The sequence below is a fragment of the Jaculus jaculus genome, chromosome 9, assembly GCF_020740685.1.
Source record: "Jaculus jaculus isolate mJacJac1 chromosome 9, mJacJac1.mat.Y.cur, whole genome shotgun sequence".
NCBI lineage: Eukaryota > Metazoa > Chordata > Mammalia > Rodentia > Dipodidae > Jaculus > Jaculus jaculus.
The window spans coordinates 26,333,474-26,477,652 of record NC_059110.1 but is presented as its reverse complement, the minus strand read 5'-3'; the positions used below and the strand labels follow the sequence as shown (position 1 = coordinate 26,477,652).

General features: G+C 43.1%; 2 protein-coding genes and 1 pseudogene across 3 annotated transcripts; 1 reads left to right on the top strand and 2 right to left on the bottom strand.

The window, feature by feature from the left end:
- Positions 1 to 72,232: 72,232 nt before the first annotated feature.
- On the top strand, positions 72,233 to 119,029 carry Heca (hdc homolog, cell cycle regulator). Its single transcript, XM_045158562.1, has 4 exons — positions 72,233 to 72,566; positions 102,930 to 103,970; positions 111,826 to 111,980; positions 115,694 to 119,029. The coding sequence occupies exons 1-4, from the start codon at positions 72,260 to 72,262 to the stop codon at positions 115,856 to 115,858; spliced, it is 1,668 nt and encodes a 555-aa protein (XP_045014497.1). The 5' UTR covers positions 72,233 to 72,259; the 3' UTR covers positions 115,859 to 119,029.
- An 8,401-nt stretch (positions 119,030 to 127,430) lies between these two features.
- Positions 127,431 to 129,131, bottom strand: LOC123463605 (heterogeneous nuclear ribonucleoproteins A2/B1-like). Of its 2 annotated transcripts, XM_045159838.1 has the most exons (2): positions 128,246 to 129,131; positions 127,431 to 128,125 (listed from the first exon to the last, which is right to left on the bottom strand). In XM_045159838.1, the coding sequence occupies exons 1-2, from the start codon at positions 128,967 to 128,969 to the stop codon at positions 127,941 to 127,943; spliced, it is 909 nt and encodes a 302-aa protein (XP_045015773.1). In that variant the 5' UTR covers positions 128,970 to 129,131; the 3' UTR covers positions 127,431 to 127,940. The 2 variants fall into 2 exon arrangements, with proteins under 2 accessions (XP_045015773.1, XP_045015772.1); XM_045159837.1 differs by having other exon boundaries at positions 127,431 to 129,131.
- Positions 129,132 to 139,396: 10,265 nt separating this feature from the next.
- LOC101596963 lies at positions 139,397 to 140,589 on the bottom strand (annotated as a pseudogene).
- Between the last annotated feature and the right edge of the window lie 3,590 nt (positions 140,590 to 144,179).

Here is a 144,179-nt window from a genome sequence, read left to right as displayed (position 1 = left end):
AATATTGTGAAAATGGCAATCTTACCAAAAGCAATCTACAGACAATGCAACCCCCATCAAAATTCCAATGGCAGTCTTTACGGAAATAGAAAAAACAATCCAAAAATTCATTTGGAATCACAAGAAATCTCGAATATCTAAAACAATACTGAGTAACAAAAATAAGGCTGGTGGTATCACCATACCTGATTTTAACCTATACTACAGAGACATAGTAACAAAAACAGCGTGGTACTGGCACAAAAGCAGACATGTAGATCAATGGAACAGAATAGAGGACCCAGATGTAAGTATGAGTAGCTACAGCCACCTGATATTTGATAAAAATGCCAAAAATACTCTTTGGAGAAAAGACAGCCTCTTCAGCAATTGTTCTGGGAAAACTGGATATGTATCTCTAGAAGGCTGAAAATAGATTCTTCTCTCTCTCCATGCACAAGAATTAAGTCCATATGGATTCAAGACCTTAACATCAGACCTGAAACTCTGAAATTGCTAGAGGAAGAAATAAGGGAAACCCTTCAACATATTGGTCTTGGCAAAGACTTTCTGAACATAACCCCAGTAGCTCAGGCAATAAAACCACTGATTAACTGCTGGGACCTCATGAAATTACAAAGATTTTGTACTAATAAAGCAAAGAGGCAACCTACAGAATGGGGAAAAAAAAAATCTTTGCCAGCTCTATGTCTGATAGAGGATTAATGTCTAAGATATACAAAGATCTCAAAAAAGTAAACAATAAGAAATCAAACAAGCCAATTAAAAAATGGGCTATTGAACTAAATGTAGAGTTCTCAAAAGAAGAAATATGGATGGCATATAAGCATCTAAAAATATGTTCTACATCACTAGTCATCAGGGAAATGCAGATTAAAACTACATTGAGATTCCATCTCACTCCTGTCAGATTAGCTACTATCATAAAAACAAATGACCATAAGTGCTGGCGAGGATGTGGAAGAAAAGGAACCCTTTTACACTGTTGGTGGGAATGCAGTCTGGTCCAGCTATTGTGGAAATCCGTGTGGAGGCTCCTAAGACAGCTAAAAATAGATCTACCACATGACCCAGCTATAGCACTCCTAGGTATATATCCTAAGAACTCATCTCTTTTCCTTAGAAGTACATGCTGAACCATGTTTATTGCCACTCAATTCATAATAGCTGGGAAATGGAACCAGCCTAGATGTCCCTCAACTGATGAGTGGATAATGAAGATATGGCACATTTATACAATGGAGTTCTACTCAGCGGCAACGAAAAATGAAGTTATGAAATTTGCAGGAAAATGGATGGACCTGGAAAGGATTATACTAAGTGAGGTAACCCAGGCCCAGAAAGCCAAGCGCCACATGTTCTCCCTCATATGCGGATCCTAGCTACAGATGATTGAGCTTCTGTGTGAGAAGGAAAAAACTCAGTAGCAGAGGCCAGTAAGCTAAAAAAGAGATATAAAGGGAAGAGAAAGGAAGGGAGGAGGGTACTTAATAGGTTGGTATTGTATATATGTAAGTAGAAGAATAGATTAACAGGGGGAGAAAAGGCCCAAAGTGAGGTCAGGGGAACAGAGTGAGTAAAGGAAAGGTGGAGGGAGGGCTAATCAAAATCTAAGAGGATATAAATAAATCATATGGAATCCTTTGGTTTTGGACAATGGAACACTCAGGAGACTCTGGCTCAAATATGAATGGCTGGAAGAGCAATGCAGCAGGACACCTTGACTTTTTGCTCTGGTCACCTCAGGCTAGCACACCCCACTTCAGGCGAGCACATGGGGACCCCACTAGGGCACATGACATGAAATAGAAAAAAAATTTAAAAAGACATGAAAGGAGAAGACGGGGGAGACTTGTTGGGAGGAAGGAATTCAGCAGGAGGGGCAGATGAGCAAAGGTAATGAGGATAAATATGATCAAAATACATTGGGTACATTCATACCATTGTCAAAATGAATTAATTGATTAGCTAATTTAAAAAAGATTTATATGCAGGTATCTCTATTTCTTGTTTAGGTAAAATTACACAAAGAATACCATTTTGGATGAGTGTCCCCTAAATGTCCACAGTGGCAAAGGTGTGACCCTCTCCCGGAAGTGGTAGGGAGGTAGGAGATCCTTTGCAAAGGGGGGCTCTGTAGGAGTCCCTGGGGGTGCGCCCTTGAAGAGGGACCCTGGCTGCTTCTCTTTCTCATCTGCTTCCTGGTTGGTTTGCTCCACCGCACGCTCCTGCCACATGCCCAGCCCTCATCAGACAGTCAACACCCCCCCCCCCCGGCACTCTAGAGACTAAGGCAAGAAGAATACGTAGAAACCCCAGCACTATGAGCTAAATAAGCCTTTTCTCTTAAAAAGAAGTGGATTTTGGAGTGGAGGTTGAGAGACACACAATGACAGGCCATGATAGCGTGGAATTGAAAAATGGAACAGGAAATGGGGTAGAGGCAGAGAAACCAACGAGGAAGAGGGAGTTCTGCACATGGCCCACTGAAATCACTTGTTTGCACGTTCTAGGTCTATGTCATTGAGGGAGAGATCCTGGCTTTGGGGAATTATATAGTTAAGAAACATCAAAGCCGTATAACTGGCTTGGAAACTAAGAAACTACACAGTTGGCTGGGAACAGGTTGGCACTCTGGGAATTCATCCAAAAACATTGTGGTTGGTTGGAAAAGTTAATCACTGCTTCTACGCTCAACCGGGCCTTCTCTTTGTTACCGTCTCAACACAAAAGATCTTCTCCTGGCTATTACGAAACGTTCAATAGACAGTCAAGCAGCCTAGGACACTCTTGTTTATAGGTGGGGATAGCCCCAACATACCTAATGCCCCAAATCCAGATGACTTGAGTTTCCCAATTTCAGGGGCTCCCAATCCATGTGAATGGATGCTTTCTTGCCTGTCTGATGTTTCTACCTGTATTGTATCTCTGCATACTGTTTAATAAGGCCTGCCATGCATTTCTCTGCTGGCCTTGTGGAAGTCTTGCCACCTGGGACGGTAAGGCTTTATGGCCCTCTGGGCAAGGACTTGCTCCTGCACAGCTGAGGGCAGAGCTGCGTTCCATCATGGTTTCTGAATGAGGGTCAACTGGAGACAGGGCTCCGTGGGCAAAGTGCTTGTAGAACAAGCATAAGGGCCTGAATTTGGATGCCCTGGCCCCTACATCCAATGCAAGGAGTGATGGTGTACACCTCTAATCCCAGTTATGGAGAGATGGAGGTAAGAGGATCCCCAGGATCCACTGGTTAACTAATTTAGCTGAACTGAGAGACCCTGTCTCCAAGAATAAGGTAGTGAGTAAGGAAAACACCCAACACTGACCTCTGGCTTCCCCGTGTGCACATGCCTACACACAAACAAATATACACATGCATACCAAATACACACATACTCAAAAAAAGAATTCAAAATGGGGTCTGTGGCCTGCTTCTTTTTAGAGACCCCAAACTGATCTAACAAGCCAGCTATTTCTTTGGTGGCTTTCATTTTACATAGAGCTAAGAGATGGTTGCTAGTAACCTACTCAGAAAGGTATGGGTTGTCAAATTTATTTATTTACAAGATAAATTCAATATGCAAGTCTGGTCAATGAAGAACCTAATTCCACACTCTACTGACAAGTCTGGCTGATGTTAATGTAATGCAGATATATCATAGAGCTACTATTGCATAGCACACGGTGATGATTGGATTTCCCATGCGTGTTCTGGGGAGACAGTTCATTGTCAGTGTCTTCCTTAAAATTACTCCTTTCTTGGGCTGGAGAGATGGCTTAGCGGTTAAGCGCTTGCCTGTGAAGCCTAAGGACCCCGGTTCGAGGCTCGGTTCCCCAGGTCCTACGTTAGCCAGATGCACAAGGGGGCGCACGTGTCTGGAGTTCATTTGCAGAGGCTGGAAGCCCTGGCGCACCCATTCTCTCTTTCTCCCTCTATCTGTCTTTCTCTCTGTGTCTGTTGCTCTCAAATAAATAAATAAAAAATTAAAAAAAAATTACTCCTTTCTTATTTTATTTATTTGAGAGAAAGAGAGAGAGGAAGAGAGACACAGAGAATGGGTGCACCAGGGCCTCTAGCCACTGCAAACAAACTCTAGACGCTTGTTAAAAACTCCCAACAGGGGCTGGAGAGATGGTTTAGAAGCTAAGGTGCTTGACTGCAAAGCCTAAGGATCCAGGTTTGATTCCCCAGTACCCATGTATGCCAGATACATAATGTGGCACATGTATCTGGAGTTCATTTGCAGTGGCTAGAGGCCCTGGCACACCCCTTCTCTGTCTGTCTGTCTCTATCTCTCAAATAAATAATATATATATATATGTATACATATATATTTTGGGGGGGGGATTTGAAGTGGACTCTCACTCTAGCTCAGGCTGACCTGGAATTCACTATAGTTTCAAGGTAGCTTCGAACTCACGGAGATCCTCCTACCTCTGCCTCCCAAGTGCTGGTATTAAAGGTGTGCACCACCACACCCAGCCCCAATAAACAAAATATTTTTAAAAGTATTTAAAAAAATCTCCCAACAAAGGGTTTGGGGAAAATAGGTCAGTTGGCAAAGTGCTTTTCCTAATACCATGAGGACCTGAGTAGGGTCCTTTGTACCCATGGATTGCCAGGTGTGGTAGCACACCCTTGCAAAACCTGCTCTGGGGAGGCAGACACAGGAGGATCTCTGGAACTTGTTGGCCAACCAGTCTGACCAAATCAATGAGGTTTAGGCCAATGAGAGACCTATCTCAAAAAGAAGTGGGTGGGGCTGGAGAAATGGCTTCGGGGTTAAGATGCTTGCCTGTGAAGCCTAAGGACCCATGTTTGACTTTCCAGGTCCCACAGAAGCCAGACGCACAGGTGACACACGCACGCAAGGTCACACACGCGTGCAAGGCAGTGCGTGCATGTGGAGGTCGATTACAATGACTGGAGGCCCTGGTACGCCAACTCACTCACTCTCTCTCGCTCACTCGTTCTCATTCTCTCTCTGTCTCATAAAAAAAAAAAAAATTACAACAAAATAGGTGGATGAAGTAACTGAGGATGACTCCAGGGTTGTCCTCTGGCCTCTGCAAACACTTGTAACATGCACTTTCACACAAACATGCTTCCACACACATATGAACTTTAAAAAGACAGCTACTTTTTTTTTTGTTTGTTTTTAGAGGTAGGGTCTCTCTCCAGCTCAGGCTGACCTGGAATTCACTACGTAGTCTCAGGGTGGCCTTGAACTCATGGAAATCCTCCTACCTCTGCCTCCCGAGTGCTGGGATTAAAGGCACACTCTACCACGCCCAGCCAGCTACTTCTTGTGTATTGATGGCGTTAATGAAAATGTCCTGAAAACCCAAAATCCATTTGAATTATTAGGTTATGGCAAAAGTATTAATTTTACTTCCGGCATCAAACATTGAAAGCATAGGCGTCACGGTTCTGCAAGAGCTGTTCGCGACTGTGTTGACAGACCAGTGCGAGGCAGAGGCAAAAAGGAACCAGCCAGGAGCTGGTAAGGCTGGGGCTCGAGACACGGTCTCTCCTCCGGCTCTGGGCTGCTAGGAATTCATTGTGCTTTCTGAGTAGCAGAGAAATTCCAAAAGGATCCAATCCTTACCATTCAGGGAGGCTGACAGTGAGAACACTTGAATCCAGAAGCCTGGATCGTTAACTAGACAAAAGCATAGATATCCCAAGATTATTTATGTTCTAGCCCTGGCTGCTCCCTCCTGCAGAAGCATGGTTTCAGGGCTCCACCCAACTCAAGCCCATGTGGCACAGCGTGAGAAGTGGGGGGCGATTGAGTGAGAAGTGGGGGGCGATTGAGATTGAAGTCTGAGAATGAAGGTCTGAGGTTGAGGATTCTTTTCTGAATAAGGTTAGATATTTTTAGTGGCTTTTCAGGCAGCAACTCACATAATGGAAAGGGGAGCAGAAAAGGAAAGTCTAGAAAAAGGCCCAAAGGGCTGAGGAGATGGCTCAGCCCTTAAAGGTGCTTGCTTGCACAGCCTGCTGGCTGGGTTCAGTTTCTCAGCACACACGTAAAGCCAGATGCATAAAGTGGCACATGTGTCTGGAGTTCATTTGTAGCAGCCAGAGGCTCTGGCGTATGTTCTCTCTCTCTCTCATAAATAAAAATATTTTAAGAAAAGGAAGGAAGGAAGGAAGGAAGAAAAGATCAAAAGCAATTTCCCACCCTCACCTTGACGTTGGGTTGAATTCTAATACCACTTCAATTTTAGGGCTGAACTATGGGTTTTAGTTTTAAAAGACAAGTATTGAAGGAAATAAAGAGAAGAGGAGGCCAGAGAGATGGCTCAGTGGTGAAAGGCACTCAATTGCAATGCCTGGAAGCATGTGTAAGGAGTTCATTTGCAGTGGCAAGTCCTAGTGCACACACACACAAATAAGTAAATAAAGATATTTTACTTTTCTTTGAGAGAAAGAAATAGGCAGGGAAAGAGAGAATGGGCCTTCCAGGGCTTCCAGCTTCTGCAAATGAACTCTGGATGCTTGCACCCCCTTGTGCATCTGGCTTACGTGGGTCCTGGGGAATAAACCCGGGTCCTTTGGCTTTGCAGGCAAGCGCCTTAACCACTAAGCCATCTCTCCAGCCCTAAAAATATTTTTTAAGGCAGAGAGAGAGAAGGAGCTGGAGAGATGGCTCAGTGGTTAAAGGTACTTGTTTACAAAACCTGATGGCCCTGGTTCAATTCCCACATAAAGCCAGATGCACAAAGTGCTACATGCATCACAAACTCATTCGAAGCAGCAAAAGACCCTAGCACACTCATATTTTTTCCTCTCTCTCTCTCTCTGTTTGCAAATAAATAGATCAAAATATAGTACTTCTGTTTTTGTTCCCCATTAAATCAACATCAAATATTTAGGTGTCACCAGCATTGTTTTCCACCTTCTGCCTAAAGTGGACAGCTTTGCTATGCCTGCAACCATGGCAGTTATAGCTCCCTCAGAGAGAGGGAGGGGGGGGAGGGGGAGGGGGAGAGAGAGGGAGTACAGTGGTTACAGTAGTTGTACTTCCTGGAAACTTCTGGATGGGAGAGGAAGATGATGAGCTTTGTGACCACCTTCCCTGAAGCAGACATCAATGGCCCACGTGACATCATCCCATCTCAATTTTTCTGAATTTAGATCAAAAACACAAGAGCTATTTCTAACCAATTTATTCATAGAGACACAAATATCAAAAGAACAAGGATTTCTTTAAAAAGAATTTTTAAGCCAGAGATATGCAGGTGCTAGATTTTCCCTTCCACTGGTGCAGACGAGCTCCAGAGCGGGTGTGAAAACATCTCAGCACACTCCTTTCACTGACGTGGTCACAGTCCATCTGGGAGGAAAAATCAGTCTGTGGCATTGCCAGAGATCTCAGGACTCAGTCATATTTCCTCAGTCACCCGAGTTCTGCTCTTGAGGTGTGCATAGACGCTTGTTCCCACCCTTCACACTAGAACAGGTCCCCAGCCCTGTGGGGCTTTTTTGGCTGGTTTTGATCCTAGCTGTGTCCTCAGTGTTTCAAACAATGCTGTAGCTATGTGTGGTGACACATACCTACAATCCCAGTACTCAGAAGGCAGAGAGGGTCCAGAACTTTAGGCCAGCCTGGGTGGGGTGGTTTGAGTGTAAATGACTCCATATAGCCTGAAATTTTAGTTAAAAATATAAATTTTTAAAACTTATTTTATTTGCTTGTTGACTTATTTGGAGAGACACAGAGTGAGGCAGATAGAGAGAGTGGGCCTCCAGCCACTACAAACCAACTCCAGACGCATGCACCACCTTGTGCAACTGGCTTTATGTGGATACTGGGGAATCGAACCTGGGTCGTTAGGTTTCACAGGCAAGCACCTTAATGGCTAAGCCATGTCTCCAGCCACCTGGGGTATTTTTGATTAAGCTTCCTACTTAGGCAAAGCCCTGCTGGAGTTAGGTGTGTCAGCAGGGGTTGGATCTCGAGCCCAACACTAGGGTGTATGTGGAGAGACAGTTCAAGCTCTGGCTGTTTGTTCTCTCTCTGCTACAAATGGATGCTGAACTGAGCTAGCTTCTTCCATTATGATGAAGCTTCCCCTGGAATCTGTCAGCCTGAAATAAGCCCCTTCCTTCCATAAGCTGCTTCTGGTCTGGTCCCAGCAACAAGAAGGTAACTGCAACACTGTGGGCTACATAGTGAGATCATACTGAAAATAAAAAACATGCAAAAATAATGTTGGGGCTGAAGAGATGGCTTAATGGTTAAGCGCATGCCTGTGAAGCCTAAGGACCCAGGTTCGAGGCTCCATTCCCCAGGACCGACTTAAGCCAGATGCACAAGGTGGCACATGCATCTGGAGTTCGTCTGCAGTGGCTGGAGGTCCTCGTGCGCCCATTCTTTCTCTCTGTTGCTCTCAAATAAATAAATAAAAATAAACAAAAAATTTAAAAAATGATGTCTAACACGCACTAGGTACAAAATAAAATGTGTTGAACACATAAATGGTTTTTACTTAATTCATGATGGGTGGAGGTGATAATGATAGCAAATGTTTACAAATCTTTTACTATGTGCTCACCAGTGCGCAATAAATACGACACTTGCATTATTTAATTGAATCTTTGCAATATCTAATGAGCTACGTATTATTAGGAATGTTATTCCATTATGCTCTGAGCTCTGGTTGCTTTTTGCTGCCACAGACTCCAAACAAGCTGGCCTGTGAGCTTCCATGTCCTTCTGACTCTGCCTCCTATTGCTGTAGGGTGCCACTTGGGTTCAGTTTGACATGGATTCTGGGGCTCTAATTTCTGCTCCTTAGGCTTGCCCAGTGTGTTTTCTTTCTTTTTTTTTTTTTGAGGTAGGGTCTCACTCTAGCCCAGGCTGACCTGGAATTCACTATGGAGTCTCAGGGTGGTCTCGAACTTACTGCGATTTTCCTACCTCTGCCTCCTGATTGCTGGGATTAAAGGCGTGCGCCACCACGCCCGGCTTTGCCCGGTGTTTAGTCAGGGTCCTCTAGTGGAACAGAACTGACGGAGTGAATTGTATTAATAAGAGGATTAATTGGATTAGCTTAAGGCAAGGCAACAATAGCAGTCTGCAGGACTGAGAGACAAGGAACCCGTAGCTGCTCAGTCCGTGCGTGAGGCTGGATCCCTCAGCGGTCCCAGCCCAGCACTGAAGGCCCGAAGGCTTCCTGGTGAGCGGCTGCTCTCCAGTCCGCATTGGAAGGCCGCAAGCAGCACCAGCAGCCCGGGAGGAGGAAGGGATTCTTTTCTCTCCCAGACCTTCCTTAGATAAAGCCCCCCCTCCTGGAGGGGCTGCCCACTCTGGAGGAAGGACCTCCTCCTTCAGTCAGTCCTTCCTGGAAGCCACCTAAGCAACTTTAGAGACCCAACCGAGAGGAATGTCCATCGATTCCCAATCCTGTGAAATTGACCAGAGCACGTGACCATCGCCCCTAGCAAGTGCTTTTAACCTCGGAGCCATCGCCCCAGCCAGGTCATGTTGCTTCTTGACCCGGGTATTGACTCCAGAAGTGGGCCTAGATTGTGAAATTTCATTATGCTGTTATCTACGTAATATGTGCAGTAAACATTTTCTTTCTTTTTTTTTTAAGTATTCTTTTTTAAAAAAAAATTATTTATTTATTTATTTATTTGAGAGCGACAGAGAGAGAGAGAGAGAGAGAGAGAGAGAGAGAGAGAGAGAGGGAGAGAATGGGCGCGCCAGGGCTTCCAGCCACTGCAAACGAACTCCAGACGCCTGCGCCCCCTTGTGCATCTGGCTAACGTGGGACCTGGGGAACTGAGCCTCAAACCGGGGTCCTTAGGCTTCACAGGCAAGCACTTAACCGCTAAGCCATCTCTCCAGCCCAAACATTTTCTTTTTTTTAAGGAATGGGGAAAATAGGGCTGGGGAGATGGTTCAGTGGTAAAGTGTGCTTTCTGTTCAAGCATGAGGGCTCTGAGGGGGGCAGAGATCCCCCCAAGTTAGAATCTCAAGAACCCATGTGAGCTGGGCATGGCTGTGTGCAACTGTAATTCCCGTTATGTAAGGAAGCAGGGACCCTGGAGCTCATGGAAAAAATAAGTGGTGAGCTCAGGGATCAGTAAGCAAGTGTGGTGCAAAGGATGAGTGGAAAAGAGATGAGTGGGAAGTCTGACTTTGAGCCCCTGAGATACAGTCCGTAGTACAATAAGAACTTGGAATGTATTCATGTTCACATCTTATGAGAGAGGAAAGGTTTCCATCAAGAAACTGTGCTCCCGCCGGGTGTGGTGACGCATGCCTTTAATCCCAGCACTCAGGAGGCAGAGGTAGGAGGATTGCTGTGAGTTCGAGGCCACCCTGAGACTCTATAATGAATTCCAGGTCAGCCTGGGCTAGAGTGAGACCCTACCTCGAAAAACAAAACAACAATAACAACGAAAAAGAGTGACAGAGACTGGGAGAGAGTTCCTTTCCAGGCTAGGATGGGCATAGGTGTCAGGGTGCTCCAGAGAGACAGAGCTAGTAGAATATAAATGCCAAACACATAGGGCAGACATGCAGGCTAGAACTTTAGGCAGGAACATTAACATTCTCGAGGCCAAATTCTTTCTTCACTTCTCATTGTTAAGTTCCTCAACTGGTTGGATATGAGACCCTTGCACATTCTGGAAGGGGATCTTCTTTACTTAAAGCCAAATGATTTAAGTGCTAATCACATAAACATACCTTCATAGCCACATCGAAATGAATGTTTGAACACCATAATATAATGAAATTGATGCATAAAATTAACCATCATCCTGCTTAGAGTTACATTAGATTTATACTCAGCTGAAATGGCCCTGGCTGTATCTTCATTGAGAGCATAGCAATCTTTAGGAAGGCATTTTTTATTTATTCTGTACCAAGTGATATGTGATCTCAGGATTTAATGTTGCCTGGGCCATAGGCAATGATACTAATCTTGGCTGAAGCATCTTAGTTATAAAGGAGGCTGGTATTTGTGTGATATCAGGAGCATCAGACAATTAGATAGGCTTCCAGGAATTCTCCAACATCCCATTAATCCTATCACAAAGAAAAGCTTCTCTCATCAAAACACCAGATGAAATGAGATCCTTCAATCGAGGAAGGAGTTAAATTCTCCAAATTTGTATTTTCCTGTGCCTGTTATTGAAGCTTGGGACACATTTGCCTCCAAATAATGTCACAATCAGCAGCCATTATTTTCCCAGGTGCCCAGAAAAACCTTGCTAGTATCTCCATCTGCACATTTTAAACAATTTTTCTAGGTAATTAGTTTTATAATTAATTTTCTGCTTGCTCATTTTCCTTTTGCAGATCCCCTGATAATATTAGACATAATAGATCAGGTTCTTTTCCTACAGTTATGTGGATATGTCCAATGCATATATATGCTTAAACATACGTAAATATATTACTTAGAAATCTATATTATACAGAAATATATAAGGGCTCTGGAAGTAGCTCACTGGTTAGAGGCACTTGCTTGCAAAGCCTACCAGCCCAGGTTTGTTCTCCAGTACCCACATAAAGTCAGATGCACAATATTTTTGCATCTGGAGATCATATGTAGTAGTCAGAGGCCCTGGCAGCCCATTCGTCTCTTTCTCTTGTGCAAATCAATAAAATATAAAGAAATAAATATAATAAAAACATATATTCAAATAGCATATGTATCTATATTGCTAGCAAGTGAATCTATGAATTATGTTGGCCCATTGAAATATTTTGTTTTGATCCATGTGTTTAACAATAATAGGAATTGGGGCTGGGAAGATTACTCAGTGGTTAAAGGCACTTGTTTGTAAAGCCTACCTCCTAGGTTTGATTCCCTATTACTCATGTGAAGTCAGATGCACAGAGTGGTGCATATGTCTGGAGATCATTTACAGTGGTAAGAGACCCCGGCACATCCATGCTTCCTTTCTTTCTTAAGTAAGTAAATAAATAAAATGTATTTCTTTTAAAAAAAAAACAATAAGAATTGGTGTTGTCATGTAGAAATCAGGAGACTTCTATTATTATTATTATTATATTGTTTGATAACATCACTTAAAAACACAGATTTCTGGATTCTCTTAAAAAAATGAAACAAAACCTGAGTTCTGGTAATGCTAGGTCAAGTTTATGAATGATAAACATTGATGGGAACAACATAATGATAGCCCTTAGCATGTGATTTCCAGGTCACCAGCCCCCCACCCCCCGGCTGGCTATGCTGTTGTGCATCAGCATAGTCCTGTAGGCATTTGAATTGTCACCTCTAACATAGGTTGTATTTGTCATCTCGTTACAGGAAACTGAGGCTCACAGGACTGGCACCAGAGATTAGTGGAGGATTAGGATGACAGTTTATTTTCATACCAGTGTGGGCCCTGGGGAATCTTTTCCAAAGCCTAAACCCTGATTCGTGATGGCCCAGAGCTTAGATGCCTTATTTTGGGCTGCTCTCATTAGTGTTAGTCTCAGATCCCAGAGCCCTGCCCTGGTGCCAGAGACCTTGAGTGTGAGATAGACAAGTTTCACAGAAGCAGAAAGATGGTTAGTTAGCAGACAGATGCCCGCAGCAGTGCTCCGGAGATAAAAAGAAACACAAGATGATTTACAGTATGGGAGAAGAGCTGCAATACTGATCATGGCCTTGAAACAGGACAAAAACTCTATCGTTGGACATAACCAGCACAGACGACTATACAGTACAGCACATGACCCATAAAAATGTCCATACAGGGCTGGAGAGATGGCTGAGCGGTTAAGCGCTTGCCTGTGAAGCCTAAGGATCCCAGTTCGAGGCTCGATTCTCCAGGACCCACGTTAGCCAGATGCACAAGGGGGCGCATGCTTCTGGAGTTCGTTTGCAGTGGCCGGAGGCCCTGGCGTGCCCATTCTGTCTCTCTATCTGCCTCTTTCTCTCTCTGTGTCGCTTTCAAATAAATAAAAATAAACAAAAATATTTTTTAAAATGTCCATACAAAGTCGGGCGTGGTGGTGCGCACCTTTACTCCCAGCACTCGGGAGGCAGAGGTAGGAGGATCGCTGTGAGTTCTAGGTCACCCTGAGACTACATAGTGAGTTCCAGGTCAGCCTGGGCTAGAGTGAGACCAAACCAAACCAAAACAAACAAACAAACAAACAAACAGAAAGTCTAAGCAATACAGGACATAACTACGGGGCAGGGGTTTCTAAACCTCCTTACCCCAATTTCCATCTCAACCTGGCTGGGGTTATAGTGACAGAGCCAGTTTTCTACCATTTGGGTTTTAAGGGCTTTCTGTTTTCCTGAGAGACAACAAAATACAGACCACATAGTATTACATTCCCTGATTTAAGGTACCCAGGCTTCCCAGCCTATGGGTGGAGTCGTCCAATCCTTTCCCGCAGGATTTGGCGAGAGAAGATGCATTCATTAAAACCCTGGGGATCGCCAGCCATCCTGTGCCTTCCTTCCCTTATCTGTCTGTGGAACTTTCTTCCTCCCTGTCTCCATTCTTCCTCACTTCTTCCTTATTCCCTTCTCTGCCCATCTCTTCTTTCTTCCCTGCCCATCTCTTCTTTCTTCCTCTCCCTGTCTTCCTCCCTCTTTATCTCTCACTTCTTCTGTCATGCTGGCCTCAGGTTTTCTCACCAGAGAGGCAGAGAAAGCAGGTCTTCTCAGCTTTCTGTCTTTCAAATAAAATTGATGTTGAGGTAAGCAAGGCTGGAGCAGGGCTGAGTGATACAGGAGGCATTTCCCTTCCTTTTCTAGCCCCTCCTCACTCTTCCAGGCACTACATCAAAAAGGTGAATTGGGGCCTGGAGAGATGGCTTTGAGGTTAAAACGTTTGCCTGCAAAGCCTAAAGACCCAGGTTTGATTCCGCAGTAACCACGTAAGCCAGCTGCACACGGGGGCACATGCATCCGGAGTTTATTTGCAGGGGCTGGATGACCTGGTGTACCCATTCTCTCCCCCTCTCTGTCTCTTTCTGTTTATATATATACTTGGTTTTTTGAGGTAGGGTCTTGCTCTAGGCTGACCTAGAATTCACTATGGAGTCTTAGGATAGCCTTGAACTCACAGTTATCCTCCTACCTCTGCCTCCCCAGTGCTGGGATTAAAGCTGTGTGCCACTACACATGGCTTATATTTTTTTTAAATAGGTGAATTGGGCAAGAAGACTTGGCAATAAGAGGGAGTCAAGGCAGATGCTTTCAGTTTCCTCTGTACTTCACACCTCTAAAGTAGCTACTAACTGGGGGTTGGAGAGATGGCTTAACAGTTAAGGTGTTTGCCTGCAAAGCCAAAGGATCCCAGTTCTATTCTCCAGGACCCATGTAAGCCAGATGCACATGAGGACGCATGTATCTGGAGTTCGTTTGCAGTGGTTGGAGGCCCTGGCCTGCCTATTCTCTCTCTATAAAATAAACAAACAAATAAATAAAATATATTAAAAAGTAGCTACTAGCCACTGAATATTATAGGTGACAGAGACTAATTCAGTGTTAACTTTAATATAGTCCAATGAAAATCTGGGCATCATTATCTCTTCTCAATGCTGAGTATGTAATCAACACATAAAACATGATGGTGCCTGTGCATGATGATTAAATGGACAATTGACAGTGTTAGTATATAATTATCCCCAGGGTTATTAAATGATGACACATTGAAGAGCTGTGATTAGCCCCTACACAGAGCAAATTAGTCAGACAGGTTACCACCCAGGTGCCATTCACTGTACAAAATTAACAGTAATGCTAAGACCTACAAAGTAATGACATTAGCTTAATGTTTAAATTTTAGGAATTATTGACTTTCCCATTAGCTTCTATGTAACTGTTAATTTCAGCTGTTAGGGAAGGAAAAAAATTAAAAAGCTAGGATTTGTGACACATGTTTTTAATCTTAACTAATTGGGAGGCTGAGGCAGGAGGATTGCAAATTTAAGACCCGCAGAGGCTACAGAGTGAGTCCAAAACCAGCCTGGGAAATTTAGTGAGCGTCTGTCTAAAATGAAAAGTAAGGAGAAGGCTGGGAATCCTGTAGAGCATTTCCCTAGCCAATGTAAGTTCCTAGGTTCAATTTCCAGAAAAATAAAGCCTGGCAAGGTGGTGCACACCTTTGATCCTAGCCCTTAGGAGAGGCTGAGGTAGGAGGATCGCCATGAGTTTGAGGCCAGTCTGGGCTACAGGGTGAATTCCAGGTCAGCCTGGGCCAGAGTGAGGCTCTGCTTCAAAAAAAATTAAAAAAGTGAAAAGAAGGAAGGGCTATATAGCTCTGTGGTGGAGTGCTTAGCTAGCACACGCAGGACCCTGAGTTCAATGTCTGGCACCAAGGAGGGGACAAAGGGAAAATGAAAAGCAAAGAAACCATAGATGAGATTGTCCGCAAGTCCACTCACCTAAAAAGTTCACAGCCACATGGTCAAAACTGAAGTCATCTGGACTCCCTCAAATGCAATCTTTAATCATAAATGAAATAGTTTTGTGTCTTTGTAACAATATTCCATGAAATTTAAATGAATCAACTCGGTTTTTTTCAATTTATTTTATTTTATTTTATTTAAAAAATTTTTTATTCATTTAAAAAATTTTTATTAACATTTTCCATGATTATAAAAAAGTATCCCATGGTAATTCCCTCCCTCCCTCCGACACTTTCCCCTTTGAAATTCCATTCTCCATTATATTACTTCCCCATCTCAATAATTGTAATTACATATATACAATATCAATCTATTAAGTACCCCCTCCCTTCCTTCCTCTTCCCTTTATATCTCCTTTTTAACTTACTGGCCTCTGCTACTAAGTATTTTCCTTCTCACACAGAAGCCCAATCATCTGTAGCTAGAATCCACATATGAGAGAGAACATGTGGCGCTTGGCTTTCTGGGCCTGGGTTACCTCACTTAGTATAATCCTTTCCAGGTCCATCCATTTTTCTGCAAATTTCATAACTTCATTTTTCTTTACCACTGAGTAGAACTCCATTGTATAAATGTGCCACATCTTCATTATCCTCTCATCAGTTGAGGAACATCTAGGCTGGTTCCATTTCCCAGCTATTATAAATTGAGCAGCAATAAACATGGTTGAGCATGTGTTTCTAAGGAAATGAGATGAGTCCTTCGGATATATGCCTAGGAGTGCTATAGCTGGGTCATACGGTAGATCAATTTTTAGCTGTCGTAGAAACCTCCACACTGATTTCCACAATGGCTGGACCAGATTGCATTCCCACCAGCAGTGTAGAAGGGTTCCTCTTTTTCCACATCCCCACCAGCATTTATAATCATTTGTTTTCATGATGGTGGCCAATCTGACAGGAGTGAGATGGAATCTCAATGTAGTTTTAATCTGCATTTCCCTGATGACTAGTGACGTAGAACATTTTTTTAGATGCTTATATGCCAACGAATCAACTCTTAACAGGTCAGCTTAAACAGCTCTCCATGACTTGGAGAGAGTCTCATTGTGTTAACAGCCAATCCCCAAAAAGGTCAAAATATTTCCTGGATTTATAAAAAGAAAATGTTGTGGTAACTGCTATGAGCAAGGTTCTTTTTTTTTTTTCGAGGTAGGGTCTCACTCTGGTCCAGGCTGACCTGGAATTAACTCTGTAGTCTCAGGGTGGCCTTGAACTCATGGTGATCCTCCTACCTCTGCCTCCCGAGTGCTGGGATTAAAGGCGTACGCCACCACGCCTGGCTTCCAAAGTTCTTACTATTTGTGGCTCTGGGTCTCCAGGTTGCAGGTTGTCCTTTTGTATGCAGAATAAATTTACACAATTTTAAATTTTGCTGTGATTTGATTTTTGACTCAGAAAAACTACAAAATTCACAAGTGATTATATAAGTTATGACATTGACTTCGAGTATAGTTCAGGTTAAAGTTAATATTGATAAAGTGATATAAATTCATAAATTGTTGTTTCTGCCTTTAAATTTAGGGGAAATTTGTTGTGGTGGTTTGATCCAAGTGTCCCTCAGGAACTTAGGTGTTCTGAATACTAGGTTCTCAGCTGGTGGAGATTTGGGAATTAATGCTTTCTGGAGGCAGGGTGTTATTAGGGGTGGGCTTATGGGTGTCACAGTCAGATTCCCCTTGCTAAAGATTGGCACACTCTCCTGTTGCTGTTGTCCACCTGATGTTGGCCAGGAGGTGATGTCCATCCTCTGCTCATGCCATCATTTCCCCCTGCCATCATGGAGCTTCACATTGAGTCTGCAAGGCAAAAATAAACCTTTTTTTCCTACAAGCTGCTCTTGGTAAGGCCTTTTCTGCCAGCAATGCAAACCTGACTGCAACAGTAAAGTTGGTATCAGGAGTGGGGTTGTTGCTACTAGACCCCTGAGGATGTGGTTTTTGGCACTTTGGAGCTGATTTTTGAGAGTAATGTGGAAGGATTTGAAACCTTGGGTTAAGAAACAGCTTGCAGTGCTATAAGTACAGCTTGATGGACTATTCTGGTCAGAGTTGAAAGACCTGAATGCAGTAAGAACTATGGACTGTGAGGTTTGGCTCATGAGAGTGAGAAAAGGCTTTGCCTGGGCTGGGCTCGAAGCAGTTTGTTTGAGAGGCTTGCTGTGTTCTGCCTGCCTGTGTCCTGAGAACCTGTGCAGGGTTGCACTGTGTAGAAATGGACTGGTGTGTGCAGAGGGATGTAGCACAGAAATGAAGTCTTTGGGATGAAACTTTTGCCTGTTCAGCTCCAATCGTATGGAAGATTATAACCATTGAGATTGGGCCAGCTGATCTGCGCTGAGACAGCAGGAAGAATGCAGATTCTTTTGAAAGGGTCTGAATGCTGAAGGAATGTCCTGTTATTCAAAGTCTACTTTATTTCTCTCCCCCGCCCCATATTAACAAATTAGCACCCCACCTGATATTGTGAAGTATGAGAAATGCAGGAAAGAGAGGGTCATTGAATTCGCAGCACGGTCTTGTGTTTTGGAAATGACCATGGGCAGTGTGAAGCAGGTTTGCTGGATTCCTGCATGGAGACTCAATGGAGCCGTGTAGGTGGACCATGGGTTGCAGTGGAGACCCAGTGGAGATGCTGGGACCACGAGAGGGCTGCTAAAGAGAGCTTCCTGCCCCAGATGACATTTTCCAGGACTGTGAGTAGCCTAGCTGGAAGGATGGAATTGGAATTCCAGAGACTTGTTGCTGGTTAAAGAAATTCGTTACTGGCTAGAGTTGTTGGACTTGAAGCTACAGAGTTTGATATTTGCCCTTGTTGTTTTAAATCCTGTATTGGTTGAATGTGTCTTCGTTATACCCAATGCCATCTTTTGCAGTGTGAATGTTTATTCTGTGCCATTATGATTTTTTTGGTGTGATGGCACAATTAAAAGATCTCATTTGAGAATTAATGCCTCCTGGAGAGAGTGTATTGTTGGGGGTGGGCTTATGGGTATTATAGCCAGTTTCCCCATGCCAGTGTTTGGCATACCCTCCTGTTGCTGTGTCTACCTTATGTTGGCCAGGGGGTGATGTCCACCCTCTGCTCATGCCATCATTTTCCCCTGCCATCATGGAGTTTCCCCTCGAGCCTGTAAGCCAAAATAAATCCTCTTTTTCCCAAAAAAAAAAAAAAAAAAAAAAAAAGATCTCAGATCATGGGAATTTTTGAACATCATTAGGATTGATAAAAACTATGGAGACTTTTAAAAAATTATTTTATTTATTTATTTGAGAGAGAGAAAGAGGAAGAGAGAGAGCGAGAGCGAGTGAAAGAGAGAGAGAGAGAGAGAGAGAGAGAGAATGGGCACACCAGGGCCTCCAGCCACTGCAAGCTCCAGATGCATGTGCCCCTTTGTGCTTACGTGGGTATACTGGGGAATTGAACCTAAGTCCTTTGGCTTTGCAGGCAGGCATCTTAACTACTTAGCTATCTCTCCTTCCCACGAGTAGGCATTTTTGATAGGTTTTAAATAGGCTTTTTGCAAAAGTCCTAAGGGCTGGATAAAAGCATTCTTTTGTTAGCCAGGTAGTTGCCAATTCTTTTCTTCCAACATAATTGAAGACAAGCCTAATCAAGCTGTCATTTGACAGAATGTAAAAAATAATGTTATGACAAATCACTAGGGGATTTTTTTGATGTATAATTTAGAAGGAGTCCAAAGAATTGAATGACACTTTGCTTCATCAAAACCTTTTGTACTCCCATATGTTTATTTAAATATGATTTTTAATTTTTATGTTATAAAATTAATAAATGGGGTAAAATGATGCTAAATCTTTCTTATAGTAGTGGTTAATAATTTTGGATGCATGTTGAATTAATTTTGAATGTGAAGCATTATTTATCTCACTAAGACCTGTACCTTCAGTGAAAAAAATTGTTTTATATTTGATGAAGTAGTTTGACGTGTTCTCAATAGCCTCATGTGTTTGTAATCAAGCTCATACTTAACCCTAGCTGGTGGCACTGTTTGGGAGGTTTGTGTTGCCTTTAGGAGATAAAGCCTTGCTGGAGGAAGGGTGTCACTGGTGGGTGGGCCTGGGGGTATTATAGCCCAGCCTCACTTGCTGCCCTCAGCTCACTCTTTAATTTAATTTATTTATTAGAGAGAGAGAGAGAGAAAACGGGCATGCCAAGGCCTCCAGCCACTGCAAATGAACTCCAGATGCATGTGCCACTTTGTGCATCTGATTTACGTGGGTCCAGGGGAATTGAACCAAGGTCTTTTGGCTTTGTAGGCAAGCACCTGTTGTAGTCAGGTTCACATCGCTGGTAGAAATCGCCCAACGAAGAGCAGCTTGTGGGAAAAAGAGGTATATTTTGGCTTACAGGCTTGAGGGGGAAGCTCCATGATCGCAGGGAAAGCAATGGCATGAGCAGAGGGTGGATCACCCCCTGGCCAACATAAGCTGGACAATAGCAACAGGAGAGTGTGCCAAACACTGGCATGGGGACACTGGCTATAACACCCATAAGCCTGACCCCCAAAATACACTGCCTTCAGAAGGTGTTAATTCCCAAATCTCCATCAGCTGGGAACCTAGCATTCAGAACACCTAAGTTTATGGGGGACACCTGAATCAAACCACCACAGCCCCTTAATTGTTAAGCCATCTCTCCAGCCCCGCTCCACTCATGCTGCTTCCTTTATGCTGCTGTGAAGATGGGATACCGGCTGGCTGCTCCTGCCATGCTTTCCCAGCCACAGTGGAACTTCCCTTCCAAACTGTGAGCTGAATATAAACCCACCCCTTCCATCAGCTGCTTCTGGTTAGGTGTTTTGTCCTAGAAATGAGAAAGCAGCTGCTATATTTAATAATGCTCAAAGTCCTAGCCTATTGACGTCTTGACCAATGGTGTACTTGTAATGACAAAATATGACAGCAATTAGGGTACAAAATAAACAAAATAGTCAATGTAAATACACAATTGTGTTGCAGATAATACATTTATATGAACATTTAAGCATAGGATTTGAACACATTTGTGTAGGGGGCAGTAGAATGGAATCTGCAAGGGAAGAAGTAAAACTTCTGACTGCTGAAAGGAACTTCTTGTTCAGATCTTTCAGAACTTGTGGCTGGGGCTGAGGAGATAGCTAAGTGGGTAATAGCCCTTGCCACGTAAGCATGAGGGCTTGAATTTGGGCCTGAGCACTGCACTTATGTGAAAAGCTGGGCGTAGACGTGTACACTTATAACCACATGGCTATATGCACTTATAACCCGTGCTGAATGTGGCCATGAGTGCCTGTGACCCTGGACCTATAGACATCAGGGTGGAGACAGGGGAATCCTTGGGGCTCGCTGTTCAGCCCAGCCAGTCTCATGGGACAGCAGCATCTCTGAGCTCAGTGAGAGACACTGTCTCAAAGAAACAATACAGAAGAGTAACAGAGGACTCCCAACATTCTTCTTGGTCCTCTGCACATGTGGGCATGGCATATGCACATCTGCACACACACCTGTGCATATACTATAGACACACATACCACACCCCAACAGTATACTACACATGCCTTGTGATTATCAAGCTGCTAGAATATTTAGATAGCGTAAGTCTTAACGGATACGTCAATATTTAACGCACCCTGGAAGTGATATCCATTGCAAACACGTACATTTAGAATAAGTACTTCTGAGATCGGAATTTAGATGTGTGACGGGGCACGTGCATAGTTTTGCTAAGTCTTTTTCTTGTGAGTAGAATGTGGTTCGAAGATGACTTCTCCTTGTCATCCATGGAGGTTGAGTCTTTAGATTCTCCTTGTTACCAGGCTCCCAAGTCAGCTGGGCACAGTCTATAAATGTAGCATTCTGGGCCCAGGCCATGAAGAGCTGAGTCATTACCCACATTCCACATTTTCTTTAGAGGCAGAGGTGAAGTGCTCATATGCTTCCTAGAGTGTGTGAATATTTATACGACATGATTCAAAAGTTACATACAGAAGACAAATAGGAAACCTCCTTTTCTAGTCAACTCAGTGACATCTGAAATTATACCAATGATCTGTGTATAGCCACATACCTCTAAGCTTTGAGCTCAGAGGAACTGATTTGTAGCTAGATTCCAACAGATGCTGAACACAATTTTAATTGAAGTTAATAAACACCCCTGAGGATGAGGAGATGGCCCAGTAGGTAAGATCTTGCTGTGCAAGCACCAAGACCTGAATTCAGATCCCTGCCACCCATGTGAAAAGCCCAGTGTGGATGTCCTATAGCACCAGTGCGAGGGGTGGGGAAGACAGGCAGATCTCAGGCTCCCAACCCAGCCAGATAGCTTAGCCATTGCGCTCCAGGTTCAGTGAGAGACCTTGTTTCAAAGAAATTAGGCAGAGAAAGCTGGGTGTGGTGGCGCACGCCTTTAATCCCAGCACTCTGGAGGCAGAGGTAGGAGGATAGCTGAGAGTTCAAGGCTACCCTGAGACTACATAGTGAATTCCAGGTCAGCCTGGACTAGAGTGAAACACTACCTCGAGAAAAAAAAAGAAAAAAAGAAAAAAGAAAAGAAAAAGAAATTAAGTAGAGAGTGATAGAGGAGGACCCTTGATGTCCTCCTCTGGCCTCTGCACACACGTGCATGGGCATGGACACCTCCTACCTGCACACGCATGCGTCTACATGACACTCACACAAAAATAAATGCCTGTGGATGGCACTTTTCTCATCTGAAAATTAGCTATACCACATACCTCCTATCATAGCGAGGGCCAAGAAAATTTTAGTGTGCCAAGAGAATCTGTGACATGAAGAAGCTGTCTTTTTTTTTTTTTTCTTTGAGAGAGAAAGAGAGAAAATGGGCATGCCATGCCTCTTAGCCACTGCAAACGAACTCCAGTCACATGCACCTTCTCGTGCCTCTTGCATTAGTGGGTCTTGGGGAACTGAACTTGGGTCCTTTAACTTTGTAGGCAAGCCTTAACTGCTAAGCCATCTCTCCAACCCAGGAACTGTCTTTTATTCTTTTATTTTACCCTGATGGCTTCAGAGAAGGGGGCAATGGAAAGATTACAAGGACACAATAATCTGAAAAGAAAGGAGATACAAGAAAGTAAAGAGCCTTTGGGGGCCACTGCAGACACCATCCACGTTCCAGAGGTTAAAATGGGAACAACTGGGAAATATATATATATGTATTTCTAATTTTTATGTTTAGTTTGGCCTGATTTCCACACTTGGTTCAGCTAGTCATGAACTTTCCTACTTATTTACGCATTAGCATGGTAAAACACAAACACTTCAAAACCAGATAATCTTTTGTTGCAGAGCAACCCAAATATGCATAGCTTGATTAAGACAATATAATTCTGCTAGGTAACCATTGACATTGAATCAGGTCATTGTGAGAACCAGACCTGCCATCCCTGGTAACTGTTTTCTCCTTCCCCAGGCAGCAGGAAGGGGAAAGAGGAGACTGCATACATGCCCTCCTTTGAGAGGCTACCACTCAAAAGAGGCAGTATCACTTCTATTTGCATTCCATGAGCTAGAAGTTGGTAACCTAATATCAAACAGTAAGGGATGCTAAGAGGTACCTGTAATGCTTTGGCAATCATATGACTCCTAAACTTGGAAAATTGAATTCGGTCATTAAGGGTAAAAAATAGATTTTAGTGGACAGTCTTTGTCATCATCATCCCCTCTGGGCTTCCAAATATGCACATTTTTCTTCCCTCCACGTTGGTCTCCTTAATATCTTTTCCAAAGGAGGCAATTTGGGCATACTTTCTTTTGCTGCCAACAATTCAAGTTCAAGAACTCCGTGTGATGTGCAATCCTCACCAACAAGGTTAAAAGTGGATTCTTGGTCTGTAGACCCCTTGGTGAACAGTGGCTGGAGGCCCTGGTGCACCAATTCTCTCTCTCTCTCCCCTGATCTCACTGTCTCTCATAGAAAAAAAGAAAAAAAGCAACAGAGCACTAGAAACAGTTTTGCATCTATGCTATGATTCATGAAAGGGAAGGCTGGGATCATGTGGTGACCAAAAATGAGAGCTGTAAGCCCCTTCTAGGAGCAGTAGTATAAACAAGAGCCTTGGCCTTGAAGTGAAAACTATGGTTAGATCTGGATCTATGCTCTGAAAGGGGCCGGGGCCTCGCCCCCTCCCTGTGCCCCAACAGTCCATGAGTCTCACTGTTGGCATCTGACGTGGTAGCTGGAGACTCTGTCCTCTCCGAGGCAGACATTTTTTCTGGGTGCTTCACGGGTTCAAGAGCAATATGGGTGACACCCCTGAGGCCGTTGCTAGAGCTCACGTGGTGCAGTAGCATTCTGGTCATCTGAAAGATGGACTTGAGGGATGACCAGTGCTCCTTGAGTTTCCCATGACACACAGAAAGCTTGAGAATAGACCTTGAAATATGGTTGTAAGAAAAAAAAAGAAAGGATGAAATTATTGGCAGGAACGTGGCCTCCACCTTGCTTCTGCATTGTAGTTCTAACAAGGCTGCGTGTACTTGGTAGCTGAACGCTCATAGAGAACTGAGTCATTCAGAGCTTATGTTTCTTCCAAGCAGGAGGAGGACGGACTGTGTTAAGGTAGAGGACCCTTCACAAGATTTAGAATGGAGTGCGTTTATTTTGATTAGAAAGTTCACTGTCTCAATGATGTTAGTTTAGCAGTTCATGGTGCAGAGTAAGAGAGCCTTAAAGTCCTCTATGGGGTGCGTATGCATGTGCATAATCCGAGTGCTCCCCTCTGTTCTCATAAAGAAGTTTAAAAAATATTTTATTTATTTATTTATAAGGAGAGAAAGAGGGAGGGAGAGGGAGGAGAGAATGGGGTGCCAGGGCCTGTAGCCACTGCAAATGAACTCCAGATGTAGGTACCACTTTGTGCATATGGCTTTACTTTGGTACTGGGGAATTGAACCTGCACCATTAGGCATTGCAGGCAAGTGTCTTATCTGCTGAGCCATCTCTCCATCCCCCACCCCCCGCAAGTAATTTCTGTAAATGTCAGTATAGTAATCAAGGTCTCTTTGACCTCCAGCAAGAGCAGACCAGAAAGACTGTATGGATGCAACCCTAAAAGGTCAGTGTTAATTGACATGATATAATGGAGGAGAGAATAAAAAAGAGATTCTAACACCTTCCAGTCAGTCTAGGGAAAATTTAGGCCCTGAAATATTTTGTTGTTGTTGTTTGGTTGGTTTTTTGAGGTAGGGTGTCACTCTAGCCCAGGCCTATATGGAATGAGCTCTCTATTCTCAGGGTGGCCTCGAACTCATGGCCATCCTCCTACCTCTGCCTCCCGAGTGCTGGGATTAAAGGCATGTGTCACCATACCCAGCTTCTGAACCTTTGTGTGTGTGGAGTGGGGGGGAGGCTGCTGAAGAGTTTGTTTGGCTCTTACCAGATAAACAGCAAGATTACAAGACGGATGTGCCATGATCTGGATTTGTTGCCTGAATAGCAGCCTCGCCTCATAATAAATCCGAGCCTCACTGCTGTGGCTGCTGCGTCTGCCACAGTGACTCTCCTCATGCCGTGATTAGCACTGCGCTCCTCTTTATAATGAAGTCTGGCCAGAGCGGTGCCTGTTTTTTGCTCTGGAGTTGCCATACACCGAATGGCAATTTCAACAGGCAGAAAAATCTCAATTCCACTTTTTGGGCGCCTCACTATTAACACATTATAGAGACAAGGAGGATCTGACTCACTTGCTGTTGGTCTCTCATGGAGTGCATTTAAACAGTCAAAGCGCGTGTGCTGGCTAGTACTGGGTCTGAAGAATTTCTCCTGTAAACATGTGAAACTATAGACAGGACAGGTTATGCATCCCCAAATTTCCAGCACATTTTAACACTTACTGTATGTGTTCTGACTCTAGAATGAGGGCTTCTTCCCTATAAACTATTTTGGTGAACTTAGCAATTAGTTATATTCTCTTTGTGTGATTCTCTCTCTCTTTCTCTCCTTCCTTCCCTCTTCCTCTCCCTCCACCCCCTCCACTTTTCATCTCATATCTAGTTTATGGAAGCAATATGACTTCATGGCTAAGATTTGAACTTTGGAACAAAACTACTGTGACCTACCTCTGGGACTCTAGAGTTATTCACTTCCTCTGAGGCTCAAGTAGTTCCTTGGCAATGACTGCTATATATTAATCTCTTATGGTCACTAAGGGACTAAATGAGATGTCGTTAAAGTGCTTAGTGCAGATCATGGCACAGAGTAAATGCTCACTAAATGGAAAGTATTCCTTTTATTCTTAGCCACATTGTGAAATTTTAATGAACTGCACTTGTGGTTAAATTTAAAAAGAGTTCATTTTGGGGGAAAATGACACTGGTAATAGACATATACTGGTATTATTATCAGAGGACTTATAAATATCTCATGATAAAGTAACAGGAAAATGGTATTATTATTAGCCCCCAAATTCAGGTCTATATTTTGTAATTCAGTTTGGATGCTTAAGGAGCAGAATCAGCTCTTTTGGGTACATTGCATGTATACTAGGTTTATTAAAAGTTACATTAAATAGTTTGTAACATTATATTGGTAAAATATGTAACCTATGTGCAAGGGGGCAAAACATGAAAAAACAGTAAAATAATTTTCAGGTATTGAAAGGGTTTTCTGCAGGAAAAGTAGTTGGAAGCTTGGCTGTAAGGTCTGCATGTTAAGTACAGATCTTGTTGTCCCTTGCCCTGAAGAGACAAGAGGAGCTATAGAAAGGAGACAAGAAGCAGCTATAGAAAAAGGAGATAACTATTTCTAAGAAACTGCATCGTCCTCACCAAAAATCACTGGGATGATGGAAATAGCTCCTCCCAGGATGGAATGAGAAGAGATTTAAGTTTGAGAAAGATAATAGGACCTTGAGAGCTAAGATGTGCCATGAATCATGAAGATACACAGCCAGGGACCACCTAGCTATGGAAAAGAGGGTCAGAATGAAGTTACTGGTCTATGGCCCTGAAACCAAGCACATTTCTTTTTCATTTTTTTTCATGAACACATACATAAACGTGTGTGTGTGTGTGTGTGTGTGTGTGTAAGGATGATGGAGGCCAGAGGACAACCTTGGGTGTCTTTCCTCCATTCCTCAGGAACACCATCCACCTTTCCTGAAACAGGGTTTCTTATTGGCTTGGAGCTCAACAATTCGTCTAGACTGAGTGGACAGCAGACCTCAAGGGTCTGCCTGTTTCTACCTCCCTAGTGCTGGGATCACAGGATCATGCTACCATACTTGCATTTTTTTTCAATTATAAATAATTACATTTATTTATGGGAGTTCATGAATCCATGGAGGGGGATAAAATGGGGGATATATACCACATGGATATACCATATCCAGGACCTGGGAGCCCATGCAGGAAGCTGAGCATGTGAGTGGAGGGAAAATGTGAAGGGGGCTGGCCTGGGAAATTGAAAAAGGGCCAGGCTTGAAAAAAGTAATAAGAGAATGATACAATGAGAAATAAAAAATAACTTCTTGGGCTGGAGAGGTGGCTTAGCAGTTAAAGCACTTGCCTGTGAAGCCTAAGGACTCATGTTCGACTCTCCAGGGCATTTTTTTTTTTTTAATGTGCATTGTAGAGATTGAACTTCAAGTCCTCATGCTTGCCAGGCAAGGGCTTTACCAATTTAGCTATCCCTCTAGACCCCATGCCCTGCCAAGATGCATTCCATGGGAGATTACCTTCAGGACCTGGTGGACAGAGAGAAATCGTAGCTTTGAGAAGGCAAAGAGAAGAAGAACAACAACAAAAATTCCCAGAACAAACTCAGAGAGCCACCTGCAAGGCCCAGTGGAGGAGGATCCTGCACACCGTGGCAGGTTTAGTAATGCGTGTGGACACAAACACCCGCAGTGGTGAAGGAAGTCTGGGGAGATTCATGCACAGTGCCAGCTCCTTTGAAATGTCATTAGACAAGGCCAGGCTTTGAGACGGGGTGAGAGCACGGCTGGTGTATGTCAAGCATGAGGCTTGATGCTCACTTGCCTGTGGCGGGAACCACTTGCCGGTACTATAGTGAGACATTGTGCACTGACTGCTTGGAAAATGCCCTGTGTGCTAGTCCTTATTGATAGAAGGACACTCACAATTAGCCTAAATTAAAAGCTTGGCAAATCCATAGAGTTGCCTGGATTCCTATCAGTTAATAACTTTATGTTCTCAAATTACACGTTTAAAAATTCTACCTGGGAGTCAAACGTGGTGGCACATGCCTTTAATCCCGACACTCAGCAGGCAGAGGTAAGGGGGAGTGCCATGAGTACAAGGCTATCCTGAGTCTACAAAGTGAATCCCAGGTCAGCCTGGACCAGAGTGACACCCTACCTCAAAAAAAATTCTATCTGAGGGCTGGGGAGATGGCTTAGTGGTTAAGGTGCTTGCCTGCAAAACCAAAGAACCCTGGTTTGATTCCCCAGGACACATGTAAGCCAGATGCCCAAGGTGATGCATGCATCTGGAGTTCATTTGTGGTGGCTGGAGGCCCTAGTGCATCCATTCTCTCTCTATCTGCCTATCTCTTTCTCAAATAAATAAAAAGAAAACAAATTCCCTCTGGGGCTGGGGAGATGGCTCAACAGTTAAAGGCGCTTGATTGCAAAGCCTGCTGGACTGGGTTTGATTCTCCAATACCCACAGAAAGCTAGATGCACAAAGTGCCACATATATTTGGAGTTCAGTCACAGTACCAAGAGGCCTTGGTGTGTCCATATGAACCCTCTCAAATAAAATTTAAACAAATAAATAAATAAAGATTAAAAAATGATTCCATCTAGATGCTGTTAAGGAGAAACTGAGTGAGACTAGGCAACTGAAACTCACTAGACCCAGAGGACCACTTGCTTGGGAAAATAATACAGTTCATTGCAATTTTAATAAGAGAACATGCTTTAGAGTCACTCAGACTCAGATTTGTGACCCATCTCTCGCCTTAGCGAGAGGACTTTGGGCTCATTTTGTTATGTATGCTGTCATTAATTCCTCACGGGTAGCATAGCATCAGTGATGCCAAGCTTAAAAAATATGTGTGAAGTGAATTTGCATATAAGAGGTATTTAGTGGCACGAGTTATGTGTTGAGTGCTGGTGTTTTGTTATGTTTCTGACCTTGTCAGAACCATAGACCCAGGTGTAAGCCTGCCAGACATGACTTATAGTCAGGCACTGCCAAGTTCTTCACGTTTCCAACAGGGACTCTGCAATCTCAGAGCTTTTCAGAAGTTATGATCTTGGAGGACATTTGTCCTTTCTGTGACTGGGATTTCTTGCATAGCAAATAAGATGATGATGTCCGTGTGACAGGGTAGCTTAGAGAGCCAACAATCCATCAAAGTCTCATGGGATGTTCTGCAAATGGTAGTGCTGAAGTGATGCCCGTGGAGACAGGATGCCAGGGACAAGGTCCCATGTAGTTGTCGCAACATTTGCTTAGCTGGATGTTGGTCAAGGGTAAAATTTTAGGCTGCATGTTAATTTCAGGGTCACTCTGCATTTAAAAAATGTGTATGAGGCTGGAGCGATGGCTTGGCGGTTAAGCGCTTGCCTGTCAAGCCTAAGGACCCCAGTTCGAGGCTCGATTCCCCAGGACCCATGTTAGCCAGATGCACAAGGGGTGCACACATCTGGAGTTCCTTTGCAGTGGCTAGAGACGCTGGCATGCCCATTCTCTCTCTATGTGCGTCTTTCTTTCTCTGTCTGTCGCTCTCAAATAAATAAATAAATAAATAAATATGTATGTATTCACACATATGTTGTGTGAATACATGTGTGTGCAGGCACATATGTGGAGGCCAGATGACAACTTTGGGTATCATTTTCTGGAATAAGGGTCTCTCATTGGCCTGGAAGTAACCAATTAGGCTACATTGGCTGGCTAGCAAGCCCCCTGAGTCTACTATCCCAATACTGATTACAGGTGTACGCCACCATATTTAATATTGTTATGTGGGCACTGGGGGTTGAACTCAGGTTTCATGCTTGCAAGGCAAGCGCTTTGTTGACTGACCTATCTCCCTAACCCTGATTTATTTATTTAGTTAGTTAGTTTTGATACAAGGTCTTGCCATGTAGTGTAGCTTAGGCTGGCCTTGAACTCATGATCCTCTTGTCAGCCTCATCCCTCTGAGTGCTGGCATTATATAGGTGCGTGCTACCACACCTGGCCCCTGTGGATGATTTTATATGTCACAGCAGACTAACTGGGAGAAGCATGGGCGAGGACACTATATATGGCCTCTTCAGCTAGAATACAATATCATCTAACCTGGTAAAAACAAATGACACATAACAAGGGCAAACTTGTAGCCTTTATGTAAAATTATACACTTTCTTCTTCCTTGCTTATTTTTCTCTTTTCCCTACTAAAATACAATTCTCTGAGAACAGGAACTGAACTTTGCCCTTGTACATGCCAGGGATTGGAACAGAACCTGGTACAAACTAGATGTGTCTCCCATAGCCTCATGTGTCTGTGATGAAGCCTCACACTTGGTCCTCGGCTAGTCGAGCCTGTGGGAGGTGGAGCCTTGCTGGAGGAAGTGTGCCACTGGGGGCGGGCTTTGGGATTTTATAGTTCAGCCCCACCCGGCTGCCAGTGTCTCTCATACTGTTTCCTTCCTGCTGCTCATATGTGGTGATGTGAGTCTCTTCTGCTCATAATATTTCACTTACCACGATCAGACTTCTTGAAGTGGTAGGGCAAAATAAAACTTTTTCCTTCCATCAGCTGCTTCTGGTTGTGTGTTTTGTTCCAGCAATAAAAAGGTAACTGCTACACCATCTGATTCTTATTACAGCAGCCCTCACAAGCTAATACAAACTTGAGGACCCTTAATGTTTTCTGAAGTCATCACCCTTATACTAAAGGTGATATGTCATATAATTTTGGTTGCCATGGGCTCAGTGCATCGAGACATCAGATTGTTCAAGACAGGTGATCCATTTTGTTCAATACGAGTGTCATTGATTTTCACAATTCTCCTGAGACCTTCTCAACTAGGATTTCATGGGAGGATTAAGATGAATCTCTCAATAGCTGTGATGAATTAACTTTTTTCTTATGCATCTGTAATGGCATGAATGATGCATCCTCTGAGTGAAAATTGAGAAATAATCATTTTTTTTTGTAGGGATGCATTTTCTCACAGCACCCCAAATGAGAAAAATCACTGGATATAATGGTAACAAATTCATATGAGACCAGTTCTCATGTGTGCAGAGAGCACTTGTCATGGTCCAACAAGCAAAAACCATTGCAAAGAAGTCCCAGGAGAGGCAGTCCTTGCCTCTGTCTTCTTATGGCACCGTGGCCACAAAAATATTACTGAATGGAAAATTCCCAAACACCAGAGGCAGAGAGTGGGAAGCACATAAGTTTAAACTATGATAGCCTTAGAACAAGATATAATCAGACTCACAATTGGCTTAACAACTTGAATTTTGATGCCTTCAAAAGACTGGAAATGTTCTTCAATAAAATTTCAGTAAGTCTCTTCGTTTTTCTCGTCTCTCTATTTTGTACATCAATCATTCATGATCTGTTTTTCTTGTGGCAACCTAAGTATAATTAGGTATATTTTAAGACCTAAAAGTTTCTTCATATTACTATTGAATTTCATTCTCAAACAACTAATCTCACTCATTTATTACACCAACTAAAGCTCTGAATCATTTTAAGATTGCTCTTCTTTTTCTATTAAATATTTTATTTTTAAATTTTCTGTTAAATATTTCATTGCAAGCAGAGAGATACAGAGAAAGAGAGAGGAGAGAAAGAGAGAGAGGAGTATGGGCAAACAAAGGCCTCTAGCCACTGCAAACAAACTCAGATGCATGTGCCACTTTGAGCATCTGGCTTACGTGAGTACTGGGGAATCGAACACAGGTCATTAAACTCTGGAGGCAAGCACCCTAACTGCCGAGCCATCTCTCCAGCCCCTAGTTACAGTTCATTTCTGAAAAGGTCCACCTACAGCGTTAGAGAATAATACTGACCTGAAGAGAGAAATGGAAAGTAAGGGCAGCTGTACTTTTCCAGATCGGTCACTACTTTTCTTGCACTGCAAAGCCCTAGGGACATTCTAACCTTTGTATCCAGCATCTCTCAGAGCCACTTCAGATCTCTACAGCCTTGTTGTCTCCAGATACTTTGAAACTGTTGAAATTATTCTTTTATTCAAGGAAGTAGCTCAGGGTGGGCTCTAACTTCACAGAGGCATAACCAGATAGAACTCTGCCACCTACACTACTTGATTCTCGTCTCTCTCCTCTCACATCCTTCCTGGGAACTCCCACTTCAAGCTTGAATCATGAGAAATTTCTGAATCTGTGAGGCACCCACTTATAATAGTCTGAAGCAAGAGCACACAGAAATCACCTCTGTGGGTCAGGCCATGTTTTAATGGAATCGTGATGCATACCAGTTACTTTCTCATTACTGGGACAAAACACCTGACAGAGCATCTTACAGGAGGAAAGGGTTTAATTTAGGCTTATAATTTTGAGGCAAAGTCCATTATGTCAGGGAAAGCATGGGAGAAGTAGAAGCCACAGTCACAGTGTCACATCCACAGGGAGAAGGTTGACAATGATAAATACTGAATGCTCAGGGCTGGAGAGATGGCTTAGCTGTCAAGGCACTTGTCCACGAAGGCTAAGGACCCAGGTTCAACTCCCCAGAACCCACATAAGCCAGAAATGTGCACAGGTGGTACGTGCACACAGGGTCGCGTGTGCGTCTAGAGATTGTTCGCAGAGGCTAAGTGTGCCCTTTTCTCTTGCCTTCTCTTGCTCTCTCTCTCCTAAAAAAGAAAGAAAGTACTGAACGCTCAGCTAGCTTTTTCCTGAACCCCAATCCATGGGATGGTCCCACCCACAGTTACAGTCTATCCTTCCACCTCAAGTAATCTAAAATAGAAAATCCTTCACAGACATCACCAGATTTGTTTCCATGGTTATTCTAAACCATGTCAACTTGACAACCAGAAATTTACCATCACAGGAGGTACTGAATAGCTGCTCCTGATGATCCCTCATATGGCCCCTAGAAAGCAGACACCTTACTAGCTCTAGTACCCTGTTGCTCTAGGCCCCACACGACCGCTGGCTTTGTACCATACCCTTGTCTTGGCTCTTCCTTTTTCCCTTCTCCACACACTTTGTTCCTCTCCCTGCCAAGGCCTGTATGTGCTAATGAAATAAGAGCCCATACTCTATTGGAGGTTTTGGTTTCTTGGGGATCCAATCTAAAATCTTGTAAAAAAAAAAAGCATTGCAGCCTCATAGTAAGCCATGCCCCACCCCCTCTCAAATAAATACATAAAAATATTAAGGAGGAAAAGAAAGAACTTCCTCACTGGGCATGGCGATCCACACCTATAACCCCAGCACTTAGGGAAGATTGATAAGAGAATTGCCATGAATTTGAAGCCACCCTGAGTGAGTGAGTACCAGACCAACCATGATTGCACAGCAAGATCCAATAGATGACAGAGAGGAGGAGAAGATGAAGAGGAGGAGGAGGAAGAAGAGGAAGAGAAGGAGGAAGAAGAAGGAGAAGGAAGAGGGGGAGAGAACTGACTTCCTGTTCAGCTGCTTGGACATCAGGTAGCTGCCAGCCTGCAGCTGCTGGTGCCTCAGGCTCTACCTCCCTACTAGGTCGGCAAGACACATTTGCCCCACTACAACCTGAAGCGCCTTCTGCCTTATTCATAAGTATCCGATCTCTGTCATGGTTGGAATACTTTGGGAACCCATTTATGTTTGTAAATAAGGGATATTGATTATCTGGAGGTCCAGCTTGGGTTTGCTTACATTTGTGTCTGTTTCCAAAACTGACCACTTCAGTAATGGAAGTGTTGATTATAGGGAAGGGGAGAATAGCTTATGGTAATAGCAGGTTTTAAAAAAAAATTAATTTATTTATTTGGAGGCAGACAGAGAGAAATAGAAGAGAGACAGCCACTGCAAATGAAATCCAGATGCATGTGCCACTTTGTGCATTTGGCTTTATGTAGGAACTGGAGAATCAAGCCCTGGTTGTTAGGCTTTGCAGGCAAAGGCCTTAGCCACAATGACATCTGTCTAGCCTTTCTTTTTCTTTCTTTCTTTCTTTCTTTCTTTCTTTCTTTCTTTCTTTCTTTCTTTCTTTCTTTCTTTCTTCTTCTTTTTTTTTATAGTGTAGTGTAGTGTAGGCAGTCAGGTTTAGAAAGAGATCAGCTGTCATATGAGTCTTAATTCAGGGACCAAGATAGGATGGGAAGTGTTCAGTGAATGTCTCTTGGTGTGAAAGTCTTCCTTGTTAGTTGTATAGGTTCAAAGCAGTCTTGTCCCTATTTCTCTTTAACTGATGATGTGAGAGCTGTTAATCTAGGAACAAATATCCTAGGGGAGAGAAGTAGGAGAGGAAGAGAGACATGTTGAGGAGCTCAAAGTATATGTTCCAAATTGGTTGTTGCTCATTACCTTTTCTTACTCCGTTAAGGTTCCACTAGGTTCTTGCCTCTGTAGCAGGTTTCTCCCAACCTCATTTCAGTTTGGTAGCTTCTGTTTATGGTTTCTTTGTCAATGGATCTCATCTGTTCTCCCAGAATTCTTTCAAATCAATGCTCTTCTTCCATATACATCTTCTAGAATTCAATGGGACATGAGAGGAAAGGGTGATAAGCATGCACTTAGTCTGACAAAGCTTTCCAGAACTTTCTAACTTTGTGACTATGTGGATGAGTTTGCATACATGCACACAGCCACTTTCCACGCAAGGTTTGCATCACATAAGCAGTGTATAGAACTAGAGCATTTCTACAATTGAACTTGAACAAAACATCAAGTTTTATCAATATGGCATCTACCTTTAAAATGGTCAATCATCTTCAGTAAGGTGAACATTTTAACCTTCAAAGGTGTAACTTTTCAGGGCTGGAGAGATGGCTTAGCAGTTAAGTACTTGCCTGTGAAGCCTAAGGACCCCTGTTCGAGGCTCGATTCCCCAGGACCCACGTTAGCCAGATGCACAAGGGGGCGCACGTGTCTGGAGTTTGTTAGCAGTGGCTGGAAGCCCTGGCGTGCCCATTCTCTCTCTGTCGCTCTCAAATAAAAAAAAAAAAAATAAACAAAAAAATTTTTTTAAAGTGTAACATTTCAAACACAAAACATGTGAAGAACTGTGATAAAGAATCCCATATGCTTATCATCTACCTTTACCAATAATTAATTTGGACGGAGATGAAAGGTTTTGTTAAATACATTCTCGCTACAGTAGCACTTTGTGAATTGTTTAAAACTTCTGGCTACATGTCTTCTAGGATTTTGGTGTTCTTCTTATGTATATATATAAAATCTCTGACCATCTTTGAAGTCAACAGTATTTACTTTTTGCCATAGCATTGAAAGTATTCCATCACTTCTTTTCCATTTGATTTTTTATCTATACAGAATAAAATTATTTTTATTTGGCAAGTGTAATGAAGTATCGTTACTTGCCCTGACTGTTAAAAGATATTTCAAATTTTGTGTATGCCACATATGTTTTAAAAAGATTTAGGGATGGAGAGATGGCTCAGAGGTTAAGGTGCTTGCCTGCAAAGCCTAAGAATACATGTTTGAATCTCCAGGTCCCAATGACTCAAGTGCGCGGTGTTGCACAGGGGGCGCATGCATCTGGAGTTTGTTCACAGCTGCTGAACGGCCCTGGCACGTCCATTCTCTCTTTCCCCCGCCTCTTTCTCTGTCTCAAAAATAAAATAATAATAAAAAAGTTTTAGCATAGTTATTATTTTGAAATGCTATTATAAACTGGCAAATTTATCAATTTCCCTAGGAATTTTTTTCAAAAATTTTATTTATTTATAAGGAGAGAGAAAGAGACAAACAGAGAAAGAGAGAGAGACAGGGAGAGAGAGGGGGGGGAATGAGCACACTGGGGTCTCTTGCTACTGCAAACAAACTCTAGATGCATGCATTACTTTGTGCATCTGGCTTTATATGGGTACTGAGGACTTGAACCCAGGCCATCACACTTTACAAGTAAGTATCTTTAATTGATGAGCCATCTCTCCAGCTCCCTCCCTCTTGATTTTAAGTTTCCTGGTAGCATGTTTTGTGAAAGTGAGTTTATGGCAGCATCATCTTTTTTTAAAAAAAAGTGCAATATTTCCAGAATAAACTTAGATGTACAAAAAATTGTAGAAGTAATTTAGATCCTCTGAATACCCCATATGCAGTTCCCCCATCATTTTCAACTATTACTATGCATTAGCATAGTATATTCATCAGACCGAAAGAACCAATCTTAGCATGCCATTATTAACAGAAGTCCATAATTTGTATTGATTTACTTCTCTATTTTTTGAAATATTTTTTAATGAGAAAGAGAAAGAGAGAAAGAATAGAGAGAGGAAATTGACGTGTCAGGGCCTCAACAACTATAATTACACTCCAGACACTTGTGTCATCTAGTGGGCATGTGCAACCTTGCACTTGCCTCACCTTTGTGTATTTGGCTTATATGGACCTGGAGGGTTGAACATGGGTCCTTAGGCTTCACAGACAAATGCCTTAACCACTGAGGTATCTATCCAGCCCTTAGTTTACTTCTCTATTCCACAGTCCCTGCTGTGTGCCACATCACATGTAGCCATCACACTTTCATAGACTGTGCCCATTTCTCAGAATTTCTTTATTTTTGTTAAGTTTGATAGATTGGAGAACTGGTCAGGTACAATGGTGCCCTCTACTGGGATCTACCTGAAGCTTTTTAATTTTTTTAAAAATTAATTTATTTGAAGCCGGGCGTGGTGGCGCACGCCTTTAATGCCAGCACTCGGGAGGCAGAAGCAGGAGGATCGCCGTGAGTTCAAGGCCACCCTGAGACTCCATAGTGAATTCCGGGTCAGCCTGGGCTAGAGTGAGACTCCTACCTTGAAAAAAACAAGTTAATTTATTTGACAGCCACAGACAGAGAAAGAGGCAGATAGAAATAGAGAGAATGGGTGTGCCAGGGCCTTTAGCTGCTGCAAACAAACTCCAGTCACATGTGCCATCTTGTGCATCTGGCTTATGTGGGGCTTGGGGAATTGAACCTGGGACTTTTGGCTTTGCAGGCACACACCTTAACTGCTAAGCCATCTCTCCAGCCCGACTCACAATTTTTTCTGCTTTGTCTGACTCAGTACTGCTTTCTCTGTTTTGCTGCACAAACTGCTCCAATTTTAGTTACAGGGAGTTCTTTCCTGTAGCTCTAGGGTCCTTTTGACACGCTGTCATCATGTGTGTGAGTGTGCACACATGGGTGTGTGCATGTGTACCCCCACTTCCTTACTTTCTGGCGCTACAGCATATTCCAGGACCACCTTGTGTGTTGGATGTTACAGTCTTAGAATTAATCGTCTCACAAGCAGCTCTATTTCCTTATCAGAGGATGGTATTAAAAATAAAGATCTTGTGCTCCGAGTGCTTGTTGCTACTTGGGTGTAATTGCCTCGTGGCCAACAATGCAATGAAATGTGTGTGTGTATACCAACCCGTGTATTTATACATACCGTGTATATTTCTAGAAGCAGCTGCGTGCACCTGTAGTACGATAAACATGAATTTGTAATGATGTCACCACCTTTAATACCTCAAGGTATGGATGCTGGTAGCTCCCTCTTCTGCCTATATGTGGCTTTCCACTCCAGCAGCGAGAAATCAGGCTGTCACGCCAGCTATCCATTGTGTTCATTTCCCAAGTTTGGCATGCATGGAAAACAGTGGCAGAATTGTTAACTCAAGCCCTATGGGAAAGCTCTTTATCAGCTGAAGTATAATTCCTTTTCCTTCTAATTGTAGGCTTCACTGACTTCCAAATTTTGCTGTCAACTCCTTCCTTAATCCTTCCCTCACTGAGGTGCTTCATTGTATTTTACATAATTAGATTGTTTTGCCACATTTTGCATCCCATCTTGAGATTCCCCTTACCTCTTAGACAGTTTGCTTTAATTTAAATGTATTATTTAGTAATCAATATCATACAAGCGTACCTACATTTTCTCAGTACAATAAAGTTAAAACTAAATAACAGATGGCCCAAATATCCATTCAGTTAAAATTAGAATGCTTTGAAATAATTTCTATGTAGTAGATTAAATAATAATGAAAATTAGAACCTTCTTTTCTTCCTTCCTGCCTTCTTTTTGGCAGGGTCTCACTGCATAGACCAGATTGGCCTCAAAATTTTGATCCACCTTCCCCAGCTTCCCAACTACAGGCTAGAATATATTTTTAAACAATAAAACATCATACTGGAGTTGAAGTTCTTGGGAAAGGAAATACCTTTAAATACATATATTTGAAATAGATGAAAGCTTGAGCCAAGCATGTTGATGCATACCTTTAATCCCAGCACTTGGGAGGCTGAGGTAGGAAGATCACCATGGGTTTAAGGCTACCACGAGACTATGTAGTAAATCCCAAGTCAGCCTGGGATAGAGTAACACCCTACTTCGAAAAACTAAAAAAAAGATGAAAGTTTAAAAAGAATGTTCTAAGTATTAATTTCAAAATGTTAGGAGCAATATTATAGCCCAGAGAAGGTAGAAAGAAGCAAATAATAAAAATACAAACAGAAATTTCAAATAAAAAAAATATACATATAGCTGAGAGGATAAACACAGATTAGATGGTTGCTCTTTGAAAAGGTTAACAAGATAGATAAGTTACTTACAAGAAAAAGCAATGGTGTCATAAATAATTAAATAAAAATGGCATAATCCACATATGGTAGGTATTTTAAAATTTTTAATAGAACACCACAAAAAAGTATATGCCATCGTTATGAAAACAGATGAAATGTCAATGTTCTGGAAAAACATATTGTACCAGCAGTAGCTCAAAAAAAAGAAATAGAGCATCCAAACATGACATTAAGAAGGGATAGTCTGTCATGTATGCTATAAGAATAATGTAACTTTGATTCTCAGTATTGGCTAAGACAGGAAATTTATTGACTCATTTTACCAGTGGACTAGGTACAAACGGAGCTGTACATGAGATTTAAGCAGACCATTGCTCTTCCCACTGACAGAGCAGGGTAGAGACTCCATCTTTCTAGCAGCTTCTTTGGAGTAGGTGGATGTTGGGCTTGCTGCATTAGGTTTGGACACAGAACCCCACTTGGTGCTTCCAGTCTCTCAGGGTGTGCGTGGTCAGGGTGGCACTGGCTATGGGCTCAACTGTAGTCCCACCTCCTCAAATATGGTGATGGCATAAACCCTGTTATCTGTCAACATGGCCTTGTTTGGAAATAGGATCTTTGCAGACGATCAACCTATGATGACATCATGAAAATGGGCCTTGAATCATGACCGATGCGCTGGAGAGATGGCTTCAGTACCCAGATGCACAAGGTGGTGCATGCATCTGGAGTTTTTTTGCAGAGGCTGGAGGCCCTTGCATGCCCTCTCTCTCTCTCACTCACTCTCTCTCTGCCTTTTTCTCCCTCTCACTCTCTCTCTAAATAAATAAAATATTTAAAAAATGTTTGACCAATGTCCTTGTTAGAAGGGGAAAAATGTGAACACAGATGCGGTTGCACAGAGAGGATGTCATAAGAATTGGGAAGACTGGAGTCCAGGAATACTTCTAGCTATTCTAACCCTAGGTCAGGGCAGGTTCTCCTTTACAGCCCTGGGAAGGAATCACCTATCCCACTGCCTGATTTTGGAATTATGGCATCCAGGTCATGAGACAATCCATTCCTGCTGATCTAGCCGCACCCTGTGCTCCATTATAGCTGCTCTAGAAAACCAATGCCATTCCCGTGACCTTTGTTCCATGGCAAGATGAAATCCTCTGGCTCTGTGACATGCTAGCGTGGGGCCAAGCTGGGTAAGGGTTTTCCTGGTTCTGCTCCTTTGTTAAACTGCATAGTTTCCCTGGTCTCCAGGCCTACGCAGGGCACGTTTGGCTAGCATGTTGGTACTATATTGCATGGGCATCATCAGTCAGAGACTCCAGGGAGGCATTTTTACTATATCTGCTCAGTGTTATAGCTTGGTAGATGGAACTCTGTCCTGGAGCTGAAAGAAGGTTTGGATGTTCTTCCTCTGACTTCTACATCAATCTAAGAAGCTACAGCAATAACCTTGAGTCTTACTCTGCATAGGAGTGATGTTCTGTTAACCTTGAACACCAAATCTCCAAAAATGCCAGGATAGAGCACAATACATACGTTTTGAAATTATAGTATTTAATTGTTCTTTTCATGGCTCTCCATTATTAGCTTTTTATTTTATTCATTCATTCATTATTTATTTATTTTTGAGGCAGAATCTTGCCATTCTAGCCAAGACTGGCCTGGAATTCACTATGCAGCCCATGCTGGCTTCAAACTCAAACTTCAAACAGTGATCCTCCTATGTCGGTCTTCTCCTGAGTGCCGTGATTAAAGGTATGAGCCAGCATGCCCGACAACTGTTTTTTTTTTTTTTTTAGTTTTTTATTTATTTATTTGAGGGCGACAGATACAGAGAGAAAGACAGATAGAGGGAGAGAGAGAGAATGGGTGCGCCAGGGCTTCCAGCCTCTGCAAACAAACTCCAGACGTGTGCGCCCCCTTGTGCATCTGGCTAACGTGGGACCTGGGGAACTGAGCCTCGAACCGGTGTCCTTAGGCTTCACAGGCAAGCGCTTAACCGCTAAGCCATCTCTCCAGCCCAACTTTTTTTTCTAATATTTTTTTTGTTCATTATTTATTTATTTATTTGAGAGCGACAGACACAAGGAGAAAGACAGATAGAGGAGAGATTTTTTTTGTTCATTATTTATTTATTTATTTGAGAGCGACAGACACAAGGAGAAAGACAGATAGAGGGAGAGAGAGAGAATGGGCGCGCCAGGGCTTCCAGCCACTGCAAACGAACTCCAGACACGTGTGCCCCCTCGTGCATCTGGCTAACGTGGGACCTGGGGAACTAAGCCTTGAACTGGGGTCCTTAGGCTTCACAGGCAAGTGCTTAACCGCTAAGCCATCTCTCCAGCCCAACAACTTTTTATTTTAGAATAAATTATAGATGCACAGGAAATTGCTTTTCCTTTTGTTCTGAAACTTCAAATAGGATAATTAGAATAAATAAATATTCCTTTGCTCCCCAGGTTGCACTAACAATAAAGTAGCTAAAACAGTAGATTGTGTTGTCTTGTAGGTCGGAGGACAAAAGTCCATCCTTGAGGGAGAAGGATTCATTCCCACTGGAGGGAGATGTCTGCTTCATGCCTTCTGCCTGGTTTCTTGTGGCTTGCTAGAATATTTTCCTATTTCTTAATGTTGGAGGTTTGTGTTCCTGGGAGGAACAATCCTCAAGAATTATCTTCCAGGTAGTTTCCTTTAAAAACTAAGCTCATAGGGCTGGAGAGACGGCTCGGTGTTTAAAGGCATTTGCTTGCAAAGCCTGACCTCCCTGATTCAGTTCTTTAATACCCACGTAAGGCCAGATGCACAAGGTGACACATGAGTGTGGAGTTCATTTACAGTCAGGAGGCTCTGACATGCCCATCTTTTCTCTCTGCCTGCCTCTTTCTCTGTGTGTCATCTCTCTTTCTCAAATAAATAAAAATAAGTAAATAATAAATTGGCTCATGGATTGCAGAAGCAAAAAGTAATTGACTTCATTCTTGAATTATGCTATCAACATAGCTCCTCAACCACATAGACACACTCACCTACACTTACACTCCCAGCGGAGCATGTGGGGCCACATAGTGTGAGGCTCAGCTGGCTGAGGTGCCAGGCAAGGCACAGGCTCACTTTGGGTTTTGCAGAAGATGTCCTTGCTATGGAAATCCTGGCACCTGGCAGCAGAGAGGATGCATGCTAAACATTAAAAAAAAATGTAGGGGACTGGAGAGATGGCTTAGCAGTTAAGCGCTTGCCTATGAAGCCTAAGGACCCTGGTTCAAAGCTCCATTCCCTAGGACCCACATAAGCTAGATGCACACGGGAGAGCATGCATCTGGAATTCGTTTGCAGTGGCTGGAGGCCCTGGTGTGCCCATTTTTTCTCTCTCTCTCTCTCCCTGCCTCTTTCTCTGTCTGTCACTTTCAAATGAATACATAAAAATAAACAAAAAAATTTTAAAAAATGTAATGTAGGGTCTTGTGGAGACCTTCCTTCCCAGCCTCCATTGGGACTTCTTGCATGCCATGCTTGCTCTGTGGCAGTTGAAGATTGGGTTCTTTCCATCCCTCTCTCCCTAAACCACTGGAGGGGTCGGATTGTGTTTACAGCTTCGTAATATTTAGTTGTTAATATTTGTGTGTGTGTGTTTGTGTGTGTATCCATGCATGTGTTTATGCACGTTTGTGTGTGTATGCATGGGAATGTGTGTGAGTGTACTTGTGTGTGGAGGCCAGAGGACAACCTTAGGTGTTGTTCCTCACAAACACCAACCACTTTTCCCCCCTAAAATTTAATTTAATTTAATTTTTTTAGTTGTCATACAGAGATTTATTTAGGGTTAGTCTGTTTTGGAATTTTCAGAAAAATTATTATTATTACTATTCTGTTTTCAGAGGTAGGTTCTCGCTCCTACCCAGGATGACCTGAAATTTACTATGAAGTCTCAGGCTGGCTTCCAACTCACAGTGATCCTCTTACCTCTGCCTCCCAAGTGCTAGGACTATAATCACCACACCTAGCTAGCAATTTTTAAAATTGATTTTCATCTTCTCTCCATTCCCCAGTTCCCATGCCCCCCATTCCACCTTTCCCCTCATCGTCTCTCCCCTTTTATTTACATGTCACCTGGGTCCTTTCACTCTTCCCCCAAACCTTTTCCTACTCTTCTCCTTGTATTGCTCTTGAATACCATTCTCTCTATAGGTTTTACCCACCTTTGACCCCTTATATATATGCAGACCTACACATATTATAAGCTAGGGTCCATATATCCAAAAGAACATGTGGTTTTGGTTTTCCTGAGCCTGGATCACTTCATTTAATATAATTCTTTCTAGATTCATCCACTTTCCTGCAAATTTCATAATTTCATTTTTCTGTACTGCTGAAAAGAATTTTATTATGTAAATGTACCACATTTTCACTAACCATTTATCTGTCAATGGGCATCTAGGCTGATTTAAATTCTTAACTATTATAAATAGAGGGGCAATAAGCGTGGATGTGCAAGTATTTCTGCAGTAGAGTATCAATCACCTTATTTTTTTTACTTTATATTGAAAATCTCTATACATATAGACAATATGGCATAATCATCCCCCCTTCCAAATCCCCCTCCACTGAATCCCTTCCTCTTCCTCCTCTCCTCCTCCTCCTCCTTCTTCTTTTAAGGTAGGGTTTCACTTTAGCTCAGGCTGAACTGGATTTCACTATGTAGTCTTAGGGTGGCCTTGAACTCACGGCAATCCTCCTATCTCTGCCTCCTGAGTGCTGGGATTAAAGGCGTGCGCCACCACTCCTGGCTTGAATCCCTTCTTCTTTCCAACTAGTCTGCCTTCTATTTTGATATCAATAGATTTTTTCCCTCTATTATGCAGGTCTTGTGTAGGTACTGTCAGCCACTGTGAGGTCATGGACATCAAGGCCATTTTATGTCTCAAAGACAGTATTGCAAAACACTCCTCCCCTTCTTTTGGTTCTTACATTCTTTCTGCCACCTCTTTCTTAATGGTCTCTGAGTCAGCCACTGTGTGTGTGTGTGTGTGTGTGTGTGTGTGAGAGAGAGAGAGAGAGAGAGAGAGAGAGAGAGAGATAGGGTTTTTTATTGGTCTAAAGCTTGTCAATTTGGCTAGAGTGCTGGCCAACCAGCCTCACGAATCTACCTGTCTCCATCTCCTCAGCGCTGGGATTATAAACACATGCCATCATGCCCAGCACTTTTTTTTTTTTGAGGTAGGGTCTCACTCTAGCCCAGGCTGACCTAGAATTCACTATGTAGTCTCAGTGTGGCCTCAAATTCATCCACTTACCTCTGCCTCCCAAGTGCTAATTTGTATTTATTTATTGAGAGAGAGAGATAGAGAGAGAAGTAGATAGATAGAGAGAATGGGAGTACCAGGGGCCTTCAGCAACTCTAAAGGAACTCCAGATGCATATACCCCCTTGTGTGTCTGGCTTACATGGGTCCTGGGGAATTGAACCTGGGTCCTTTGGCTTTGCAGGCAAATGCCTTAACTTCTAAGCCATCTCTCCAGCCCATGCTCAGCATTTTTCACATGGATACTGGGGATTGAACTCAGGTCCTCAATTTTGCAAGGCAAGCGCTTTATTGACAGCTCTCTCTCTCTCTCTCTCTCTCTCCCTCTCCAGCCTATTTCTCAACGTGTAGTTGTTTATCTACTTACTGCCATCCTTTCTCAGCTACACTCCATTCCAGCAGAGTGTCTGCCACATGGCGCTGCTGTGCTGTTGGTTGAATGGATGGATGTGTAGGTAGAAGAAGGAAAGAATTTGTGGTTGAAGGACGGTGGCACCAAGGATAAAATGTTCATGTTTTGTTTTTCAAAGTTAGATACCACACACTTCCTACAAATTCTCTTAATGATGTATTTCTGCCTAAAAAATGGTACAGGCGTTATGTTTTGCTCTTCTTCATCTGGCTTCCGGAGAGTGATGACTATTGACAAAAATTCTGTGCTTTGGGGCTGGGGAGATGACTCAGTGGGTAAGAGTGCTAGCTATGAAAGTCAGAGAGCCCAAGTTCCATTCCCCAGCACCCACGTCAAATGGTGGGGCATGGCCACACATACCTGCAACCCCAGTCCTGTGGGAAATTGAGACAAGAGAAACACCAGGGCTTAAGAAAATGGCAGCTCTGGGTGCAGAGACTCCATTTCAAGGAAACACATGGATGAGTGATAGAGGAATATGCTCAGTGTTCTGCTCTGGCCTCCTCATGCATGGGGTACATACATGTGCATGCACACACATGCATATGCTACCACACATCCACTACCCCACACTACATTTGTGGATATTGGAAAACTTGATAAGTTCTCCAAGTTATTTTTTATTGACTAGGGTTAGGGTAACAGTCTGCTGAAAACAAGAGGCAGAAGTTGCTAATTCTAAGTATTCTATCCACTGTGATGATGAAAAGATGGTCTATAGGGGAAGGGAGAATGACCAAAATGGTCCCTAAGTCTTCATATTTCTAAATCTGAGGGAAGATATAGGATTGAATGGATGCAATGATTAAGTGCAGAACCTAATACGAGCCACTTGATGGTTTTCCATTAAGCTTATTTTAATTCAAGTACAATGAAATTTAACTACTGCTTATCAAGTGCACCATTTGGATTGTGGGTTTCTTGTTCTCAGTTAAAAGCGCAGATATAATTCACTCACACTCCTAAGTCTCTTCTACTCTCATGATAAAATTATAATCTTGTCTTTTAACACACTGCTTAAGCTTCATCCCCTTGAAAGAGCCTGCCCAGACTAATGCTGATGGCTGCCTGTTGCATATTTAGCATTTCTTTAACATGCGCAGCAGTGTGGAGCCTCAAGAGGAACCGCTCAAACTCTGCCTGCTCCTATTCTCAAAATCACCCCAACACAGGTTTTAAAATTTTATTTATCTATTTATTTTAATTTTAGAGACAGACACAGAGAGACAGAGAGAACTGGCACACCAGGGCCTCAGCCACTGCAATGGAACTCCAGATGCTTGCGCCACCTACTGGGCATGTGTGGCCTTGCGCTTGCCTCACCTTTGCGGGTCTGGCTTAAATAGAATCTGGAGAGAGATAGAACATGGGTCCTTAGGCTTCTGAGGCAAGCGCCTTAGGCGCTAAGCCATCTCTCCAGACTCCAACAGTTTTTAGGCTGGCTTAATTCCCAGTGGAACTTCTAAAAAGTTTGTGTGGAGTGAGTCGGGGTTCTGGGGATTAAACCTTGGACCATGTGAATGCTCGACAAGCCCCTGACCTACCCTGTATGTATTTTGAAAAGGTTGAAGAACTTTGGATTTGCCATCCATTTGCTAGGCAAACTAGCCCAGGATTTCTGAAGGTAAGAGCCCTGCAGTTTGGAGATTTTCTTTTTCTTTCTTTCTTTCTTCAAAATATTCCATGTGACTTAAATATGTGTCCAAGAGACTCTTCACTTCTCACTTATCTTATTCTGTTTATATTTAAATACACTGCGTTCCCTCTATTATCTGTGGCTTTCTTTCCATGGTTTCAGTTATCCATAGTTGAACTTGTCTGAAAACAGTGTATAGTACAATAAGATAAGGTGGGAGAGAGACAGAGAAAGGGTGAAAAAAGATAGGGAAACAGAGATTGATATGACTTTAATTAAAATACAATGTTCTGTTTTGTTATTAACCTTACCATTCCTAATTTATAAATAATGTTTGGTCATTGTTATGTATTGTCATGAACACACTAAGTCAGAAACATAGATGAGCATGCTTGTGTCTTTCCACAATGTCAGAACTTACTGAATAATGATAAATTAATTTATAAGGTACGGTGGTTTCAGTGGCAACAATTTGCCAGATAGATACCCATGCTCTTCGGGATAGGCTTGGCTAAGGTGAACACTGGTTCTCTTATTCCAGTCTTATTTACCAATATTAATTTTCAAATCACACAGTAAATATATATACATACATATGCATACATGTATGCAGGTCACCAAATGACTATAAAGAGTTAAAAGGACAAAGCATTTCAAGGAAGCCTGAAAGCTGGGAAACAGAGAGACATGCAAGTTTTTAAAAAATATTTTATTTTTACTTATTTGACAGAGAAAGAGGAGGGGAGAGAGAGGGAGAGAGACAGAGAGAGAGAATGGGCATGCCAGGGCCTCCAGCCACTGCAAAAGAATTCCAAATGTGTGTGCCCCCTTGTGCATCTGGCTAACGTGGGACCTGGGGAGTCCAACCTGGTTCTGTTGGCTTTTCAGGCAAACACCTTAATTGCTAAGCCATCCCTCCAGCCCGAGACATGCACGTTTTGATTGATTAGAGAACCAGGCAGCAGAAAGGCAGGAGATGGTGCAGCTGTGAGCAGTAGAATAAGGATGAGCTGGGCAATAGGACCAGGCTAAGTGAAAGGCAAGAACAAGTGTAGACAAATGGACAGGCGGATGGCATGGGTGGCATTCCCTATGGGCAAACAGGCTGATGGGCTGTCATAAACTGAGTTATCTGTGGCAACAGCAGGGGCTAAGATGAGTGGAAGCCTCTGGAACAGTTGGGAAGTCTTTGTTGTACGCATGGGGGGTGGGGGGTCAGGTGACAGGTTGGTGGGGACCATTGCTATTACAGTGTTATGTTCTTGATGGGTCCCACTTGAGGGAGCTACACCAATTCCTTAGTCTGGTAAGTTCTTGGGCCTGGTTTTCCTGATAGAATTTTAATATACCCCTGTGCCCTTACCGTCCAAATTCACCCTGAGAAACCTACCGGGTTTTTCTACTCCCAGAAATAAATCACGTGGGAGTCTGAGCCCCATGGGTGGTGCCGGCAGAGAGCTGGTACTGTTCACAAGTCCACGCAGGCGCAGGTGCTCTTCTGCGGGGCTCCTTCCCGCACAGGTAGTGCCGAGGGAAGGACCAGGCCTGCTGGTTCCTCCCTAGGGGTTGAGGGGATGATGAGCATCGGACGACCCAGAAACCTCTCCTGGCCACCGGAGACAAACCACACTGAGTCGGGAGTCTTTGCAATGCAGGAACAACTCGCTTTATTACTCTGAGCAGTTGCTTATATCATGTTGGGGACGAAGGCGGGGATTTTAGGGTGGGAGAAGAGGTAAGGGCCAATAGTAAACTTTAACTATTGAAATGGTAATTACAATTACCACGAGGAAGTAGCAGGCCAGAAGCCCTTAGGCGTCCTGCTGAGTCATAGCTGGCCAGAGACAGGTCGCCAAACTTTAGCTAGGCTCAGGAAGTTCCACTAGGCCTCACGCCTAGGCCTTTCAGGGCCCAACACTCTTCAAATGGAGCTGAAAGTTGCTTGTAACATGGAGTCTCTCAGGGCAAGGCACAGCGTGAAAAACCACTGTTTTATGCAATGTGATGTAGCTTAGAGCAGAGCACAGCCTGATTTTTACATGTATATATAGAAAGGGCTAGCATTTGTCGGACATATGTGGTTTCAGGCAATTATTGGAGTCTTGGAATGCATCCTCTGCTATTAAAGTGTGTGGGGCAGTTCTTTCCTCCCCCATAACTTTTACTTTCTTTATAAAAAAGATTTACTTTTATTTATTTATTTGAGACAGAAAGTAGGAGAGAGAGAAAGACAGAGAGAGAGAGAGAGAGAGAGAGAGAGAGAGAGAGAGAGAATGGGCACGCCAGGGCTTCTTAGCCACTGTAAATGAACTCCAGACACATGCACCACCATGTGCATCTAGCTTATGTGGGACCTGGAGAATTGAACCTGGGTCCTTAGGCTTTGCAGGCATGCGCCTTAATCACTAAGCCATCTCTCCAGCCCTTTACTTTCTTTTTGATATGTATAATATCACAGAATCACGGGTTTTAGAGTTGCATAGGTCAGCATTCTCCAGAGAAACAGAGCCAATGGAACATATATATCCTATGCATATATACTTGGGATTGGCTCATGGAGTTATAGAGGCCAAGAAGTCCTATGGTCTGCCATCTTTAAGATGGGGAATGGAAAGCTGGTGATGTGAGACCTTCAAACTGAAGGCAAGAGATTTGGGGATCAGTAGTTAAATCTGAGTCCAAAAGCCTCAAGTATAGGAATGCTGATAGCCACAATAGGAAAGTTGGATGGCCTCGAACAGAAAGACAAGTTTGTCCTTCCCCTGCTTTCGCCTTCTGTTTGGGTCCTCAACAGACTGGATGAGGCGAGCCACGTTGGTGAGGCCAGTCTGTTTTACCCAGTTTTCAATGCAGGTTTAAATGCTCATCTTCTCTACATATGCTTCCTTAGATACACCGGAAACAGTATTTTACTATCTACCTCAGCATCTCGTAATCTAGTTGACATCGTAGCATTACCATCCCAAGAACTGAAATAATCTTAAAGATCATTCTTCCTATTTATTCGTGGAAATATACTACAAAGGGCCTGACTCAGCCAGCCCACAGACTGAGAACCATATGGAAATTTCAAGACTCACCACTCAAAAGATGTTTGGAAGAAAATTTCTTAGAAACTTAATAAAAGGGTCTCCTCTGTTCAGAATGGCTGACCAAAGTGAGCCTGTGGCAGTTACCGTCTCATTATTGAGACAGAATGCCTGACCCAAAGCAGCTTGTGTAAGGACAGGGTTTGTATCAGGTTATTCCGAAGGGATGTGTCATCCTGGCGGGAAAAGCATGGCAGAGCAGTCAATGGAACATCACATCTTGTCACATCAGCTAAGGGGAAGCAGCAAGAGTGACCTGAGCTCTGATTACCCAGTGCCATACTTCCTCCAGCAAGGCTCTACCTCCCAAAGGCAAGTCAAGTATGAGGCTTAATCACAAACACAGAAGGCTACAGGGGACACTTCACATTCAAGCCACCACAGAGGCATGCAAATAGCCGTGCTTTGATGCATGTGCCTGGCTCCTGAGTCACAGGAGTCATTCAAGGTCGGCTCCTGATATTAAATATGTCTCAGCTCATCCTCTGTAAGCCAGCTTCCTTAATTACAAAAATGAAGAGAGAATGCCTCTGGGCCTGTTTTGAGGATTAAATTGGATAAATATTTATGAAAGCATGTGAGACATAATTAGGTTAATTTTTTACAAAAGCTGTTAAATTGTGAAACTCTTCTTTCACTGGCTTAAAATGGTAAAGAGAAATAAAATCTATTTTGCATTTGAGCAGATGATTGCATATTCTATCAATGCTAGTGATATTTAAATCTCTGGTTCCCAGTGTAAGCTGGTTTAACTTGGCCATTTGAGTTGACAAGCGTCTCTGGAGTATTTTCTAGCTCACATTCCACTATATGCTTTTGAAACAACTGGAAGAAATGTAAGCTACATTGTTGTTCAAAAGGAAGTCATTGTGCTAGTTACAAATATATGCTTATCACTTTCAAAATGTGTTTAGGGGAAGAAGAAAAACAGGCAAATACCTAGGATGAGCGGATGTATCTTACAAACTTATGGTTACAAAAAAAAAAAAAAAAAACCCACAAAAAACAAAGCAAATGGAAGATGTGGCTGTTCCCCATCACAGATTTGAATGACAAATGTAATAGCTGCAAGGGCTTCAAGGTCTGGGAAAGACTTATGCTGTGTGTGTGTGTGTGAGTGTGTGGGTGTGTGCGTGTGCGTGTGCGTGAGTGTGTGCACCGCATCTCCCTGGTGGATTTTTAGTTTGAGCCATTTCAAAAGCAAATATCAAGTACTTTATTTTATTTCCTTCTTTTTTTTTTTTTTTTTTTTTTTTTTTGAGGTAGGGTTTCACGCTAGTCCAGGCTGACCTGGAACTCACTATGTAGTCTCAGGGTGGCCTCGAACTCACGATGATCCACTGACCTCTGCCTCCCGAGTGCTGGGATTAAAGGTTTGTGCCATCACGCCTGGCTTCATGCACTTTTTTTTAGATAAGCCCAACAGACTGGCCTTTTTTTTTTTTTTTAAGAGAAGGGGAGAGAGAGAGAGAGAGAGAGAGAGAATTGGCACACCAGGACCTCGCCACTTGTGCATCTGGCTCACATGGGTCCTAGAGAGTGTAACAAGAGTCCCTAGACTTCGCAGGCAAGTGCCTTAACTGCTAAGCCATCTCTCCAGCCCTCAACCACTTTTTAAATATATAAAGCCATGTACCACGGCAGCCACCACACCCTGCCTCTATTTTTTTTTAATGATCATTCATTAGTACTTAACAATAAGACACTAACCTAAAAGAGCACAAAGAGCTCAGCTCCTTTGTAAACTAGAGCCCCTCATGCTAGACTGCAGGCTCTTTAGAGGACTTTATGAGTGCCTTTTAAAACTGAGGCTTGCCCAGCGTGGTGGTGCATGCCTTTAGTCCCAGCACTTGGGAGGCAGAGGGAGGAGGATCACCGTGAGTTCGAGGCCACCCTGAGACTACATAGTGAAGTCCAGGTCAGACTGGGCTTGAGCAAGACCCTACCTCAAATAAACAAATAAAGAAATAAAAATAAAACTGAGGCTGATCTGGGTGTGGTGGGGCATACTTTTTATCCTAGCAGGTTGAAGTAAGAGGATCTTTGTGAGTATGAAGCCAGCTGGGGCTACTGAGGGAGTTTGACGTCAGCCTGGACTACAGCGAGACTCTGGCCCAAACAAGCCACAGTAGACCGAGGCTGAGGATGTAATTCACTGGCGAAAGCTCTAATCCAGCATATGCACTCCTCTTCCATATGGTCTCATGGTGTCCCTTACCATGGCCCAGCCAATGTCTTCTATTTCACATCTGACCTACTCATTTTGCCAATCACACCTGACTGCAGGGCGCTGTCATGGCAGATTGACTTCTATTGCAGACCTGAGTGAAATAACATGTGTCATTTCTCCAACAACCATTCACCTGGAAGTCCCCTGCTCCGTGTGCACTGCGAACATCAGGATAGCCAGAAGGGATCGGCCATTGACGTCGCAGATGAAGAAGATACTACATAAAACATGTTTTATTTCTTTTAACTCTTCAAGAGCTAGTTAAAAACCAACTGTAAACTGTATTTCTGACCCCAACAGGGAAGGCTATAGATAAAAAAAGAGGTTTTCCTTCACAGCACCCTGGGGTGCACATGTTGGGGTAACTGCTGCCCTGAGGAACATTAATAGCCAGTCATTGTCCTTGTGCCTGGCTGGGGCTCAGTCTGAGATGCCAACCAGTGGACCAAAGGGGTTCTTGTCGGGTTCTTTAGAGCCACGGAAGTGACAAAATAGTCATTTTAGACAAATACCATACTAGCCTTCATGAAATATCTCAGATGTTCAGGAAGGTTAAATCACATGGACAGGAAAACAAACGTATTTTGAACAGTTTCCACACTATCTTGTCCACATTTGAATTACTTTAGTAATAAAAAACTGATTTTAAAGAACATAAAATAGAAAATGTATCTGAATGAGAGGAAACCATAGATCTAAACTTTGGTTTTTGAATATGTATAAGTGCTGTATAATTTAACTACTTAAAAGGTACAACTGAGATACTCTTTCCAAATAAAGTAAGGATCTGGCTATGAAAAGAACATGAAAAGCTTATGTTGAAAGGAAATAGAATTAGACTTGTACAGAAGGCCTCTTATACACTCCACATAAAGATGTACTAGAGCTTCCCTCACTCCCTTCCCTCTTTTTTTCTCTTCTTCCCTTCCTTCCTGTTGTCATCTAGTTTCTTTTTCCTGTTTGTGTCTTCAGTGTTGACAAAAGCCTAAAGCCTCGTCAAGTCTGCAAGTTGAGAAGAATTGAGCATTCATGTAACTGTTGCTGTACTTGGGGACAAAAATAACATGCTCGTAAATAATTTTTTTTTAATTATTTATTTATTTATTTGAGAGCGACAGACACAGAGAGAAAGACAGATAGAGGGAGAGAGAGAGAATGGGCGCGCCAGGGCTTCCAGCCTCTGCAAACGAACTCCAGACGCGTGCGCCTCCTTGTGCATCTGGCTAACGTGGGACCTGGAGAACCGAGCCTCGAACCGGGGTCCTTAGGCTTCACAGGCAAGTGCTTAACCACTAAGCCATCTCTCCAGCCCCGTAAATAATTTTTTTAAGCTTGGATGAAAGCCAGGCATGCCTTTAATCCTAGCACTCGGGAGGCAGTGTGGTGGTTGGTGCCTTTAATCCCAGCACTTTGGAAATTAAGGCAGGAGGATAATTATGAGTAAAAGGCAAGCCTCAGCTATAACGTGAGTTTCAGATCAGCCTGAGCTAGAATGAGACCCTGTCCTCCCTACACAAAAAAATAAGGTTTTGGGGCTGGAGAAGATGGCTTAGTGGTCAAGGCATTTGCCCGCAAAGCCAAAGGACCTGGTTCAGTTCCCCAGAACCTACTTAAGCCAGATGCACAAGGGGCCACATGCATCTGAAGTTCGTTTGCAGTGGCTGGAGGCCCTATTGCACCCATTCTCTCTCTCTACCTCTTTCTGTCTCATAAATAAATAAATAAGGCTTGACTGGACTCCAAAGGGTATGTGAAGAACATAAAATGTATGTGATAGGCATTGAGGAAGATCAAGAAGGCCACATAGGTGAAATGGCCATGGAAAGAGAGAGAGGGAGAGAGAGAGAGAGAGAGAGAGAGAGAGAGAGAGAGAGAGAGTGTGTGTGTGTGTGTGGACACCCATGCATGATGTGTCTTGAAAGGTAGTGTGTATGGAGGCTCTTATAAAATGGTAAGAGTGAGGGGCTGGAGAGATTGCTTAATGGTTACCTATGGACCCAGGTTCAATTCCCCAGTAACTACATAAGCCAGATGCACAAGGTGGCACATGCATTTGCAGTTCATGTGCAGTGGCTAGAGACCCTGGTATGCCTATTATTTCTCTCTTTCTTCCCAGCCGTATCACAAATAAATAAAATAATTTTTTTAAATGGTAAGAGTGAGGTAGATGCAATGAAGCCTGTAGATTTAGGATCACAAAGAGAGGATAGATGTACCTTTTCCTTTGGAAAGCCTCTTGATTCCCTCACAGCATAGAACTGAACACTCCTATTGATTCCTACGAGCCTGCATTTCACTTGTGACTCTGTGAGTATACAAAGTCTGGGGTCGATAGAAGGTGGTTAGAGGGTACTATGTGAGGAAGGTCTCTTCCTGCAAAGCTCTTTCTTTCTCCTTAGCACCATACCCATTTGTAAACTCATTCTTATTCTTTCTGGTTCCCTCCCACCTGCCTTTCCATTCCTTTACTCATAGAAACGTAGCTCGCCCATCTCCTCCTCACCCGTCAATACTGTCTTCAAGTGTCTGCCGCACAGAGGATGACATTTGCTCTCAGCAAACAAAAGATGTCTCATGAAAAGATCCACCCTCTCTAGATGGATTGTAAGTACCTCGTTTTTATTACCGAGACACGCCAAAATGTTGTCGACCTTCATATCTGTAGGCCTGCTGGGTAAAGATTCTAAGCACGGTCTTGTACTCTCAGCGGCTCATGCTCAGCTCTCAGAGAAAAGGTGACGGAAACGTTTCTGATGCCTCTGGGATGCAGTGAGATCTGAGACAGCGCATCCCTGCCCGTCATTCTCATTTGGTGCACCGTCGTTGCTGGAAATGTGGCATTATCCTTCATTGTCTAACGTTAGTCCCAACCTCACGGCTGAGGAGGGACCTGCTGCCAGGCACCTGGCCACTTCACAGAGGCTGCTCCATGACCGCTGGCTCTGCTCTAAGCAGCACACAGCTGCCTTCCTTCCTTCCTAGCTGAAGCCTGAAGGAAAGGAATATTACCTTTACAGCATCAGCCCCAGAGAACATTACGTCTACATCTCTTTCCCTTCAAGCCAAATATTGTTTTTATTGAAGTTAGTTAGAAATCTATGAACTTGTATTGGACACCAGATGTATGAATTATTTTATGTCTAGAATGTCCTTTTCTTTTTTTAAGAAGAAAAATTATTTTTTTTTTTTTTTGAGGTAGGGTCTTGCTCTCATCCAGGCTGACCTGGAATTCACTATGTAGTCTCAGGGTGGCCTCGAACTCCCAGAAATCCTCTTTGCTCTGCCTCCAGAGTGCTGAGATTAAAGGCGTGTGTCACCATGCCTGGCTTTAAGAATTTTTTTAAAAAAATCTATTTATTTGAAAGAGACCGACTGAGAAAGATGCAGATAAAAGAGAGAGAATGGGCATGCCAGATGTATGTACCATTTTGTGCATCTAGTTGTCATCAGGCCTTTGCAAGCAAGCGCCTTTAAGTGCTGAGCCATCTCTCCACTTCCTAGAATGTCCTTTTCTTTGTCTATAGCCATTCCACCCTGCACGTGTCTAACCTTGGAAACTAAGCAGTGTTGGGCTTGCTTGGTGCTTGGATGGGAGAATGTCCCTTTCTGTGTTTTGCTCTTATTTTATCTTTTTTTTTTTCAAGGTAGGGTTTCACTCTAGTCCAGGCTGACCTGGAATTAACTATGTAGTCTCAGGGTGGCTTTGAACTCATGGAGGTCCTCCTACCTCTGCCTCCTGAGTGCTGGGATTAAAGGCATGCACCACCATGCCTGGCTTGCTCATTTTTTAAAAAATGTTAAGTAATATCTGATCATATATATACATACATATATATATATATACACACACACACACACACACACATATATATGTTTTTGAAATAGTGTCTCACTCTAGCCCAGGCTGACATAAAACTCACTCTGTAGCTCTAGGCTGGGATAATACTTATGGAGGCCTTCCTACCTCGGCCTCCCAGGTGGTAGGATTAAATTGCACGCTAGCATTCCCGGCTCTGATCATGTCATTGGAGGCCTAAGAACTCCTGATCCAATCCTCCAGATACCACACACCTATAGCCAGATACTAGTGATGCAAGCATGCAATGTCATGCATGCCCACAAGGGGGCACATGCGTCTGGAGTTGGTTCCCAGTGGCTGAAGGGCCCCGGCCTACCCATTTTCTCTGTCTCTCTCTCTGCCTCTTTCTGACCGTCTCTTTCTCTGTGTCTGTCTGCGTGTCTGTCTGTCTGTCTGTTTCTCTCTCTCAAAAAACATAAAAAGAAACTAAAATTAATTTCCAAAGTATATCTACTGTCTTCTGGTCCTTAGATTTCAGAAAAATGTGCTTTAAACTTGATAGAACTCTAAACCCCCCACTGATTCTTTGGACACCCATTCCTCAGGTATCCAGACTCTAGTTTCTTAATTTATTATTCATTGTATTAAATATTAAGTGTGAACTGGGATATGTAAGGAGCCTATCTTTTCTTTGGAAAGTAAGAACCTTTCAATTAAAGGCCTGCTTTGCATTTTTAAAAAAATATGAACATTACTTTTTAAACCATATTCTATCCATAATATATATGTGCATACTATGAATTATACACTTAGAACAAAACCTGCATATTTTCTTTGGAAATTGACTAGAAGTTTCCAGAATCCCTCCCCAGAGATAGCTCTGCTCCAGCCATGAATAATACAACTGCAGGCATGTCCTGTCTGCCATCTGAGCACTGGAAACATGTTTCTGCTATGTACCTACCACACAGTGGCGGGATGATCTGTGCAGGCTCACCCCTGCAAACTCGCCTTTTCTCAAGGGCTTTTAGTGACAAGGCATCAGCGTCCACTGAGATATGACCGAAGAAACAGGTGGCTTTGCTACATTTGCTATGAACATACTATTGAGGATTGTCTTCTGTCCCTCATTAAAGCGTTGCCTTAGGGTGACCCCTGAAGGATCTTGTCTGCTTGTTGTGTTTTGCCTCATGTCAGATACATGGTGTCCCCCAAGCAGTTGATGTGTGGCATGTGTGATTGGGTAACTGATGATGTTTTTCCCTTTTTCAGAAATTGACAAGAGACTGACAGACACATTCCTGATGGATCCAAGCAGGTTTGTGCATGCTGTTAGTGTATTTCCTTTATGTTGCCAGGCCTGTCTCTTGTGAGATCCTATTATTGGCATATCTTTCTTATTTCCAGTGGGCTTCATTTTCTCAGTGTGTACTGTTTATTCCTTTTTAAAAGCCCCTTTGAAGGCCTGAGCACAAGATCTCCCCCCCTCACAACACACACACACAGACACACAGACAGACACACACACACACACACACACACACACACACACACACGGCTGTGTAGCTCCTTGAGGATGGACTGTGGCTGTGTACCTCCTTACAGTTATATCTTGCACACATACATGATGTAACAGACAGCTTCAGGTTCACTGAGATGAACTTCCAGACCAGGCACAGTTATGGAGGAAGGGATATTTGTTGAAGCTTACAGATCCAGGGGAAGTTCCATAAATGGCAGAAGAAGCTGGCCTGCCTTCACAAGACCAAGCAGTGAGAGAAGCACAAGCTAAAAGCCAAAAGCCACACAACATAGCACACATCAGGAACTCCAGCTAGGCACACTTTGCATATCCTTAAATGGAAATCTGAAACCCACCACCACACCTTAAGATTGGCCCAGTGACACTGCCTCCAGCCAGGTGGCTGCAGATGCAAATACAAACTAATAAGACACTGAATATATTGAGGGTCATCTATTGAAACCATACATAATAAACATTTTTGAGAGTAAGAGAAGTAAATTTGTATTTTACAACAGGAAAGAATCATCTGGTGATTGGGGCAATGCTAGTTTCCTCTTCCATGGTTGCTGCAGTCAGCTTCACAGGGGAGCAACTTGTGGGAGAAAAGGCTTTATTTTGGCCTATGGGCAAGGGGAAGCTCCTTGATGACAGGGGAAAATGATGGCATGAGCAGAGGGTGGGCATCACCCCCTGGACAACATCAGATGGACAACAGTAACAGGAGAGTGTGCCAAACACTGGCAAGGGGAAGCTGGCTCTAACACCCATAAGCCCACCCCTAACAATACACTGCCTCCAGGAGGCATTAATTCCCAAATTGCCACCAGCTGGGAACCTAGCCTACAGAAGTTTATGGGGGACACCTGAATCAAACCACCACAATGGTAAAACAAAAAAGACAGGAAGTTGTAAACCCACTGCCATCCATACACAAGAAGACAGGAGTTTCTGGTTATGTGTACCAAGGATGAACAGATGAACTCAATACAGAGTTCTTTATTTTTGAATGTATTGATGCTATATCCTGACATTTTAAGGGCATTATCTGATCCTCCTGCTAGAACCTCCTGGGTGCTGGGAATAGGGAATGCACCACCACTCCCAGCTACTTTTATGGCTTATAGTACAAGGATAATGAAAGACACTTATTATTCATTTATCATAGAGTCTTGCATGTAATTACTACTAGACAAATATATGTTGAGTTAAGTCTACCTCTCTAGATAGTAGGTTTGGAAATGAAGCCATCTGGAACGTCTGGCAAGAAAGGTTTGACACCTCTTTTCCCTCAGTCTGAACTCTGCCCCCCCCCCCAAAAAAAATGTCTTAGGAAGCCACTGAGCTCAGGATTGTTAGTTTAACCTAGAGTGGTACAGTATAATTCCAGTCAACTTTTTTCTATTACCTCTGTACCTATCAAGTTGATACTGAATGTGTTGTCAGACTGTCCTTCCAAATATGAGTTTCATCATTTCTCAGATTCATTTCTCATAGTTTTACAAATCTATTTCAAACTTTGCCTTTCATAGTCTCCTCTGTCTAGGCTCCCAGTTTTGCACATCAGAGTATGCTCTGTCGCAACCTTAGCCTTCAGCATGGGGATTGGTTTTGACTGTCCCTTTAAGATAACTGAATCTGTGTGTAACAGGAAGTTGGGTGTGTTTTGTTCTTAGTTAAGACTAAAGTAGGCTGCAAACAATTTAGCCTTGACCTACAATCGATACTTCTTTTTAAAAAGTATTTAAATGGTAGCAGTTAAAAAATAGAAAGTTAGCATACACCTTTAATCTCAGCACTTGGGAGGCAGAGGTTCGAGGCCACTCTGAGACTACATTGTGAATTCCAGGTCAGCGTGGGCTAGAGTGAGAACCTACCCCAGAAAACCAAAAGAAAAGAGAGAGGGAGAGAGAGAGAGAGAGAGAGAGAGTCGCCTGGGCATGGTGACACACAATCCCAGCACTCAGGAGGCTGAGGTAGGAGGGTCACTGTGAGTTTGAGTCCAACTTGAGTCTAATTCAATTCCAGGTCAGCCTGGAATTGAGATGAGACACTACCTGGAATTGAGATGAGACACTACCTCAAAACAAAACAAAACAAAACAAAACAAAACAAAACAAAACAAAACAAAACAAAACAAAACAAAAACAAGGAGCAGCAACAACAAAAAACCCACCAAACAAGAAAGTTAAATAGCATTCACAGTTGAAAGCAAGACAGGAAATGGTAACTGATAGCCAGCACAGATTTTATATGCCCCAGGGAATAATAATAGCTATCATTTATTGAGCTTACTATGTGCTAAGCACTAAACCAACATTACTTATCAGACATGGCCCAGACTGTAATGGTACCACTTGCAAGTCCAAGGCAGGAAAGTTGTGAGTCTGAGGCCAGCTTTGGCTACACAGTGAGATCCTGTCTCAAAACAAATCAAGACAAAACAACAACAACAAAATAACCATAAGTTATCAATAAAAAATATATAAAAACAGAATAACATCATCATCATCAATAATAACAATGAACCATTGCTTATCTGTACTCTAAAATAGATATCACTATCATTCCCATTTCTGAAATATCTTGCCAGAATCACCCAACTGGTAAACTGAGACTACAGCCCAGGAAGTCGGGCTCCGCTCATGGCCTCTTAACCACAAGACTAATATCGCGATGGAACCTAAAATCAGTGTCCACCTGGAAGCCTAGAAGTGGTTGCCCTGGGAAATAACTGAAAGCATCTGAGTTTATGTACAAGAAGGAATTTCCTCTAGTTGGAATGAAACCCATTTTTTTTTTTTTCTGAATAAAAACATGCTCTAAGCCGGGCGTGGTGGTGCATACCTTTAATCCCAGCACTTGGGAGGCAGAGGTAGGAGGATCGTCGAGATTTCGAGGCCACCCTGAGACTACATAGTGAATAGTGAATTCCAGGTCAGCCTGAGCCAGAGTGAGACCCTACCTCAAAAAACCAAACCAAAACAAAACAAAACAAAAAATATGCTCTAGCTGGAGCCCAAACATGACAAAGGCCATGCCTTGTCACCTTTGACAGACGCCTTCAGTCGTTGTTCAGTTGTTCTATTTCACAGAGAAAACCCACAGGTTAATCAGGGCAATGTTTTATGCCCAAGCGAAATTATTCCCTTCCACACCACACGTTTGAGAGGGCTGTAGTGTGGTAGAATTAGTTGGGAGTGGAGCCCACGCTGTGATCTTCTTAGGATCCTCTTGACTAAGCAAACTTGAAAATTTTATTGACTTATTTATTTATTTTTCTTAGAGAAAAAGTACGTGTGTGTGAGAGGGGCAGGGAGAGAAAGAGAGAGAGAGAGAGAGAGAGAGAGAGAGAGAGAGAGAGAGAAAGAGAATAGGTACTTAGGCACTCCAGGGCCTCTAGCCACTGCAACTAAACTCCAGATGCATGTGACACCTTGTGCATCTGGCTTTATGTGGGTACTGAGGAATTGAACCAGGCTCTTTAGGTTTTGCAGGCAAGTACCACTGAGGCATCTCTCCATACCCCCAAACTTGAAGATTTTAATGTCACAAAAAGTGGCCCAATCTAGAAAGACCGCAGACCCAATGTTTCAGCATTTAAAGAAGTTTCCAGTAGAAATGTTACAATGATATGTAAGTAGCCAACTCTGACCAGGGGCTCAGCAGAATTCAGAAAATGCCCATGCCTGAAGTTTCAGCCGTAAAGAGATAACACAGATGGGTTGTTCCATCTGAGGCCTGGTCCAGGGTAATACTCTTTGGCAGGCTCATGACAGCCAGTTGTCCAATCTGTGTCCAACCTGTTCTCAATGGTGCCCTCATGTTGTTAAACAAGAACTGGTCAGTATAAGAACATCCGTACCATATTCACTGGCATGCTCTTGATCAGGGACCTTTGGTATGCTTAACAACAGCACGACAAAAGCTACAATGGTCGTTGCTGAAAACAACAGCTATTTATTATTTCTCACAATTGGGCAGTCTGCTCTGTGTGGTCCGCCCGTGGAGACTCATACAACTCTGTTCACCTAGATCAGAACTTCTCAGCCTGGGCACTGATTTTGGGGCTGGTTCTTTTCTTGCTATAAAGGCTGTCCATTGCAACACAGGAAGTTTAACAGGCCTCCCTTCCACTGGGCTTGGCTGAGGCTGCAACATCACAGATGACTTCCCATCTTCCAGGTGTTTGGGATTTTCTTCTTCTCCTCCTCCTTCTTTATCTCCCCCACTTCCTCTTTTTTAAAAATTTATTTATTTATTTGAAAGTGACAGAGAGAGAGAGAAAGAGGCAGACAGAGAGAGAGAGTGGGCGTGCCAGGGCTTCCAGCCACTGCAAATGAACTCCAGACGTGTGTGCCCCCTTGTGCATCTGGCTAACGTGGGTCCTGGGAAGTCAAGCCTCGAACTGGAGTCCTTAGGCTTCACAGGCAAGTACTTAACCGCTAAGCCATCTCTCCAGCCTGCCCTCTTCCTCTTTCTCTTCCTCCTCCTTTTTTTTTTTTTTTTTTTTTTTTTTTTTGTTGTTTGTTTGTTTTTTGAGGCAGGGTCTCACTCTAGTCCAGGCTGACCTGGAACTCACTCTGTAGTCCCAGGCTGGCATTGAACTCAGCAATCGTCCTACCCCTGCCTTCCAAGTGCTGGGATTAAAGGCAAGCGCCACCACATTTGAGGGTTAGGATTCTTGACTAAAGAAAAAAATTAGTTAGGCTTACACATGTGTAATCTCAGCACTCATGAGGCTAAGGAAAGAGGATTATGAGTTTGAGGCCAGCCTGCATTATATAGTGATGGACTAGGTCTCAAAAACCAAACAAGAGGAGGAGGAAGACCTCTTTAGGGAGGAGACTCCTGAAATGCGGTTGAGTAAGGGGAAGAGATTGGGCTCAACTCCAGATATGATAAGAAAATGTGGGACATCCTCATTAAGAAGTAGGGTTAAGGTCAGAGGGAAGAAAATTTCCAAGAGAAAACATCAAGGCTAGGATATTCAGGTTAAACTGACCTGACAGGATTCTTGATTCTTGCTGATGGCAGGATATGGTGAGCTGATATCAAAGATAGAAGATGTTTTGTGAAACCACCTAGTCAATTTCTTGAAATCATTTAAGCAAACCAAGGACAGGTAAAACATTTAGGGCTAGTCACAAGGGAATTCGAAAGAGTCTGACTGAAGCTCGGGCAAGGTAAGAGTCTTTCCCACATCTGTGTGCACACTCCTCACCTCAGAGGACTCATGTTTTGGGTTTTGTTTTTACAGCATGGTGATAGTCTCTTATCAGAGCAACAGCAAACGCTAGGGCCTGAAACTTGGAAATGGCACTCCCAGTGCCTTTTGATCTGGTCAAAGCAAGTTACAGGCCTAAATCAGATTTTGGGGGGGGGGGGGCGGGGTGGGAATCAATTTAACTCCATGAAGACAGGAGAAGTAACAGTGTCTGACCTTGAACCCATACAGTCAAAATTATATTTGCATTCAAGACCTAGAAGGAATATTTTTCAGGAAGAAAGGAAACCTTGAGAGAGAAATTGATTCAAGATTAATCAAAATTGATTCCAGAGACACACACAGTTCTCATGACTAGTAGCAAGGTGAAACTGGTTATTCATATGATAGCACATGTTTGTTTGACACAACAATCATGACATAATTGAAATTTCTAAAGGTAAAAGCAGTATTACTACTGTCCAAGTGTTGACATTTTTCAGAATTAGAACTTAATGCATTTATATGTTTTTTTGGTTGTTGTTTTTATTTACTTGAGGGTGACAGACGCAGAGAGAAAGATGCAGATAGAGACAGACAGAGAGTGGGCACGCCAGGGCTTCCAGCCACTGCAAACTAACTCCAGACGCATGCGCCCCCTTGTGCATCTGGCTAACGTGGGTCCTGGGGAATCGAGCCTCGAACCGGGGTCCTTAGTCTTCACAGGCAAGCGCTTAACCGCTAAGCCATCTCTCCAGCCTGCATTTGTATCTTTTAAAAATAGTTTTATTCATTTTTATGCAAGGAGATTGAGATGCGAGAGAGACAGTGAGAATGGGCATGTCAGGCCCTCTTGTCACTGCAAACAAATCCTAGGTTCATGTGTGACTTTGTGCATCTGGCTTTATGTGGGTACTGTGGATTGAACCTGGACCATCAGGCACTGCCAGCAAGTGCCTTTAATTGCTGAGCTATCTCTCCAGCCCGCATTTGTTTCTTATAATGGCTGGAATTTATAGTCTTTTATTTCACATGTATGGATGTGTGGTGTGTGCATGTGTATGTATGAGTTCATATGTGTGTGGGTGCACTTGTATGCATGTGTGTTTGTGCGCATGCACTTGTGGAAGCCAGATGCTGGTGGCAGGTGTTGTTTTTAATACTTTGCACCTAATTTTATTGAAACAAGATCTCTCTCATGGATCCCAGGACTCACCAGTTCAGTTAGGTTAGCGAGCCAACAAGTCCTGGGGATTTTCATGTTTCTGCCTCCCCAGTGCTGGGATTATAGGTAGGTGCCACCAAGCCTGCTTTTTACACAGGTGATTCAAATTCATGTCCTCGTGCTTGTGTGGCAAGCACTCCACTCACTGGACCATCTTCCCAGTCACCTCGAGTTTACAGAATTTTTAAGATATTTTCCATGAATTTGCCCAGAGCTGGTTATTTTCAAGAGGGATCCAACTTCTGCTTTCCTACTTGCATTTTCACCATCACATAAACTGACTTGAACATCAGTACTAGAAGATACGTGTTCATTCCAAGGCACCGTTTCCCAAAAAGTATTTATCAGCACTTTGGCTCTACAGCATATAAATGGGCATGATATGGAAAGGAATTTATAGATGGTATAAACTTGGAGAGTCTAAGTTGAAACTGAGTGTTTGTCTTCTGCTGGACTTCTCAATGCTCTTACTATGCTAATGTATATTGTGACTCATAAAATCGACAGTTTCTAGACTGATGACTTACTTCATCATAGAAATAGAGACATCTTACATAACTAGTGTTCCCTACAATCCTCTTGGTAGAAATTGTTCCAAATGGAAATGAAGAATGAGGACCTGAGAGAGAATTTTCATCCTGGCAATCAAAATTAATTGCTGCAACAAGCATAGCAATATCCTTGACACTTAAGAAAATGGGATCCTTGAAGTGGACCTTGTGATGCAACAATGTGCTATGCTGATTGTGACAGTTCTAAAAATCAACAGTGCTTTGACTACAAAGACAAAGATCTTTTGTAATAGCTATTGTAACTTCGTGAACTATAATCATCTCAAATCATTGAAGATTGATTAGCTAAAGAAACAATTTAAAAAGAAGTTAGAATAAGACCTTTGCAATTTTCTTTGCTTTTATCTTCTTACATGATAAATTTAAAACCTTGGAAATTAGTGTGGCAGTCAGCTTTCTGTCACTGTGACAAAATACTCAAGAAAATTAATTATAAGGAGGAAAGAGGTATTTTGGCTCTTCTTTTTTCTATTTTTATTTTTATTTTTTATTTTATTTTTATTTATTTATTTATTTGAGAGCAACAGACATAGAGAGAAAGACAGATAGAGGGAGAGAGAGAGAATGGGCACGCCAGGGCTTCCAGCCTCTGCAAACGAACTCTAGACGCGTGCACCCCCTTGTGCATCTGGCTAACGTGGGACCTGGGGAACCGAGCCTTGAACCGGGGTCGTTAGGCTTCACAGTGGGCAAGCGCTTAACCGCTAAGCCATCTCTCCAGCCCCATTTTGGCTCTTCTTTGCAGAGATTTCTCCATTGCGTCACTTGGCTCTGGTTGCTTTGGGGCCCATGTTGAGGCAACACATCACAGTGGGGAGAGTGTGTTGGGATAACATGCTCATCTTATGTGCCTAGGAAGTAAAGGAGAGAGAGAAGAGAGAGAGAGAGAGAGAGAGACAGAGAGAGAGAGAGAGAGAGAGAGAGAGAGAAAGGCTATGATCCTAGTAACACCTTCAAGGATAACCTTAATAACTAACTTTCTTCAAGTAGAGCACACCTCCTAATGTTTCTACCACCTCTCAGTAGAACAAACCTTTAGCACTGGGAGATATTTAAGATCTATAGTATAATAATTACAATTTAGATTATAAGTAGTGTGTTGAGATGAATTCTAGTTATCCACATTCTACAGTATCAAGGTCCTTGTAGAATCTCTTGATGTTGAGCTTGGGCTAACCCTAAACACTTGCTTCTAGAAAGTAAAGTAATACAAGAACACTGGATGATACATCCAAGATGAGGTTATATAAAAGACTAACTTCTGGCCTATTTGACCTCTCCTATTCTCTCTTTGCATTCTTGGACGAAGCCAGATGCCATTCAATCAGTTACCCTATGTCAGTCAGGTGACAAGGAATTGAGAGAAGTCCAGGGCAGAAGATCTTCAACAGGTGAATCTGTCCACAGTTTTGAGAGTGAGGTGGAAAGTGTTCCTTCCCCAGTTGACAAGACTGCAGCTTTTGGATGACCTGGAGTTTAGAGGATCCAGCTAGGCCATCATGCCCTCCTATTCCTAGAAACCATGAGCTAATATAGGCTTGTTGTTTGCAGCCACTGAATTATGGGCTCATTTGTTAAGTGCCAGTAGATAACAATTAGTGCTGTATTGAAACAGGCGTTCAGAGATGGCCATGCCGTGTTGCCTAGGGAAGGACCAGAGCACCTCCTTAAGTCAGTAAGGTAGTATTAGAAAGCTTCTGGTTTAATTGAGAAGAAATACAGACCTTTCAGATGAAATCTAGGTCAGTGATAAGCATCTTTTTTAAAAATGCATGTGTGGGGCTGGAGAGATTGTCTAGTGGTTAAGGCTCTTGCCTGCAAAGCCTAAGGATGCATGTTCTACTCTTCAGATGCCATATAAGCCAGGTGCACAAGGTGATGCACGCGTCTGGAGTTTGACTGCAGTGGCTAGAAGCTCTGGCGTGCCAATTCTCTCTTTCTCTTACACACATAAAAAAAGGCCAGGCTGTTGGGCTTGCCTAAAAAAAAAAAAAAAGCATATGTGTGTCTGTATGTGCATGTATGCAGCATGTTGAGGCCAGAAGAAAACATGTTGGGTGCTATCTCCCAGGAGTGCAAATATGAGTGGTGGCATGTGTTTATACCAGTGATCGGGAGGTGGAGACAGGAGTATCCCTAAGGCTTACTGGTCAGCCCTTCTAGCCTATTTAGTGAGTTCCAGGCCAATGAGAGACCTTGTCTCAAATAATGTTGTTGACATCCACGGAAAGAAACCCAAGGCTGTCCTCTGGCCAACAAAACATGACCCACAGTTTGGAAAGCCATGGGGCAGCCAGGAGGTGAACTCAGGAGTACCTGCACTTAGGGAGAGCGGGGAGGGAAGCCTATCTTGGAAAAGATTGTTTTCAGTCTTGGAGGAAACACCCTGATATTTCCAGTGCCTGTGACTCCGCTGAGGATGAGGTGGGAGACCATCAGGAGCAAAGAAGGAAAAGGAAGTTGCAGTAAAAAGCAGTTCTGGGGTCATGAAGAGTAGAATTCTGACCCTGCTCAATAATTATGGAAATAATGCAAAAAAAATCATAACTACTAGACTTAAGAGACTTTGAGGGCAACTATTTGAGAGAAACATTAACAATGATAATTGACAAGTTCTATGAGGGAGCAAATCTATGTCATTTAGTAGTCAAAATAGTATTTACATTGTTATTTCATTAGTTCTTAAAAATATTTTTATTTATGAGGGGAGTATGAACACAGCATGGCCTCCTGCCAGTGCAAATGTGGGTATTGGGGAATTGAGTCCAGGCATTTGCATCATACAAGCACCTTTAATGGCTAAACAGTCTCTTCAACTTCCATTGATATTTTTAAATTTATTTGCAAGCAGAGAACGACAGGAGAGAGAAAAAGAGAGAGAGAGAGAAGAGAATGGGCGTGCCAGGGTCTACAGCCACTGCAAACAAACTCCAAACACATGTACCACATTGTGTTTCTTGTTTTACATGGGTTCTGGGGAATTGAACCTGAATCATTAGGCTTTGCAGGCAGGTCCCTTAAACACTGAGCCATATCTTCTTCCCTCCTGCTAAGTTTTTGATGAACACAATAGTTATTATTCCTCAGAAAAAACCCTGCAGGCATAGGAGAGGTTGTTTCCAGAAGACACAGAGGCACAGAGGTACAGCATTCAGTTTACATTAACTCAAAGTGACTTCTTTAGTGGCTCGGGCTTTAGCATCTTGTAGCATATGTTTCTGTCGGGAACTAGGTATACGTTACTGTGTGAGGGTTGGAATTCCTTCTGAGCCCCTATACAGTGTTTGAATCGACATTTTTGTTTTGATACTCAGCTTTTTACCTCTTAGTCTGTCTATAAGTGTACTTAGCCCATTATTGTACTATAACCTTAGCCTAAATTGGGCTGATGGCAGACAGGCAAAACCCCTCAAATGAATAAAACTAAAACATGGAAATAAGGAGTCCTTATTCTAACCCAGTCCTGAAGATCCCTCCATCTATTCCTTTTCTTTTCTTTTATTTAATTTTAATTTTAATTTATTTATTTATTTGACAGGAAAAGAGGGAGAGAGAATGGGCATGCCAGGGCCTCTAGCCCCTGTAAAAGAACTCCACCCCCCTTGTGCATCTGGCTAATGTGGGTCCTGAGGAATTGAACCCAGGTCCTTTGGCCTTGCAGGCAAATGCCTTAACTGCTAAGCCATCCCTTCACCCCCGTCTATTGCTTTTCTGAAAGGTGTAAATTGTTACCTCTGAAGACCTTGATGAGATGCTGTTTCTTGTATTTGCAGACAGCTGAGTGCCAGAGTCAGTGATGATCAGAGGTAGGAGACCAAGCACAGAGGGGTCTCACTGTAGCCTAGGCTGACCTAGAATTCACTATGTAGTCTCAGGGTGGCCTTGAACTCACAGAGATCTTGCCTATCTCTGCTTCCCCAGTGCTGGGATAAAAGGTGTGCACTACCACGCCTGGCTTTGTAATGTTTTTTGAAGTGTATTTCAGATCGCTTCAGGGAAGTTGAAGAATGAGAAGCCAGATGAGATGTACAAAGTAGAGCAGCCTCCTCAGTTTTGAGGAGCTTTTAAATATTTCCTTCTGGAAGCATCTAACAGGAGGAGTCTGTCTCATTATCCACCATCTTTTATTCTTTCAGTAGTGATTTCTCTCTCTCTTTCTGACATTGTGGGAAAAAGTATTAAGACAGTAGGATTATCTAGAAGTTTCACACAGAATATGGGAAATAAGGTCCTTTCACTTCACTTACATTTTGTTTTTCACATCTTGATTTTTATGTATTGTCTTTGTAGCACTGAAACAGGAACTACAGCTCCCGCATCCAACTTGACTAAGACTAAAAATAGATTATCAAGGTTGAGTGTGGAAGCAATGGCCCTGCTTCTCCTTCCTCCTTTTCATTTTGTTGTAGTTTGAATGAAAAGAAGGTGGTGCACACAATTAACCAGAACTGCAACTGCCTGGATGTCTGTGTGCTTTGAGCCAGTTATGATATTTTTGTGGGAAAGTGTCCAATTCTTGTTTCAATTCGGTGGAGGTGGGAGGCAGCTGGTGTGAATGTCTGTCTGCAGGGTATGTGCCCACTAACTCGGATCAATATGGCATGCTAGCAATGTGCTTATTCAAGAAAATGATTACCTAAATTTTTTTGTACTCTAGCCTAAAATTTCACAAAAAAGGAACAAGACCAAAATTAATGTCACTAAAATATTTTGAGCTCTCTTAACGACTTCTAGTAAAACATAACAGAAATGAAATTAAGCTAAGACTTAATGGACCACATTTATTTATTTTTTAAAATACTTTTATTTATTTATTTAGTAGAGAGAGAGAGGAAGAATGGGCACACCAGGGCTTCTAGCCACTGCAAATGAACTCCAGACTCACGCGCCACCATGAGGATATGGCTTATGTGGGTTCTGAGGAAATCGAACTTGGGTCCTTCGGCTTCACAGGCAAGCGCCTTAACTGTTAAGCCATCCTTCTAGCCCCACATTTATTCATTAGCTTCTTGCACTACTCTATTGCCTTTCCACTGAAGCCTGCATTTAATTAAGTCCCATTATAATTTCACTTTCTTGATTGATTCCATTCCTTAATCTCCTGGCTCCAAGTGAGCACTAAATAATCTTGCTGCACCTACCCCCACATCTTTTATTTATGTTTTTCAGGTCCTTAATACATACCACATCATGTGGTGTGCACTTTGGTAGGCACAGAGAAGACAATGGATAGGACAGATGGTTTCTGCCATCATATTGGGGCCCAGACAAGAAACGAATGACTGAGTAATTGCGCACGGTGTGTACAAGCTGCTGTGGTGAGGAAGGTAGGGGAGCCCATGGAGACATATCTAGCTGTGGGTTGTCAGAGAAGACTTTGCTGGGTGTTAATGATTCAAAAGAAGATGTAGCCAATCTTCCGGTTTCAGACAATGGAACCAGGAGCCATAGATCATTGTTAGAAAAATTTCAGTGCCAGGCATGGGATACCTTCCAGTGAGTTGTTAGCCAGGGAGGTCCCTGATGCCCCCAAAACATTATAGGCCATTGCTGAGGCCCTTGGTTTCCCACTAGGAATAGATGGCAAGACCCTATTGCTGAAGACTCCACATATTTGGGCTCCAAGGCCACTGAGAAATCCTGCTGGAACTGAGCTGATAACCTCCTCCATGTAGACCAGCTGACAGAAAGCTGAAAGAAGCCATTCTACATATAGTTCAATGGGAGAAAGAGATACCACCAGTGAAGATACTCAGCAGTGGATACTGCAAGCCTTATAATTGGCCAGCCAGGCCAAATGAGCCAATGGGTACAATAGTGGCACATCTGTCATGGTGGAAACCAACTGCCCTCCAATTGGACTGGAGGCCTACTCCATGGGGGGAATACATCCCTGATACTGAAAACTTAAAACAGGGGTAGTCATGAACCCTAGGGGTAAAACATGTGCTGATATCTGGAAAAATGTATATGCTATGCTTATCAAACTGCCCAGTAAGCACTTTTCTTATATTAATGCCACTCTCACTTTGGGTAGAGAATCTTCTCTTTTCAGATGGTAGTGACCTTGGGATGACTCAGAAGGTATCATAGTGCTGGAAAGAGGTGACCGGAATACTGAGTAACATCTCAATCACACCTTCCAAGGATCAGGGTCTAATGGGGAAGAGGTGGTGGAAAGAATTTAAGAGCCAAAGGAAGGGTAGGACTCCTTACAACGTGCTCCCTCCAGACATAAAATGTCCTGGATATCCAACACCTCATAGTGCCTGGCACTACCTACACAAGACCATCATAAGAGGAGGAAAAGATCATGACATCAAAATAAAAGAGAGACTGATTGAGATGGGGAGGGTATATGATGGAGAATGGAATTTCAAAGGGGAAAGTGGGGGGGGGAGGGTATTACCATGGGATTTATTTATTTATTTATTTATTTGAGAGTGACAGACACAGAGAGAAAGACAGAGGGAGAGAGAGGGAATGGGCGCGCCAGGGCTTCCAGCCTCTGCAAACGAACTCCAGATGCGTGCGCCCCTTGTGCATCTGTCTAACGTGGGACCTGGGGAACCGAGACTTGAACCGGGGTCCTTAGGCTTCACAGGCAAGCGCTTAACTGCTAAGCCATCTCTCCAGCCCCCATGGGATATTTTTTATAATCATGGAAAATGTTAATAGAAATTGAGAAAAAAAATGTAGCCATAAGGTACTTTAGGAATAGATATTTTGATCATGCCTGTGGGTTAGACTGCTCTACTCGTGTCTAAGAGTGAGAATGTGTATGTGTTTGCACATGTGTGCTTATGCAGGTATGTGATACAAAAATACAGACAGAAGGGCTGGAGAGATGACTTAATAGTTAAGGTGCTTGTCTACAAAGCCAAAGGACCCAGGTTTGATTCCCTAGGACCCATGTAAACCAGATGCACAAGGCGCAGAATGTGTCTGGTGTTCATTTCCAGCAGCTAGAGGCTCTGGTATGCCAATTCTTTTTCTCTCTATCTACCTCTTTCTCTTTCTTACATAAATACATAAGTAAATAAAATAAAGACACAAAATGCCTATCTATTTACTTGACAATCTATGTAACTAACCCAGGGCCTTCTAAGGGGTCATTTGGCTCCAATATGTACCATATTGAACAAAAAGGTGCATTTTCCTACTACAAAGTCCATCATGCTGCAGAGTATGCAGTATGCCCAGTTGGTCCAGGCTCTGCTCCCCTGAATCCCGACTGGTGAACCTGCAGAGGACCTTCTCAGAATTTCCTTGGCTTTCTCTCTAGGCTTTAGAAAATAGCCATAGTGTCTTGACTGAATAGCACGGTTAGGATTACCTGGTAGGAAGAGGAACTGTAAAACTGTTGACTAAAAGTCGCCTCCTTAATTCATGAACCTGATTTAAATATTCAACAAGTCAGTCTGAACTAGTTGCTGCCTGAAATGCACAAGACAAAATGTCCTGTCTTTGGAGGTTTTAGTTGAGGGAGACAGACAAGAAATAAGCAAGCATATCTTCTGCCAAGATAATTAGAGCTAGCTAAGAGAAATACACTGAGAGCTTTTCTGGGAAGGTGACTCAGTGGAAGGAAGACATGTAGGTATACAGGGTGATACCAGAGGGATGGGAGGAATCTGGCCAAGGTCAAAGGAAGAATAGAGTTGTGGAAAAGGAGAGTGCTTGACACTCTTGCAGGGGTCCTCGGCCCTCAAATGGACACAGGTGTCACCTTCTAATCTCCTCATGTGCTCATTCTCTTTCAAGACATGGCTGTCTTACCCACAGACCTGGGTTCCTCAGACTGAGCCTTTTGGCAACATGAAGTCAGATGCCTACATGGTGGGTCTTGTTGAAATAAACAGGTCACGTGTAGTAAGTCCCCACGTGGTGGCTCTTGTCTGAACAACAGGTCACATGTAGTAGGGCCCGCGTGGTGGCTCTCCTCTGAGCAACAGGTCACATGTAGTAGGTCCCGCATGGTGGGTCTTGTCTGAGCAACAGGTCATGTGTAGTAGGTCCCCGTGTGGTGGCTCTTGACTGAACAACAGGTCACATGTAGTAGGGCCCGCATGGTGGCTCTTGTCTGAGCAACAGGTCACATGTAGTAGGTCCCCGTGTGGTGGCTCTTGACTGAACAACAGGTCACATGTAGTAGGGCCCGCATGGTGGCTCTTGTCTGAGCAACAGGTCACATGTAGTAGGTCCCCGTGTGGTGGCTCTTGTCTGAACAACAGGTCACATGTAGTAGGTCCCCGTGTGGTGGCTCTTGTCTGAACAACAGGTCACATGTAGTAGTCCCCGCAGGGTGGGTCTCCTCTGAGCAACAGGTCACATGTAGTAGGTCCCGCATGGTGGGTCTTGTCTGAGCAACAGGTCACATGTAGTAGTCCCCGCAGGGTGGGTCTTGTCTGAGCAACAGGTCACATGTAGTAGTCCCCGCAGGGTAGGTCTCATCTGAGCAACAGGTCACGTGTAGTAGGTCCCCGTGTGGTGGCTCTTCTCTGAGCAACAGGTCACATGTAGTGGGCCCCGCAGGGTGGGTCTTTTTAAAATTAACCACAAACTGAGGGGAATCGACCTCAGTTTGGATCATTATCCCAAATCCCTTTGTTTTGCGTTCCTGCTCTGGTCACCTGCCTGTTTTTCCAGGCCCTGGAGACCCACGTTTCCTTCCCCATCGGGGAATCTCTGTGGGAAATGCTCGCGCCTGCGCAGACTGGGAGCGCGAGGGCGAGGCTGGCGGGAGCGCCGTGGTGACGTCACCGGAGGGCGGGCGCGGCGGGGGGGGAGGGGGAAGGGGGCAGAGCGTGACATCACGCGGGGGACCCGGGGCGGGCCGTGAAGTCAGCGCGTGGGCGTGGCCAGCCCGACTGTCCCCGCCCCCAGGCCCATGCCGTCACGCGCGGGGGGCGGGGCCCGAGCTTGTCGGCGCAGCCGAATCAAAACAAGCCCGAGACCCGCCTTGTCCCTGGCGCCCCGGGCCCCGGAGCCTCGGGTGGCCGCGCGCCGGCTCCAGGCTGCCGGGGAAGACGGTGGCGGCGGCGGCGGGGATGGCGCGGCGCGGGTCGCGCGGCTCGACGGGCTCCTGAGGACGAGGACGAGGAGGAGCGGCCGTCCGGAGCCGAGCGTGTACCGCGGGGTGGCCGCCTCCGGGCCCGCGCGGCGCCCGCCACCGAGCGACATGCCCAACCCCAAGAGCAGCAAAGGCGGCCGTAAGAACAAGCGCGCCAACAGCAGCGGCGACGAGCAGGAAAATGGAGCCGGGGCCCTGGCGGCGGCGGCGGCGGGCGGAGGAGCGGCCCTGGCGGCGGGCGCCGGAGGAGCAGGCGGAGGAGCGGCGGCGGCCCTGGCGGCGGCCGGCGCCGGAGGAGGAGGAGGAGGAGCGGCGGCGGCTCCCGGCTCGGCGGGCTCCGGGCCAGCGGTGGGCTCCGGAGGTTCGGGCACGGGCGCCGCCAACGCCGTCCACGCCGCGGGCGACGCCAAGAACGGTAAGACGGCCGCGGCGGGCCGGGCCGGGCCGGGCCGGGCGCCAACTTCCTCCTCCCCGGGAGCCCCGGGACGGCGCGGGCCCGCGCGTGCACGATGCGAGTCAGGAAGTGCTCGCACCCCAGCCCGCCCAGGGGTGTCCCCCACGTCCTGGGGCGCTGGGGGCTGCGAGCCGGGGGAGGAAGGGAGAAGGAAGGACAGAAACAAGAAGAAAGAAAGAAAAGAGAGAAAGAGCGAGCTGCTCCGAGTGAGTGCAGAAGAATGAGCCCGTTGAAAACTTGGGCACCAAGGTCCATTCTTATCCTGGGCTCCCTCCAACCCACTGCCTCTTTGCCCACCCCATCCTCCGCCCCAGAGATGCCACCACGATGCCCTGCAAACGGCCCCCGGCTCGCTGTCTTGATGCCACAGGTGCAGAGGCCCTAGACTCTTGCACCAAGGCAGGCGTGTGTGCAAGGGTGTCACGGGTGCGCTGTCATTCTGGAGGCTCAGGGAGGGAGGGAGGGAGGGAGAAAGGGAGGAAGAGAAGCTGAACTTGACTTCCGTTGCCTGTCCAGAGTTCAGCAGCAGCAGCAGCAGCAGCAATCGTCCTCTGTATAATTCTGTTGCACATTTTTTTAGGAAGAAGCCTAGTCAGGCTTTGGGAAAAGGGACACCGCACGGGACAGTGAGAACGTGACATGATTTTCTGCCCTCGCCACCAGAGACATGGTTTGTGTAAAGTGACAGGGTGCTAGGCACTTATTTAGACAAATTTTCTCGAATTCCTCTGGTCCCGGCAGTTTTCCCCCTCCAGGGAAGAGAATATATAGATCTGTTTTAACGAAAGCGGATGAGAATAGATATACCTGGTTTTGAACACACAGCTTTCAGCATCTGAAGCCATCGGTATGTAGGTAATGTCTCTTTTTAAACATGTTACAGTACTTACAAAGAACCCCACAGTGCTCCCCGACACCGGAGATTCCCTGTAGCCCATTAGAAATAGAACTGTAGGCCGCCTCTCACTGGCTGTGTCGGGGGCAGTTCTGAAATCGAAAGATTTATTTTCAGGAGCAAACTTAATTCCGTTTGTGCATATTTCATAATACTTTTGGCCAGCTTATGCATGTTCTTATTTTCCCAGCCCACTTTAACTTTCATTTTGATAGTGGTGGGGTATAGAGGAAGGCACTTTGACTCTGGGTGAGGTACCTCCTAGCCCAGCCACTTTGAGCTTTGTCATCTTTGGATGGCCACTTTTTCTGAGCCTCATTTTCCTCATGTGTAATATTGAAGGGGAAAAAATAAAAACACTATTTCCTCATGGAGTTATTGTGAGGATCAGAGTTCTCTTGGAAGTCCTCAGTTATTGTTATTTGACAAGCTTATGTTAACATTAGTAAAGTTCCTCACAGAAAATACATGATCAATGGATACCAGCCATTATTTACTTATTCAAAAACATTAGCCACTTAGAATGTTTTAAGTACTCTGTGTAAATGGGAGCTATGGTGGTCATCAAGTAGGGGCATCTTGGCCCTCATACAGTGTATCCCTTTCTGGTTGACCGTATGGTTTTCTTTCCTTTTTCATTTCCTCTCCTGCTTTGTTTGTCTTGTCTTTTTGCCTAAGGTGGACCCTTCAAGTTGGCTATTCTTTTTCTAGCTCTGAAATATCTAAACACTTTAAATTGGCGTGAGAGTGTTTTCTTAGGCAGGTGGTACCTCTCCTAGGATGAAAACATTAAACCAGTTGTGATGCTCCCATTATTATTTTTGAAATGGTAAATTCAGATGGACTTAGCAGTAGTGTCTATACTTTTGTAAAGGTATGCGTTTCTATTAGGTGCTTGTTTTATTGAACACATGGAGAAAAAGAAGACCCAAACATTGCCATAATCAGGGTCGCAGTAGCGGCGGCGCACTTCAAGAGCAGCGAGCTGAGTTTGATGGTGCTCAGTTGTTGGCAGTGTGATGGCTTGCTATTTGTCAGTGATTCCATCTAATTTGGAGAATTCATTCTAATTTGACAGTGATAACTGAACGTGGGTGTTGAGGCTGGTGTGTAAAAATCAGTGAATAAGGACATTGCAAATTCTTCTAAAAATATAATGTAGATGTTCTTAGACAGGTGGCATTGGTGAATTTGCACAAGAGGGGCAATAGACATAAGTAAACTCATGAGAATAAACAAAGGCTCAATTTTTAAATTAAAATAATATTAAGTGGTCCATTTAGCATTTTTAAGTATGTTTCAGGTTTTAAACTGTAGCACTAGATTTTGTGATTAGGAGTATTATCAATCAAAACATCCAAGAACTTAGTAAATTTATACTCTGTTAAGCTTTTATTATTTTTTTAAATTTTAAGACAGTGCTATGTAGTTCATATGCTGGCCTTGTACTCACTTTATATTTGTTAAAATTTATTCTCACTGATCAAGTCAGGTTTTATGTTTACATATAAACTTAATAACTACATTTAATAATTTTTATTTGTACTTGGTTCGTATTTGTAGAATGGTTTTATGTCTTATAGCTATTGGACAGTGTGGCTACCAGGGCAAGGTAGCTCTTAGCTATTCACTGTAGGTATAAATAACTCCTTATTCTATAAAAGAAGATTGTAGCTGGGGATTGTGTGGAGAAGCTATGGTGTGGTTGTGCTTGAAGCAATTGAAGTAGAGCATCTGAGTAAGAATGCTGCACCCCTAATTTATTAAACACTAGCTTATGAAGTGGGATTGGAGTATAGAACAAGGAAATACAAGGAGCCGCCATCTTCTTTGTATGCAGGAAACATCTGTCTGCACATACTTTAGCATTTCAATTGTAGGTGGACAGGGTTTGCCAATCGTGATTTCTAGAACCCCATAATCAGGCACCGCATAGTAACTATGTAGTTTCATTTCCAAGCTCTGCCTCCATTAGGCCTCTGTTCTTTCCTTTGTGGTCTAAAAATATTTGAAACCTTGATCATGGTATATGTAGTTTTTAGTGGTCCTGGATTCTAAGTACTTCAGTAAGTTCTGTTTTGCAGGCTGATGTGGTTCTGACCCTATCTAATGCTGTTCAAAGGCATTGAACAACTTTTTGGAGCAGAAGGAATTAGTGATTGGTGTTAGATTTGGCAGACACTGATTCAAATTGGCTTCTTATTTTTTTTTCCTAATAACCTTGGCAAGTTATTTAAATTCTCTGAGCCTTAGTTTCTGCATATATAAAAAGATTATAGTATCCCCCAGTGTATATTTAGCAAGGTATTTGTATCTATTACATATTAAGGATGCAGTGTATGAGAACAGTGCCAGGCTTTATGAAACATTAGCTGTTTGTCTTCGATCCTTGAAAGCAGTCTGTGAGACAGATGACTGGCAGGATGCTTGCTGGGAAGTAGGAGAGGGAAGGAAGCAGGATTGGACAGGAGGACAATTGTTGCAGCTGTGCCCGAGTGGGGGTTCTGGAGCTGGGATGTCTTTTCAGAGTATCTGACCTTGAAATGTGGGGGCCAGGCTCTTAAACCCCTAGCCAGCTTTGTGAGTCAGACTGGGGGTGACTACGATATGACATTACTTTGGTAGAAAGATGTGTTCTGAATCTCACACATCTGCTTACAAGTGGATTTTATGCTGGGCGTGGTGGCGCACGCCTTTAATCCCAGCACTCAGGAGGCAGAGTAAGGAGGATTGCCAGAGTTCGAGGCCACCCTGAGACTGCATAGTGAATTCCAGGTCAGCCTGGGCTAGAGTGAGACCCTACCTCGAAAAACAAAAAAAAAAAGTGGATTTTATTAATATAATTTTGGAGTACTCCTGTTACCTATGAGCCAGATTCGTATTGTGCTGCATTCCTAGGTCACTAAACGTACTTTATGTTTGTAGTATGTTCTAACTAGATTATACTTTTTGATGTTTATCTCATGTTACATTTGTATGTTACATCTGTCCATCTGAAGGAAGGATGAAGAGTGTGGCCTTCTGTTGTGGCTATTGAGTATAGACTCTCACTGTGTAGCGCAGGCTAGTCCCAAACTTGTGATCAGCCTGCCTGTGCCTGCTGAGTGCTGGAGTTACAAGCATGAACTACCTTGCTGGATATTATCTTTCAAAATTCACCCTTGCAGTGGGGATTGGAGAAAATAGTGCCACATACATCAAAGATATTTCCCAGCCAGGCGTGGTGGCGCATGCCTTTATCCCAGCATTCAGGAGACAGAATAGGAGGATTGCTGTGAGTTCAAGGCCATCCTGAGACTACATAGAGAGTTCCAGTGTGAAACTCTCCCTCAAAAAAAAAAAAAAAAAAAAAAGAAAGAAAGAAGAAAGAAAGATATTTTCTGTGCCCTTCACTGCAGCAAAGAACTGTTTTGTGCTCTAAAAGGGACATTTTATGTGCATTCTATTATTTCTGTTTCCTGATGTGGTACAGAACCTGTGCTAATGTTCTAGAAATTAAATGTTCAGTGTAAGGTTTCCTGCAAGTCTAACAATGGACATCATTCCTCAGAAAGTTGTATGTAGGAGCTAAGTCCTGTATGGTGATGCTTCCCTGTAATCGCTGCACTTAGAAGGCTGGCTGAGGACTCTTGGTTCCAGTCATCAGAGCTACCAAGTCTGAGTCAGCTGTGGTGATTGAGCAGTTGGCCTTCTTGATGTTCACTACCCAGGTGGCTTCTGTACCCTTGGAGCCATCGTTGAGCCTGAAGATTAAAGAAAAGCGCCTCTGATTTTCTAAACTGTTTCCTTTCCTCTTCAACCTATTTCTCTTTCTCCTTGAAGACAGGGTTTGCCTTTAATCCATTACCTGCAAAGCTGGTGGGAGCAGCCTCAATCTAGTGTGTTGTAAAGGAGCTGGCCTTGGGTAAAATGAGAAATATGATAGTGAGATATTCCTTCCCCCCGCCCCCCACACACTAGCAAAGGTGGCTCAGTGTGAAAGGTTCATCATGGAAGATTATGGAAAGACTTGACCATATTTGCTTACAGAGAGAAAGGAGCCAATGGAAGGGGAAAGATTAAAAAGAAGGTACAAGTAATATTTGGAACAAAGCTATCCACAGTGGCTGGAAACACAATGATAGATACAAAGGGCAAAGCTAGGCTTTTGAAAGGAAAGTACAGCCTTTCTCAGACAACAAGGAACTTGAAGTGTCCCATGTAGGCTTTTAAAATTACGTTCACAGGGCTGGTGAGATGGCTTAGCGGTTAAGTGCTTGCCTGTGAATCCTAAGGACCCCGGTTCGAGGCTCGATTCCCCAGGACCCATGTTATCCAGATGCACAAGGGGGCACACGCATCTGGAGTTGGTTTGCAGTGGCTGGAGGCCCTGGTGCGCCCATTCTCTCTCTCTCTCTCTCTCTCTCTCTCTTACTTTCTCTGTCTGTTGCTCTCAAATAAAAAAAAGTAACAACAAAAAATGCATTCACAGTTTTAACAAAAATAAAGGTCACTGGCTGGAGAGATGGCTTAGTGGTCAAGGCACTTGCCTGTGAAGCCTAACGGCCATGTGCGACTCTCCAGATTCCACATAAGCCAGATGCACAAAGGTGAGGCAAGTGCAAGGTTGCACATGCCCACTAGATGGGGAAAACATCTGGAGTTTGATTTCAGTGGCTGAGGCCCTGGTGTGCCAATTTTCTCTCTGTCTATTGCTTTCTCTCAGACAAAGGTTGCATATTTTATAATTTGATTTTTATACGTTGTGATTTTAGCAGAACAGTAAGTCTGTATGTATATATATATATGTATACATGTGTGTGTATGTTTATATATATGCATATATATATTTATAGTTATTGTATAATATGCCATAATATGTTTGTACATGTATTCTGCTATGTGGTTTTTATCCACACATCTCAGAATATATCCAGTTATTTCTCATCTGAGTCCATTCTTATTGCTGGAACAAAATACCACAGACTAGGAAATGTATAAATAACAGAAATTTATTTCTCATAGTTCTGAAGGCTGGGAAGTCCAAGATCAGTGTACGGACAGATTTTGGGTCTGGTTAGGGCCTGGTCTATGGGTGACATTTTCTCACACTATGCTCATAGGGCAGAAGAGTTAGAAAGAGTGAATTTGTTCTCTGGGGTCCTTTTCTAAGGCCATTAACCCCACCCATTAGAGTATCCCTGTAGTTTATGCCTCTATTTTGCACTGAGAATTAATAATAAGTTCACCATGAGTTTTGGAGGGGATACAAACTTTTAAGCCATAGTTCCTCCTTGGGAAAAATTTTTAGCTGTGGACTTGTTTATGTCAGAAGGGACTTGTTTATGTTTCTATTGTGTTTGCTGAACACTGAAGGTTTATACCTTAGGTTGTACCAGTTTGTCGTTGCTCTGCATAGTGGCTTTTCTCCATGGCCTCACCACTCCACAGTTCTTATGTTCTGTGTGTATTTTGGGGAATTGCTGGTAACCCCAAATGTCTCAGTAACAGGAGGATTTTGTTTGCTTCCAGTACTTGGAACAGTTACTGTCATGCTTTGGGGAGCAACTGAGCCTAGATTGATTTCTACTAGGAATTTCTGTGGTGGTTAGTGGTTTGTAGCGCCAAGGGATTCAACAAATGATCTAACAATGGCCAGTGACATCTTAAGTAGCTGGTAATAGTGAAGATGCCTGAGGAGTTCTATCTTGCACCATCATTCTACTTGTACAGAGGAAGGCCCAGCGTTTCCAAGGTTTAAAAAGCATGGTGTCTGAACCAGCCTGGGTGTAAAGCTAGCAACACGAACTAGCAAAGTGACTTTTGGAGAAAATCCTTCCTCAGCCTCCAGTTTTTAATTAATCTTTTCTTTTTCAGCCTCTGTTCTATTTTTTAAAAATTATTCATTTACTTATTTGTGTGCTTGTGTGAGTGCATGTGCCACAATGTGACTGTGGAGATCAGAGGACAACCTCAAGGTGTCTGTTCTCCACCTTCTTTGAGGCAGGGTTTCTTTCTTTTTTAAAATTATTTATTCATTTATTTAAGAGGGTGGGGGCAAAGAGAGAGAGAGTGGGTACGCCAGGGCCTCTAGCCACTGCAGATGAACTCCAGGTGCATGTGCTAGCTTGTGCATCTGGTTCGGGTGGGTCCTGGGGTATCGAACCTGGGTCCTTTGGCTTTGCAGGCAAGCGTCTTAACTGGAGGCAGGGTTTCTTAACCGCCTATAACTGCCCGGCAGCACCCTGACTTTGAGACTCACTGGTCAAAAGCTTTACTTTTCACCATCTCTACTTCCCATCGCTGCTGCCGTGCTCCTGTGCATGGGCCTGTTAAGGGAATTAAAGCCAGGCCATCAGGCTTTGCAGACCTGTGCCTTTAACCACTGAGTCATCTCCCTAGTCTCAGTCTACATTTTCTAACGCAAACCTTTAGGCTGTATGGGAAAGAACACTGTTCACGTGAAAGCTCTTGGCACAAGGCTTGTAACATGTGGTACTATGAACAGTAGATGTATAAATTTTGTGCTTTGTGTAACCTTATCCAAGTACAAACTTGAGAAGTTGTCATGCTGTTGAAAGTCGATGCTGTGAGACAAAAATTGAGGTGAAGGGTTTGTCAATATCAGTGTAGAAAATGACTGGTATTTTGCAGGTTTTTATTCAAGCAGTTCTTTGACCATAGGTTATCTGCTTTTACAATTTTGCTCCAATTTTACTGGAAGATGTTAGATGATTTCAAAAGAAAGTGAAAACAAAGTGTGAAAAGGGTTATAGCTTCCTTATGTAGAAATGAACGCAAGGAAGTTACGGTGCGCACTACCGGAGGGCAGCTGTGGGATGAAGAGCGGGCGCGAGTAGGCGGTGGAGCAGAACCTCAGGTGGGGTGGAGGTGAAAGTGGAGGAGTGCAATGAGCAGGGGCGGCTGCGTGAGTAGCCGAAAGGAGGCGAGTAGCCTGGTGTTCTCAGCGATCAGCCAAGACTTAATGTGCAGATTTGCATGGAACATTGATCCTCCTCTCTAGCACCAGTGAGAGAGAGTTTATTAGTTCGTCATTTAATTTGTTTGCTCATTTATTGTTTATCTATGTACTCATCCATTCACTAAACATTTATCATGTGCTTACCCTCTTGAGACCAGGAAGATAACGTGGAATTGTACTTGGGGGTATCAGGTCCACCCCCTTAAGGGCTGGCTCGTGGTGAAACTGGAAGAATGTGTCGTGGCTGCTCAGTGGGGAAAGATTTGGTCCTGGAGTAAGGGGCATTTGAGAGGCTGTTCTTCCTGAAGTGTGAGGAAGGATGTTTCAACAGAAGGTGAGAAAAACCTTGAGCTTTGGTTGCCAGCAGGTAGGTCTGTCTCCAGGTGCAGGAGTAGGGCACACAGCTCAGAGGGTGTGGGGACAGACAGCCAAACTAGCTGTGTCTGGTCAGTGGCAAACCACTCACCTCCCTAGGAGGTTTGTAATTAGAGATATTGCAAAAGGGAAGAGTCACAAGTCATTGGCAAGCTTATAAAGTTTCTGTGTATTTTACCAGCTAGTCAGGGTTTAGAGGCCAAACCTGGTGTGTACCCTGGATTGTGATTTTTTTCCAGGAAGGCAGGAGGCATATCACACCTGCTGTTTTTCTGCCCAGCTGGCTTGGAAGTGGGGAAGTACCCAAGGCTGCTGTGTGGAAAGTCTATCTCAATTGTGGGCACAGTGTCCCTGCACTCTGAGCCATGAGAGGCTGGCTAATTGTGGTTACCTTCGGAGAACCTTAAGCAGAAAGAAAGTCCCAGAGGAGGAACTTGTCCCTATGGTGTGTTTTTCTCACCTTGGTAGAAAGTGCCGAATAATTCCTGTGCCAAGGTGGACTAATATGCCATTTTATTTTTACCATCATCTTCACAGTTTTAATCTGGTGAAGGGCAGTGGCATTGTTTTGTACCAGGTAATTCCCTGTGTGTGTATGACTGTGTTAATTTATATCAGAAAGCTTCCACTTCCTGGAGGTTGGTGAAATAGCAACTTGCTTTCTTTAATTAACAGGATATTTTTACTTGATTATTCTCTAGAATTTTTTTTAACTGGCAAAAAGTGAGCAGTGTTTCAAATAATTATATGTTGTAACTTATCAGAAGTTGAAAGGGGAAGCAAATTATTTGTATTAATTATACTTAGGAGGATAACACTTAAAAGCAGTCTAGGAGAAAGATTAAGAGAAAGTTTACAGAAAACTGAAGAAAGAAGACTTAAAGAGGAAGTGTTAAATGTTAATTGTTGCATTTAATAAGAAAACATGGTTCTCATATGCACACAAATAATGATAAGGTCATCAATTTCAGTTGTCAGGAAAGGCAAACATTTCCTCTATCCTCTTAGGTTCAGTAGTGGAAGGCCTGTAATTGACAAAAGACATGTTAGCAAGAGAAAAAAAGTGTTTAATTGTAGAAATATGTGAATCAAAGGGGTAGTTAGAATTGAAGCCTATTTACTGAGGAAGGGAAGGAAAGACACTTTGGCAAAATGAATGATTTTTGTGCAATGATAAATGAGCTCTTAGGAGAATAAATAGAAGATACTATAGTTTTGTGATGATGTCTCTGGTGTGGAGACTTCCCACTTCTGGGCATAATCGATCTGTCATGGTTCAACTCGGCAAGCGAATTTTAGGTAATCGAGCTCTTTTGGAAAGCTCTGCTTTTAAGCAGATAAGAGATTTCAAGAACTCAAAATAATTTTTTTTGACATTAGGGCATATTCTGGACTCTTTGAAAATGTATTACCACTCAAATTATATCACTTCTTCCCAAAGAGCAATTATAGATAGACAGATAGTAAAAGGTGACTTGCATATCATAATTCAGAATTTGTATTTATTTCATTTCATTGAAAAGTTACAAGAAATAGAATTGCCTTAAGGTATATGCCTATATAAAACTAGTCAAGAGGCTAGAGTCTGGTGAAAATGAAAGGATATCAAATTCTTCATAAGTTAAGGAGGTGCCTGCCACACTGTAATCATATTTTTCCCTAGGGTCAGCATAAGTTTGATTATACTTTAGATCATGTCCCTTCAAGTTTTAAAAGTATCTCAGGAGAGTCTACCTGCACTGTGTTGAAATTGAACCACAACCTTTGTTTCATATTTCTAAGCTCTCCTGAGTGATTTCACTATTTTATTTAGGAGAACTGTATTGGCAGTACAACTTTCCAATTCCACACCACTGCTTGTTGTGCCCAACACAGCTCAGTGTCTGTGCAGGGGAATGTGCAGAATCAGGTTCTGGCTATTTTTGATCGGCAGCAGGTGCAGTACCTAGTCTGAGAGGCCGAGTGTAAGCTAGGTGGCAACAGTTGTTAATAAACAGATACAGAAGCCCATAGCAGTGGTGTCAGGAGTCATGGAGAGAGGCTGGCCTGGAGAACTAGAAGTGCCCTTCAGTGCCAGACCACACCGTGCACGTCTGAGTCATGGGGAAGATTTCTCCACCTGTTCTGCAGCTCCTCCTCTCCAGTCTGAACCTGCAGTAAGTCACCTGAGCCCTGTAAGGTTAATTCCACTAGAGGAGGTAGTTTCAGGGGGACATTGATGTGTTGCAATATTGAGCAGCAACTTAAATAGGATTCCTAGTGACACGTGTGTTAGGGTCAGGACTCATGGAACTCCCCGAAATCAGAAGCAGCTTTTCTTATGACAGAGCAGCACCCAGCCCAATACAGCAGCCTACCGTCTCCATTCAGGGAGGACTCTACGTTTGAGGGTGAGTGTCAGAGAAGGCTGCCTTCCTTTCTTGCAGAGAAAATGGACTTGGGTGTGGGAAAATGCCACAGCTGGATTCTAGTTTATGTTGGGGTCATCCTGACTCACCCCCGTCACAAATAATAACCTGCTTGTGGACTCCTTAAGTAGAGGATTTAAACCCAGTATAAAAGCATCAAGAAGACAGTAGGGACATTTAAATAGCTTTCCAATGTTCTTCTGCATATCATTTTGATACTTAAATTTGTGAAACTCAAAATACTTAGCCAAGGAAGTACTTATGCTCACACATTGTATGGATGTGTTAATCTGATACCTTCTCTTTGAGCAAGGAAGACTTCCTGGTTTTGACAGTTTGGAGATTGTGAACTTTTGTTAAATTTTTTTTTTGTTTATTTATTTACTTGAGAGTGAGATAGAAAAAGAGAGAGAGAGAGAGAGACAGACAGACAGACAGACAGAGAATGGACACATCAAGGCCTCCAGCCACTGCAAACCAACTCCAGATGCATACGCCACCTTGTGCCTCTGGCTTATGTGGGTCAAGGAGAATTGAGCCTCAAACCTGGGTCCTTAAGCTTCACAGACAAGCGCTTAACCTCTAAGCCATCTCTCCAGCCCAAGATTGTAAACTTTTGATGTGGTACTTCCTATTTTCTTAATAAATTAGAGCCCAGTGTGGTGCTAGGAAGTGACAATCTTCTTGAGAGTAAAGTCCTAAAAGTCATCACAGGCTCATCCCCTCCCCTCCCCTCCCTTCCCCTCCCCTCCCCACCTCTTTTTCCTCACTACTAGGAATTAAACCCCAGGCCTCACATATGTCAGGCAAACACTTGACCACTGAGCTGCAGCCCAGCCCACAGAAAAAGCCCACTGCTTTTTACATTTCCTGGCTTGAACTTTGATTGCCAGTTTTCATTTTATTTGCATTCTCAATCGGTGAGTGAGTATTATTTTGGTCATTTAGATATTTTTTTCCCATTAGTAATTTTTGTTTATTTTCCTAATTAAGCTTTTTTGTGGCTTTGAATGAAGCTTTTGTATATTCAGGATACTTTCTGGCATGTATTTTTTTCTCACTTATTTGTCTTTCATTCTTGTTTAAGGAGGTCTGTGCTGACTATACAGATGTTTTGTATGATTGCATGATGTCTGTGTGGAGACAGCCTTATTTAAGGCAGTGGGGAGAGTGAGGACAGTGTGAAAGTACTTGTAGGCGAAGTGGCTTGTACATAGCATAAGGCTGTTGACTTTGTAACTTCATTTGAGCAGTATGTGTGCCCAGCACTCCTGCTGTACTCACGGATTTCTCTGTACTTTCTGCTTTTAGTTTGGAGGTTGCTCGTCAGTATTGGCTGCTTTTGCTCTCCTTCCCGACTTTGCTTCCATCCTCTGTGCCCCTGGCCACTGTAGTCTAACCACCTAACTTCCTTTTGTGTTTCTAAGATCTCTGAACTTCCTATAGCAGCAAGGTAGTACTTGGCGGCTTGTTGAGAAAGGCCTATCCATTATAGTCATCATTGCCTCTTCTCAAGAACCAAACTGAAGGACTGGGGATATGGCTCAGTGCATAAGGTGATTGCTGCTCAAGCAGAGACTTGAGTTTGGATCCCTGGAACTCGCGTAGAAGTGAATGCTGGAGTGTGTGCTACTGAGAGATGGTAGGCAGAGGCAGGGATCGCCTGGGAAGCTCACAGCTTGGTTCAGAGAGACCCTGTCTCAAACAAGGTGGGAGTTAAGAACTGACACCTGAACTTGTCCATACCTGCCGTGGCATGTGTACACCTGTACTTATTCATGACCATGCATATGTGCCCCCCCCCCAAAAAAAAAAGAATGGAACTGCAAACTGAGGCCTCAAGGTTCAATGCTGTGCTCTTGCTTGTGATAACAAATTTAAATGCTGAGTCAGATGAAAGGTCTCATTTTTCTTATTCTGGCACTAGCAGTGAAATCACATACGTATGTTAATAAAATGAGGACATAGTGCTTATTTGAACCCAAACTTATCCACATACTGTACATCATGCTGATTCAGGCACTCCTGGATTGATGTTGTGTCTGTGACCTGGAACCACTCCCTGACTCATGGCATGTTCTGTAGTATGGGCTTTGGGAGGTTTAGGTCAGAGCTGTTGGCATTGCCTTAACATTTTGTAAGGCCAAATTTTACCAAAAGAAAGTCATTATAACATGATACCATTAGTGATGACGTCTCTGCAGACTACTGAGCTGTTTGAAAAAGCAAACAGTTGGGCCATAATCTGGGGTTTTCAGTACTATGTGGGGTCTGGCTTCTCAGTTTGTGATGGACTGTGGCCGCTTCCCAACTAGGGATGAATGCATACTCTGATTGCTGGAAGAACTCAGGACACACCTTGGCCTTCCTCCAAAGAGTTTGCAGTAAATGTCTGATCTTCCAAAATCTATCCACTGCTCTCAGTGGGGCGCCGTTTCTGTGTCACCCTGGATCTAGGAGCACTTGCTCTGTGGAGTTCCTTAGAGAACTGTCAGCGTTCTGTGCCTGCTGCTGTCAGGCAAAGCTGGATCCTTTCTGAGCCTTCAGAGTTGTCACTGCCAGAGCCTTCCTGGCCCTGCAGTGGGGAAGGACTGTCAGCTGGGCTTTGGGGAGCGTTCTTTCCTGGGTGTGAGGGTGGCTGACTTTGGGATTGTTTCCTTGTGAACTGTGAATCACCCTGTCTCTGCCTCGCCTTACGTCACTGTAACAACAGAGCCTTGCTTTGGGCCTTTTGTGCTGAATGATTTACTGTGTGTGCCTGGATTTCTGATTATGCCTCATGTCATTCTGTCTTGATCCACCTGCCTTGAGGATCATATGGAGTGGGGCTTGGTTAGATTATAAAAATGTGAATTCACCAAATATAGATTATATCAAACAAATTTTTATGAGTATGAGATACTTGATACATATCTAAAAATATGTATATGTGGAATCACTTGGTTTTGGGAGTGAGTTGATAAACTAATTTCTAAGCTTTATCCTTTAGAGAGAATTAGATGTGAAGCTTTTTTATGGGGAGAAATCATTTTTTCTTGTAACTTATTCTTAGTGTTTTATGAAATGTAATCAAAAGATGATGTGGAAGGAATTATTTTGCATGTGTGCTGTGTATGCATGTTTGTTTTGTGAGAGCATATGTGTATATATGTATGTCGGAGCGTGTGCTTGTGAGTGTGGAGGTTAGAAGTCATCACTGGGTGTGTACCTCAATGGCTGTCCTCATTTTGTGACATACAGTATCTCTGAGCCTGAAGCTTACTCATTCTGCTAGACTAGCTAGCCAGTAAGCCCTGAATAACTTCTCTTTTCAGTGCTGGGGTTGTGGCACCCCTGACTTTCAGTGTGGATGCTGGGGTCCGAACTCAAGACTTCATTCTTTTTTTTCTATTATTTTTTATTTATTTATTTGAGAGAGCATGAGAGAAGGAGGAAGAGAGACAGACAGGGCGAGAGAGAGAAAATGGGTGTGCCAGGGTCTCTAGCCACTGCAAATGAACTTCAGATGCATGTACCACCTTGTGCTTCTGGCTTACATGGGTCCTGGGGAATCAAACCTGGGTCCTTAGGCTTTGCAGGCAAGTGCCTTAACTGTTAAGTCATCTCTCCAGCCCCTTCATTCTTGAATATCAGGCACTTTACTGACATCTCTGTGACCCTTTGAAGAATTTCTAAGGTATTAGTTTGCTGAGGTTTTTCTCTTGATGAATGAATTTGGAAATTCTATTTAGCATTAATTCAGATATAATACACTTTTATCATATTTAATATGACAAATTCTTTATGAAAAAATTTTAGATGCTTATGTTAATTGTTTTACAAATATTTAAAAAAAAATTTTCCCTTAGTTTTGAAACAGTTTTGAGTCTTTGAGAATAGCCATAGTGTAACTGTTGCACAAAAGCTGGAGAAGGAACAAATACTTAATTACAATTACAACATATTGTAAGTAGTCAGCCAGAGTCGGTAATTTGGCATTTCCTTAGTTATCTTTAGCACATTTTATCAACTATGCTGAAGGTAGGTTGTATTGTAGCCGGTTGTGTGTCCTCTCTATGTATGTGGAAAACTGCTAGGCCAAGACTTGGCCATAGCTGCATTGTGTATCATAGCTGTGTGGAGTTACACGTATGTGGTGAACTAGGCCAAGACATGGTCTATGACTGATTCTTGGGTCATTAACATTTTACTGAAGATTGTGTAACACATAGACATGCCCTCCCTCTCCTTCTACAAGTCTGCCCTTGTAGCAGATTTGCTGGTTGGGTGCTGATGTAGCATTTTAGAAATAGTCTGTTCATTTTGGCCCCCAGGCCACAGGCTTGTCTTGAATTCCAGCAGAAGGAATGCTAGGGTGACTACTAAAAACATCTTACTAGGTTATTTTGAAGGGAACACTGGGAAGCAGAACATGTTATTTTAGAGATTTTCAGGGCAAAAAAGGACTTAGTTTATTTTAGGAAATGGTTATAGGGTTGGAGAATGAAATTAGTTAGGTTGTGTGGGATTTTATTGGTTCAAATACAGTAGTCCTAAAATCACCTTGGGAGTTGGTGTGTTGGCCCAGTGCATTGACTGGAGCAGGTTTGTGTGAAGCAGGCTGATCTCTGCTTCTCACTGGCCATGCTGCTTCTGCTCTCTAATTTTTTGTTGCCCATACTAAAAGAATGACTTTTTTTGACATTCTTTCCAAGGAAACCTATGCTATTCTTCATTGAATGACAAATGAGCCTTTGTGACTTTCCCCTTGTCTTTGAACTTAGCAGTTCTACTAGCTAGAGTAGATTTACTTCCTTGTCTGGTTTTTGTTTTTATGGAATGAAAAAGTTAGGCCCAGGAAACATGTATGCTGTAATTGGGTTTAAGCAGTTTTTTGACATGATTTAGCTTATAACTTAAAAATTTTTTTGTTTATTTTTATTTATTTATTTGAAAGTGAGGGGGTGTGGGAGGGAGAGAGAGAACTGGTGTGCTGGGGCCTGCAAATGAACTCCAGATGCATATGCCACCAACTTGTGTATGTGGTTTACGTGGGTCCTGGGGAATTGAACCTGGGTCCTTTGGCTTTGCAGGCAAGTGCCTTAACTGCTAAGCCATCCTTCCAGCCCTAGCTAGTAAATTTTTAAGTAAGTTCAGGTATTAATAAGTTATAGACATTTTAAATAAGACCCTAGTCTCATGTATAGAACTTTATGTACCACAATGTAATTGCACAAAATTTTGGTCACCAACTCTCTGTTCTTCCTCTTTAGTGGTGCTGGAGATTGAATTTGGGCTGGGAGCATGTTAGGCAGCTGCTGTGCCACCCAGCCACACCGCAGGAACTGTGCTAGATGAGAGGGAAGGGAAGAGAAAGGGCCACTGACTAGCAGCGTGACCTTGAGTGTATGAGTAAAGGAGCATTTGTATGCTTAGAGATGTGGTTGTGGATGCTGAATTAAGGGTCACTCTACTTCTATTCTGTGAAACTTGGGTGTTTTAAAGAAATATTCAGCAAAAACAATGGAATCATTTTCTCCATTTTCATATTTAGCCTAAAGCAAACTATTTGGGGCCCATGACTTGATATGGTTTGTACTAGATAAAGAAAATCGGACTTTGCTACTTTATGGACAGTAGTGGTATGTAGTGTTGGGGCCAGAAAGGAAATAAGAAGTGGGTAAAATAGAAGCCTCACTTTTAATATTTCATTTGAATTTGAAGCTGGGTAGTTTTGTTAAAATATATATGTATTTTGGTATGTGGCACCTCCGTGTTTATTTGTATAGAGTGGTTTGCTTGAGAAATTTTTGTTTTTAAACCTAATCTAAGGATAAAATCATGGTTAACTGAACCTAATGTCCATATACTCAGTTTGCTACCTACTTGTCAAGTCTTTCACATTACAGTACTATAAGTGAGATTAAACCAAATCAGAGGCTCAGTGGTTTTATTGTAGCACCTGTATGAATCAAATCAAGTTGACAAAATATTTTTTGTAAGCACTATCTTTTCTTTGTATGTAAAATTTAATATTTTATTTTTTAAGTAGAGAAAAAGGACTCAAAAATATTTATGAAAACATTTTAAATCCCTTAAAGTTTCACTTTGAAAAAGCTTTCTGAGGGTGGTGGTGGAGGCATTTTAAGATAGACTTTCGGGCTGGAGAGATGGCTTAGCGGTTAAGCGCTTGCCTGTGAAGCCTAAGGACCCTGGTTCGAGGCTCGGTTCCCCAGGTCCCACGTTAGCCAGATGCACAAGGGGGCACACGTGTCTGGAGTTCGTTTGCAGAGGCTGGAAGCCCTGGCACGCCCATTCTCTCTCTCCCTTTATCTGTCTTTCTCTCTGTGTCTGTTGCTCTCAAATTATTAATAAATTAAATTAAATTAAAAAAAAAAGATAGACTCTCACTATGTAGCCTAGTCTGGCTTCAAACCCATGATCCTCCTGCCTTAGTATCACAAATACTGGATTACAAGTGTGTATCCCCCTGCCTTACCCTTTTATTTGTTTGTTTTATTATTTATTTTAATTTTAATTAATTTATTTATTGATTTTTTGAGATAAGGTTTCAGTCTAGCCAGTTTGACCTGGAATTCACTAGGTAGTCACAGGGTGGCCTTGAACTCATGGTGATCCTCCTACCACTGCTTTTTGAGTGCTAGGATTAAAGGTGTGTGCTACTACACCCAGCTTAAAATATTTTTATTTATTTGTTTGCAAGTAGAGAGAGATGGAAGAGAGACAAAGAGAATGGGTGTGCCAGGACCTCTAGCCACTGCAAATGAACTCCAGGTGCATGCACCACTTTGTGCATCTGGCTTTATGTGGGTATTGTGGAGTCATTCTCAGGAACTCAGGCCATTGGGCTTAGTAGGCATGGACATTAACACTGAACCATTTCTCTAGCCATGACTTCTTGTTTTAATTAGAGGATTTCCCCCTTCCCCCTTCTCCTTCTCCTCCTTCTGTCAGGCTTGGCAAATGGGTATTGAGTGTACTCAGCAGCATAGACAGATTTAAGAGAAATTTGGCTTTATAGCCATAATATCTATAGGTGGTTAACAGTAATCACAATCAGTTTAATGACAGATAAAATTAGGGTTGCCATAGAGTGTAAGTATTGCTTGATTCATTCTAGAAGTAGAAAAGGGGACACTGGGAATGCTGGTGTTATCATCCCATTGGTGCACAGGTATTATATCAGTATTTTTCTGTTTCCCATCATAGTGTCTTGCTGTAATGTCTGATAAAAAGGTAAAGTAAGTCTGTCAGATGGGCAGGGCTTGAAGGTGTGTCACTGAGGAGAGGAAGCTCACTGAATTTGCATCGAGGCTGAGCAAACACACTTTTCTGCTGGCTTTGAAAAACAAGAGCTAGTAATTAACACATCAAATATACACTTAATTCATATTTTTAAAAACATGATTTTAAGTTATAAAAGGGAGGTAATAAATAGATTTTTGTTTTATATATATATTTTTTACAATTTTTAAAATGGCTTTCAAAAACATACAGTATTATAAGATAAATAATGAATGACAGTATTAGTAATAGGAATGATCCTGTTAGGTAAAATAATGTTCATACTGAGCTATTATGAGAGGTGGATTATAAGTTGAGCTTTCATATTTCTAGCACATGAAGAGAGGAAAACAGAAGTAGGTGTATGCTCAATAGTCACTATCACAGGTAAGGCATCATAAAACACCAAACTGTGTTCTCAGTAGTATTCACAAGCTCAGTTGATTAGGCCAGATGTCATCATTAAAAGCAGTTTATCTAGTGGATGAAGAAATGTGGCTCAGTGACCAGTTCTAAGGCAGTATACTTGAGAGATCTATTTTATCTTTTATAGAGGTCCCACACCCAAATGTCCCCAGTGCTGTCACATGAATAAGTATATGGAGAGGTGGAAACGAGGCCCCATTGTCTGGGAGTGCTCGGTGCACCTGAAACACATTACCCATTCCCATCCCTCACAGAAAGCCCGGACTCATTTCAGGCGGCACACTGCCTTATGAGAGCTCTGATCTGCTGGAATGTGGGGATGTCGTTTATATAGGGTTACCTGGAAATTGTCAGTGGAATTTTTTGAAGATAATGACCATCATTCAGTAAATGTTTGAATTCTCTGACAGGAAGCTCTGGCAGATTAGGAATTAATCATGCAGTCATGTGCTTTACCTGTTGGACAGTCTAGGAAGAGGTAAGAAGTGTTTTCATCTTTAGTCATTAGGACTCAGTGTGTTACTAGTGACCATGCTGTGGCTTTTGTCCTCTAGACGCTGTGTTGGCTCATCAAGAGAAAAGCAGATAGAACATTTTGGGGTTTCTATGCTTTTACCTCCATGGTACAAAGGAATTGTATCTATAAAATACGATTTAGATGTTTGGTTTTGGCCACATTTTATCTATTTGTGTTGACTAAAGAGGACATTGACAAAGATGATCAAAATCAAGCTTATTTTCTTAGCAAGGAAAATGCTTTAAAATTGGCCATGTTAAAGGATGACAAGTCTTTCTGGGGCTTTAAAAAATGGGATAATTTAAGAATGGTCTAAGCAGCTCTCTACAAATAAGAACAATCCACATGCATTTGTACCTACACTTTCACAAATACCCAGTTTTACAATGTTGTATTTGGTTTGGGGAATTGGTCCTGCGTTTTTTTCATGATGAGTGCTGGCAATATGTGGATGCTAGGGTGCAGTGTAATTTTCAGAGACCTAGTACCCTCAAGCTCTAAATCTCAAAGCAAGAGAAAAAGTAGCTGGCTAATTTATAGTGCAGGTATGATCCTATTATATGCAGATTGAGCCATGCACATTTAAATAATGATACATAAATATTAATAAAGGTTCACACTGTGCAGAATTTCAGTGAACACATTTCTCCAAATTATGCATAGAGCCATCTCATTCTCAAAGCTGGCAGGTTGCTGAATTATAAAAATACTTGTTACCTAGTGGCTCCACTTGGTCTTATAGACAGAAATACCTACTAACCTACTAACTGTTGTATGAACTCTGATAGAATAGCTTCAAAGATTTTGGTGACATGTGTTATTTCAGTGTTCACTGTTAAAATTTTCTAGCTTAAAAAATACTCAGGTGAGAGCTGGACATGGTGACTCACTTCTTTAATCCCAGCATTTGGGAGGCTGAGATAGGAGAATCATCGTGATTTCAAAGCTAGCCTAGGCTAGAGTAAAACTCTGTCAAGGAAAGAAAGAAATTCCAAATTAATACTGGTGTTGGAAAACATTGTGAAAATCATTAAACTTGGAAAAGAAATTTGATGTGATGAAAGACACTTAGATGGCCACGTGGTTAGTTTATGACATAGAACTGAGGAATACTGGAGATAAAGTTGATAAATTAAAAAGTACCTGCAAAGCACAAAATCCAGTGCAACAACTGCATGTTGCTGCGTTTTGAACATGCTTTCCCCATGCCTTCCCCCCACACTGTGGATGGTAGACTTTCAGTTTGATCAGCTCTTTGGGAGCATATAGCATGAATAAAATGAATGTGTGTTTTATGAGTCATGTCAGCCAGGCTTGGAAAGGGTGTTTCGGTTGGGAAGGGTGGTAACAAAGCGCTTACTTGTGTTGACACTGAGGACACCTGTAAGGGATGAGAAAAAACTGAAGGGCGACTTTCTTCTCCTCTGAAACTGGTCAGCGAGGGAGCACTTGCGGCGCACCGTCCTGCTTTGTTTGTTGGGGAAGTGGACCATTGGTTCTTGGTATGTTTGAAGCACATATGAGAAGTCATGAGAGACAGTAACTTGGGAACACTTGAAAGACGTTGCAGCATGTGACCTGAAGTGATAAGGCATTTGAGGTTTCTGAGGAGAGAAATGCTGTGGGCTGTCTTTCTCTGGGCTTGCAGGGATGTGGAAGGGATTTGGGGCGGGCAGAAGGCTGAGGAGAGGTACCAGGTGAGAGAGAGGAGGGTGTGTGCCTGAGTATGTGAGATGGAGCAGTGTGCACTGGTTAATGAAGTGTTACACTCCAGGCAAGCCTAGGTTGACTTCCTATGTAGAAAAAGGAGATTGGTCACTTTTGTAGTTAACTGCACTCCTGGGACAAAGCACATGACCAAAAGCAGCTGATGGGGGGAAAGGTTTTAGTTTTGGCTCATGGTCTTGAGGGCAAGCTCCACGATGACAGGGGAACGATGATAGAACAGAGGCTGGACATCACCTCTGTCATAGCAGGTGGAAAACAGTGGCAGGAGAGTGAGCTGGGCTCTGGTAAGGGGGAGTTGGCTATACCACCCCAAAGCCTGCTCCCAACAAATCTCCTCTAGAGTTTATGGGGGCCACCCAATTCATACTACCACAGTCACCTTGGTATAGTTGTACCCAGAACTCAAAATCCCTTGATTTTTACACCAAATGATTAAAAGTGGTATGCCCTTAATATTTACTTATAGTTAAAAGCATAGGCGTTGGACTCTTTGAAATGCCTTAACACTACTTTTATTCCTCATGGCAACCTTTGGAGGTAAATGCTGTGTTTCTACCATTTTACAGGTAAGAAGACAGGAATGGGGATTGAGAAGATAGCTTAGTTGATGAAGGTGTGCCTCATAAACGAGGTCCTGAGTTTAATCCCCTGTACCCATGTCAAAATGCAATGGTGGCTCACACCTGGCCAGTCAGTCTAGCCCAATTGGTAATCTCTAGGCTAATGGGATATCCTATCTATATCACTTACTTTCTTTTTTAAAATTAATTATTTATTTTAGAGAGAGGAAGAAAGAGGCAGATAGAGAGAGAATGGGTGTACCAAGGACTCCAGCCTCTGCAAATGAACTGCAGACAGACACATGTGCCTCCTTGTGCATCTGGCTTATGTGGGTACTGGGGAATAGAGCCTGGGTCCTTAGGCTTTGCAGGCAAGCTCCTTAACTGCTAAGCCATCTCTCCAGCCCCTGTATCAATTACTTTCTTGTTGCTGGGGCTAAATGCTGGACCAGTCACAGCTTAAATAAGGATTTTTTTTTTTTTTTTCAGTTATAGTTCTGTTGGGAAGTTTGTTAGGATGGGGAATGCAGGGCTGGGCTATAACACCTCAGAGTCCCATCCCCGTTACTCCTCCCCGCCACCATTAACACACTTCCTCAAGCAAGTTCAGGAACCTTCCCAAACAGCATCATCAGCTGGAAATTAAGTGTGTCCAACACATGAGGCTTGGGGGACATTTTACATTCAAACCACCACAGTTTCCAAAAGAAGTGAAAAGCAGACCTGAGGATGGCATCGAGATTGTCCTCTGGCCTCCACTTGCATGTGTACGCACACACCCACACATACATATATGAGCACACATACACACACTAAAAGAAGAAGGGATCAGAGGCATAGGAGGTGTCAGTCTGCCCATGGCCTGAAAACTAATGAGTTGCAGAGTTGATGGTCATATTCTAGCAGGTGACTCCCATGTTTGAAGCCAGAGATTGAGGACAGTTGTCAGAAACTTTATGCCCTAAAGGGAACAACTTTGACATGAAATTGTTCAGAAATATCAGGATTCACATTGAGTTACCTGGTGCAGAAGGCGGGGAACCATAGCTGGTGTTTGAAGATGTGATCAGGAAGACCTGATTGAACTTGCCTACTGGCTGCGCTGGCTGGATTGGGTGTGCTCAGTGGTTCCTCTCTTTTCCATCCTCCAGCATTTTGGCCATCCCGTAGCACTGCATCTGGTTGGGCTGTTTTTTTTCCATTAGCAAAGCATTTATTTAACACCCATTACATTTTCATGGTCATGAGTTTATAAGGATGAGTAAGACCTACAGCTCCCCAACTGTAGACATTAATAGAAGTTTAGAAAGCCTGTATAACTTCAGAAGATCTTCCAGATGTACCCACCCAGTTTTCTACCTGTTTGGGATGCTTGTAACTGTTTTAAGAGGGTAGAAATAGTCAAGAACCTGCAAACAGTACTGTCTCTGGCTTATGGCACACAGTGTGAATGAATTTTGTCTAGTAGTGTTTTGAATATATCGGGGAGACCATTAAGTGTCAAGAAGTGTGAAGGCTTTTAAAGTAGGGGTAGGGTATAGGATAAAGAGCCCGAGGAGAGAGGACAGATTGCTAAATGACCTCAGCCTGTTACTGTGTGATCTAGATTCAAAACTACTTGAGCTTTGGCCCAGAATGACACAAAAGCTTGTTTATTCAACTTGAAAGGGAGAAATAGAAGCTGGATCAAGAGTGTGTGATGACAACCTCCTAACAACCAGCCTTGGAGAATTTATATACGTGTAACTTCTAACTGTATAAAAGAACACTTTCCAGATTGCTTGTAAGATTACTGTGGTTTAGGCTGATGTCCCAAGAGAAGCTTGTGACACATGCTGTCACTGAGTATGGGGTTCCCTTCTACTTCTCTCAAGAGCTAGTTGCTTCAGGTCAGTATTCCATTCTTACATTTGTGAAACTGTTATTCTTCAGAACTGGGGAATTAAAGAAAATTATCTATTTATTTGAGAGAGAAAGAATGGGCATGCCAGGTCCTCTAGCCACTGCAAACGAACTCCAGACACATGCGCCCCCCTTGTGCATCTGGCTGACGTGGGTCCTTGGGAATGGAACGGGGTCCTTAGGCTTCACAGGCAAATGCCTTAACTGCTAAGCCATTTCCCCAGCCCAGAACTGGGGAATTTTTAATACAGCCAGTTGATTGTGGGTGTGATTTAGAATGCTTGTGGTGCCTTTTTCTAAGTATTTTGATTAATTAAATAAATGGTTCAGGAAATTGAAGAGAGGCATGGCATTATTCACTTAATTACATAATTTCCAAAGCACCTTGTATCAGATGTTCAAATGATGGGAAAAAGTAGGAAATACATTGGAGCAGTTTGCACTTAGCTGTTGAGAAACTATGCAGGTGTAATTCATGGTACTAGTAGCGTAGAGCAGCACACTTTTTAAATGGAACCTTACAGTTTACAAAGGACTTTCACATAACATTTTGAGCTGAGTAAGCAAGTATTGTATTTTTATTTTTTATTTTTTTTATTTTTATTTTTAATTTTTATTTTTATTTTTTTTCTTTTTGAGGTAGGGTCTCACTCTAGCCCAGGCTGACCTGGAATTCACCATGGAGTCTCAGGATGGCCTCAAACTCATGGTGATCCTCCCACCTTGGCCTCCAAGGGCTGGGATTAAAGGCATGCGCCACCACGCCCGGCTTATTTTTATTTTTATTTATTTGAGATAGAGAAAGAGTGAGCATGGGCGCACCTGGGCCTCCAGGCACTGCAAACTAACTCCAGAGGCATGTGCCACCTTGTGCATCTGGCTTACATGGGACCTGGCGAATTGAACCTGGATCCTTAACCTTCGCAGGCATACACCTTAACCAGTAAGCCATTTCTCCAGCCTGCAAGTGTTCTTATCTTATCTTTACAGGTGAGGAAACAGCTCACTGTAACCAGTGAGCACATGATATGGCATACATACTCCATTCCACCCCTGCTTCCTGTGCGTGTGGACAGGAAGGGGATGCTACATGACAGGGAGAGCCTTGTCAGACATGCCCTGGCTGTTCCCAAGGCTCATTCTTTTTATCATTCCTAATCCCTGTATTGCTAAATCCCCTTTCTCCCTGGAAGCCTAGCCCAGGGACTGGAGGTATGTCACCAGTGAGGGAGGTGTCTGTTACATGCTCATTTGCATTTGTTTGTGAGGCATAACCACAAGGCCACATCAAAGTGGCTATATAAGCATGCTGGGCTGGGCTACTTAGCTTTTCATTGCCACAATGAGATAGCCGAGGCATGCTACTTATGAAGAAAGAATATTTAACTCATAGGAGGGGAGGTTCCAGAGCATGGTGCCTGCATGGCCTCAGTTCTTAGAGGGCCTTGTGACTGCATCATATATATCATGTTGGGGGCAGGGGCAGGGGCAAGTGATCACAGTCAGCCAAGTTATTGTTGTTACATTTTAGAGGTAGTCTTGTCAAGGATTTTCCTGTGATGGAAGATAAAGCAAGAAAGAGCAGTCAGTCAGTGGCTTGTATAACAATGGTTCTCCAGGTGACCAAAATTCACCTCTGAGGATGGAGCGCCAATGACCTTCTCACTAGGTCCCACCTCTTAAAAGTCCCACACCTTCTCCCACTGCCTAACTGGGGGCCAGTCCTCATTCATACAAATAGACATCCGAGGGGGACAGACCCCCAACCATGTCCGCACCATGGTAGAACTTGTCAGTGCAGATGAGAGCAGCTGTGATGGTTGTGATCAGAGCTCTGGTTCCTCACCTGTGTTTCCTGTGTGTGCATCTGTCAGAGCTCTTAGCACACTTTACCTGATTGCTCTAGCACCAAAGATCTGATATATAGGAAGTGCTCAATGTTTAAATTTAAATAATAAATTTGCTACTGTTTTGAAAGTTTATAAATAGAATTTCTTTCTCTTAGGCTACTTAGTCTATGTTAAAAAAGAAAATTGGCAGATAAATCACATTTTAAATATTAGGATACTATAAAATTATCAGTAGGCCATATTTTTAAGTTTATTATTCCTAGCTTAGAGTATCTTAGTTATTACCATTACATTTCAGAGACATTCAGGTCAAGGTTATTTCTTTGAAGGATTGAAGATAAAAGCAACTGAACTTTGTTTAATTGACTGATTAACATTTTAAAGGACACTAAAGGCCACAGCCCAGGTGACTGCAGTTAATTGAATCAGTTTCACACCATTCTCTTCCCACTTTTTTCAGTGTGTTCAGTCGTCCTTCCATGTAGGATAACAGTTCTTTTGTCCTTCATTGTCATGTGTGTTTTCTGTGCTGGTGTCTTTCATGCAACTTTAATCAGCCCCAACTTGTACAAGGCCTGGGCCGGTGTGCTGTGGACACAAAGCTGAGTAAGAGGCAACCTCCAAGGCTTTGGTCTCCTGGCAGCGACATGAAGCTAGACTGCGGTAGAATTCACCATGCCCTGTTGAGGGCGTAGGATCCTTATGCCATCCCTGGAGAGAGCCGTGAAGTAGGAAGAAGGAGCCGAGATTTTGTGTGTGTGTGTGTGTGTGTGTGTGTGTGTGTGTGTGAGAGAGAGAGAGAGAGAGAGAGAGAGAGAAGTGTGTGTGTGTGTGTGTGTGTGTGAGAGAGAGAGAGAGAGAGAGAGAGAGAGAGAGAGAGATTCTTAGTAACCATGTAAGATAGTGTTACTCTCTACATTTAATATTGACATGAGAAGAAGTAACTTGTCCCAGGATATCTGGCTTATAAATGGTGCTTATGCTGGTGATGGTACATTCAGTAGCATTCAGTGACACAGTTACGGCTATGAACTGCTGTCCAAGACAAAAATGGATTTTGGACAAATGAAATTGAGGATTGTCGACTCCCTGTAGGTGGCAAGAGAAGCCTCATAGGTCAGATACAAGTTGTCAAGGGGACCCCTGGCATCATTGGAGGGCATGAAACATTGCTAATCTTTGCACCAGTTTTGTGTTGATGCATTTGACTATTCAGGGGCAGTGGTGCGGTTGTGATGGTTTCTTGTAGTGAATCACATTGTTTGTTACCTGTTTGTGTTTCCAAGGTGTCCTGGGTTCTGGCACTCATTCTTCAGTTCTGGAACATGCTGTAGTCTCATTCTTTTTGTTCTTTCCTATGACTATTCTTTTTTCTTCACTTTATGGCTGCACTCCTAGAAAGTTTCTTGGCGAGCCATCTACACATAGTTACTATCTTTTGCCTTGTCATCTGCTCTTCACTGTCTGCCTCTGACCTGTCCCCCATTGTGCCACTGGAACTGTCCTCACAGAGGGGTCAGCACCTAGACTACCACTCACTTTGTGAGAACTGTCAGGCTTCTGGTACCCAGTAGTCCTGAGCCTGGGGTGAATACCTGGCAATGTCTGTAGGTATTTCCAGCGTCAAGGGTGAGGCAAGAAGTGCCCTTGCAGCTGTGTTTGCGTAGAGGGCAGCATGCGGGTAAGCATAGCAGGAGGGCGCAGCAGGACTTGTCCAGCCCCTACCGTGCCGGCAGTGCAGTGGCTGAGAAATGCTGATTCTGCTGGCACCCTGGGATGTACACAGTCCTCTAAGAAGCTTCTCTCAGACTAATTTGACATAGTTCTCATGACTTCTAGCAAATTCACAGTTCCTTACCATTCTCTGTGGAGGACTTTCCTGTACTAGCTTTGGTGCACACCCTTGCTGCCCAGGATTCTGTTTTGTCTTTTGTTTCTACTTCTCACTTCTTTTTGGGTATCTCTGGATGGGGCTATACATCTGTACTGTAAGCTTGAGCCCTGGTGTATGTTCGTGCTTTCCTCTACTTCAGTGGTACGTGGGCATTTCCTCCTTATCAGGTCCCAAACAGGGCAGCTAAAAGGCTTCTTCTGTCCAGATCTGCCCCTATGTTTCTGCCCCTCTGGCTTTGAGAGGCTGGCAGTCATTTGACACTGCTTCCTGAGCTCATTGCAGTCTCCCCTCTCTGTCTCAATGCCACCCTGCCACCATAGTGTGGATTTAAAACAACTCTGACTCTCAGGGTCCTCTCGAAGCATAGCATTTAGAGAATATATGGTTTTAAACTCCTGTGCAGAACGTATGGAACCGTTGTGGTCAAGCCCAGTGGTTCCCAGTTGGAAGTAGAACTGTCTTCCAAAGGGGTCTTTTGACAAAGTTGTGTACATTGGGTTGCTGTGGGAAGGTTAGACTGGGGACCTGGGCATGTATAGCACAGTAGTGGACCCACTTGCTTAGCAATCATAGGAAGGTGAGGTGGGGTATACATATTAAGTGTTCTCGGTCAGGGTCCAATGATGCTGACTAACATCCTGTAATGATCTGAAGAGTTACACTCCACTAATGGCCAAATGCCAGTAGTGCCCTCATTAAGGAAGAGAAAATATAAATTTTAGTGTATACTTCGTGAAGAGAGAGAGTCTTAGTTAAGGGAAGCACTTATTCTGGGGAACGAGGAACAGAAGAGGAATGGCACAGAGATGTGGAGAGGAATATAAGGGAAGGGTGGGTTCTTCTGTGTTCCAGAAGCGTGTGTGCCTCCCTCTCCTCTGAGCCCCTGTTCCACACCACCAGCACTGATAGTTTGGATTTATGACAGCTCGTTTCCTTCCCTGGAATGGTCAGAACCTTCTCTGCTTTATTACTCCCTGCTAGGCTCTTAATTCTCCCCATTGGCCATCTCTGTGATAGACCTTGTCCATCTCATTGCACCTCTTCCTTTACAAATAACACTGCTGTATGCGGGGGTATCCAACCTCTCAAGGGTCTCTGGGCCACGTTGAAGGAGGAATTGTCTTGGCTTACATCATATAGTAAAGATTTAGCTAATGCCAGCACAACATGGACGAATCTTATATACCAAGTACTGTGCTAAACCTTCTATGAGCATTTCCTATTTCTTACCAAAATCTACACAGTAATAACTATAATTATATACATTTGTAAAAGCTTGAAGTAACCAGTCCACTTTCATGCAGCTAGTATGTCTTGGAATTGGACATGTACTCCTCACTTTTTTTTTTTTTTTTTTTTGGTTTTTCGAGGTAGGCTGTCACCCTGGTCCAGGCTGATCCTCACTCCTTTTTAAAGATAGATTGTTTAAAATTAAGAATATGCTTTGTATGGACACATCATGTTTTGGTAACTTTATTTCCTTCCTTCCTGCCCTCAGTCTGCTGAGGGCCCACCTCAGTGGGGTTGCTGTTGTTCCTTATGGGGTTGTGGGTTATGCGCTGTGAGAGCAGAAGGCAGCCATTGCAGGAGGTGGGGGAGGAAGGATGCCTCTGGGTATTCCCTCCCAACCTGTGCCTCTTAGAATCTTTGCGCCTCCTCTTCTGTAAAATTCCCTGAGCCGTGGTGGGTGTGTTTTTAAATCTACTTCAGTGCTGAGCTCTCAGGAGCTTCTGGATTTCTGCTTTGGTATGTGTTGAGTGAGTGTCCTCAGCATCTGTCTCCATCACCCTGGTGCAGATTTTCAGGCTCACCATGGCAGCAGCACTCTTCCTCATCTCCCCAGTTCCTCTGTGGTTTCAGCCGAAGTGTGAAGGGTGGTTCATCTCTTTCGGTCTTGCTACTTTGTTATTTTTTTTAAAAATATTTTGTTTATTTTTTATAAATAAATAAATCTATATATAAATAAAAATTATAAATAAATTTGAGAGTGACAGAAAGAGGCGGGGGGGGGGGAGGGAGGGAGGCAGAGAGAGAGGGAGGCGGTGGGGAGGAGGGAGGGAGAGAATGGGCGCACCAGGGCCTTCAGCCACTGCAAATGAACTCCAGATGCGTGTGCCATGCATCTGGCTAACGTGGGTCCTAGGGAATCGAGCCTCAAACCAGGGTCCCTAGGCTTCACAGGCAAGCTCTTAACCACTAAGCCATCTCTTCAGTCCCCTACCTTGTTATTTTTAAGAACAAGTTTAGGTTCTTACAGCAAAGCTGGAAATACAGAGTTCCCCTATCTCTGCTCCCATCTATACCTGATAGTCACCCATTATCAGGATTTCTGCACTTGCTGGAATCCTGAACCTACACAGTGTCACTTAGTTTCATGGTGGTTGATCACTGGTGTTTACATGTATGGATTTTGATAAACCTACAGTGACACAAAGGCACATTGTAGTATCATACAGAGTACTTTCCCTGACCTTCTTCTTGTTTACCCTTCCCTCCCTTTCCTGCTAACTTTCTTTGCAGCGCCCATCATATATCTTTTTGACTTTGTTTTTAGATGAATTTTAGGCTCAGATACTGACTTATTTATTTGCAAGCAGAGAGAGATAGAAAGAGGAGAGACAGAATGGGCATGCCAGGGTTCTTGGCCATGTGTGGCATAGACCTTGTCCATCTCATTACACTCTTCCTTTACAAATAACATGATCTCCATAGGCCACTTTGTGCTTCTGGCTTTATGTGGGTACTAGAGAATTGAACCCAGGTCCTTTAGCTTTGCAGGCAAGCACCTTAACTGCTGAGCCATCTCTCCAGTCCACAGCCTCACTTTCACTGACTGCTTTGTGTCATGTTTTGATTCAGTTTTGGAAGTCTGCCTACCTGGTTGGACTCTGTGGGAAACATGTGCTTAAGACAGTGCAGAAGTGTCTCATTGTCCCTTTCTGTCTGCGAACTTTGAGAATTGATTGTGGTCACAACCTGCAGTGAAGCTCTTTGTATGCTAATAGTTAGTTTGACCAACTGTCCCTGCCGCTAGGTGTCTGACCGCCCTAGAAGAGAACTGGCTCTTACTCAGGACAACCTCAAGGCCATGATAAAGTACATTGATGGCCCTTTGGAGATGCCATGAGAGCTAGTTGGTTAAATAGCTTCACAATCCTAGTTCACTAGGTGACTCATTCTTAAAGAGGCCCTGGAATTGCCTGTCATTACAGCCACATCTTGGGAAAACTTTATACCACACTGCCACAAGGACTGGCTCACAATTTCAGTATGGAGGACTTGGACTTTCTGAAGCTTATCATATGTTTTTCAGCAGATAACAAGGAATGGAAGATAACTTTCCCTCAGCATACCATCCTACCAGAAGAAAATGGTAAATGGTTCCAAACTTGCCTGGCACTGGTTCCAGTGATGACATAACTCTGGCATGAACAAGTTAAGAGGGTGCAACAGCTTTGCCCTCTGGTGCCCGCTGAAGTCTTTACATCTGTGTACTGAACCCCCTCTCTTTCTTTCTCTCCCAGAAGCTCCCTGTGCCACACCCCTGATCTGCAGCTTGGGGCGGCCTGTGGACCTGGACAAGGACGACTACCAGAAGGTGGTGTGCAACAACGAGCACTGCCCGTGCAGCTCCTGGATGCACCTGCAGTGCTTCTACGAGTGGGAGAGCAGCATCCTGGCGCAGTTCACGTGCATCGGCCGGGCCCGCAGCTGGAACGAGAAGCAGTGCCGTCAGAACATGTGGACCAAGAAGGGCTACGACCTGGCCTTCCGCTTCTGCTCCTGCCGCTGCGGGCAGGGCCACCTGAAGAAAGACACAGACTGGTACCAGGTGAAGCGGATGCAGGATGAGAAGAAGAAGAAGTCTGGGTCAGAGAAAAACACTGGGAGGCCCCCAGGAGAAACAGGGGAGGAGGCAAAGAAATGCAGACCCCAAAACAAGTCCCAGAAGGGCTTGAGCCATGACCTCCCACGTCGGCATTCCATGGACCGGCAGAATTCCCAGGAAAAGGCAGCCAGTGCTGCGGCCTATGGTGCCCGCTCCCCTTGTGGCTCGCCTGGTCAGTCCCCACCCACTGGCTATGCCATCCTCTCCCCTGCCCACTTCAGTGGTCCCCGCTCCTCCAGATACCTGGGGGAATTCTTAAAGAATGCCATTCATCTTGAGCCTCACAAAAAGGCCGTGGCCAGTAGTCATGTGTTCAGAAATGCCCACTTTGATTACGGTCCGGCTGGGTTAGCCGTGCACAGGGGTGGTCACTTTGACACGCCTGTGCAGTTCCTGAGGCGGCTGGACCTCTCTGAGCTCCTCACTCACATCCCCAGGCATAAGCTGAACACTTTCCATGTGCGGATGGAAGATGATGCCCAGGTGGGCCAGGGTGAGGATCTGCGGAAGTTCATCCTTGCAGCCCTCAGTGCCAGCCACAGAAATGTTGTAAACTGTGCTTTGTGCCACCGAACACTCCCGGTCTTTGAACAGTTCCCACTGGTGGATGGAACTCTGTTCTTAAGCCCATCAAGACATGATGAGATCGAATATGATGTTCCTTGTCACCTTCAAGGTACAGGTGTCGATTCACCTTGCCTGCTTTCTGCTTGTTAAAACCCAAGCAGCAAACAAGATGGAAGTGGACTCACTCATGCTGTATGCTTGTTCTAGTCAGATGCTGGGTCATGAGCATTTCAGCTTTGCCTAGTGGTTGGTGGTTTTTGTACTCTGATATCGGGTACATTTGGCCTGGTGGGCAATTTTATGTTCTTGTTCTCTAATTTGAAGAAAGAATTGCTGGTGTTTAGTTTTTTTTTAATAAGTGGTAGAAAGTTTAGAAACGGAATTGCATTATTTTTCTCCTTGCTATGAAATAGTTGCTTTTGGATGTGATTTTAATGTGCCCAGCAAGCTGTGAAACATCTTTGATCCTTGTAAACATAGCAGGAAGCAAGAAACAGGAAGATCCAGTATGTCTTTAGATTAGTTCAATTGATTTTTAAATTACGGAAAATGAGACTGTTTGATATCATTGAAAGGAATATAGAGGTATTATTGAAAGCTTAGTCTTGATTGGCCTTGGTTGGGAGACAGTAGTGTTCATATGACATATGAACTTGGGCACATTTCAGCTGTAAACTGCATAACAAGGGTTTGTTTAGCCTAAGTATGAAATCTTTTAATTCCTATAAAACTTGAATTTTCATAAAGAAGAGATGCATGATATATAATATGTTCATAACTTTAAAAGTCTGGTTAAATGTAATAAAAGTGTTATCTCCTGCCTTTCTCCCACTAAACTCTGCTGTCTCCATCCCCAGAGACAAATCCTTTGAAATCTTAATGTATTCTTCAAGTTTTTAAATCATGATTTTAAATACAACTGTTTTCATTCTCCCGTTTTAGATAACTATTTTTGAATTATTATTTAAAAAATATATTTCATTTATTTATTTGAGAGAGAGAGAGAGAAAGGGAGGAAGGGAGGGAGGCAGAATGGGCATGCCAAGGCCTCCAGCCACTGCAAATGAACTCCAGTTGCATGTGCTTCCTTGTGCATCTGCCTTACGTGGGCTCTGGAGAATCGAACCGGGATCCTTTGGCTCTGCAGGCAAATGCCTTAACCATTAAGCTGTCTCTCCAGTCTACTTTTTGAATTATTTTTAATTTAGGTGACCATATATTCCCTTTCTTCTTTTAGGATGAATCCTTAATGTTTCTGCTGTATGTTAGGACGGAGTCAGAGTACATATTTGCTAGCATAGACAGTATTTATAAGGACACTTTTTTGGGGGAGGGTTTCCGAGATAGGGTCTCGCTCACTTACACCTAGGCTGACCTGGAATTTGCTTTGTAGTCTCAGAGTACCCTTGAACTCACAATGATCCTCCTACCTCAGGCTCCTCAGTGTTAGGATTAAAGGTGTGGGCCACCATGCCCAGCTAGGACACCTTTCATTAATGTCGTCATATATCCATTTTGTTTATATTTTTGTGTCTCTGAGTGGTTTCTGGAGACAAAGGACTCACTGGATAGTCCAGGCTGCCCTTGAATTCACAATCCTCTTGTGAGGATTGATACCTTGAGAATTAACTACTGATTTTAGAATCCAAAGGGACAAGCCTTCCAGTGGTGGGGTTCTTTTTAAACCTTGGGTATTTCTCACTCTTCAGAGTCCCTCCCTTCTTTTTCCAGGGTCTCACTAATTGAGGCTGACTGTGGACTCACTCAGTAACCTAGTCTGCTCTTACACTTCTGGTGATAATCATGTCTCAGTTTCCTGTGTGGGGATTACAAGCATGAGCCACCACACCTGCTCTACAGACAACTTTCCTAAAGCATTTTTACACACCTGGCACATCTTGTAAAACTACTTCTCCTCCCTTCTGAAGGCTTTCATTCCTGTGTCCCACCCTGTCCTGATGGACAGGACCTGCCAGACTTGGGCTGCCTTTCTACGAAAGTCTTCATTCATTTCCCATTGTGTAACTTTTGTCTCCTGATCCCATACTTTACCCCCACCCCTGCTTTGGGAATTGTTAAGGCATTTCATTACCATCTCCTATCTTAACAATGTTGCTATTCAGAAGTTTCACATTTATATTAATCTTTCTCTCACCAACTTCCCCCTAAAGGTTACTTTTTTCTCTTTATGCCTCTACTATCCTGAAATCCTACTATGTTGTGCCTCTCATTTTATTATACTGTGTACAGTATTGGCATATTGAATCTATAAGTTGACTATTTTCATTTTAGAGAAATTTTCTTATATATTTAATAACTTTGTTTTTCACTCAAAAAGAAACTATTAATGGGATATTGGACCTCTAATCCTTTTTTTGTGGGAGAATCCTTGTTTGATTCTATTATTTGTCTCTGTATTGTATTATATCTTCTGAACATGGAAGGTTTCCTTGGCTTTTTGTTCTAATATTTTGAATGTCCAGGGACTTTTTCTGATATCCTTGGTTCTTAAATATAATTTGTATTATCTTTATGCTATCTTTGAGCAAGAAAAAACGAGCTAATGTTGAAGGGAATAGTATCATTTGTTTAGAGAACTTTGCCCAATTCCCTGAATTCTGTTAGCATTTGTTATAAAGTAGAACACTCAAAAATTTATTGTCTAAAGATAATTTAAAGGCTTTTCACAATTCAAGATGGCTTTCTCATACAATCCAGCAGTTGTTAGATTGATTGGCCTCAGAGTCCCCAGCCCCATAATCAATGTAATCTTTCATCTTCCAGTAAGTTAAAGTTTTTCTTTTAATTGAAACATAATTGTACACATTTATAGAATACTGTGTGATGTTTGATACATGTATATAGTACGTAATGTTTAGGTCAGTGTATTAAGGATATTAGATAACCTTTGTTATCTGTTTTACATACACTCAAAAAAATCCTAGTTATTTTGAAAAAATAACTATAGTCACCCTACTGTACAATAAAACTTTCCATTACTGTGGCTGTTTGCCCATTAACCAGTCTCTTCCCCACAGCTCATGTGACTACTGTTCTACTCTGTTTCTGCTATATCAGGATAATGTCAGATTCTAAAACTATGTGAGATCATGTAGTAGTTGTTTTCCTGTGCCTAGCTCATTTGACTTAACAGAATGTCCTTCAATGCTGTGACAAGTAGCATTCCATTGTGCGTGCACACTATTTTCTTTATCCATTCACATGTTGATAGACAAAGTGGATTCCATGTCTCAGCTATTAGGAGTTAGGCTGCAGTGAATTTAGGAATGCAGGTGTCTCTGAACCTGAACTTGGTTCCTTTGGTTAAATTTCCAGCAGGGTATTCAGAATCATATGGTACTTCTTTTTCTTGATATTTTATTTAGTTATTGGTGGTGGGGGGGGGGTGCAGGGGAGGCAGAGAGAGAAAGAAAGGGCGTGCCAGGGCCTCTGGCCACTGCAAACAAACTCCAGATACACTTGCACTGGCTTACGTATGTACTGGGGAATCGAACCTGGGTCCTTAGGCTTTGCAGGCAAGCACCTTAACTATTAAGCCATCTCTCCAGCCTCTTAGATGGTATTTCTAATTTAAATTTATTTGCACAGATTATCATATATTTTATTGTCACTAGGCAATCAGTGAGTAGTTTTTAATTTTTTAAAAAAAATTTTAAAATATTTCATTTTTATTTATTTGACAGAGAAAGGTAGGGGAGAGAATGGGCATGCCAGGGCCTCCAGCCACTGTAAATGAACTCCAAACACATGCGCCCCCTTGTGCATCTGGTTTACGTGGGACGTGGGGAATTGAACCAAGGTCCTTTGGCTTTGCAGCCAAATGCCTTGACCACTAAGCCATCTCTCCAGCCCCAGTTTTTAATTTTTTTTTAAATGTTTTTGTTCATTTTAAAAATTAATTTATTTGAGAGTGACAGAGAGAGAAAGAGGCAGAGAGAGAGAGAGACAGAGAGAGAGAGAGAATGGGTGCGCCAGGGCCTCCAGCCACTGCAGACGAACTCCAGACGCGTTGCGCCCCCTTGTGCATCTGGCTAACGTGGGTCCTGGAGAGTTGAGCCTTGAACCAGGGTCCTTAGGCTTCATAGGCAAGCGTTTAACCGCTAAGCCATCTCTCCAGCTCCCAGTTTTTAATTTTTGAAGGAATCCCTACTGCTTTCCATAATGGCAGTACTAATTACAGTGGGTGAATATTCGGTGTGGGCATGTTCACATGAATGAACCTGGAGAATATATATTCAGTGAAATAGGTCAGGCACAGAGAGACAAATGCCATGTGATGTCACTCAGTTGTGAAATCTAAAAAAAGCTGACCTCAGAAGTACAGAATAGAATAGCGTTTACCTGAGGCTGGGCAGGGCAGGATCAGGGAGGCAAGGTCAAAGGAGATGTCTGGTGAGTAGGAATTGGATAGGAGAGTTACAGGTGCCTCACTGTTTCATGGTGAAACTTTCTTCAGTTCTTTGTGCAAATTTCTGGTAACTTAAACTTAAAACTTGTACCATCATTTATAAAGATGAATGAGGGACACAGTTGTGGTGTGTGTGAAAAAGTTAGTGTTCTTTTTCTACTTATGATTCTTTTGATGTCAATCGGTATTCTTTTTTTTTTTTTTTTTTTTTTTTTGGTTTTTCGAGGTAGAGTCTCTACTTACTAGCTCAGGTTGACCTGGAATTCACTTTGTGGTTTCAGGGTGACCTCGAACTCACGGTAATCCTCCTACCTCTGCCCTCCAGAGTGCTTGGATTAAAGGTGTGCACCACCATGCCCTGCTCAATTGGTATTCTTTAATCAGTGTTTACACTTGGCACATGTGGTAGATGATACCATTTCTTAGCTGACACCAACTTGTAATCTCTTTATAAAATGAGACTAGTGTTTTCAGGCCTGAGGCTGTGAGTAGCACCCCCATGTAGCTGTTAGGCACATTCTGTATATTTAACATTGGAGATTTCCAAGGAAGGAATTTCCAAGAGCCACTTGGGTTTGTTTAGTCAGGAGGCAGTATGGAGGCAAAGGAGGGTAAGGGAAAAGCAACAGGTTGTGATCAGATGGGGAGAAAACCATTCACTTAGAGATGTTCTGGAATGGAAGCGTGATAGGTGGAGAGCAGATGGTGGAGTCCTTTCAAGCCAGAGGATGTTGTCACATTTCTTAAGAATGCAGAGTGAAAGGTTTTTTTTAAAAGCCATGATCACATATCCCAAAAGTTGTTTTGGGGACCCAGAGACAGTTGAAGCCTGGTTCAAGTGCAGCTGCATGATGATGAGAAACTGCTGTATGGTGACTGAGAATTGAAAGGCGACACCTTGACTATAGAAAGTGAAATCTTTCTTGGTTCACTTTGGTAGGAGACTAGATAAATCATGCTGTATGGACAGGAGCAGACAGATTGGGAAAAGGATCTGATTTCAGGGGAGAACTTTCCGTGTGGAGATATCTAGCAAGTATTTAAAAATAAGAACATAAAATTAACTTAAAACAGTGGTGGCTAAAACCTTGGAAAAGTAAGAGCTTGTGGATAAGGAGAAAAAAAAGTGGCCATGACAGAGCCCAGGACTGAATCTTGAAGGCGTACCTATCAGGGAGAAGATGGAGAAGAGCAACAATTAGGTAGGGCTGAGTTACTTGTTGGCACACGCATGACTGTGTAGACATAGCAGAGATCGCACAGAGGTATTGAGAACTGGCTGATGAGAATCTGAAGGGTCAGGGTGTCTGAGCAGTGCTGGAGAAGTCACCATTGCCATAAGTGAGGCCTTGATCATGGGTTAGTGTTTTTATTGCTGCATCTCCGAGGAGTCTGGGTGATCTCATTTATAGCAAGCTTCGATAAATCATTTCTTCCACCAGACTCCCAACCACATATTTAAAGCATTTTTCTTTCCAGTAGAAAGGCCACATTCCAGGCCACAGGATTGCAGAGTTTGCAGTTGATGTAGTTTTGAAATGTTTGCTGTCCTCGGTGGTGTGCCCCATGAGTTGCTGTTCCCTTGCCATGCCCTTTATCCTGCCTGGTTTTACCCCAGCTCTTCCTTGTGTCCCCCTTCTCTGATTCAGAAATAATTTGGCTTTAATAAGATAAGCATAAATAAGAAGTTCTTACTGGCTCCTTTACTACTTAGTATCATATGTGATTGTTCCCTTAGAAGGTCTTATAAAACCTAGTCCTACAGTCCAGCAGTCTGAACATCTCCGGTCTTAGAACAGTGGGCAGTAGTAAGTGAAGGCAAATCCAGAGACTCGTTCTGGACTCAGTCTCCCAAGAGTACTCCTGTAGGGTTCAGAACCAAGAGAGACATGAACCTGAGTTCTGGCTTGGTTACTTACTTTCTTGTCAAGCTGCTCAGGCTCTCTAAGCTTCTGATCATCTTCTCTGAAGTAGGAATAACAGCCATGCCTACTTCATAGAGCTGGAGAGAAAGAGAGAGAGAGAGAGTTAATCACATGGAGCTCACAGCACCATGCAGACCCTTGGTAAGCACACACTTAATGCTCTTTGCCTTCCTCATCCTGGTAGCTGGTACCAACACCTGACTGTCCTTACTCTCCACTAGCAGATTCCCGCAGCACTGGATTTTTTGAATATTGTAGGGGCAAGAGGGAGACTAGAAATGAAATATCCCAGTGGCTCTTAGATACTTGAATTGATATGCCCTCAGGCCGCTCAGTGAGTGTAGCATGTGAGACCACCTTGTTTTTAGCGTTTTAGGACAGCTGAGTGGTGTTGCTAGCAGCTGCCATCACTCTTGACTGGGAGCCCCTGATTGAAGTGTTTTCGGCTGTTAGCACGCCCATCCCCTCCCTCAGCACATGCACAGTGCTGTTCACCTAGCCATGGTGTCTGACACTGAGTATGAAGGTGGGCAAGGTATTGCTCCTGTTTGTAAGGATGGAGGGTCTAGTGGGCAAATACAGTGAAAAAGTTCCCTCCAAGGACCATTACGTGCTTCTGCTGTGACTAAGGAAGAAAATTGGACTTGCTACTGAACAGTGACAACCCCTAGTCTGACCTGTGGCAGGCAGCCGCCCATTCTGAATAGTAAGCCACCGTGGAATGTTCTAGAAACGATTAATATAATGCTTCCTGTTCTCAGCAGTGTTAACCATTACACATTTCCCTGGCCGACCTTGGTCATTCTGACTCTTAATTTATAGGTACCCTGGCCCTTTTATATAAATTAGGGTGACATCTTTGCTTTATAAGCAGCAAGCTCTTGATAGATAAATAAATAATGTGGTTGAGACTTTTTTTTTTTTTTTTTTTGAGATAGGGTTTTACTCTGGCTCAGGTTGACCTGGAATTCACTATGTAGTCTCAGGGTGGCCTCGAACTCTTGGCGAGCCTATCTTTACCTTCCGAGTGCTGGGATTAAAGGTGTGTGCAACCATGCCCAGCTCTGGTTGAGACTTTTAACAGCCCAGTAAATAAAATGTTGAACTTTTATTTATTTTAACCACTCAATTACAAGTAAGATAAATTTAGTTTCTAATTAGCTGTGGTGATAGTTGAGCAATTCTGGGAATAAGAACAGTTTACATAGTAATTGTGGCTGTGGTATAATCCTGAGCTATCCATACCAAGATAGACTTACTTTGGAAGAGCTGTGTTGTGAGAGACAGCTCGTGACAAGCCCAGTGGGGCTGACTCACTGCATCCTGCATGGGGATCCTGACCCGAGAGCCCCAGTGGTCCCTGTTTGGTTTTAAGCTCATGGCTTTGGTATTGGCCTTCAGATGCACAGACTTTGCACCTGGCAGCATATTTGTGAAGAGCTGATTGAAGAAACATGACCCTGTCCTCTTGGTAACAGTAACTCATCACTACCCTGAAAGGACAGCTCTCTGTAATTCCGCAGATGAAGTGCTTGCTTTTTGCTGGTGCATTCTCTTTGGAGGTAAAAGTTTCTCCAGCCACTTCCTCAGCCTTTGTCTTCTGTGTGCAGGGAGACTCATGCATCTGTACGCGGTGTGTGTGGACTGCCTGGAAGGTGTCCACAAGATCATCTGCATCAAGTGCAAGTCACGCTGGGATGGCAGCTGGCACCAGCTGGGCACCATGTACACCTACGACATCTTGGCTGCCTCTCCCTGCTGTCAGGTTGGTATCTGCTCCAATGAGGGTGCAGTGGGTGGCATTGGGCTTCTGTCTCCAAGTAAACATAGAGTCAGCGGCTGCACTGGGAGAGACATATATTCAATGAAAGGAATGTTGTAGAATAATCATGTGGAGTGTTTTCCATTTGTTAAATGCACACAATGATATAAAATGACACGAACCTTCCATTTGTGACTGAGCAGGAAAAGTGTGCTGCTCATCTTGACAGCTAGTCAGTTGGGCTCAAGGTTGGGATGTTGTTGAATGGTTTCTTTAAAAAAATACCTTTGGGCTGAAGACATGGCTCAGCAGTTAAGGCGCTTGCCTGCAGAGCCAAACAACTCTAGTTGTATTTCCAGTATCCACAGAAAGCCAGGTGCAGAAAGTGGTACATGCATCTGAAATTTGCAGCAGCTAGAGGCCCTGGTACACCCATTCTCATTCTCTCTCTCTCCTCCCCTTCTTGTCTCTGCTTGCAAATAAATAGGAATGGCTTTGAGAAGCTGTCAAAAATATTTTTATTATTTGCAAGAGAGAATGAATATGCCAGGGCCTCTTGCTGATTCAAATTCTAGAAGCATGGGACATTTTGTGTGTCTAGCTTTATGTGAGTAGTGGGGAATTGATCCCTAGCTGATGGGCTTTGCAAGCAAGTGCCTTTAACAGCTGAGCCATTACTCCAGCCCAACTGGCTTCTTACAGTTTTCTTTTGATTTGTATTTTCTTATATTTTGTATAGATAGATTATACTAAATTTGTAACAAAAGGTTATAATTTAGGGCCAGAGAGATGGCTTAGTGGTTAAGGCACTTGTTTGTGAGGCCAAAGGACTCAGGTTCAGTTCTCCAGGATCTATGTAAGCCAGATGCACAAGGTGGCTCCTTTGTTTGCAGTGGCTGAACACCCTGACATGCTCATTCTCTCTCTGTCTCTCTCTCTCTCTCAGATAAATAAAATAAAATAAAAAATAAAAAGGTTATAATTTAAAAGGAAGAAGAAAGTTTTGCTTTCCATAGTAGATAAGATTTTCTTGTTTCCTTTCTGGAAAAATATCTAGGAATTGCCTATCTTGTAAGTATGTGAGGTTGACAAGGATTTGTAATCCTTAAGGCACAGAAAGTAAAAGTCCTTGGAAATATCTTGGTTTATTTCCAAATGTTTTTGTAAGACAATAACTTATTTATGTAATTCCTTTATACTCATGAGTTGGTGAGTAATTTTTATTGTTTTTCCCTGTGGAAGGCTGGCTGTTAGTAGAACTCTGTTACTTTCAGCAGGGTTTGTGTCATTAGCATTGCAGTTTGATTTGTGTGCTTACGTGTGTACGAGCATGTGGAGGCCGAGGGTGACCTTAGGTGTCCTCCTTCAGGCGCCGTGTACACATTTTTGTGGAGACAGGGTTTCTCATTGACCTGGAACTTAGCAAAGAGGCAGACAGGCTGGCCAGCAAGTCCCAAGGTCCTTCTGTGTCCACATCCTTAGGGCTGGGACTAGAAGCATGTGTACCACGCCCAGCTTCTTATGTGGCTTCTGAGGACTGAGTGGATCCTCGTGCCCACAAGGCACCTGTGACTGAGCTTCATTTTCATAAACTGAGAATAGTGTTCCTGTTTAAACTCCCGAAGATGACCCGTGTCTCTTGAATTGAAAGGTTAGCTGGAGCTGTGGTTCCCTCTGCTTTGTCTATTCCGGTGTTTTCCAGAAGAGAAACATGCCTGTAAGAGACGAAACTGGCCTCCAAGGCTGTCCTGGTTTAAGATCAGGGTTTTAGATGGCATTGCTCTTCTGATTCATTGACCACATGTCCGCTTCTTTTTTTTTTTTTTTTTGAGGCAAGCCCAACAGACAGGCTTTTTTTTTTTTTTTTTTTTTTTTAAAATGAAAGAGAATTGGCACTCCAGGGCCTGCAACCACCTGTAACCAAACTGCAGATGCGTGTACCCCCTAGTGCGCATGTGTGACCTTGCGTACTCCCATTACTGTGCATCTGGCTTACGTGAAACCTGGAGAGTAGAACATCAGTCTTTAGGCTTCGTGGGCAAGTGCTTTAACTGCTAAGCTATCTCTTTGGCCCCACTTGTCCACTTTTATGTTTAGCCTTGGAAATAAGCTGTCACTATCTTACTGTCACATTTTATGATTAGTGTTGTGCCTTAGTGCTAGCTCTTAGGGCAAGAGAACCCCTAGGGAGACTCTTCTGTCTGCATATAGACCAGGAGGGTTCCTCATTTAAAGTAAGGAAGTGAGAGATCATTTGAGCCTGTTAAAACTCACAGAATGTATGGGGCTGGAGAGATGACTTAGCGGTTAAGGCACTTGCCTGCAAAGCCAAAGGACCCCGGTTTGACTCTTCAGGACCCATGTAAGCCAGATGCACAAGGTGGTGTATGCATCTGGATTTTGTTTGCAGTGGCTGGAGGCCCTGGCCTGCCCATTCTCTCTCTCTCTCTCTGCCTCTTTCTCTCAAATTTATATTAAAAAATCCTCACAGAATGTTAGCATTAAGTGGGGCTGGCAGGGATCATGCCCTCTGGACTTTATGCTTAATCATGGTTGCCTCAGAATTTTGAATATTTTATTAGATCTATGACTAAAGCCTGTAATTCCTGTCCTGGTGTTCTTTGTGCTACACCATTACAAGGTCATGGGATTTTCACATCTTCAAAGTGAAAACAGAATGGCATCCTAAATGCACCAGCCCTTTGGTACATACTCGGTATTTCTGCCTTAAAATGTGAGCCCAGCCCTATATTTTCTGGCCCCAAACTGAATTGGAAATCATGTTTAATCACTGTTTATTACAGGTGTTAGACCTTACTAAGGAATCCAGGGAGTTTTCCATTAGGTCAGTCCATACATGCAATTATTGGTTAGCAGAAAGGAATAGGTTAGAGGTTTCTCAGAATATCACTTTTGATGTTGTTCAGAGAAAGAAGTAGTTAAAGATCATTTTGGGTCACAGCAAGGTAGCTTGTGTGGGTGAGGTATGGACTCTGGAGCAGGCTACTTGGGTTCACACCCAGCTTGTCTGCTTTCTAACTGTGGTACTGGGTATGGTGTTTATCACTGAGTGCCCTGGTTCACATCTAAAATTCAAATGCTCCCTTCCTCATAGGAGAGTTCTGAGGACAGGCTTGTTAGCACATTTCTAAGAGGAATCTAAATCAAGCGGCTCTCATTTAGACTCCCTGCTTATTCACTTCAGTCCTAGAATGCTGGCTGAGAGGCTCAGGGATCATGCTTTTAGAGAGGCCAGGCATGAATGAAGATATCGTGAGCTAGTGGCTTCCAGAAGCCTCAGGATAAACATAGCACTTCTGCTTGGATTGCCAGTTTCACTTGATTTTCTTATGGAAATTGTACTTTTACATCAAAGAAAAGACACTGTCATATGGAGTCAAAAAATGCATATGAACTTTGGAAATAAATGCATATTCTTGGGTTTCATGCAGATCTGGTTGGAGGAAGCCAGGGCACAGGTGGTTGCTGCCAAGGGAATTCTGCTGGGGAGACGTAGGCAGTGCATGTTTAGTCTACTCGTTGATAGGTGCCTTGTGCTGAGAGAAGTGGAGTCGGTCACCGCCAGGGTGGGTGGTCAATGCCTGAGCATATATCCTGCCCCACGTATGCATAAATGCTTCTCCGAGTCTCGGTGGGCCCTTGGCATTCTGATTTGGGTGGCTTTTCATGAGTTTTCCCGATGTCTGTCTCCCCAGGCCCGCCTGAACTGCAAGCACTGTGGCAAGCCTGTGATCGACGTGCGGGTCGGGATGCAGTACTTCTCCGAGTACAGCAACGTCCAGCAGTGTCCACACTGTGGGAACCTGGACTACCATTTTGTGAAGCCATTCTCCTCCTTCAAAGTTCTCGAAGCCTATTGATGAAAGCTTTGCTTTAGTAATAGCTATTTTATTGATATGATCCCTTTATTACATATCTTTTATAGAGAAACATTCTGTGACATTGATTTCTTTTCTAATTTAAAGCAGAGTTTACTTTGTATATTTGTGCCACTAAACTGGGGGCTGCCTCTTGCCCTGTCTTGATCTCCAGTGTTGGTTTGTGGTCAGAATGGGAGCCCAGATGGGTAATTGGGTGGCTCTGGGGTGGATTCACTCTCGCCTGGAATCTCTGTCGTGGCTCTAAGGTAGTGAGGCAATGGTTGGGATTTAGGTGAGAGATTCCATGGCTATAAACTAAAGGTATGGTAGGAGTTGGGAGGAAGCTGTTACTAAAATGGTAACTTTCTAAAGACCCACTTTTAGAACTTGTGTGGGCCTTGGGAAGAATATGTGACAAGTGAATGTAAAGTCGGAGCCAGGAGAGCTAGCAGTGAACTGGGCTGTCGCGGCTCAGTGTTGCGCACACAGTGAGGTGCAAGTTACTTCCACTGACAGGTGATGTGAGAGTGGACACGAGTGCTCTTTCTTTCACTGTTGTAATTTGACACTCAGTTTTCTACTGGAAGTCATAGTCCAATTATAAGACATACGAAAGCTATTGGTGGTGCAGATAATTTTGGGTAAGCTGGCTGTAACAAAATATGTGGAGTGAATGTGAAAATAGCGCACGGAATTGTGTCTCTGAAATTGGTCAAATAACTCTTCACAGAGAATCCACGCATAGTGTGATTTGGGGAGGGATTATTTACACAGACTGCACTGTTGAAGTGCCGCTTGGTATCAAATCCATTTTCTAGGTAAATCTCAACAGCCATAGAACGTAATGGGTGAGTTCAGAACCAGTCATGCCACTCCTATCTTCCCCATCATACCTTATTGCTACAGTTAACTCATTTGATCTGAGCTTCCAAAATCCAAGAGCTGACCTGAAGACAGAAAGGAAAAATTGTGTGAGAGAATGATTAAGAAAACAATATTTTTCATACTTCTTTTTAAAGTATGTTTCATTTTGGATAATCCCTACTTGTAATGCAAATAGTATACTAGAAAAATAAATGATTCTAAAGATCCCCAGGATATGTTACCATTGGTGAATAAAAGGATCAGATATAGAGCTCGACTCTTCAGAGCATCAGGCATTTCAAAATCTGCTCCTGCTCACTAGATCCTGGGGACTTAAGTCTGGGCATTGTGTATTGGAGACTTATAATTGGAATATGATTTCCGTGAATGAGTTTGGTAATTTCAAAATGACATATAAATGCTTACTGAAAGAGTACTCAATCATTTCATGAGTAGGCAAATCGGGGATGCTGTGAATATTGTACAGTACTTGGTTTATGTCCCCTTTCCTCTCAAGATGATTGTTCCCTGCACAATCTCTTTAAGCATTATGGCAGATAAGCTCAAGTTTTACATTAAGTAGTTGATGCTTTGTATGGAGCAAACGTATCAAAGTACCACTGTATCAGTTAAGATTCCTCCTTTCAGTTTGGATGATGATTGTCTGGCTTAGTGCATCTGGCGTGGTGTTTGATGACGTGAGACATTTTTCCAGTGGGAGGAGGATGCTCAGATTGCCTCTAGAGCAGAAAGTCATTTTTGTTCAGTGTGTGATGCCACTACAGGAGAGGTCTGTAGGACATGCCCTTGCAGCCGTAACTCAGTTAGTTCTTCCCCCTCGAGTCTCTGTGGACCCAAGTATAAAATTGGTAATTTCTCTTGTCTGCAGATTTATCTTAAATTTTGTTTTGGCTTTAAGATAAATAGTAAGATATTTGTAATGCTATTTTTTAACCCACCTATACTTTTATAGTGAATCTGCTTTATTATGTCCTGAAGTCAGCCGATTGCATTCTCTAAATTCTTTAATCAAAGAATGCTATGGGTATAGTGATGCTGCATTCCATGTGTTCCCCTTAGGTTGCTGTCCAGCCCTGAAAAGTAAGTACAAAGGGGTTTCACTGTGATTTGGGTGTTGTTATCTTGATGATAAAGTAAGGACTCCTTAGATGGATGCAGCCACGTAAACAGAGAAGCCCACGTTCCATACTGTCCTTTGCCAGGCCATTACATTTTTGCCTGACAGGAAAATTGTGCATGATTTGAGAATGAGATAGAAGTGCAGAGGCAGTACTAGTAAGGTTAATAGTTTGGAAGTCTGCTGACCTTAATGTTTTCTCCAAATCTTCCCTGAGCACTTTGGTCAGAATTGGAATATGTCAAGAAAGGTGATAGTTTTTATTGTAGTTATAATATTTGAGGATCTCAGCCACCCCAGAGATCCAGTTTCTGCTTTTCTGGTGAATGGGGTGTTCAACAACACGAGGGAGTTAAAAGTGGCTAATAATTTCAAAGTGTTTTTTTAATCTACTCTTAACATTTAAATCATTTATTTTTAAAAACTTCAATACCTCAAGCAAATAAAACTCTGCCTCAGTATAAAAAGAAGCATTTCTGATCATTTTATCTTCAGGCCAACTCAGCTTTTCATTGTTTTAAAAGATAGACATTATGCCCATTCTAGTTATATACCAGCTTCCTCAAATGCCCTTTAATTTCCAGTTTCTGCAAAAGGAGTTTATTTCTTTCTGTATAAAAAGCATTTTCATATCTGTTGGGGTAAAATTAATTCATTGAGAAAGAATATTTTATATGTTTAAATGCTAAAACTGAGTTATTAGACTAACTTGCTGAAATCTCCGTGTCGGCAAGACCAGGGCTTGCTGTTCAGTCTGCTCCGTGGCCAGGCTGCTAGCCCCGGTTTGCTTCTCTGTTTAGCAGTGTTGAGTAGTAGTTGGAGGCGGCAGAAGATGTGAGGAGAAAGCACTTTGGTTTAGTGTTTCAGGTCTTACAACAGGATGCTGCCCGGCGCTGTTCATCTCCACATCCTGTTGACTTGATTATTCTCCCAGTAACTGAAAGCAAATGGAATGGATGGGCACCATTAAAAACCAGCTAGAAAATACATTGTTGTCTATAAAGTTTTCTTGTCAAGATGTCTTGGATTGCACTTTTGTTGAGGGAAGACAGTGTACATAGTTGAAGAATGTTTGTAAAATTGAAATGTTTGGGTTGGAAATTGTGTGATGTTAGATGGTTTCTGTTTGTGAAATGTATGTAGTAAAATAATAAAACTTTAGAAATTAATACTGTACTTTGTCTTAATGTGCTACTATTTATTTTTGAATTTTTGAGAAATGGGGTTGTTTGGTAAGAAAACAGCAAGTATTAGAGGTATTCTGAGGTTGAAGGCAATCTACAGAAATGATTTTAGAGTCACCACTGCAGCTAATAGAACTACAGGTTCTTTCTGCTTCTTGCTTGAAAGCTTCTGTGTTGCAAAGGATACCCTCTCCACAGCATGTCATTCTGCCCCTTTGGTTCCCTTTGAAAAGTCCCTTGTTAACTATTCTGGTTCTAGATGATTGTGCTGTATAGAGAACATTGAAGAAAAATGGGGGCCATGATTTTGGTATTGATACCAGTCCAACTCCTCGAAACTTAAGTCATCCGGATCCTCCAAATACTAACTGTAATGAAGAAATAGAGAACAAGCACATGAGCTTGTCAACAGAGTTTGGTGAAGTGAAACCAGCCAGGCAGATACGTCAGAATGGCTTTACTTGCCTCAGAAAGAAGGAAGAACAGCCAGTAATGAGGGCAGAATCCTCCTTATGCTGCATAGGGGACTGTCACCGTGTGAGCAGCCTTCCTGCCCTTTCCCTTCAGGTCTCTTGGTTTGTTGGCTGTTCTGTATATACAGCAAACTACAAGTTTCACGATTGATCTCATTTTGATTTTGATAGTAGATAATTCTACAAATACTTTTTTTTTGACCCTTAATAGACTTGATTATATGATTCTTCATTATAAGCAAATGAAAACTGGATCACAAACTTCATGTGGCTTTATGCAATGTTATCAAGAGTATTGTTCATCTTTTAGATGTCTTTGGTCCCTCAATTTTATTATCATTCTTGGCCAGTGGATTGAAATCCACAAATATATTAGAACATAGGTAAGATGTTGCACAAAAGTAAAGAATCTGGTTGCCAGAGTGTTCAAAACCCATCTTAACATTTGTCTACTCCCATCTGAGGCATAAAAATCATTGTTCAAAGGCTTAAGAATTTCAGATACTATCTGAAATTTGTCAGCAAAATTTCATTGCAATATAAGGAAAACACAGTTCTTACTGTAGTAGGTCAGAAAAGTTGTTATAAGGCGATAAAACTTGAGTTTAGAGGAAGACAACTCTTAACTCTTAGTGATTTCTACTATTAAAACTTGCATCTTGTTTAGAGTTAAATTTGACAAAGCCTGCAGTAGATTATATATGCAGTTTAGTAAACAGTTAAATTTTCAAAGAAAAAGGTGCTTGTCTTGAGCATTCATTCTTTTCCTATTCTTAGCTGTCCACATTGGAGGCTAATGAATGCCAGATATCCTTAAAGACAGTAAAGCACTATGCAGATGTCATATATGAAGACATGTATTTTTAACATATTCTGTTGTCATAGAAACCTTTAGCATTTTATATGTTGGCTTGAGCTGACATTGCTAATCTTCAGGAATGACAAAAAATAAAACTAATCAAAGGACTTTGTCTCCTGGAGTTCAGTAGAACAGTACTGGTCACAGTTAACCATTGTTGGCATGTCCTTGGCCACCATAGCCCCACTTCTTGATGATAAGTACCATGTTAAATGCTCTGATGTAAAATTTTGATAATACCTTAAAAATAAAGTTTAGAATTGTCTCATTGCATTCCCAATAAGCCCAGTTACTTTAGAAGTGGAAAAATGATAGAATTCACAAATGCAAAACAAGGGCTGCTTTTCCTTATCTTCACATAGCGCTTGTTGCATTTATTTTTACTGTTTGCTTTTTTTTTATCATTTGTGGTTTATTTTAGAGATAAAATTAATAATAGCTAACCAGATACTGCTCTCTCAGTTTTCAAAATGAGATTTTGGTAAGTTTTCAGATAACTAAAGGTGTTGGAGTATCCAGCTGGTTTCTTCAACTTGCCCTCTGCTTTCTGTAACCGTTTCCACATAAACTGCCTTTAGCATATTACTAGATACAGACTTTAGATGCCCCAGAAGATCTCTTAATAGCCCATGTGACATGAGAAACTGATTTGAACACAAATTGTCTGTCTTTAGGTTCTGAAATGTTTTAATGTTGTTTAGTTACTTCCATCGTGTGCTTGTGGGTTCCTTTTTCATTTTATTCTGTGCAACAAATCTGGTGTCTACATGAATGACAGACACATTTGCTATAAAAGGAAGACAATGTCAATTGCAGGTACATTGACATGCCAGATATGCAAGTGGGAAGATAACCTATTTAATTTAACAAAATATGGAAATCCCCCCCCCCCCCTTGAGGTAGGGTCTCACTCTAGTTGAGACTGACCTGGAATTCACTATGTAGTCTCAGGGTGGCCTCGAACTCATGGTGATCCTCCTACCTCTGCCTCCCAAGGGCTGGGATTAAAGGCGTGCGAAAGGAAATGTCTGCATGCTCTATGGAGCCTCTGTTGTGGGCATGGAACCCGTGAATGCTGTAAAGTTCCTTACATGCGCCAGTGTATAGGCATTTTGTTTTCAGGTGAGAGAGAATTTGGGATTTGAAAAGGAAGTACAGATACAGTAGCCATTAGTTCAGCAGCACAGGTGCTGAAAAAGAAACAGTAGAAATGATTCTGAGAGGACATAGGGGTGATAAGCCCTTCTTGGCCCATTTGTGCTGCTATAATAGAATATCTGAGAGTAGGCGATTTGTAGACAGGAACTTTTCAATTTTGGAAGATGGGGAATCTAAGGTCACACATGGAAAAAAGCAGAAGAAAGTAATATTATTTCTGAAAGCCCCTTGAATAACAGCACTGACCCATTGGGTCCCACTTCGTGACATTTGCTTCTAGCACATGGATTTTTGAGGTAATGCTTTCAGGCCATAGCAAGGACATTTGAGAATATTCCGTATTTTAAGAAAAGAACAGGGATGGGATACCTTATAAGGGAAGAGGAGATAGCTTTACTTGCATTAACTTGTTTTCATTTCTTCCTATTTGTTAAGATGGGTTATTGCATGAGGAAAACTGAGTGTAAGGTGACATTTTATCAGTCTACAGTAAAAAAGTCCATCAGCTTATTCACTTTGGGATCTTTGAGGTGTTTTTGGATCCGTATATGTCAGGCTGTCTGGCTTGATAGTAGTGATATATCCAGTTTGGGCAGAGATTTGGTTTTGGTTAACTTGAGTTTTCATAGAGACTCCATTTTAAGTTTCTCATGGTCTTGTGTAAGCATCGCTATCCCAGACCCTTGACATAGCTGTGAGACGTCGCTGGTAACATTTCTCTTGGAGAGTTAACATTCCCATGCTGTAAAGGCCACCACCTTAGCTAATTAGTGATAGCCCAAGGATCTGCAAAAGCATGGGTTGGCAATCAGTGCTGTACATCTTGTTCTTTTCATCACGTTAACTAGTCACATTGTCCTGAAGCCCTGGTGTTACGGCAGGGGGTTGATGAGGGAAGGGAGGCCAGGTAAAGCCCATAGGTTAGTGTGTCTGATATCTCCAAACCCCACGGTTCTAAAAAGACAAGTGATTTGGGCAGAAAGTCTTGGGGTGTCCGACTGAAAAAAAAAAATCTTCATAGGTATTGTAAAGTCACTGTAAAGCTACACGGGATGTCTAAAAAGTCATTTGACTTGGGTACAGTTTTTAGCAACCACAGTTTTCTCCAGCTGCCCAGAAGTACATGTGCCTTTGCTGGATAATATATGAGGACATAAATTATTGCCTGATTGTTGCTGATTTTGTAGACAAGCTTTCAAAACATAGAATAGGGTTTATGTTGGGTGACAGGGTGGTCTTTGGTGATGGCAGAGCTGGCGGAAAATGTCCTCACTCACATTTTCTGCTCCTTTCACCTGTGTGACACTTCTTTTTCCTATCTTGTTCTTTGACCAGCTTTTTCTGTTGCACAAACTTTCTGAATGTTCGGGATAGAGAAAGCACTCAGACAACCCATATGTGAGTTGTTCAGTAACTTGTAATCAATTAATTCAAATTAGAAAATAATCTGCACAAAAATAGTCAAGTCAATCCATGGAAGAAAAGAGCCCAGAATTAGACCTCCGTATCGATGGCAGTTGATCAGACAAAAGTACCAGGAGAACTCTGAGTATTGGATAATGTAGCAAGCGGGGATGGAACCATTTCATATCTGTATACAAAAAAAAAAAAAAAAAAGAAAGAAACCAATCCATATGTTCTGCTAAAAAGTATTAACCCTCCTTATTTTGTTAAGTTGATTTCCTGTGTTCTCTTGGGATTCCTTTGATTTTTTTTTTGATCATAAGTATAATCTTTTTTTTTTAATCCTTGTCAGGCATTTCATCTAAAACAGTCTCACTGGAGTTCATTTCTGATGAATTTATAATTTTTGGTGGAATTGTATTGTCCTGTTTTTTTGTGTTTCTTATATTATAATGTAGAGAGTTTTACATCTTGAGTTGATTTATTGCTTGGGTTTTCTAATTATCTGCAGTATTCTTAGCTGTGTAGATCCGACTTTCTGTATCTTCAGCGTAGGAGCTTAAGGTGTGGCTCTTAACACTCTCAGAGTAACAGCAGAAGTGACCCTAGGTGCTGAGTTTGCCTGCTGTTCAAGTATTCTAGCGGGTTGGGTGGAGCAAATTACTGACAGATTCTAAAATTCAACTGAGCAATCTACACATTCAATGAAAACTACCACAAAGTATTTATGCAAGAGTGGGGATTAAAACAGATGCATAAAGTCAAAGTCCCTTAGGTTGCCCCACACCTTTAATCCTGTCAACTGGGAGACTGAGATTTCTGCTCTTGAAGTGGGTTCCAGGCCAGTCTGGGGCCAAGTGAGACCCTGCCCCAAAAGACAGGAGAAAAAGATGAAGGTCTTGTAAATTAGGAAATGCCAAAGGCAGCAATAGTCAATACCAAAATGCAGCTTATTTGAGAATGGCAAAGCCAGCCTAACACGTAATCTGCCCTGGCACGGAAGGCGAAGTTAGCACTTCCAGAGCAGACTTCTGTGCCTGGCTTTGTGTAAGTAGGCCCTCTCACCTTTTGGAATGGCTTTCAATCTCACCATTGGTGAGTGCCCACCTTGGCACCGCTCAGTTGCACAGTGGATTTGGTCGGGCTGCCTGGGTTGCTGGAGCTGGTGCTCTGGCTGGCTGAGCTGGATGCTGCATGGCTGTGGAGGTGTGGGTAAGTTCTCAGGTGTTTTTGGCACTGGCGCATGGCGAAGGGAGGTTGAGCGGGGCGCCCGGGGCTTTAGCAGATCCGCTCAGCTGGTCCGGGTTGTGATCTTCAGCAGCTGCTCAGCCGGTCCCTGCTGTCTTCCCGGGTGGGTGTCTTGACTTTGTGATGAGGCTGATGCGAGTGGAAAATCCCTTCAACCTGGTTTCCGCTTCTGTGGCACCGCGCTGCCCTGGGCCTGGCGGTCATGCGCATCAGGGCCACAAGTCCTTTAATGTCTGGGCCTGTGTGTTTGCCTCTGTCTGCTGGGTGCCTCCTGTCCTTCACCTCCTTTAGGTCTTTCCTCAGAAGGCGTCATCTCTTGAGGTCCTCCTTGGCCTTTCCTGCCTGAGCATCTCAGCTCCCTCTCCATTCTTCTGCAGGACACTTGTCTCTGCCTGGCTCTATGGGGATAGAGCCATGAGTTCTGCTAAGAAACAAATGAAGGTGGTCGTGGATACACGTGTAAACTTCAAAAATAGATGCATTGTATTTCATTAAAATTAGGAGCTTCCCAAAAGACATTACTAATAAAAGAGGAAAAAGCAAAGCACAGACTGGCAGAGGACTTAGTCTTTCTAGAATCTACTAAGACTCCCAAATTATATTAATTACGAAGACAAAGTGACTCACTGAGGAGGGGTTGGGTGCTGGACGAGACATTTGAATGTTTATTAAAATGAAAAGGCACGGACATAAGCTTTTGAACATAGTGAGTCATTGGGGAAATACAGGTTAAAGCCATAGTGAGGGCAAGGGAGAAGGGAAATGAGCAAATTTTGTTTGGGGGATAAAACAACCCACAATGAAACCTAATTCTTTGTATGCTAACAAAAAATGTAAGAGGACCATAATGAGGTAACGCACCCCTGCAATGTTTAAAATTAAACAAACTGAGAACACCAAGTGGTGGCAAAGATGGGAAGTCACTGGCACCCCAGTACACTGCTGGTGGAAAACAACTAAGTTTCTTAATGCAGTGAACATGCTCCTCCTGTGTCGTAGCATGTTACTCGTGGGCTGGTGAGATGAGAACATGACTACACAGAGATTTGTTCATCATGCTTCTAGGAGCTTAATCTGTAACAACCTCAAACAGAAAACACTCCAATATCCATCTCCAGAAGAATGAACAGTGTGTGATGTCCATAACATAGAATCCCAAGCAAGAAGAAGGAACAAACTCTTGATATATGTAACAGCATGAATGAATCTCAAGGTAATTACACTGGAGTGTAAGAAGCTCATGTGCAGGGTGGGTGGTATATGTTATATGATTCTATTTATATAAAGCTCTAGAAAAGGCAAGCAAATCTAGTGACAGATGAATTGGAATGTTAATGGGGAGGGAAAAAGCAAATGATAGCGAAGGGGCATGAAAAAATGGGGCTAGGGCTGGAGAGACGGCTTAGCGGTTAAGGCGCTTACCTATGAAGCCTAAGGACCCAGGTTTGATTCCCCAGAACCCATGTAAGCCAGATGTACAAGGTGGCGCATCCATCTGGAGTTTGCAATGGCTAGAGGCCTTGGCATGCCTATTCTGTCTCTTTCTCTCTGTCCCAAATAAATAAATAAAAATTAAAAATTTTTCCATTTTTTCCTTAGAAAATGAGCTAGAGTGAGACCCTACCTTGAAAAACAAACAATAGAGAGAGAGAGAGAGAAGAAAGAAGAGGAGGAGGAGGGGGAGGAGGAGGAAAAAATTGGGCTAGTATGTCCATAGTCTTCATCACAGTGATGGTTTCATGAATATATGCTTCTGTCAGAACTTAAAAAATTGTACACATCCAGTATTTAATACATGTCACCTCCATGGAGCAGGAAAAGAGTATTCTAGACATTATCTTAAACATTTCATTTAAATTTAAATCAGTACTGGACATTGATTTGACAGGTTAGGTCCCTTTCTTTAATATGTGATCCCTGTAGATGTACAGCCACATTGCCTTCCTCACAAGGTCATCGTTATGATGCATTTTTATAGAACACTTCCTGCTTGGTTTTCATTAAAATGTGACCTAAAGATACACATTTTAAAAAGCAGTATAATATGGAATGTCTAGACTTCTCAAATATTTTTGTTTCCTTTCCTGTGTTTAATTCAACAGTACATTTTTGTGATCTGCTTTATGTGTTCAAAGCATCCTCTTGAATTAATGAAAGAAGATTTTATTATATTTCTTTGGTTTATGCCATTGTATTTCAACATTGCAATAACCGTATAACTGGCAGGAAAAAAAAAAAGCTGGAGACAAGCACAATTGTGGAGACCCTATGAGATTGTGTCTAAGGGCGAGGAACCCCACCCCCTTGCCAGCATTCGCCTTGCTGAGGTCATTCTTCAGAGGGTCACTTAGTTAATTTGCTGGATTCATCAATGGAGAAAGATTTTGCTCAAGTCCCTTTCACCTGGAGATGGCGGGGGGATTCAAGGGGTTGAGTGCAATTATGTAAATAGTGTTTGTGCAATCCATGCAATGTAGTAAGTGCAACAAATATTCCTGATTATGGTAAGTTCTTTCTGGAAGCATTCATATACTGTTAGGGCAAGAAGGGCCTTGAGATTGGCTCAACACAGATGAGGTCAGTGGCCCAATGTTACATATTGATGTGTAGAGCTAAAGGTATTTCCCACCACTGACAAGCGGTGACCTCTCAGGAAGCTTACCAGTGGGAAGGGACTTGCTAAGGTGCTCCTGGAAATGAGAAGTTTTCTAAAAAGCGGAGGAATTGGGGCCCCTTTGGCAGTTCAAAGAGTTTCAGTGGACATCCTGACTTGCCTCTCAAGTCAACAGGTGTGTGGAGAGGGTAAAACCAGGTTTCCATGGACAGTGAGAGAACAATGGGATCAAGGTTGTAGGCCCAGTGAGCAGATAAAAATCTGAATTGGGTCAGAAATTTTGTGAGGGCTCTATTTGTTTTCCTCCAATTGGTTTTGGCTTCTAAATAAAGCTGGTCCTACAGCTGGGTAGAGCTCTGTAAAGGCCTGGCTTCCATCCAGCTCCAGCTTTGTAGAACATAAGACCAAAGGCTGGTGCTCAAAACACATTTATGGGCTGGGGATATTGCTTAATGGTTAAGGTGCTTGCTTGTGAAGCCTAAGGATCCAGGTTCAGTTCCCCAGTACCCCCTGTGAGCCAGATGCACAAGATGGCACATGCATCTTGACTTCATTTGTTGTGGCTAGAGGCCCTGGCGAGCCCATTCTCTCCCTCCTTCCTACCCCCTCTCTGTCTACTTTTTTTTTTTCCTTTAGAATTATTTTATTAAATCATAAATGTACAACAGCTTCTTAACTCTACACACGCACTTAAAATTTTTAAAGGAAAAACGTTATGTCTTATTACACCATGATCCTGGCTAATAGCTTTTCAAAACTTTGAGAAAAATCTTCAAAAAGGTTTCACATGTCACCTGAAACTTACAAATTTAACATTATCAAAGAAGGAATGCTTCTACACTCTTACAAAGACCACTAGAAAGAAACAACAATTAAAAAGCTAAGAAACTGTCTCAAAGGCATTTTTTTTACAATCCTTCCTCCACAGTAAGGTAATGTTATTAAATAATCCAATCCATTCACAAAATGGCTCTCTGCATCTGCTCTGGTGTCTTCTGTCATATCACTGCATATTTATGCATGACTGAGATAAGAGTTTCCTTAACATTGTTATTTCGATAACCTGAAGCTGTTCTGTTACCTCTGGGCTCTCATCCTCTCCTATTTATACAGTGAAGCCCATGGCAAGAAGGAAGAAGCTCAGTATTGGCTCCTCCCACCATAACCCCCACTTCCTCCACTGCCTCCTGGACCATAGTTTCCTCCACCATATGGTCCCCCCATGTTCCTGCTACCACCAAAGTTTCCACTCTTCATTGGACCATAGTTAGAAGGTTGCTGGTTATAATTTCCAAAATCATTGTAATTTCCACTTCCATAATTTCCTCCTCCATAGTTGTCATAACCACCTCCGTAGCCCCCACCCTGGTTGCCATATCCAGGTCCTCCACCACCATATCCTCCTCTTCCTCCTCCATAACCAGGGCTACCTCCAAAATTGCCACCTCCAGGTCCGCCTCCATATCCATTGTAGCCGTCCCCAAATCCACGTCCACTTCCATATCCATCAGATCCTCCCCTAAAGTTACTTCCTGGTCCTGGTCCAAAATTTCCACCACCACCACCACGGGAATCTCCAAAACCAAAGTTCCCTCCTCTTCCACTCCTAGAACTCTGGACTTCCTGCATTTCTTGTCTTGACAGTGCTTTTCTTACTTCTGCATTATGACCATTAATGGTGTGGTATTTTTGCAATACAATTTTATCCACAGGATCATGGTCATCAAAGGTAACAAAGCCAAAGCCTCTTTTCTTTCCAGATTGCCTATCAGTAATTATTTCAATAGTATCAATTTTCCCATATTCTTCAAAGTAATCTCTAAGGTGATGCTCCTCGGTGTCTTCCTTAATTCCGCCAACAAATAGCTTCTTCACAGTCACATGGGCTCCAGGTTTTCCAGACTCCTCTCTGGCTACCGCGCGTTTTGGCCCAACTACTCTCCCATCAATCGAATGAGGCCTTGCAGCCATGGCAGCATCTACCTCAGCCATGGATGAGAACGTTACAAAACCAAATCCTCTTGACCTTTTGCTTGCAGGATCCCTCATTACCACACAGTCTGTGAGCTTTCCCCATTGCTCGTAGTAGTTTCTCAAACTTTCTTCGGTGGTTTCAAAGCTTAAGCCACCAATGAAGAGTTTACGGAACTGTTCCTTTTCTCTCTCCATCGCGGACTCAGTCACTTCAGCCCGATTTCCCGCAGCCGAGCGAGATGAGAGAGAACTCCGCGCACGGACACGAACCGGACTCGTCCTGACTCAGAGGCGACCAGCGGCAGCTGTCCCGACCACGCGCACCCGCCGAGGAGACCTGCACACAGCACCGGCGCAGCTGCTGCTTCTGTCTACTTTTCTCAAATTAAGTTTTCAAAACCCTATTTATTCTTGGGTTAGAAAATGATCCATTTCTTTCCCTTGGTGTGAAAACAACTGCCTATTGCTTGAATTGCAGTGGTCTGTTTTTTTCATCTAAGGGATGGCTATGAAGACCACAGCACTTATACTTCTGATTTAATACAACGAAGGCCATTTGAAAAGTTGGGCATAGTGGCTGATGCCTATAATTCTAGCACTTGGGAGGCTGAGGTAGGAGGATTGCTGTGAGTTCAAGGCCAGCCTGGGGTACAGAGTGAGATGAGATGTTGTCTGCCTGGGCTAGAGTGAGACCTTGCCTCAGTCAATAAATAAAACAAAATGGAATATAAAGAAAGAAGGCCATTTGACAATGATAACACTTGGAATGTGATGGAAACAAATAGTGGCCACTCTGGCCAGGGGAGTGCCCTTTGGCACTGATGTTTCGTGTTTATAAATTAACCATTCTTTGCCCTCCTTCCTTCTTTTTTGCCTCCCTCCATTCCTTTTCTGTGTGTATGTGTGTGTTTTTGTGCACACTGTGTGTGCCACAGCCTGTGTACAGAAGTCAGGGGACAAAGTTAGGTGTCAGTCCTTGTGTTTCAGAGGGAAAGTCTCTCATTCGCTGCTCTGTTCGTCGGGCTCAGTTGGCCTGGGAGCTTCTGGTGGATGCTCCTGTGTCTGTCTGCCTTCCTGCTGAAGGTGTGATGGGATTACAGATGCGTGCTACGTGGGCCCTGGGGATCTCTGCTCACGCTCGTGTGGCACACACTTTCATCTGCTAAGCCATCTTCTGAGCCCCAAGTTACTCACTCGAAGGTACCTTGTCAGCACCCTGAAGGGACTTGGATAGGAAGTTTCAAGACACATCTAATGAAATGCTGCTGTGGTGTCTCTGTGCCTTGACTGTTCACTGAGCTAACAACTAGGGCAATATGAGCAGCCACAGTGCTCGGGGCAGAGGCAGGAAGTGCAGAGTTCTTATACACAGTGCTTAGCCTTCTTCTGTTACAACATGAAAATACAGTTCCTTTCTAATACTCCAGCAAGATTTGATGAACTAGTAGACTATTGTGTGCTATCTCCTATGAACTGGAACATTCCCTCCTGGAGAGAAGGGAAAGACTCAAGGCTCAAGACTGAGGGAAATTTAGTAGAGTCACAATGCCCTTCCCTTATGAGCAGGGAACTCCAGGGATGCAACTTGTGTGGGTCACCCATGCTGGGGTGGGCTTATTGGGGTACAGCTACCTTTGAGTCATTCATGATGGTGTAAACAACCCCTCATCTATACTCTTTTTAATATTTTATTTTAATTTATTTATTTGACAGAGAAAGAGGGAGAGAGGGGGAGAGAGAGGAGAGAGAAAGAGAGAAAAGGAGGGAGGGAGAGAGAGAATGGGCGTGCCAGGGCCTCCAGCCACTGCAAATGAAGTCCAAACGCTTGTGCCCCCTTGTGCATCTGGCTAATGTGGGTCCTGGAGAATCGAACCTGGGTCCTGTGGCTTTTCAAGCAAATGCCTTAACCGCTAAGCCATCCCTCCAGCTTTACTCATCTATACTCTTAAAAGTAACCCTGATAACCTGGTTCACTAAACTAAACTTGGGTGGAATTAGTTTTTTTTAAATTTTTATTTAACTTATACTCAACATACTAAATGCTTCTCAATTCCATTATTTACTGCACACATAGTGTGTATAGTGGTAGAAGCTAAGAGGAATGACCATTTTTTTTCTCAATGCACAAATTCTCTTGAATCTTTGAATATCATTTTAAAAACATTTCCTGGATGTTTGTTGAATTCTGGTCTTGATGAGATTGCATTCTCTGAAATAACGAGACTCCTGGAGTGTTGTATAAACAGCCAAGATGGTTCTTACTGAGAATTACTCTGTTCATCAGCAGTCTTCTACAAACATTGACATTAAAATATTAGATCCATTAAAAAATTAATTGAAATTCTAACCAAGCGTTTCACTTTAAGGTTTACATTTTTAGGTTAAAAATTCTATTGAATTGAAAAACTCTGAAACAAATCTCATTCTGACATGGCTCAAAGTGACCTTTTTTCAGGTTTATTAATGCATATGTAACACTTCCTGTGCATGGAAGCAAGAGCTTTTTGAATTGTGTTGGAATCTCAATTATTTTCCAGATGTCTTTAATCTGGTCCTCTATGTAGGTAGGATATGAGCTGTCAAGAATATTCTTTTGAAATCTGGCTTTTAACATTAGGCATTCATATGATGCTTTGAATAAGAAATAGTAGTGTTTATTGTAATTTTTAGGTAAAACCATTGCAAGGGAGGTGGCAGGAAGTTTCCATTGTGAAAACTTCGTGATAGCTCTTAAACCTTTCCATGTTGTACATTGAGGTTTGCATTAGTTGAACATTTTTTAAAAATTTATTTATTTGAGAGTGACAGACACAGAGAGAAAGACAGATAGAAGGAGAGAGAGAGAATGGGCGCACCAGGGCCTCCAGCCTCTGCAAACGAACTCCAGACACGTGCGCCCCCTTGTGCATCTGGCTAACGTGGGACCTGGGGAACCGAGCCTCGAACCGGGGTCCTTAGGCTTCACAGGCAAGCGCTTAACCGCTAAGCCATCTCTCCAGTCTAACATTTTTAAGTAAGTATCTCTGAGCTATAAGAAAAAGCTTAGACAAACATGCTTAGCATTAAAATTCAAAAGTGATGATTTTATGTAAGAATAATGTTTAAGATAGTCAACTTGATGCCTTTGTTATTAGAATTGTCTCTATTTTGAGGATGGAGTGAATATGTTGGCATTTAGTTGTTTTGGTTTGCACACAGAGTTTTAAATTTAATTTTTTAATTTAATTTTTTTTGTTTATTTGAGAGTGTTGTGGGGAGAGAGAGAGGGAGAGGGGGAGGCAAATAGAAAGGATGAGCACACCAGGGCCTCCAGCCACTGCAAACGAACTCCAGATCCATGCCCCACCTTGTGCATCTGCCTTATGTGGGTACTGAGGAATCAAATCTGGGTCCTTGAGTTTCGCAAGCAAGTGCCTTAACTGCTAAGCCTTCTCTCCAGCCCTGCACACAGTTTTTTTTTTTTGTTACTTTTTATTTTATTTATTTGAGAGTGAAGAGGCAGATAGATAGATAGATAGGTAGGTAGATAGATAGAGAGAGAGAGAGAAAGAGAAAATGAGTGCGCCAGGGCCTAAAGCCACTGCAAAACATGTCTGCAAACTCCAGACATGTGCGCCCCCTTGTGCATCTGGCTAACGTGGGTCCTGGGGAATCAAGCCTTGAACCCAAGTCCTTAGGCTGCACAGGCAAACACTTAACTGCTAAGCCATCTCTCCAGCCCACTGCACACAGTTTTAAATAACAATATATCATGAGTCTGAAGGCTTCAGAACTATAATAGACAACAGTGAAAGGAAATCAGGAAGGTCCTGAAATCAATGGAGGTCTCAGCTTGTAGAAATGGACCTCTTGAAAATGTATACTCGTCTTTCTGGTTTGGGTCAAAGGCTTAAGCTTTCAACTCTTCAAACACAGTACAGTCATCCAGAGGGGAATGGTTCCAGGATTCCTCCTGGTTACTAAAGGCCATAGATGCTCCAAGTCCTTTATATAAAACTTAATAGTATTTGCCTGTAATCTACATAGTCCTTCCATATACTTTAAATCATCTGTAGGTTACTTACTGTATTCAGTACAGTGTAAAGACTGAACACAGAAGTTATCCTTTATTACTTAGGGAATAATGCCAAGGAAAATCTGCATGTGTTCAATACAGACATGTTTTTTCCTAAATATTTTCTTTTTACAAGTATTAGTGTTTGTGTGTGCCTATGTGTGTATGCACACACACACCCCAAGGTCTCTAGCCTCTGCAAATGAACACCAGACATATGAGCTACCTTTTGCATTTGGCTTTATGTGAGTGTTAGAGAATTGAACCTGGGCTGATAAGCTTTGCAAGCAAGCACCTTTAACTACTGGACCATTTCCCCAGTCTGTTCCCATGGTTGGATCCATGGATGCAGAACCCATCAAGACAGAGGTCTGCATTTGCCACTGGGCAGGGTACCCATGTGGGGGAAGGGCAGTCACATGAAAACCAATATTTTTCTTTTTTCTTTTTTTTTCTTTTCTTTTTTGCTAGCAACGCCAAAGGACCCAGGTTCAAATTCCCAGGACCCCAGATACACAAGGGGGCACATGTGTCTGGAGTTTGTTTGCATTAGCTAGAGGCCCTGGCATGCCCATTTCCTTTCTCCTTATCTGTCCTCCCTTCAAATAAAAAATAAAATAAAAAAGATTAAGAAGTAAAGACTGTCAGGAGATAGAAAACACCTTGAAACTCTCTCAATCCCCATACTATATAGAAAAGCAACAGATACAAGGGTTGTATATTCATGGTCTCTAACAGAGATATCCAACCGTTGGCATTGTGAATCAAGGTCGCCCACAAATGTATTTGGCAGCACTCCTTGCTGTCTTGGGGAGCAAGGGGCCCCAGGCTACAGATTAGACATGCCTGCTGGAGTGTGCCATCCAGTATGGTAGTTGCTAGCAGCCACGAAAATTCAATTAATAACTTTAAGAAAAGGATCAGGAGATGGCATAGTTGGCCAAGTACTTGTCATGTAAGTATGAGGACTTGAGTGTTCTTTGCAGAATCCACATGAACATAAACATGGTGACACACTTGTAGTCCCGGCACAGTGGAGGTGAGGTCAGGGCTCACTTGCTAGCCAGTGACTAGTGAGCTCCAAGCCAGTGAGAAACTGTCTCAACCTGTCCTCTGACTTCTACATGCATGGACACATACATGGTCATTGGCACATATGCTTATCCATATGCACATCTACAAACACACACACACACACACACACACACACACACACACACACACACTCCAATATAAATATCCAGTTCTAACTGCCAAAAAAAGGGGGCAGAAAGATTGTAAGAGCCCCAGGGTCAGAAGGAGTATCCAGAGACATTGCCTCCTTGCCTCCACCCCCACCACAATGACTGACTGCTGCATTCATAACCCATAGTCCCATGGTGAGTACCAGAAATCATGTTGAGGAAGGCCCTTAGTGGAGTGGGGGTGGAGAGGGAGAATGGGACCAACACATGATTTGTCCATACACCTGAGTTTCTAATTAATAAAAATAAAAATAAGTGGGCTGGAGAGGTGGCTTAGCAGTTAAGGTACTTGCCTGCAAAGCTAAAGGACCTAGGTTTGATTCCCCATGACCCACGTAAGCCAAATGTGCAAGGTGGTGCATGCATCTGGAGTTCGCTTGCTGTGGCTGGAGGCCCTGGTTCCACCCATTTTATCCATCTTTTTCTCTTAAATAAAATAAGTAGTCTTTAAAAATAAATAAAAATTTTAAAAATAATCCATTTCTATCAGGTGCACTTTCAACCCATGTCGAGTTTCAGCCATTTTCATGTTCTCAATAATCAAACATGCTTGGTGGTGACCATACTGGCCAGTGCCAATTGTAAAACATTTCCATAATGAGAGCCAATTCTCCTGAACAGTGCTAGACTTTCTTCCCCAAAGCCATGAAAACCAGCTAGGTTCGTCATCAGGAATAGCAGGTCGCACTTGACATATGTCACAGAGTTCAATAAATATTAACATTGGAAAGGACCTATAGACAGTGTTTGTTACTTATTTGGTTGTCTTGGAAAACACATGACATGCTCAGATACCAGTAGTCATTAGCGAGCAAGCACAGGCATAGCTTTTTATAGTTTCTTTTCAAAAAATATTTTTGTGTAAAAATTTGTTTTATTGATTCATTTATTTATTTTGAAGAAAAAGAAAGAACAAGAGCACATGGGTGTTCACGGGCCTCCTGCTGCTGCAAACAAATTCCAAATGCATGGGCCACTTTGTGCATCTGGCTTTCTGTGGGTGCTGGGGAACTGAACCTGAGCTGCCGGCGACTTTGCAAAGAAGTCCCTTTGTTGAGCCAGTGCTGGGATGTGTTACTCCAGATTTGCTATAATACAAGTTAGATGAGCCATCGTGGTAGTTATTGATTTATTTACTTTTAGCTCTATCCCAAAGAACCATTTCCCATTCTTCATTCTCTCTTCCATATCCATCCCCTAGACCTTTCTCTTGCTGTTTGGCCCAGAGAGGCACTGGGCAAGTTGATTGCTGTCATTTGAGAAGCAATATTTTTCCTATTCCCTCTGCTTGCATTATCTTTGGGCTGTCAGAAGATCTGTTCCCCTAGCACCATGGGCTCCGGGTCCAGGTTGGTTTCAGGCACACCATCCCTCTTGTCCCTGCAGCCTGGAGGTGGCTGTGGCTTTTCACTGTGGCTAACTCCATCACCACCCCTGGATTTCTTTAACCTTGGCCATATCTCTATAAATAGTGGTGGCTTCTTCAAACTTTGTTCCAGTTAAACCCTTTGGAATGTGTCATTTGCTTCATGCTGGGATTCCCTACTGATCGGGCTTTGTATTTGGGCCCTCTGCTGTATAAGCTAAATTTAGGCCTGTTAGAGCCCAGCAGCCAAATGGTGTGAAAAAATACCTATATTTAAATGCTAGATTCTCATAGAGTTCACAAAGTGATCACATTGCGCGTATGATCTTTGCCTTAATTTTTGTTTGCAAACTGATAGAGTTTTCTTCTTTTATAATTTTCCTAACTTTCCTGTACTGGGTTACCCTCAAGGTTTTTCCTTTTAAGTTCTAACCTTTATCCAAAACTTTATGTCCTAATTTCTTGCTTGCAGTTTCTTTTTACCTGATGTCTTTTTACCAGTCAGACAAAGTGTGTTATTGAACATTTTTATGAGCACATTAAAAAGTTATGGCAGTGTATATTGATTGTACAGAGTAAGGGGCGAAGGAGTTCATTCTGATATTTATATTCATGGAAATAATGGACTTTGACATATCTACCCTCTGTTACTCTCAACATCTTGTGTTAGACTCCAGAGTCCAAAGCAAGGCAGACAACAGGCTCTCTTGCCCTGGAGCTAACTTGTTTTGCAGGGAATTCAGACAGTAGACAGGTCCTTACACTTGTGACTTGTCTTAAATGAAGAACTGACTGCTATGGGAACGCAGAAAAAAATGTATGATCCAGTCTGAGGAATGCAGGCACGGAACTTGAAGTAAGAGCTTGCTTTTAAGCTTACATTAAAAACATGTGCTAAAGGTCAACTTAAAAAAAAAAAAAAATCAGGGCTGGAGAGATGGCTTAGTGGTTGAGCGCTTGCCTGTGAAGCCTAAGGACCCTGGTTCGAGGCTCGGTTCCCCAGGTCCCACGTTAGCCAGATGCACAAGGGGGCGCACGCGTCTGGAGTTCGTTTGCAGTGGCTGGAAGCCCTGGCGCGCCCATTCTCTCTCTCTCCCTCTATCTGTCTTTCTCTCTGTGTCTGTCGCTCTCAAACAAATAAATAAAAAGTTAAAAAAAAAAATCAGCCAAGATGGGATGAGGGTGAGTTTTCCTGGGAGGGGATTTAGCATGAAAGGTCTTGGCCAGTGCGACTAGGCATAGTCTATTTCTGGAATTTAGACAAAGTCTGATAAGTTTGGAGCAGAAACGATTGGCTAGGGGAAGGCTGGAGTGGTCAGTTGGGAGACCAGATGGCATGGGGTGGATGAGGCTTTTAAAGAGATTTTAGACTTTAGCTAATGGCTAAAAAGAGCCATGTATGATAGCTGTAAGGGAAAGAAATCCTGCCAGGGCTCCGCAGCTGTGCTCCTCACTCACCTCTGCGGTGCTTCGGGGTCACCCAGGCAGCTTCAGATAGCGCCTGGTCAAGTTGGGTCATCAAGGAGGCTCGTTCCTAGAAGATTCAGGACTCCTTAGAAGGCTATCTTTGGCTCTAGGATTTCTCTATGGCCTTGTCTTTTTTCCCCTAGACCCCCAAAACACCATTCCCACCTTCCTTTCTTCTCTCCTTCACTTGAGGGAAGACTTATATCGTGGCGTAACAGACCTTCCAACTTCCTCCGTCTCTATTTCTATTTTCTCTCCAAGGTATTTTCCTAATAGTTTCCTTACATACTTAATCCATTTGTGATGCCTAGGATGTGGGCCATCTGCATGTTAAGAGGTACATTTATGAACTGGATCATATAAGATGAGAGGTTCGCAGGCTGAGAAGAATGAGCATGCCCTGTGCATTGTGGCTGAAGGACTTCCATGTTTCCCTAGCACCCTGAGCGACATCCGGTGGAAGAATTTGGAGGCAAAAGCAAGAGAGGTTGAGCTATTCAAGAAGAAATGTAGGATGTGGGAAGGTGTCTTGGATGGTAAAGGATGCTGGGGACCAGGTTGTGAGGGAGGCATGCAGGAGGTAGAATGAGGAGGCAATTTTGATGTAAATCAACAGACACAGTGGTTAAGTTGGTGGGTAACTGGTTCATCACTCCACCCTAGACCTTATGGTCTAGTGCTCCAATTCTTGACTGGCCAAATCTCTCCTTATAACCTAAATGCCAACACTCTAGCCCTGGCATGTCTTCATGCCTACACAGGACCAGACAGCACTGAAGAGGAAATACCTTCAAACTGTGCATGCGGTTTTTTTTTTTTTTTAAAGTTATTAGTCATGTACACAGTGTGTAAACAGCCATGTTGGTACCATCGTTAGCCTCCTTCCTGTCCTCCCTCCCCCACAAGAACCCTCCTTGTTGGGGAATGTAGGCTGTGCATTGTGGGGTTGGTTTAACCTTCACAGTAAAACTTGACCTTCTAGTTAGTCTACAGTATTCTACAATCTCATGCTGTTTTAAAAGTTTATTTGTTTAAGTTGGCATATGAAACAATCATTTTATTATGGCATCTTCACACGCATATGTCACTGTGATTTATTCTTGTTCATCCCTGTGATGACTTTAACGTCACTTGTCAACTTGACAGGGGTTAGGGTCTTGTTGGAGTGGCATTTATGGGCATGTCTATGTGGGATTTTCTGGCTCCGGTTTATAACTGCTAGAGTGACCGTGGAGGGGGAAGGGTGCTGAGCTCCAGCATCCATTGCTCTCTGGTCCTGACTGCCCGTGACTCTGCCCGGCTGCCTCCTGCCCCTGCTGCCACACCTTCTCTGCCATAGCGACTGTATCTCCTCAGACTGTGAGCCCAAATAAACCCTTGCCTTTAACAATTGCTTCTTACCAGGTGTTTGGTCACAGCAACAGGAAAATTCCTTCCTCCCTTTCCCATTGTTCTCCCTCTCCTCCCTGCCTACCTCTTGTGGGTCCCCTGCCTCCTGAAAATATATCCAACCTCTGCTTCATGCCCCTTGCATCCATTCCTTCTTCCCTCCTTTAAGATCTCCTCCTCACTTCTCACAGTCCAAGCCCATAGGCACACATGCACAATTAAGTCTTCTGTCTGCATATGAGAGGAAACGTACTCATTTGACATAATGATTTTCAATTGCATTCATTTACTGGCAAATGTCATGAATTCATTTTCCTTTATGGCTGAATAAAATTCCATTGTGTACTTGACCAGTTTTATCTACTTACTCTTTTAATCAGTTTTCTTTGGTAATTCTTTATAGTAGGTTTTGTCTTTATTATTTCCTCTGTTTCCTTTTTAAAAAATTGTTTTTATTTATTCATTAGAGAGGGAGAATGGGCATGCCAGGGATTCTAACCACTGCAAACAAACTCTAGACACATGTGCCACCATGTGCATCTGGCTTACATGGGACCTGGAGAATTGAACCTGGGTCCTTAGGCTTCGCAGGCAAGTGCCTTAACCACTAAGCCATCTCTCCAGCCCTCCTCTCTATTTTCTTTAGATATAACCCACCAGTTCCCCCTCTCATTTACAGGAAATAACCTTACCTTTACGTTGAAATTATTCAGTAAATGTAAAATCCTTTGACTTCTCACCACCAAATTACCAAACTTCACAGCATTTAGAACTCCCCTCTGTCTTTTTTTTTTTTCCATTTTATTTAGTTGTGAATAAAATAGCAGCCACAATTTTATCTAATGTATCAAGGATATCAACTGCAAAAGTAAAGTTTTGTCCAGCCTGTGCCAAACCACAACAGTTACATTCTGATGAAGGGATGTGAGGTTTTCAAGTTTAGGTTTTTCATTTGTGTCATAATTTCCACATAATCTGCTCCAACAAACGTCTTAACAGTCCATTGCCTTATATTGTCACGTCTCCCATGCTGTCATCATAGAGCTATTTGTAAGTACAACCTTTGGAACACCCCACACTTTCAAAGAGGCGTTTAAATTGTCTAGGGTGTATCTGAGTTATTTTCATCTTTGCTTCTTTCATACTCCAGTATATCTACCGTATCCACCGAACTCAGTGAATGTCAATGGTGAATTAATGTGGCCTTACGCTTTCCAAAACAGTGCTTTACCACGTGAAAAAATATATCATAGTTAATAGGACTTAAGTGTTCTGTGAATAAATTTATATGAGGAGTCATGCGAATAAAATACAGGTTTTCTGCTGTTGGTTGCAATGGTTCCTTGTGCTTTGGCTGTGAGAGTTGCCCATATTCGGTGAATGTATTAAACGACGACAAAGGCTCCACATGCAGGACCTTCATTTCACAAGCCACTTGCGGCAGCACACTTAATGCTTGATACAAGTCTGGTATTTTAGGTGTTGCCACTAGTTTCTGGAATTCTTTTTCACTAATAAATATATTTAGTTCTACTCGGCCATATCTATAGATAGATGTACAGGCATACAAATCACATAGAAGTTTCCAAAGCACATTTCTTTCATTTTTAATTGGAAAGACTCCAATTATTTTTAAAGGAATACCTGCTGACCAATGAACTGGTTTTATTCCCAAGTTCTGAAAGAGTGTATGTGACAGCATAAAGGGTGGTCTTACTACGTCATCATTTCTGGGGTCTAATTTGAAGAAGTCACAGTGAACCACTTGTAGATTTTCATTCCATATTTTCCTTAAGGACTCCCAATGTGGAATAAAAGCTTTGTCACTTTCAAGTGCAACCACTTTGACACCAGTTTCAAGTAATGCCCGAGTCAGGATCCCAGGACCTGGGTTGAACTCCAGCAAAAGTTGATCCCTGTTTGGTCGTTTGTCCTGCATGGTATTCGCCATGGTATTAGCCAAATGCCGACTGGGTTACGTAACGCTTGGGGTCGGATCGCCCCTTAGGTGTCCTCGAGGTTGAGGTTAAGTCTTCGAAACCCAGGTCAGGCAAATAAATGCTGTGGGTGGTAATCGGAGAAGCCACGGTGGTTCCTCGCCCGCAAGTCCTTCCGCGACCCTGCTTCGGCCCCCAAAGCGCAACAGCGACCTGGGCCTGCCAGCAAGCATACCGGCAGCCCCGGGGGAAGCCCCGCCGCCCTTCCCCACGTCTTGGATTCTAGGCTCCACCCCAACGACCACCGAGGACCAGCAGAGCAGCGAAGCCCCAGCACTGCGCCCCCCACGTGCACCATCTCCCAGCAGTCAGGGGAGGCCGGGCGCCAAGTCCCCTCTGTCTTTCTTATCTTTGAATAATTTTCAATTTCCCCCTGCTAAGTGAAATTTGAGAGGTCATTGTTTTGAAGGGCATACCTGCAGTAGGTCCCAGTAGAGCAGATCAAGGCAAACTGGAGTCACTCATGGTAAAGCTGCACGTTACCAAACTGAAATTACTCATGAAACCTGAGAAGCCAAGGGACAGAGAAGAAAGAGCCAAATCTCCCAACAGGCGGGTTTCATGCAGCACGAGCAGGATGTCGCCCTCAGCTCCAGCCCTTCCACAGAGACCACCCCGAAGGAGGCTGATCTGTCTTCCGTGCAGCCGCATTTCACTTCAGTGCGCTTTGCTCTGTGTTCTTGGCACATGACCATAGATTTTTTTTTTCTTTCCCAAATAAAAAGACCCTCAATCAAATAAGCCTATAGGCTTCATTTTCCCAACAGCATATACTCACTTCATGTCTCTGTGTCATGTTTGGTATTTTTTATGAGAGTGGGAGTGAAAGAGAGAGACTTGGTGCGCCAGGGCCTCCAGCCACTGCAATTGAACTCCAGACATGCGTGCCACCTAGTGGGCACATGGGACCTTGCATGCTTGCTTCACCTTGTGCATCTGGATCCTTAGGCTTTGCAGGCAAGTGCCTTAACTACTAAGCCATCTCTCTAGTCCATGTTTGGTAATTTTAAATTAAGGTATATCTATATTTTAAATATTTTAGTTATTTATTTTGAAAGGGGGAAAGAGAGAGAGAATGGACAGGCCAGGTCCTTCAGCTGCTGCAAATGAGCTCCAGACAAGTGTGCCCTCTTGTGCGTGTATGTGCCACATTGCACACTTGCCTTACTGTGCATCTGGCTTACATGGGACCTGAAAATTCAAACATGAGTTCTTAGGTTTTGCAGGCAAGTGCCTTCACTGCTAAGCCATCTCTCCAGCCCTCTATTTTTAAATATAATGTTATTTTACACTCAATAGGTTATAACATAGTGTAAGCATCACTTTTACATGCAGTGGGGTGTTGCGCCCCTCCCGCCAGCAGGAAGAACGACAACAACAGGATTCTTCTCAAGCACACTTTATTGGGAGCTCCAAACTGAAAGAGAGCAGGACCCCGACCCTACGGAGTGCCAAGCTTATATACTTATGGTCATGTGATTGTATAGCGTCGTCTGATTGGCTTAAGTCTCATCAGATGATTTTGCATCACCCAATCGGGATGGGTGAGCAACCATATTAGAATAACATCATGTGCTCATGCACAGACAATTAGGATACAAAAGCAGTAAACAAGCTGACATGGCAAAGCCTGATGAAGCCAGCATGGCTTCCCACAGTTCCCCCTTTAAAAAATTGTTTTGAACCTCAGGATACCCGATCAAGGACCAACCCTCATGATGGCCAGTCCGATCGAGGGTAGAGCCTAAGACCAAAAACTTGCTTAAGCACCTTCCCGAGTGCAATGAGAAAAATCCCTTCGGGGTGCAAAGGCTGCTCATGCAGGGATGTAAGCCTTCCAAGGTGCAATGACAACAAGGTCACTTGGTGTACAAAGGCCTTACATAAGGCAGGGTGGAACTAACCATGGGATGTAAGCCTTCCAAGGTGCAATGACAACAAGGTCACTTGGTGTGCAAAGGCCTTACAATAGGCAGGGTGGAACTAACCATCTCGCAGGCTTGCCAGCCACACTTGTGGAGATGCTCCTTGATCCAAAGCCATAAGTACCTGAACAATCTTTATGTTATCCTGCTGACGTTGTCGTCTGATTCGACAGATAAGCCAGAGACAGAACACCATACCACACAAAAGGGCTGCTCCAAACATAGCCACCCCCACCCATTCCTTAAAGAAAGAAAATGCAGAAGATAGCCAAGAAGTAAAATCTCCCAAAGAGATTGGCTCCAGATGAGTTCCATTCAGCTGTACAATCTGGAACAATAACTTCCGAGATAGCTGCTCTCCTTCAAGCGTCCAGTTTCCTGCCAAAAATTCAGCTAGCTTGCGACTCTGATTAAAAGAAGCAGTAAAATTAAATTGCAAAGGAGTAATACACAAATGTTGATACTGGGAAACACAGCCAAGTTGTAGAGACTCCAAACCAATCTGCTGGGGTCAAAGCTCTATTGGTAAGTCGTTCTAACAACACCATAGTAAAAGAAGCATTTATCCCATAAGTTCTAGCGGCTTCTGCAAGATCCTTGAGCTCCTTATACCCTATAGGTTCATGGTATCTAACATGTGTATCAGGAGTCTCAAAAACTGGATAAGCACTAGCCAGCTTTCTCCAAGTCTCTGGTTTTATCAAACTACATCCAGACGAAGGACACGCCCCGAACGGAAGTCGGCCATCTTGTTGTTTACATTTTTTACTTGTAGAGGCATAAGCTGGAGGAGGAGTAAAGACGCCATCTTGTCTGGGTCTAGAACATTCCCGAACATACTTGGTCTCTACTTCCTCAAAATCCTGTTCTTTCTCTGGAGTTAATTCTTCTCCCTCAGATTCACTAGAACTTTCTGTATATAAATTTGCAAGTTCCGTTAAATCTGGATATAGCTTCGGACCTGAATGTGGCCCTTCCTTTTGTGATTTACTTTTATTCTGTGCACATTTATTCTGTTCTATCTGAAACCTAGGTTCACTTTTCATTTTAACCTTTTTTTGTTGTCCCCTTTTACTTTCTTCAGACTCTGACATACTATCTTGATGATGTGCTAATATGCGTTGGCCTTCCCTGATCACTTCTTCACAACGTTTGTCCTCCAAACATGATCGCACCAAGCGCCATAAGGGCTGTGTACCTGCGCGCAACTTTCGCGTTTCTGACTCACGGTCGATGTCTCTGCCTAACTTATCCCAGCAGGTCAAATTTAAACCCCCAGTCAGCTCAAACCAAGGCGCTATCATATCCACTTCTTCCAAAAACCCTTTAAGAGTTTTATCTGAAATCTTAAGTTTACGTTGTTTTAATACTTCCTGAAGTGGCTCCAAAAAGGTAGAGTGGTGTTGTCCCATTTTGCAACCTTATATACGTTACTTATAGATCAGTTACAGGCAAAAACTTATCATATAGCACCAGGGGACTTACCGGTACCGCCGCTCCATGTGTTGAGTTCTGAATCCTCCCTCGGAAGTATCCTCAGGGGTCCTCTCAACTGGCCGTTTGCTGACAAATTCCCGGGTTTCGGCACCACTTGTTGCGCCCCTCCCGCCAGCAGGAAGAACGACAACAACAGGATTCTTCTCAAGCACACTTTATTGGGAGCTCCAAACTGAAAGAGAGAAGGACCCTGACCCTACGGAGCGCCAAGCTTATATACTTATGGTCATGTGATTGTATAGCGTCGTCTGATTGGCTTAAGTCTCATCAGGTGATTTTGCTTCACCCAATCGGGATGGGTGAGCAACCATATGAGAATAACATCATGTGCTCATGCGCAGACAATTAGGATACAAAAGCAGTAAACAAGCTGACATGGCAAAGCCTGACGAAGCCAAGACTTTCAGTGACTAACTTTATTGCAATATTTGCCTTATGGCAGTGGTATGAAACTGGAGCGGAACCT

Bases quoted from the DNA above. Each gene is read 5' to 3' on its own strand.
- Heca (XM_045158562.1), top strand. From the start codon at position 72,260: ATGCCCAACCCCAAGAGCAGCAAAGGCGGCCGTAAGAACAAGCGCGCC. The intron at 72,567-102,929 runs GTAAGACGGCCG...TTTCTCTCCCAG, and splicing joins CGCGGGCGACGCCAAGAACG to AAGCTCCCTGTGCCACACCC. The intron at 111,981-115,693 runs GTTGGTATCTGC...CTGTCTCCCCAG, and splicing joins CTGCCTCTCCCTGCTGTCAG to GCCCGCCTGAACTGCAAGCA.
- LOC123463605 (XM_045159837.1), bottom strand. From the start codon at position 128,969: ATGGAGAGAGAAAAGGAACAGTTCCGTAAACTCTTCATTGGTGGCTTA.